The following is a 127,519-nucleotide window of genomic DNA, read 5'->3' on the forward strand; positions in this document are numbered from 1 at the left end:
AAATTTAGGCAAAGACGAACATGACCTTTTAAGAACCACTAAAAGCAAGCGTTTCATTACAAAGGTAATGTTTCTTGCTGCCATGGTTCGACCCCGTTGGGATCCACGTCGCAAATGTTACTTTGATGCGAAGATTGGAATTTGGCCATTTGTCAAACAAGAGACGGCTAAACGTAACAGCAAAAACAGGCCTGCTGGAACAATGGTAACTAAAGTCATGGATACAATCACGAAAATTCAGATTCGTGAATTCCTTGTTGAAAAGGTCCTTGTTTCCACACGAGACAAATAGCCAAGTGGATCCATTGCATAACGAATCATAATTCAACAAGACAATGCTAAGCCACACGTACATCCAACGGACCCGATGTTCAAATAAGAATCGGGGAGTTTAGGGCTGAACATTGAACTGGTTAACCAGCCTGCAAACAGTCCGGGTCTGAATGTGCTTGACCTAGGTTACTTCAATCGAATCGAATCCAATCCAATCCACTTAACACCAAAAGGCTCCAAAGAATATTGATGAATTAATTGAAGCAGTTGAAACCAACTTTCAAGAATTAGAAAAATCAAAGTAGGAACATTTTCCTGACATTGCAGGAGACAATGGAACAAATAATTTTGGTTGATGGTGGCAACAATTACAGGCTTCAGTATATGTCAAAAACACAGCTAGAAAGAAAAGGACAAGTTCCCACTTCAATTTTGATATCAGAAGAATTGAAATGTAAATTAACACAATTGAATAAATAGTTAGATATTTTAGCTTTTTGCATTATTTTTTATATATATTTATTTAATCATACATTGTAAGAATGTACGTATCAATTGTCAATTTAATTAAATATAATTATTTGGTGAATCTGTATTTCCTTTCAAAAATACTGTCTTATAAAACTTGAAACTTGTATGCACTAAGTATTTTCGACCAAACTGAAAGTTTTTGTGCACCAACTATTTCCGACCAGCGGTAGTATATATATATATATATATATATATATATATATATATATATATATATATATATATATATATATATATATATATACGGATACTATATATACTATATATATGTACTATATATATATATACTATAAATATATACTAGACATATATCGTATATATATATATATACTATATATATGCTATATATATATATATATGGATACTATATATATATATATATATATATATATATATATATATATATATATATATATATATATATATATATACTAGCATGGGTACCTCGCGCTGCCTGGGTTGACATGAACTTCCTTTTGGAACACACCTGCTATACTAATCATTATCATCTTGGGAAACGTGGATACCCCCACAACAATTCCAAAAATAAAAGAACCCATAAAAACATTAAAATGTAATCGCCCCCAAAAAGAAGTAGGTGATACCCTCTCCACCAGATATTTCGGTAGAAGAGATACAAAGAGAAGAAACTATTCTCCAAATAATTAAAACACTAGAAAGAAACTCCAAATAATTAAAAGTAAATCATTACAACTTGTATTTCATTAAAAGTAGCAGCGAATGCCCGTGCGATCGCCCCAAAAAAATATTAGCCAAGTAGGCAGAAGCCCTTAAAAAATGAAGATCTAGCAAAAATTAATTCCAAAATCAATTAAATCAAATTTTTCGTCACTGCAATTCTTCCCCCCCCCAATGTAATTTGTCATATTTTGGGGTTCGTTTTATTTATGAAATTGTTATGTGAATGTACAGCGTGGTCTCATAAAAATGAATTAAATTTATCGTTATTTTATGTGTTAAATGTAATTCCCGTCCCCCACCACAAATAAACAAAAAAAAAATGTATTTGTCATGTTTTGTCCCTCCTCCCACTCGATCGTAAAACTTGAAAAAATGCTAGAGGTGAATTGTCTCGTTGAACACTTTGTGGCCAAAAAGTGGGTGCTCATTTTACGTTAAATTAATATGGAAAAGTAATCCCCCACTCTAAAATGTTAATTTTCTTCCTTTTCAAAATTTCTTTCATATTATTTATAAAGGCTATTTAAACATAGTAGACCAAAAAAAGTAGATATTTACTTTTTAAATGGGTTACATGTTAAAAAATTCACCGATTTATATATAGCCGTTTATAGAATAATAAAAACAAACACGTGAAATTTTTTCTTTAGTTTTCCGTGAGTGTTTTTTTTTTAATTTAAAAAACAATAAATGCCAAATATTTTTCTATCTACCTGGAATTATTTTTCCAAGCTAGAAATTTATTGAGATTACCAAGTTATTTTATTTGGTGATAGTTTTTTTATGTTCCGAAGGGGCAAATAACTCTAAAACAAAGATTTTAAAAAAATCGATGTTGGAATAAGAATGCCAAATAAATTTAATTAAATATGTTATCAATATAATTATTGTTTCAAATTTATTAAATAACGATTTTAAATAGAATACTTATAACAATTCTCTCGCCAGAAACAGTGACTAACATATTGCTATTTAATAAAATCGATTTTTCTTAATATAATATGTATATGATCTCTTTATTGTATCTTGTTTGCAAGAAGCATAATATATATAAAAATAAATGAGAGAGTAAAGTAAGGAACATTTTGTATGTATTAATCAAATTGTGAACAAACAAACAAACAGACAGGAATACGAATTTATATATATATATATATATATATATATATATATATATAATGCATTTTAAGCTGTCCTGTCAAATCTGATGAGATTGTCATGTTAACTACTTTTGTCTTGGTGTTATCAAATGCGTTTAAGGTGTGAACTGAGCGTTATTGTTATCAGTGAGGATATTGACAATTGTTGTCGAGGAACGAAAAGTTGCAAATGTAATTAAGATTAGTGCATGATTGACCGGAGACTTTTTATATTCACTTGGGTCACAAGTGCGCCAAAAATAAATATGAAAACAAAACTAAAGTATTATTTGTTATAATCGAGAAGTTTATGTTAGGAATTAGCGTAAGTACATGATTTGAAATTGTGGTGCGTAAGAGCGAAACGAACTCGCATTGTTGGGAAACTTGTTGTAACGGTGCTAGTGCATACGCTTTAAACACGCAGACAATTCTAAAGACATAAAACGGAGTAGGAATATACTAATAAAAGAAATCAAATGCACGGAGACATGGAAATATATAGTGATGCAATGAATACGAATACATCCGGGTTCCTCTTCACAAGAACCTGATTGACTGGTTTAACTATAAATGCCGATTATAGAGCAAATTGGCAGAGACGTTGAATGATACGCCGAAAGTCTCATGGTAAGAATATACCAACTCCGACCACGAACACTTGTGACTATCTAGTTTTTTACTTGAACACCGTAGCCAAGAAAAAACTTGATTATTTCAAACAATTATGTCTTTTTCGCAGGACATATCACAAAAGGGACAAACAAATCTATGCAAGAGGATGGATGTGATACTAGTCATAAAAATGCCAATAATTCTGGTCAAGATTTGAAAGAACCCTAGCAATTACAGAATCAAGAGATTATCAGTTTTCAAAGGAAAATCAGAAAGAACAGCACCAAAATCATCAATCGAAGAATTTCAATGCATTATCAATAGTGTTGGATAAAACATCAACAACTGTGCAGTCATTGTCATAAAGTGACCGATACAAAAAAGAATAAATAGGAAGTGGGGTGCAGAAAAGACAATCTAAGATAAAATGGCATAGGATTCAAGACTGGGGACACCTTCGTGAAGATAAAAAGCAAGATCATGAAAATGCTTGGAAGAGAATGTAATTGGATAATAAGCAAATTCACATATAAATCGTTGCTATACATCTAGCATCTAGATAAGTTTCACACAGGGCAAGAATATGAAGAGATTCCCATTGGGAAAATTCGTCCTGAGATATCACATGATAGTTAAGGAAATGGTAAGTTGGTTGTTATGAGGATTAGTCGAAGACATGATAATGGAAAGGAAAAGAACTGTAAAGTCACTTCAAGACAAACCTTGGAAGTGACATCACTACGAGCATTCAATCCCCTGAACTCCAAACAGGCTAAATAAAAAATAACTCAAGAGTTTAATTGGAAAGGAATGGATTACTAGACTGACTGACAAAAATGGTTCTGTTGTTGACCAGAAACCGATGTTTTATCGTGACATTGTTACTCTTCAACCAAGGCAACTGTGGATTTCCCTCTAAAAAGACGTTTTAAGAGTGGTGTACATCTTGAACAGAAACTATACAATATAAGTGAAGGAGATCAGCCTCCGGTGGTATCTTCATACGCACATATATGTTAAACTAGAGTGTGTCTTCTTTTTGTTCTTTATTTGTTTAGTAAACCTTATAATAAACTCGCATACACACAACAATAATAATACGTAAACGGACAGCTAACAATACTCCACTGCAGCTTCATCAGAAAATCCTATCGACATTAATGTATTTCTAGCTAAACCAATCAATCTGTACTTTAATAAATCCTTTTAAGTTGTTCCAAGACGCGATCAATTATATCAATGTGACTGTTGGGGCGGACTACATGTGTTACCTACCAGTGGACTGATCCATACACAATAAATACTAGAAAACAAAGCCGTAAGGCGGGGGTCAGTATCCGGTGGATCAACTATGGTTGCTTGTCGGGTGGAGGAACAGCCCTTACTTTTGTATGGTCCTCTCAATACATTTTCTTGCTCTATTCCCTTGTTCTGTTTTCCTTGTGACGCCTTAAAAAGGATCGTAATAGTGGCCACAAATAATTCGAAGAACTTACGAAGGAAACTCGAATTGAAACACGCCAGTGTCACAAAACAGTGGCGTCGTTGGATTCGAAGAACTTTCGATGGAAACAGAAGTAAAAACTCCAGTGTTTTTATAACACTAGTGAGTTGAGAATTCAAAAGACTCCCGAGGAAAATCCGAGTCTAAACCAAAGATTCGTATTAAAAAAAGAAAACCATTTTTTACACCAACGGACGCACAGAATTTCGTATTAAAAAAAACTACTGACGAAAGTCGCATTTGCATTTATAATACGAACGGGGGGGGGGAACAGTGTAACAACAAAATTATTGTCTTCAAAACGGACGAAAAAAACTTTAAAAACCTGCGTAAAATTAAAGGTGAGAAAGAATAGTTTTATGTATTTTTTGCTTTTTTTCTGTTCGTTAAATTACAGTTAAAATAACAGTTAACGGTGATACTAACCCCCCCCCCAAAAAAAAAACCGTGTTTTCGCGCGCGCGCGCGTGTGTGTGTGTGTGTTTTATTTTTTCTTCCCTGTGAAATATTCCGTGTACGTTGCCGTGTACGTTGTTTTTCTTCTACGAAAAAAAAAAAGACTTTTTTGGTTAAAAGGAAATCGTACTTCAAATAGAACATTTTTTGGAGTACAGTATAGTTTCCATCCATCTCAGTTATCTAAAGACTAAAACTTTTGTTAAACCGAACCCGGTTTAAATAACTAAATAAGAACCTGGTACATTATTTATTGTTACCAATTACAATCATAAACGCCCTCCAAACAGCTTAAGAACAATTAGTGAAATTGCAAATACGACAACCTCAAAAACAACAATTGTTTTTGACCCAACCACCTATGATGATCAAAAATTGCCCCAGAAGGAGGCGAATGATAGCTGAATTAGAGACTTTGTTTATCTGAGCGACTCCAGGGTACGAGCAGATGGCGTTGCTGGTTAAAAACAATTTGATTGCTGACGCAAAATACATGAAGGAAAGAACAATTTACTTTCCGTCTTTTTATAATTGTGAAATAATGACATTTTTCTTGTAATCAGAATTTATTTTGATAAATAATCCATACAAACAAAATGTAAACTTGCGTCTGAGTCGGTTATTCGTCGTTTACAGAACTTGTGATTAACTTGCAGATGGATGATACACAATTGAAGTAATTCAGCGAACAGCAAGCAAAAATATAGAGTAGCCAACTTAACGCCCTGCATCTGCCCCGCAGCACATATCCTCCTTGGAGATTTTGAATTGTATACGTTGGTTCAAAAAAAAAATCCCATTTTTTCCATCCACCTTTAAACAACTATTTAGACAAGAACTACTGGAATCTCAACCCCGTCATCGTAGAAGCAGCCGAGATCGCGCTATTGGACTTCCATCAGTGTTCGAATCTAAACCACCTAGAACTACACATGTACTAATGGAAACCTCGGTCTTCCTTGTGTTATGTCTTTGAATGGAGAAGGCCCGGTCGTCGTCTTATATATTCGAACACCAAAAATGTTCTGATGGAAAACTCGAAGGTCTACAGAATCAACAACACGAGCAACTGACAAAACTAAATTAACCAAAACAACTGACAAAACTAAATTAACCAAAACAACTGACAAAACTAAATTAACCAAAACAACTGATAAAACTAAATTAACCAAAACAACGGACAAAACTAAATTAACCAAAACAACTGATAAAACTACCGATCCAGCAACATTAAAACAAGCAGCATCAGGAAAAAGTACTTTCTGAAGTTGTAAAAAATAATGCGTCCATGAGAAGAATACCACATTTTCACAAGACTCGATATGGAACGAGATTGACAACTTCTGCACCACAAGAAGATAATTTATTTTCAGCTTATTTTTTATTATAGACTGACAGTCTTAGTCCGACCAGAAAAAATTATTTTGCTATTGTGCAAATTTAAGGTTGTGAACATAATAAATTTGTGGATTTTATTTTACCACGAAAAACATCAGAAATATCTTTCGCCGATGCCGTGGGACTTCTTACAGAGCTATTTAGCCCAAAAGTCTCTTTATTCCATAAACGATGGAAATATTTGAATCTGGTGAAAAAATGACGACGATGACTTCACAAGATATGCTGCCATGGTGAATAAATACTGCGACGAATTCAAACCATCAGACCTCAGTGCGGACATTTTTAAATGTCTAATTTTTCCGCAAGAACTGACATCAAATCGAGATGCGGAAATTAAAAGGCGTGTTTTAATAAAACTAGAAAACGAACCGAGTTTAATTTTAAACAATTAAGAGAAAACTGTAAAAAAATAAAAATTATTAAAAAAAAAAAAAAAAAGACTTGAAAAATAATGAGTCTGGAATCGCGCATATAAAACAATAATCAAACCGAAAACGCGCGTAACAAATAAACTGCAGGCTTAAAAATGGCCACACATATCTGTACACTTCTAGAAAATAATTTGCAGAAAGAAAAATTCCGCCTCCTTGTAATCGATGTGAAAATCTGAATTGGGATAGTGACTGTCTATATCTGCCCAAAAATGTTTTACATGTAAAAAAAAGAAAAAAGAAAAGGAAAGTCGGACACAAAAGTTTCCATTGCAGAAATAAGAATAAAAAATAAAACCCGAGTGCGTTTAATGGAAACTGAAAATGAAGAAAATATGTCACGTAAGAATTTTGGATAAAGAAATTAACATGCAATATACAGGTTCTTACTTCTCGATATTAAATCTAAATATATGTAAAAAATTAAATAGACCACAATGTTAACATCACAAAGAAACGACAAAGGCTGTAAATGATACACAAATTAACTTCGAAAAAAAATTTAACCAACGTGATATCATTGGGGAAAAATGAAAAAGTTAAAAATTAAGAAATACCATGAAGCTTTTCGGTTCGGACTGGATGCATGATTGGGTGCATGAATTTAATTTGTTTTTGGCAATATCGACGTTTTGCAGAACAACAGACTCATCTGAAACAGAATTTAATCTCGAACTTAAAAAGAATTTACAGAAGTATTCGCACCTTATCTGGGGAAATGTACGAACATGGCCGCGGAACTAAGCTTAAAACGAAATATGCAACCAGTATTTAAAAGCAACGTGTCGTTTGCATTTCTAGAAAAAATCGACCAGGAGTTTGACAAACTGGAAAATGTCGGTATTCTATCAAAAATTGAAGATAGTCAGTGAGCTGCTCCCACTAAAAATGGATTGAGGGAAACCCGTGTTGCAGCAACACGGGTCGTGAGAGAACCTATTATCCTCTGCCAAGTACAGAAGAAATCTTTACGAAACTAATCGATAGTAAGCTATCTCCAAAAAAGTTCATTATTATTTGCACGAAATATATTTCACGCTTAAACAGCTCGCAAACCCCTTCTAACCATCTTTGGGTCCACATTTACTGTCAAACGTTTATTAAAACGGGGAGCCATTTTATTGAATTAAGATTTCAAATTGGAGTTTCTATCCTCAAAGAAAATCGCACACGCAGATGGATTGTCTGTGTTACTTCAGATTCAAAAGGAGCCCATCAATCACAACATTGCGCATTTATAGTGAAATAAAAACAATGATTTGCAACTCAATCCAGGAACTTCGAGTGACTTTCCAAGTAATTCAAACAGAAGCAGTGAATGATGAATTTATCAAAACAACAAATCAGAAATTAGAACTAGAACTTACTTCAGATAAGTCTGAAGGAGTGATAGATCTGTTCCCCCAATTGTGCTGCTAAATTTTTCTGCAAGGTTATTGGTCTGTAATTGCTTGGAGTCATTCTTTTTTCGGCGTTTTCTTTTTTTTGTATTTTTTTTTTTTTTGTATTAACGTAGTTCTTTATTTGGTCATCCATACTGGTACTTCTGTTTTGCATATACATCTCAGACTTCACACTAGTCTACTATGTAGTGTCGCGAATTTTTTGAGTCAGTATATTATTATTATTATTATTATTATTATTATTATTATTATTATTATTATTATTATTATTGGCTCACAAGGAGCTTTTACACAGGTCATTAACGATCTCTCGTTGAAAACAACCTGGGATGTTTTCTGGAAGCCGAGTGACAACAAGTCTTCCCAGATTTCCAATACTCTCCACCTCTTTCGATAAGATTTGCAAATAAATCATCTCAGTCTGCGACAACCGCGGTCTTGAATGCGCATAGACTTTGCGGGGCCATTGGATGATTTCTATTACTTGATAGTGGAGGATGGTTTCTCCAAATGGCTAAAGGTGCTAAAATGCAAGAAACCTACCAGAGAAGTAACCATTAATTTCTTACATGATCTGTTCGATCGTTTTGAAGTTGTTGATTGCTTTGTTCGTGATATTGCCAAACAATTCACTTCGTCAGAGTTCAAGAATTTTGCAAGATATACAAGATTAAACATCTCACAAGTCCACAATATCACTGAAGGATCAACGATAGGTAGCCCATGGAAAAAGCTCTATAATGTCTCCAAATAAACAGGATTACGGCAAATCCTAACGCTCCAACAGCTCGATTACCAGCAGAAATTATGTTTGGTCGGGAAATCAAAAAATTCAAAAAGCTGTTCCCGAGACAAACCACACAAAGTAAAACTTTTACGTTACCACTAAAAAATACAATCTTGTAGAAAAAAAAATCTACTTTAAGCATCATAGAAATAATGTTTCTTTTTGGGAACAGGGGAAGATAATACAGAAGATCGGCAATGTCATTTGTTAGCATGTTCGAGGGGTAGTCGTCTGCAGAGGTCTCAGTGTACTGCTTTTGGCATGCAGTCGTACCTGTCCTAAGACTCTTATTGGATTGCTTTGTTGTATTCACTTATGTGGTTTATTGTTTCGTCTCTTTCTCCACAGAGTCTATATTTACTGTTTTATTGTGTTTTATCTATTTTTGCTTTAATGTAATTGGTTCTAATATCTTTGTTCTGTACAGCTGTCAATAGAGATTATGTTTAGCTGTTCATGTGTCCTTTTCTTAGCCACATTCAGGTGTGTTTCTGATTCTTTTCCTTTGTTATTTTAATCGTCCCTGTAGCACTTTCTCTTCACATTTTCTTTTTCTTGCATTTTTCTTTCATGTTTTATTATTTCCTGTATTGTTCTTCTTAGCCGTGTCTCTCACTGCTCTGATCAATCTTTTTGTGTTTTGACTTATGTACTTTTTCAAGTCTTTTTTGTGCCTTCCACGCAGTCTTCTATGTTTATCAGTCCTCTTCATTACTTTTCATGGAGTCGGTCAATATTGTCATTGTGTATTGCATTGGCGTTAGTTCATGCGTCTTCTGATCAACGTTCCTAAATTCTTCTTTGGTTCAGCCTCTTATTATTTGAACACGACTATGTTGTAGTCAAGCCTCTGATATTTTGTTCCACAGATGGGCAGTTCTAGATACTTTTTATTCATGAATGTTTCGTTTGTTTTTAAGTATACAGAGTTGCAAATTCCTGTGGTTTTAGCTAGACAAGTTCTTGCTGTGAATATTTCACAGAGATCAGATCTCAGTCAAGTAGTCACCACGAAATAACAATATCGTAACGAGAGGCTAGCAACATAATTCACCTTACACCTGATTATTCTTGTACTCGATTGGAGATTAGTAAAGTTGAAAAAGTGTTATTTAAAACATGGCGTATACAGCAATTGTTCGCTTGACTTGGGCTGATAGTTGGTTGGCAATAAACGAAAGCAGTCGGATTGGAAAAGGTCATACTAGTGTTGACTGATACCGGTTTCTAAAGGTTAAAAGTCAGAAACAATCTGTTGAAATTGAAGAATAATACATAATATGTATGCATGTCTCTTCCCCCTCTCCTTCCCGCTCCCCCCTCTCTCTCTCTCTCTCTTTCTCTCTCTCTCTCTCTCTCTCTCTCTCTCGTGTTTTCTACAAGGGAAGACTTGTAATATCAGTTGAAACTTGGGCCCCGGAAGCAACCAGTCGCTCGCGGCAACTCCCCAACCGAAACTTCTCATTATATGTTTAAATAAATTGATATTTTTATAAGAAAATGCGACTGTCGCTTATTTTATACAGCGAAGAATTTGTTCTATAAATAAAAGAAATACCTTTTTTATTCCACTAGTTAAAACCTGCTAACTTATTTAAAGAGATGTCATTTTTACAATACATTTTGGCTCGCTGACAAAAAATATCTTGCTTGGGAACGAATTCTCACTCGTTTCTGCTATGTAATAACTTTTTTGATAAGACGTCTGACACATGTCCTCGGGATTATGTCGGATTATTATTATGTATGATTCTATTCTGCCTAGGAAACAATCCTAGCAAACATTACCCCTCCCTTCGGTAGGTGAGATCAGCCTATGACACCTCTACCGGAGAATAACGTCAGGTTCGATTCCAACAAAATTCGCTTCTATCGAGAAAGCCTAAATTTGAAGAGGAGTTTGACTTTTCATGATGAAGTAACTTCATATGCAACTATTGCATATTAGGGACCTTACGTCAGTAGCGATCAACTTAACTAGTCTGAATTTGACTTGGTTCATATTAGTTCATGTCAGGATGGCCTTCGTCTGTAAACAGAATCATACTCAGTGGCAGGTGACGTAAGAACTAGGTCAACAAAGTCGAACGATCGCGAATAGTGAATGACGTCACGTTTTTCTAGCGAGAAAAACCAAGGTGTTCAATTCAGTTCTCTCCGTGAAACCATACGAACGAGATACTGCCAATGATGTAGAAAAATGAAAATATAAGGTAATGCCATTTCGATGTCTGTCCGTCATTCATTTCATTAGATAGAAAGAAAGTTTATGAAATAAAGAATGATTTTGTTTTTTCTTTCCTCTATTCTCTCCAATAAAAGCTTGAAGAAACTAAGCGAACGTTATCTGGTGTCTTTCCTGCATGAGAAATCTTATTCGTCTTAGTTAAACACTAGATGAAATAGCCACTCATGAAACGGCGGCAAAAAGAAATGACAAAGAAAGGCAGTAAATAAAAAGGGGAAAAAAAGAAAAAAAGGTAACTAACATTTTAAATCTAAAACAAGCATTTAAGCGTGTCGTTTAAAAGAAGTAGAAAATGAATGAATTAAACGCGAAACCTGCTTAAAAAACGAAAGCAAAAAGAAAATATCATATAAAGACATTATTTCTGATCGTTCATAACATTGCAAGAATGGGAGATAGGTTAACTAAACAACTACTTAATTCTCATTCCATATAATACGAGAATTGCAACCCTAATCTCTAACCTTAAGCCTTAACACTGATTCGTGCAATACTCTTGCCAATTATTCAACGAGCAATTATTGAATTTAAACTAACTCGAGTTGCGTCATTTTCCGTAAATCATCAGCAAAATTCCGTCGATTCTAACACTGGAGCACAAAGGAATTGATGAGAAGATTCTATGTCAAAAAATATGGAAGGCGTTGATATTTTTCCTTGTTGATAACAAGCTAACGTAACACTCGCACGGTGAAGACATATTCTTCTTTGTTGATAACAAGCTAACGTAACACTCGCACGGTGAAGACATATTCTTCTTTGTTGATAACAAACCAAAGCATCTTCGAGTTAGACACAAGGTCGGAATTTTATGTGGAAGAAATCTGCTACCTCAAAAGGGGCACTCTTGATTTGGACAAATAAAAATTGCCCCCGTCTAGAAAATCTCTTCTTCACTTACCGAATAGAGGAAAGATAAAGTATAAACAGATACTATACTTTTCTCCTATCCCCCAAAAAGTAACCATTGCTTAAGATTAGTCATCTAACAAACATAAAACATTCTCATTCCACATAAAAACAAATTTCGACATTTTTAATCGTTTTTGTCCGCAATTGTTAGCATTGAGTGCATTGTGCTCGGGGCCAACCTTTTTGTTCCTCATTCATAAAATGACCAGATTTCATTCAAACCAAGCACACAGATAGGGTAAAAACATGTGTTCGCTTCCAAACTACAATTACATTGCCCCTCATGTCTGGCCGTGTTGTTACACTGAAACCTTTGCACTCGTCATGGCAATATCGACCAATTGGAGATTTTCTTTTTATTAAAGATCAGATTTCACACGTGTATCAAATTTGAATTCCCCTTCTCTCTCTCTCTCTCTCTCTCTCTCTCTCTCTCTCCTTCTCTCTCTCTCTTTCTCTCTCTCTGAATGGTTATCACTAAAAATCGAAGGGTTTTCTTTTGTTTCCTAAACTTCATGAACACAAATAATAGACATGAAAATATTCGATCATTTATTTATATATTGATCTATTTACTTATCGATGAATGGGTCCATTTAATGATTGGCGGACATCATGACTTGGTAATAAATGATTCCATTCGGAAATGTCCTTGATTAATCTAGCAAAGTATATCGTGCGTATATCCATCGCATCGATTCCGCCCAATCTCGAAAGACAATGGATACTCCCTATAAGGATAGCTGCGCTTGTAATTATTATCTCCAACCACACCTCTCCTGAATCAGCACTGATTGAGTCCAGTGGCAAGGTGGACTCCAAGATGATTAGAAACAATATCGAGATAAGTAGAGAGCACATACGCCATCTAGAATTCCCAAATCATCACCCATTTTAGTACTGACCAGAATGCATGTTGCTTATTTTCGATGATCTAACGGGAACAGGTGTGTCAACGTGATTATGCCGTACATATTTATCTATATGTACATACTTATCTATATCTACATAACTATTTATAATGTAAGTCTTATTTGTAGTATTCCGAATTTTACTGGGTTTATATAATTCAGTAATCGTTCATAAACCAACAAATTTTAAGCCAAAAGAAGATGACTTAAACTGTAAGCTACAAAATTATCGTGTTCATAATTGAGCATTCATATATTGTTTTAACAAAAACCAAGACATTAAAGAATGGGTTGAAAGCAATAAATAGTGTATTTCATCGGTAGTTACAAACGTTTCAAGACTATGCAAACAAATTTAAACATTATGTCGTTTGAAATTTTTCACAAACACAGCCTTTCTTCAGACTTATTGAATAAAAAACACTTTAACAATAAAATATTCAATGAGTTTGAAGAACGGCTGTTCTTGTGAAAATTTTCAAAGAACCTAATGTTTGAATTTGTCTGAATTTGTAACTAACGATGAACTACATATTTGTTGCTATCAACCCATTCTTTGATGTGTTGGTTTTTGTTAAAACAATATATATATATATATATATATATATATATATATATATATATATATATATATAAATTTTATTTATACAAACATTGATGGCTACATGTGTGCATACATGTTTCTGTAATCACCCGCGTTGGGGGATTACGTCTTCAGGTCAAGAACTACCATCGAGTTTTTGATGGTAATTCTTGGTCTGAAGACGTAATCCCTCAACGGGGGTGATTACAGAAACATATATGCACATATGTAGCCATCAATGTTTGTATAAATAAATGTTATATACCTGCTCTGTTTACTGATTGAGCACTTTTGGTAGACACATGTTGTTTCATTGAATGTACTTCTAAGAAACTATTTCTACTGGTTTAATATATATATATATATATATATATATATAAACTTTTAGAAAGATCGTTTTATTAAGTAAAATTATTTCATTCTTAGCCAAAAGGCCAAGGAACCACCAAAATGATTTTGTGACTTCGCATTTTAAATCAATAAATTACTTTTAATTTATTCATATCGATAATATTGCGGCATCTATCTAGGCCAGGGGAGTCTATTCTATGTATATAATGTACATATCTACTTTTCTAGTAGTATATATGTATATAGATTTCAATTACACCAAAACAAGATAATACGAAAAACACAGATTTGGGTTGACACCGGTTGCTTTCACTTCCGGTCGAACGATACATATTGAGTCTGTAAGCAGACGGATGATACTCCAAACATTTTCTTTAATTAAAACTATTCTACGTTATTTTGGTTTTTCGTATTTATTTTAGAAAGGAAGGTATATTAAAAAATACCACACAAATAAACAAAATAGCATTTAATATATACAAAATATTATTTTTAAAAATATCTAAATAAACGATATTCATATAATCCATATTCATTTAAACTACTACAGCATATGAGACTAGTAATGGGGATGATTTAACTAAATATATGATATGATAACTTATGTAATAAGTTTTAAAATAAAAGTCTCAACAACACGCGTCATTGGAAAGGCATGAAACCATCCTCCATACCTAAGCTTAACCCTAATCCCACTAACTATGATAAAAAAAATACGGACAAAACTCTGAAACTTTAGAAGGGAAACTAGATGAAGTAAAACTCCAAAATGACATCCGCCTTCGCTGCTGCCTTTCAGTATTTTCTTTAAGCGAGCATTCGTCCTATTATGAACAACAGCTTTGAAATTTCGAGCAGAAAAAAAACGTGAGGTTCGATAAGTCCGCATCGCAGTTCATTGTGTGTGGGTGAAAGGAAGGAGATTTCCGAATGACAACACACTGAATTATGAGTCTGGATCAAATAAAGAGATCCGTTAAAACTTCCGTGCGGATTCCCAAGTTCGACAAGATAAATCTGAAAAAGGTCGGAGATTATATCGATTTAAATGTTGTGAAAACAACACTCAAGATGAGAATAGTAGTCTGAAGAATCCGAATAATGCAAATCATCACTTATCATCTAAAAAAATGTCATAAACTATCCTTAACTTTTGTGGACCAGAACAACATAGAGAGAATGAGAACTACAAATCCAATTTCATTATTCGAACTTTATCGTTAGAATCATAAGTAATTGCCAGAATTACAAATCCGAATGAAATCTTAAGCATTCGTTTTGTTGAAGATCAGTGCTAATCATTTAAATCATATTCTGAGTTTATTTGCTGAATCTCTCTCTGGCTTACTGCTTTCAACATTTTTAAATTGAAGCTTCTTACCTTTCACCACTAATGCTCAAGTCATTAATTTGCCTCAGTTAAAATCAATTCAGATCCAAAATGGAAGGCGTATATTTAATTTGTTGCTAAGGTTGCTGAAAAGATAGTCAGACGATTCTACTGCTCGAGAAAGTACGTAATTCCTGATGCAGTCTTCTACATTAAGGTTCGGTATTCTTCCACATTTGGAGAGATGTCTTTCTTTTCTTGAAAGAGTACAAAATCGATATTCTCAACTCTTCCCAGCAGCCACATTCTCACAGAGAAGATATTACTAATTTTTCTTTATATCTTCTTTGTTCTTTGTTGAGCTCTAATCTCTGGTTTCATCCTTGCAAGACATTTCTAACAAAAACGCATTTTAGTCTTCCATTATTTCCCATACGCTAACGTTAGACGGAATTTCCATTGGTAAAAAAAGACTAATGGTCATCCATTAATATAAAAAGTCTAGTGGGCAGTTATTAGTATAAAAAGACTAGTGCTCGTCTATTAGTATAAAAAAAGAATTCAATCTATGTGACTAGGGCGAGAACTACACTGAAAGAACCTAAATACAAAGACTGCGTTGACAGATAAAGCTACAGTAACTCAAAAATGCATTGCCAAAACTTCGATCGATGTCAAAACTAGAACTGCATTTTCAGAACAAGAACTGAAGCTATAATTATAAGAACATTGGCAGAAAAACACTACCAAAACCAAAACTACATTATCGGAACCAGCGCTGAATTAACAAAATCAGATCTAAATACAAAAAATTGTAAAATCTAGAACTAGATTGGTAGAACTAGATTTACAAACCTAAATTGCATTGTCAGAATAAGAATTACGAACTAGAAGTACCTGACAGAATTAGAACTCCGTTGGTACAATCAAAATTGTCTTGACAAAAGTATATTGCCAGAACTAGACTTGCATTTTCATAACCATAACTGTAAACCGATTTCAGATGTTTTCCGAATCCATTTTCGCATCGGAATTCTCCCCGTCTTCTAGCAATAAATCCGTTTATGTCAGATTGCATTTGAAGCAGGTGTGGTTGATCATCTAAAGTAGTTCATACAACGATAACTGATAATCGTTATTGAGAGTTCCCAGCACAAATGCAGACCCAACTTCGAAATGAGCAGCACCATTAAATTCCTTGTGAAAGTTATAATTTACCCTTTAAAAAGTTGCATCCTTCTCTCTCTCTCTTTCTCTCTCTCTCTCTCTCTCTCTCTCTCTATATATATATATATATATATATATATATATATATATATATATATATATACACACACACAGGGTGAGCCAAAGGTAGGTGGACAGCATTGTCTTAGTACATAAACCCTGCAGGTCAATATTTTTTTAAATTTTAACATTGCTATGAAACACGGATAAGTGAAATTTAGTACACTGGAAGAGCATAACCTGCAATAAAGCGATACCCAGGGTTTATAGTGTTACATATACGTGATCTCTAAATAAACGTTGAGATCATGTATACGTACAACTGATGTAATAAGACAATGCTGTCTACCTAGTTTTGGTTCACCCTGTGTACACACACACACACACACGCACACACAGAGAGAGAGAGAGAGAGAGAGAGAGAGAGAGAGAGAGAGCGAACGATAAAGGATAAACTTACGTAAAATATTTCCTCCCACTCTCTCTCTCTCTCTCTCTCTCTCTCTATATATATATATATATATATATATATATATATATATATATATATATATAATGTATTGTTGATGCGAAAATAATGTCGTGTTTTGACATTTAACTTCAAAAGATCATCACTCCTTTCATATTAAACTTTAATTATCGAAATCAGTAATGTAAAAATCAACATATTTTTGTTAACGAGAAACAAGTTTATTTATCCGATTAGCATAGTAATCCGGAATTCTGGAAGATGAAGTCATTGAAAGCCGATTCGGCATCATCTCGACTTTTGAAGCTTTTTTTTTTTTTTTCGCCGAAAATTGTCGAGATGCTTGAAAAAGTGATAATCCGTAAGCGATAGGTCCGGTTAATATGGCGGATAAGGCAGTGTCTTGTAGCTCATTTCATTCAGTTCTCATGCGGATTGAATTTTGTCTATGCTGTTGAAAATCCTGCAAAAAATAAATGAGGAGATTGAGAACGGTAACGATTCGCTAGAACGAAAAACGGTGAAATTATCTGTCATGATTAACACCATTCGATAGATTCGAACGCGGAAACAGAAGCCAGAAGCATTCGGCTACCGTTAACAGCGAGAAATACTGTTGAAATTAAAACATTTATTCTTTTAAATGTTTTTTAACGTCTGCCAGAGTGATCTAATCATATATGATGATCTGAGCATATTAGCTAAATTGACAGACTTTTATTTCAATTGAAAGTGCTCAACGATAAGAAACGAGTTTCTTACAGAGGCTGACACAATCATTTACTATAACAATTATTAAATATATATGTGTGTGTATGTGTGTGTGTGTGTAATGTATAATTTTGAAATAAATAATTTGTATGTATATATATATATATATATATATATATATATATATATATATATATATATATATACAAATTATTTATTAAAAAATTATACGTTAAATCTTCCAAAGGCGTACATTGTTTCATTGATATAAATAAACTATTGCTGTTTAGAAAAACCCTTACAATCCATTTCCAATCCTCAGTGACTTACGTAATGTAGACAGTTTGTAAAATGTGATTCAACATTCACTGGTTTCGTCATCTGGTGAATTAGCTCAAGTGTCTCATTTTAAGGAAATACAGAATTTACGGGAGTGGATTATATGGCTGTATGAGTCCTGATTGTAACCTAATATTACTTGAAATTAAATCGTTGATTTCGACTTCTTTATTTATGTTTGTCTATTTTTATGGCATATTCATATTTAGGAGTGACTAGCGGGGGTGCCCGACGTCACCCGGGTGTTTGTAGGTATGTGTTGATCAAAAATAAATAAAAGTGGTAGTAGGCAGGCAGGCTGGAACCCGTACCGCGAAATGGAAAAGAACGTGAAAAAATGAGTTGATAATTAAAAGATGAAATAAAAAAAAAAGATAGAGAGAGCGGTAGGATCGAATTCGAAAACGTGGGGTTGCTGGTCTATCTCGCTTACCATTACGTCATAAGTTGGTAATTAAGTTAAGAATGAAGGTTACTTTTTTAAATCTGACTGAAGGCCAGTTAAGCAGTTTTATTTATTTGGTTCCCTACGATGTCGGGAAAAACGAACTCTCCCGCCAAAAAGGGGGAACTCTGACAGTGTCCAAATGAATAGCAATTGTCTGATATGAAGGTTCTCCCCCACATTGATCAAACCTAACCCGGTGTTTGGAGGTGTGTGTTGAGCAACAACAAAAACAAAATGGTAGTAGGTAGGCAGGCTCGAACCCGTGCCGCGAATGAAGAAAATAACGTGAAAAAAAGATTACGTCTCTGTTGTTGTGCCCATCGCCAAACCGGGAGTGACGTAGGTTTAAATTAAGGCTAGTCAGTCGAAAAGAAAGGTTGACTTTCGAAAATATCGGCGAAAAAGCGACTCCTCCATGTAGAAAAATGCCCAGTTGAAGGTGAAAGGAATGAATGTCTTAAATAATTTTTCGATATTTTTGGTCTGAACGGTCGAGCTTCAAAACGATGCCGATCTCATAAAAATCCGTCGCATATGTCGAAGGTTTTAGGTAGAAATGATGGCAGCAAATTCGTTTTCGAACATTGCCATTACTTGATATAGCACGAAAAGAAGAAAACAGATATACAGAGACATGAAAACAAATCAGTGATGGGCCGCACGAAGGTGGATTTTAAGCCCTGCTAAACTCTGGCATTTTTGGCACACATTGTGCAGACATGTGCGCCACTAGCACCACGTTCTTGATGGTCACTTCTATGTATAATCAAATGCCGCTTCAAACCACCTGCTGTCTTGTACGTCCGCTACAGTTGACACAGGTTAGATCTGCCAGCAAAAGACTGCTTTGTGGCCCACTGCGCTGATGAGTAGCCTGGTGGCTTATCAGCCCAGCTCAGCTCAAACATAATCTTCCGCACACCTCACACTCCAGACCAATTTGGCGCCCCCGCCTATCTACTCCCCCTTTCCGGATATCACGCTTCAGCCGCTCATACTGGGTTCAATCTGCCTCAAACTTGCCCACACCTCCCCGCAAGGTGCTTTTCCACTTTCCACGATCCAAAGCAAGACTCTTCCAGGTTCTTTCATCTATCTCACATTTTTTAAAGGTGGACTTCAAACAATCTTTGCATCTCATTTTAGGTTTTTGAGCCAGACGTCTTCCCTCGGCGAGCTCGCCATAAAGAATTGTTTGGGGAGGCGACTGTCCAACATCTTCACCACATGTCCACTCCATCACAGTCTATGTTTGATAATATGAGCTTCAATGCTTAGACATTGAGTCCGTTCAAGCAACTCCACATCACTGACAGACTTTTGCCAACCCACACCTAAGATTCGCTGTAGGCAAATCTGGTGAAACCGCTCGAGACGTCTCAAATGCTTCCTGTATGTTGTCCAAGTTTCACAAGCATAGAGAAGAGCAGAGAGAACGCATGCAGCATAAGCCTTAATTTTTGTTAGCAGCGAGATCCCATGACAGCTCCACAAACGCCTGTCCAACTTTCCAAACGCATCACTTGCCCTGCTGATCCGTAACGACACCCCATCATCCAGGGAGCCGGACATACTTAGTGTGCTACCCAAGTATACAAACTTGGTGACAACCGCTATCCTGGACCCACAGATATAAACTGATGACTCATAGTATCAAAAAGAAATCTCAGACTAGTTATATGAAACTGAGTGACAAGAAATTGTACCCGCTGTTTTTTTTTTTGGGGGGGGTTAGCTTAAAGGCAGTCAACCAGGCTGAAACTTTTAATTTTGAAAACTCGTGAGAAAACTGTTTTAAAAAGTTCATTCGATCTGTGCATTCGCTTTTATAAACAATCAGGGATGTCTGATTACACTCGGAATAAATCCTTTCGTCATAAGCGATTCGCACTCTGATTGGCTGTCGGCTATCGGTTTGCATTTCATTCAAACTCTCCCACGAAACGGATACTTCGACTAGATATTGCTGACAATTTGCTAACCTTTGCAGTTGTAGTTTTGCTATCAACAGTTTTATCAATTTGCAGTAAAAAAAAAAAAAAAAAAAAACAATATTATATTCCCCGTACGTTTTCGCTTGAATTATTTCTTTACTTCTGCATTCTTTTGAAAGGAGGATTTATTATTCATATTATTTAGATTCATGGGACTCCTGTTTTCATCTTGAGTGTTATTTTCAAAGCGTTTCCATGCATGCAACCTCTGATCTGCTTCAGGTTTTTTGTCGAACTCGAGAATCTTTACGTTGAGCTCGGTAATTTGCACAGAATTTCCACGGGGATAGTATACTTTCGTTCCGTCACTCAAGATCACATCATGACTGACGGAACGTTCCGTCAGTCATGAGTCCTAAGGAATTCGCAATTGTATTTTGAATGTTACCCGCACCAAGGATTGAACCTTCAACCTATTTCTTCTATGTCAAATATTTGTTATTTGGTACTATGGAACTCATCATCCAGAAGCAGCGGTTAAATCATCAGCACACAAATTAGTTACTAGAATACAACATTACAAAAGCAACCAATATAGAGGCCAACGTCTCTCGTTCTCTTTTGCGTTGCCAAAGGAATAGTGACAATGCATGCAAAAAAAATCTCTTCTTTTAAAAAATAGGGTCGCAACACCAATTCCAGATTACTTGTATCATCCTCTTAGTTTTTACTCCTTGATCAGTCATGGATTCACAACGGGTCTCACCACCTTGGTGACTTCGTTTAGTTTTCTCCCTTCAGGTGGGCTTTTAACCTCACTATAGTCTGAAATATCTGCGGACATCTCATATGTGAATCTCAGTGTTCTCTTCAGATTCACCTCTGTTCAAATTACTGATTGATCTCCCTTATTACCCAGGCCAGCGTCCATAATTGTTTTAGATCTACCGAATTCCTTTTTAGCACACATATTACAGAAAATACAATTATTGTCAGTATTATTATGAAAACAACCGACTAGGCTATCGTAAGGTGTAGCTTACTCGCTCACTTACGATAGGTTTTTTCTACCAGCTCTCAATTGCTTATGGTTTATGTTCTCTACTGGCCTTATTCATAAAGAGCATTAAATTATTTCGGGCCAAATTAAAGACTAGAAACCTCGCTTCGAGCATATACGTAGCCACTGCGACTAACTTCTGGTCAGTTTGAGGGTAGCACAGGCAAATTAATAAGCTGATACGTGTTGGTACTATCCAAGAAAAACAGATGACAAAACTAACTGGAAGGTGACGGTGACTAAGTGGTTAAAGACACAGACTGACAACCTAGGTTTGCCAAGTTCGAATCTAGTTCGTTCCACAGAAACACTTTCATTTATGGATAATGGCAAGATTCACATGGTCTCTCCGGAAAGTACTCGATGTGTTTATAGAAAGAATTCTAACTACAAAGCTATCGGGAAAACTAATGTCAATAATAATTATCTGATTCATAAAAAATGAATGAATGTTCAATATTAAAACCACCACCAATAGTTTATATCATTCTAGTACGTCACCCACTTGAAAGCACTATATTACTTCCACAGTAGCTCGGTCGTTTCTACTGGCATTCCAAATGTATGATGTCATTTGGTTTGTATTTCCAGCATGGCTTCGCTCAGTTGTTTCCGCGTATCCAAATGTATCAAAATTACGTGTCCCATCAATCTAGTCAGATCATTGTCAGTAACCGCAAATACTGCTGTACAAATCTCACCAATTAATAAATCTCTCTACCCATAGCTTCGGTCAACCCTTTAAGTACAATCAAACTTCCCCTCTTCTGGGCATCTTCCAGTCACATGGCGTTCATCAGACACGCTTTGATCACCTACGTGAGCTAATGTCTCCTGTTATCCAAAAAGATTTTCTAATCTTTACCGTATGGTTCTTAGGTTTTCTTATAAGGTAGTTTCAAAGAAGGTGTTGAGGGCCCTCCCAGTTATGAGCAATATTGCTCCCTTTTTAACTCCTGTTCACCCCAAACATGACATATTGCCACTTGGGTTAATATTTGGAACCATGTCTACTGGGGATTATGTGAGAAGATGAGTGGGACATCTGTTCACATTACATTTCAACTTCTGCATGTTAGTGCAGTCAAGGAAAGACGAAGTTGAGGGGGAGGATTCCAAAGTCTAACAAGGAAGAAGATATTAAAGCAGAAGGATTTCCGGCATCTGGTAACTTCAATAGTGTAGGGTGGGATTCAACATTACGGCGACGGAACAGGGGCTCCAGCTTGACTGATATTGTGCGATTTATTGATGGTATCGTCTGAAGCACGTCTATCTTTTTCAGATATACTCTCCACTTACACTCAAAGATTCGTGTTTCCTGCCCCAAAGAATACAGCCCTCGAAGTTATTCTTTTTTTTCTCTCCGCATATCAGATGTCCACCTTGTATGCGACATCGGTCAAGTTCCTGATCTTGTTTCTAAACTAATCCAGAAGCACTCACTAGTATGTCATTTAAAATAAGATGAAAAGATATTCGTTTGAAGATCCTGATTCGTCTAGGCTACAATATTATTATTATTATTATTATTATTATTATTATTATTATTATTATTATTATTATTATTATTATAAAAATAATAATAACAAGAAGAAGAAAATAAATAACAACAATAAAAATAATAACAATAATAATAAGAATATTAATAATAATAATAATAATAATAATAATAAAACAATAATAATAACGATAATAATAATAATAATAACAATAAAAATATTAATAATAATAATAAAAACAATAATAATAATAACAATAATAATAAGGAGAAGAATAGCAATAATAATAATAAAATAATAAATAATAATAATAAAAATAATGATAATAATAATAAAAAGAAGAAGAATAGGAACAACAACAATAATAATGAAATAATAATAATAATAATAATAACAATAATTATAATAATAATAAGAAGAAGAATAACAATAATAATAATGAAATAATAATATTAATAACAATAAAAATAATAATAATAACAATAATAATAAGACGGATAACAATAATAATAATAATAATAATAATAATAATAATAATAATAATAATAAGAGGAAGAAGAGTAATAATGTTGTAAGTCGCTTTGTGGTTGGATCTAGTATATCCTTAAGCGTAAGGCCTACAGCGTATCTTTCCACGTCTCTCTTAGCTGGTCTACTAGTCATTATTTATGGCTTAAACATCCAATCATATCCTTGTGTTGCAAAATCCGGATGTACTCATATTCATTGCATCAAAAAGTAGTCAACCAATTCGACTTAGTGATCATCACTTCGATTTTCTTTTTAAATCCGGTATTTGCAGTGTTTCCGTATGTAATACCGTCGTAACCACTATCGGTGGCAGTCATTACCTTCCTTCATCCACCGAAAACGGAGAGAAGAATCGGTCTTAGGTGATCATCTCTGTTTCTTGTCTTTCAAGACTCACCTGGTAATTTTTTCTCCCATTTTCATACAAATGCAAAAGTTAGTGTCCCTAATGGGCCCGAAATTTGTGGTCTTATTCTGGCATCGAAAAAGTTAGGTCACCTGATGTAAGATGACCGGTGTAACCTCAAATTACATAACCCCGGGATTTTTTTTTTTTTTATATGTTCGGTTTCCAATCACCTACTCCCCCCTCCACACACACACACACACACACACACACACACACACACACACACACACACACACACACACACACACACACACACAGAAAGATCCAATTTTGATTATTTAGAAGCAAAACAGAATTCTTTTTCTATTCTTTATTGGTTACTTATATTTTATAACTTTGTGATTTTATTGATCGTAAAAGTCGAACAGAAATAAACTAAAAAAAATAGTTAAAATGATTTTCTTTTTAAAAGAACAATAAAAATATCTTTAATAAAAACAACAGTTTGGTTTGTTTAGTAAATTTACTTTATAAAATTGTGAGATTTGAAATAATATATTAATATTATTAAATGTTTCGCTCTCCGTGCAACTGTATTGTTGCCGCATAAAATCATCCAAATTGGATTGCAAAGTTGAGGATGATGTTGCCCCATACATGGATTTAAATCTGGTTTACAGATTATCCACATCCACGTTATATCATTTGATATTACACCTGTCGTTTAATATCACGTAATCTAAATTTTCAGAAGCAAGCAAGACACCCGAAAGTTGGGGCGCATTTGATACATTAGCATCCAAACGCAAGATAAAGAGTGCACTTATTTCTTTCTTTTTGCAGCATAAAACTTATGCTTAATAAATGCGCTTGGATTATTTTTTCATAAACTAAATAGCAATTCACAGCTCCAAGTGTAATCGAGCAATATCAACTCGGATTTATTCCTTAAGTTCAATAATACTATAAAGCTATACGATCTCCGTTTTCATTTGAAATAAGAAGAAATACTTAAATAGCCACCACAAAAGAAAATCTATCGTTACATCTAATTGATCGTATAAACATATACAAATACAAATGGTAGGGGAGGGTGGGTTAGGGTTGGCGACAAAATCTCCCCTTTTTTATATTTCTTTCGCTGGTGTTGAGGTGATTGGTTGTATCAAACTGGAAATTTGCACAAATAAACAGCACACATTTTTTCATGATTTGGAAAAAGTTTTATTCATGAAAATGTAAAAAGAAAAAAAAATGAGGACAAAATTTCAGACATACCATATATGAGGAGAGTTGGCCAGTGTATGGTATTAACCCATAGATGGGGAGAGTTGATCACATTAAAAGAAGTCAGCTTTTCTAGGTTTCAATAACAAAATGCAACAAAATTACTAAAAATGTACTAGTCTTTACATCATTTCTGCAACATAACAACATATGATAATATTCTGAAATATGCCCTGCACTCAGCGATATATTGATTTTCGTATGATTAATACTAAACATGAATGGTGACATATAAACACACACATGCACACACATGCACATACATACACACACTAGTTAGAAATATGTGCCCCAAATGTGTTTTTAATCGCAAATGTTCAAGTTTTCCAACGACTCTTGAAAGAAGAAAGTGTTCTTGGTGCATTCTGTTGTTCCAGAGAGTTTAGTTCGAGTCAGCTTGGCTTGATGATGCTAATTGGCACTCTATCAATGTCTTCAACCTGAGGCTTGATAAACTTTCCCTGAACTTTTCTGGTCCTTCTTAGAAAATCAGTCTCTATTCTACGCTCTGTGTCCATGTCTTTTATAACTTCCCCAATGTGCAAAGCTGCTGACTTTTTGCCTTCATACTGACACAGTACAAAATCTCTAATCTCACAGTCTATGCTACCCAAAATCAAGTCCCAATCTTCATCGTTACTTTCACTTTCGTAGTCATTTGACTTGTCATCAACCGAAGTGTCAATGTTCATATCATCGTTGTCATCCTCCTTGATAGGGACAGTTTGGCTAGCTGGCTTAGGCGTCACTTTCCTTTTTTCTTTTTTTTTTTTTTTGCTTTGACTTTCCGTCACTTTTGACCGACACTTTTCAGCCAGTTTCTTAAGGTATTCTGTTGAAATCTTGGTGTTTGTCCTTGGTGGAACTTTGGGAAATCCTCTGAACTGGGAAAACGAAAGAGGGTAGCGTTGCTTCTTTGATAACGTTACAGGTTTTTCCAGATGGTGTAGTTTGGATAGATGTTGGTGCTGCTCATGAAAAAACGATGCTGACTTCAGATGTGGAAGGTCGTGGAGAATGAGGTGTTCTGTTGTGGGTAGGGTAGGGTTGGGGGCAGTTGAGACACCTTGTTAGCAGGAGGAAGAGATAGTTTCTGTAGAAACAGAACGATTGATGACATCAAAGAAATAATCAAGAAATATGTTCCTTTCCAGAAGCCAGATGTCAAATGATTTGAAGCAGGTGGTGATGTTTGCTGGGTTACCTCTAGAGTCCAAACATAGTTGACCAGCTCCACAATGTTGTGGATGGTTATGGTCTTTCCAGGCTTGCTTACCGTCCATGCAGTGGCCCTGTCATCGAAAAAAGATTACACTGGCGATAGTCAGTGCGATCTGTAGCCCTCTGAGAAACACTCTCTCCACAAGGAAACTCTAAACACAAAAAAAGCAGTAAAAATATACAATGACTGCCACATTTTCAGAAATATGCTGAAATCTATGTTAAATGGACACTCTTTGCAGATGAAAAAATAAAACACTGATAATGTCATTAAAGATAATACGAGTTCGAAGGAAAAACTGAATATTTGCAAAAAATTACTTCTAAAATTATGTCAAAATGATATGTCAAGGGAAGTAATCAACAGTGATCCAATTACTCCTCCCTACAGAAGAACTCTCCAGAAACAAAGAAAAGAATTAATCTTATACTTGGATTTTAATTCGATACAGGAGTGGCCAAGTTTCCCCACTGGCTAATTATCTCCACTCTATGGTAAATCTCGAAACTATTTTAGACTTGATAGTGCATGCATGGAACGATAAAATTGTCGCAGTAAAGAAAACAACACTGCAGTTTCTTTTAAAACTTTTATTGAAAATTCAGTTCAGGTAACTTGATTTTATAGTAGAGGTGACAGCTATTCAATGTAGCCGCCTTCAGCCTAAATCATCGCCTCGATACGGTTTAGAAACTGGAAGCATACCTTTTTCACAAGTGCCGGCACAAGTACAAAGTTGTAGCACTCTTCTGAAGCCAAGCGTGGGTTTCTTTAGACTTGTGGACCGGCGCCAAGTCCTGCTGTCACACCCAGGGTCTGCTAGCGGCCACCTGATTGCACCAAGGGATCACCACACTCTTCAGCACATCCAGGTATACTTTAGTGTTGACTTTCAAGCTGACTTCGAAGATGTGAGGTGGTATGATATGGGCCTCACTTGAAACCACACCAAAGACCATAACCGTGGCTGGAAACTTTTTTCATCACTCTGTGCACGTCCCTGTTATTCGTGGCAATCCAGCGATAGTCAAAATGTTGTGCACCTGGTCCTGGCAGAGGATTTGCGTCTAAAAGAAGAGAGCATGTTTGGCTTTTTGGGATGCTTCAGTTTGTTGAGCAACCTGACGGACTTTATTAGTTTGAGTTTTTTTGCCCTTCTAGTCAAGATCTAGCTTGTTCGGCGCCTGTATGACCTTTGTTCTCCTTCACATATCAATTCACAGTTGTGTGTGAGACGCTTAAATCTCTGGTAATCGGCTGAATAGATCGCTGTGTAGTTTCATCAATGGTTGCCTAGACCTTTTCGATGAACGCCTTGTCCGTGTCTTCTTGGCGTTGTCATTGGCCTTGAGCTTCCGCTTCACAATCTCCAAAGGATCGTCCGATGCGTTGAGCTGAGTCCTCAAGCGTTGAACTCTCCGTATTTGCATTTTGAGCATGAGTTGTACAGCGGCGCATCTCCCGATCTCGCTCATTGAACATTGTGTCACTTTTAGACATGATAGAAGGCTCCTATCGCTCTTGAGATTTGTACACAACTGACCAACTAGTAGATGGTCTGCCACCAAAAGCAGATGACCGTCTTATCAGCAATCTTTTTACTTGTTTTAACGTATGACCCGGCATTACTTATATTTCATAGTAAATAAATGCTTTAAATAAGTTAAAACACACAAACGAAAAATTATTCAAACAGGTAGAAAATTAATTCTTCTTGTCTTTGGTAACATTTATATGTTTACTTGAATCTTTTTTCTTTTTTTTTCTTTTTTTGCTGTTTATACGGGCCCAGAAATTTTCTTGATTTGTCGTTGGCATTCATCTTGTTAGGAATAATCCATTTAGGACAACAAATAATATTCAGGAGGCCTCCAGAGCGCTGCTGAAACGATCCCTTTTTCAGTCCACCAACAGGAGGTAGGTAGGACTGTCGTTGCATAGGAGAGTGCAAAGTCGACTCTCCCCTTTGAATCGGCTTCTCTCCCAGGGAAGCTCAACGACTCTCCTCTGAGTCGGCTCTCCTTTCCGCGACTCTATCAGTGAATGAGTCAGTAAATACATTCTATTGTAATTTATGGAGTGAATCTTCCTCGTGCTTTTAGCCGAACATGCACGATGATGGAAAATAATTTATGTCGGTCGGAGCGGAGGGTGGGAGGAAGGAGGAAAGATCGGAGCTGTGGGTAGCGAGATGGGGAGGGCGTAAATTGTATTTTGCTAAAAACAGAGTCCCCAGTAACTGAACAACAGTAGATGAGAGGAGGAGAGGGAGGATATCTATTTTTGTATAAAAATATATGAGAGGGGTGGATATTAGCGGTGTGAGGAGTGTAGAGGAAAAAAGACAAACCGAGAATGAGAGGAGGGCAAAAGAAAACAAACTTCTGCCCTATCCTCATTCCTCCTCCTTCCATCTTAGATTAAGCGTGAAGAATTGGCAGAGAAACAAGAAAAGACTACAGACAAGTTGATTGACATATGATTCATATGAATTTAGGGAAGGGTTGTATGTGTGCGTATCGTGGGATAAAGAAGAAGACGAAGAAGAAACAAGGAAGGAAGGAAGAAAAGAAGAAAAATTAGGAAAGTGTAGGAAGAAGATGAATAGGAAAAAAATGTTTTGAGGAAGAAGTGTATTGAAGGAAAAAGAAGGGGGGGAATTATTAACAAGAAGGAAATGAAGAAACAAAAGAAGAGAATAAAGGATTAAATTTACAAAGAAGAAGATAAAATATTGAGAGGTGTAACAAAGGATAAAGAAAGAAAAAGAAAGAAAAACAAAATAAAAATGTGGTTGTAGTAGAAGAAGTAGTAGTAGTAGTAGAAGAAGAAGAAGAAGAAGAAGAAGAAGAAGAAGAAGAAGAAGAGGGGGAGATGAAAGAAGATTCAGTCGTTCATGTTGGAACATGATGCTTGCTTCGTATCTACATACGGAAGTCTTCATATAATTTAATGGTCACGAAAAATACGTGATATTTGCGGTGGCGTGTTAAAAATAATACCCTATTCAAAAAAATCTGCCTCTTTAAAGGGAGATTACTATGATTGTTACGTTACGAAATTCAATAAATATATTATAAACAGGAGGAAACAGAGAAGAAACGGTATTCATTCGGGTAATAAAATATTAAACGGAACTCTACAATAACAAGCAGTAAGAGAGAGAGAGAGAGAGAGAGAGAGGGAGAGAGAGAGAGAGGTGGGGGAGACAGGGAGAGAAATGGAAACCGAGATAAAACGTCGAAGAAACAGAATTGTAATTTTTGTATCCGTTACACTTCGTCCAAAAGTCAAAAACAAAAGCTTGTATACTTTATTAAATTGTATATAAAAATTGTGCTGATTCTTGTAACAACGATCACCGGCAACAACGGTAAATAAGATCCTAATATGCATTTGCTGTTCACTTGTACTTGTATAGAAAAGTAATCTGAAGCATCCATGTTTTATTCCTGAAGGTAATCGACAGGCTAAATGATAATATACACGCATATATATATATATATATATATATATATATATATATATATATATATATATATATATATATATATATATATATATATATATACTAATGGATAGGGATCCCCGGCGTAAAATACGCTTAAATATGATATTTTGATTTCTCCATAGTTCGTATATATTATTATAGAGTTGTGATTTCAAAAGTAAAAAAAAAAAAAATGGTATTTGAGTGTGATCAGCAAGAATTGACACTGAAAAGCAAAACTGTAGCATTCAAAGTTGGTAACGTTACCACTGTACCAACGTGGCACGCATATGAACTAATTAAAAATTAAAAATTGAAAATAAACTGAGATGAATGTAAAAAAGTTATAACGATTTTTTTTAATTCTGACCCATTTTTGACCCCTTAAAAACTATTTTAACCGGCTAAAGATCCATAAAAGAATGGTCCGTAAAAGATCCAATCACGTATATATATGTATACACACACACACACACACACACACACACACACATATATATATATATATATATATATATATATATATATATATATATATATATATATATATATAGAGAGAGAGAGAGAGAGAGAGAGAGAGAGAGAGATTATATGGTCGCTACACTAAACATGCTAATGTTTCAGATAAGTGGTCGGTCAGGACCACAAGTCTTCATTAGGCGACGTAACAAAGTTTGTGTTCCACTGAAGAAGTCTGGTCCGGTTTATCTCTCTCTCTCTCTCTCTCTCTCTCTCTCTCTCTCTCTCTCTCTATATATATATATATATATATATATATATATATATATATATATATATATATAAGTGACTGACGGTGTGTGTGTGTGACGTTTTTTCCCCCCATTCTTTTCCTCCTTCACAGTACGGGTTCGAGCCTGCCTTTCTACTACCGCTCTTTTTTTTTTTTGCTCAACATACACCTCCAAGCACCCGGGCAACGCCAGGCTGAAATGCTAGTATATTTATAAAAGTGAAAGTGTCTGTCTGTCTGTCTGTGTGGCTGTCTGTCTGTGTACATTTATCTACACAATATCTCCTCCGACAATTTTCGGTCTAAACACTTGAAATTTTAGATATAGTTTCCTTGGACATGGATCTAACTTAATAACTTGAGTTGAGACCAAAAATAAATATTAAGGGGTCATAATAGGGGTCAAAGTTAAAAAAAAAAAAATTGACCGCTGCGGTCTCAGACAATTTCTGGTCTAAACATTTGAAATTTTACATAAAGGGTATTCAGAGATAGGGCAAGCTTTCTAGTCGGTTTGGGTCGAAAATTTGAGCTACCAATATATAACTCTACGTATGTATGTTTGCATGTCTGCCTAAAACTTTCGACAGAGGCGACGGATTTTCACAAGATCAGTATTGTTTTGAAGCTCGACCCTTCAGACGACAAATACCGAAATATTGGCTAAAAACATGAATTTCTTCACTTTCAACTGGGCACTTTTCTATAGGGAAGGGTCGCTTTTTTCGCCGATATTTTCGAAAGTCATCTCCTTTTTTCGATTGTCTAGCCTTAATTTAAACCTACGTCACTTCCGGTTTGGCGGTGGTTGTAACAGCAAAGATGTCATGTTTTTTTTGTTTTTTTTCCTCCTTCGCGGTACGTGCCTGCCTTCCTACAACCACATTTTTTTTTTTTTTTTGCTCAACACACACCTCCAAACACCCGGGCAACGCCGGGCACCCATGCTAGTATAACACTTCACAGCAAAAAGAGGAGGTAGTGCCTATGGAAATGGTCTCATAATAACAGAACAGATACTCCACTACCCCTCCATGAATAGATCATTGTAATAGTACAATAAATAGAAGTAATAGTATAGCTTCCGCTTCAGATAAACGGATATCAAGTCTCTATCAGAATAGTGTCGTTTTAGTTTTAGACACACACCAAATATCAATTTTAGTTGCCAATGACCTGGAGGAATGAGGCTAGTTTTCTAAGCCAATGTGGCTGTATTAACTGACTTCGAATCCCCTAACCAGCAATAATTATAACTTCCTACAAAGATGATTGCATAAGCATGAAAGATTAGTTTCTGTGTGTATAAAAAGGTTTAATATTTTTTAAATATATAATAATAATAATATTAATAAATAATAATAATAATAATAATATATATATATATATATATATATATATATATATATATATATATATATATATATATATATATATATATATATATCGACCACCGAAGAGGACTTATAAACGAAAACGCTTACGAAGAGCTTTAGTTAGTGATTGTGTGCGTGTGTATGTGTTCATTTCTTCAGATAACTACGTATAATACACGAATGGATGAAAAAGAGGTAAAGAAATTTGATTCGGATGAAAGAAAAGTGATTGTTAGCTCTCTCTCGTGTATTACCATTCAAATTGGTTTGTTGCCGGAGTAAACGGGGCGGTGTGGTGGTGTCCGAGTGCTCAGCAGGTACACCACCACGCCGCATACACATGTCGTCGAACGAAGCGAACACACACACACACACACACACACACACACACACACACACACACCGGCACACACACCCCAGCACACACGCACAAATTAATTGACTCCTCCCAAAAAGAGTCACCCTGAGAATTGTCGAGTACTCCAACCTGACGCTCATCATACATCTCATTACACTAACACTTCAAATATATTTCACAGTAACGAACACACAAACACAAAATGTAGCCTTGCGTGTCAGTTTGGTCGAACGAGCGCGAACTATGAAGTCGGCCGTGCCGGGTTCAATTAACACCGCCTCCATTGTGGCTCGTTACTTGTTTATACAGTTTTTATCGTTATTAACTGATTCACAAGTTCTACTGCCCCACGTCTAGCGACTTCAGCTACAGTTTTTTTTTTTTAATGATGTGAACTAATTTCACTTTCAAATTCGCCGGAAATATATTCATTGGCCTTTTGTAGATTTAGCGATGCTTTAAACCAAGGCATTTTAGGTGAAAATAAGTTTTCGTGTCATGTCAAAATTAGTGTAAATTCTGAAAATACCGAAAAATTATCCAAATGTGCAAGATATCGTTTTTACAAAAAATCATCTACAATTACGTTCTGATATCTTTTGTGTGAAAATGGTGAATATTTGATTTAAGTCTTTTTTAATCAAGGAAGATAAGTCAGTTTGTCATACAGAATTGTTCACACAAAAATCTTGCGCATGAAAACATACGATAAAACTTGATAATTCGATAAATTCTATTATTACTAGTAATTATTTTTCTACTGGACTTTTTTTTGGGGGGGGGGATTTTTTTTTAATTTATACTTATTACGACATGAGACGTATATATACGTACTTAATGTACATCATGTTTTAACCTGAAATGTGTTGGTTTAAGTCATCACTAAGGCTAAGACAACAGCATATTCTTTTCCTTGTTTTGACGAGTGTGTATCCGTTGATGTCTTATATGTTTTTATATACAGTGATGTGGTTCTCGGTTGATTAATTGTGTCTAACTGCGTTGGGTATATACTTGAGAGTCAAAACAATGAAAAGAATATGCTGTTGTCATAGCATTAGTCATCACTAATCTACACAAGCACCGATTCATTTCCTGAAAACAAAAACAAAAAATACATTCACTTCTGTTTTTGTTTTTTTTTTGTTTTTTTTTTTAGTGATTTTTTAATTTAAAGATCTAAAAATGTGGCGACTTTTATTCTGAATCGAAATTTTATTTTCGAAATCAAAAAAAAAAAAACGTTTGGTACAGATTACTGTCGGATTCAATAAAGACTTAACTACCCCCCCCCTCTCTCTCTCTCTCTCTCTCTCTCTCTCTCTCTCTCTCTCTCTCTCTCTCTCTCTCTCTCTCCTTCTCATGATAGTAAAATCTGAATCCAGGAAAATCCGATAGTGTAGAGACATGTTTTAGCGACAGTGTCACTTTTCTTTTTATTGACAATCAAATGTCCAAATTATAGTATTCCTTTCTGGTAATTAATTTACGTTATATGATTTTGGGTTTTCTCCAGAATTCTCCCAATATTAAAAAAATACATAAAGAAAGAAAAATAAAGAAAAAATAAAGAAAATTCTGTAAAACGCACGTACCCTTGATGAAACGAAAATATCATATTCCAAAAATCATATAAACTGATCAAGTTGTTTTATTTTTAAATAATTATATACTCATAAAAACATAACTCATTAACAGAAGAATCACAGTCTTGTAGCCATTGTGAAAACAATCTAAAAATCAAAGGGCGATAATCCTAAAATAATACTTATTGGATTTACTGTCGTAATGCCCTCGATTTCCCATTATCCGCTTAAAAATTATTTTCTTTATAAAAACTACTTGATCAATTTATGTTATTTTTGGAATATGATATTTTCATTTTGTCACAACTATGCATTTTTCTTTATTGTTGTTTATAGGGGGAATTCTGGACAAGAACCGCGATTTAATAAAATTTAAGTAATGATTCGGAATAGAGGCCGCTTCGTTTATACACCACTAACCTAGGAAATTACCGTTGGCAGCTGATGACGGATCAGTTTATTTCAAATTAAATTGTTATTAATTAGGATTGATTTTCGCAATTGAGATTGTTACTCGAATCATCTCTATTATATCTTTTCATAATTGTCTTTTATTTATCATCATTGCAATCGGATTTCTTGACAAATCATATCAAATTTCAGCCATTTTTAATCCGCTAATATGAGACGAAGCGGAATTTGGGGTCATAATTATCACCGGAGACAAAGTCAAATTTAGGAGTTCGATCCCGACACAGGCATCTTCGACCGGCATCTTAAACTTAGGGTTAGTGATTTCGGCTCATTCTAAAGTAATTGTTTCCAGATTGCTACTGCTGCTACTGCCGCTACTACTACTACTACTACTACTACTAATAATAATAATAATAATAATAATAATAATAATAATAATAATAATAATAATAATAATGATAATAATAATAATGATAATAATAATTAGAAAAAGAAGAAGAAGAAGAAGTATGCATAAGTATATTAATATTTTTTAGAAAGCTGTACATTCCAAACTTTTAAAATTGACTCTGAATCTAACTTTACCATTGCAGGGAGATGCCAATAAATAAGAAGCTATCCTTGCAGTGAGATTAATTGAGAGGGAAATCGGTCGGCGGATAGGGGGGGGGGCTTTAAGCCGGTAAAGATTTAGGTGAATGTTTAAGGGGGAATAATTGAGATCTTACTTTTCCCACACTCCCCTCCACCCGAATTCGAAATTTGTATCTCCACATACTTTCTCTCTCTCTCTCTCTCTCTCTCTCTCTCTCTCTCTCTCTCTCTCTCTCTCTCTCTCTCTCTCTCTCTTCTCTCTCTTTCTCTTCTCTCCTCTTTCTATCTTTCTCTATTCCTCCCCCTAACCCTCACGCCCAAATTATATTGTCCTTACTTCTCACTTGATCTGCTCCCTCCAATTTCCAATTTCTTACCCTAACCCAAACGACCAACCCTCCCGCAGTAGCTCGCATCCCCTCCCTACCTCGACCGCCCTTCGTCAAGGCTGCTACTGCTGTTGTCGTTTTTACACTGATCTGTTGCTGAAGAACTTTCTATGCTCGGGTTTAGAACAACACGCCCCCACCCTCATTCTCACCTCCTTTGTTTTGCACGTCATCCTCTATTGCACTCCCCCCCCTTTCCCAATCTACACTGGTTTTCGCGCACCCACAGCCACAAAACAACGCACTGTGTTGTTTCCCTTGCTGGTGATACTGAATATCCTCTTTGGTAAAAGATCCCTACTTCCGCCAAAAGAAGAATAAAATATTTACATACTAGTAGACGCACCCGACACTGCCCGGGTATCAAATATATTGAATATTTCCATATTAGTCTTATTTGGATTATTCAAATTACTATTCTCATCTTCAGTGTTATTTTCACAACGTTTCAGTCAATGTAAACGCCGATCTTTTTCAACTGTATTTTGTCGAACTCGGGAATTTTTCTGTCAAACTTGGGATCTGCACAAAATTTTCGACTCATCCTTGCTCAAAAACTCGTGGTATAGTGAATAAAGTACTTGGTAAAAATCAATTGGAAAATTACATGTAGGTTGAAGGTTCAATCCTCAGTGCGGGTAGCACAATTACGAATTACTTAGTAATGGTTGACGGGACGAGAGCATGCTTAGCAATGTCAGATGCCGCCATTACAAACTAGTGAATAAACATTTGATTATATAGACTCTCTCTGTTTCGAAGCTTATAATCAATATGAAAATGTAATTTCAAAGCCTAATTTTATTTTTCAATAAAATGAGCAAGGACAAAATTTTAAAGGTTTAATCGAAAAAAACAATATTTTTTCATCGGTTTTCTTTAAAAAAAGATTTCACGAACTTCAACGAATTTTAACTTCATCCAAATCTAATAAATATATGCAAATGCCAAAAAATCACTTACCTGTAAAAACAAACAAACAAACTAATCAATGGGTGCTTCCATTCTTCATTTATAAGAATTGTCCATATTTATATTTTATATTCCATGTATTTTTTAATAAAAGGATTTTTTAAGCAAGGGTCCCAGAAAATCACATTTTCGCAACTCGTTATCCGCCATTAGACAAAGCGGTGTTGCTTCGACTTTTACACTTGTCAAATACAAATTAGTATACATGCATACAAATTAGTATACACACATACAAATTAGTATACATGATTACAAATTAGTATACACACATACGAATTAGTATACACACATCAAATTAGTATACTCACATACAAATTAGTATACACACATCAAATTAGTATACTCACATACAAATTAGTATACACATATACACATTGGTATACACACATACAAATTAGTATACACACATATAAATTGGTATACACACATACAAATTAGTATATACATATGCGTATTACAGACTACACACATACAAATTAGTCGTATATGTATATAACACATACAAATTAGTCGTATATGTATATAACACATACAAATTAGTATACTAACATATTTCAAGTTTAAAATGTTTGGGATACATTTTAAAAGTGATTAACTGCAACTAGAAAATGTGTTTAGTTAAAAATAAGATGTTTAGTAGAAAACGAATCTGATTATAGGTTCTTGAATGTAGGGCATTCTTTTAATGGAAAAATGTAATTGAGTGTCCCAAGCAAAAACAAAATAAATAAAAATGGCAACATGAATCCAATTAAAGAAGATTTTTCTGGCAAAGAAATTATCCAGTCATGATCAGCAGAACGTAGTGATCTTCTTGTGGGAAGACGAAAGTTATCACTGAAGGATTCCAAGAAATTCGGTATATTTTATAAAATTATTCTGGCATCTGATTGATTCGTTTTTTTAATAACACGAACGTCGGAAACAAATTCTAAAAAACAAAAAAAAAAAAAACTTACAAACAGTTTTGCATGTTAACCTAAATAATAATAATAATAATAATAATAAAAACAGTATAATAATGCGTTATTTAATATTGAATATTTCAGAAAAAATTATATACGATGGGAAATCTGCACATTAAATAAAATTCAGACAACAAATTACTAAAGCGGATGTATTTCAACAACAACAACAACGACGACGACGATGATGATGATAATGAGGAGGAGGAGGAGGAGGAGGAGGAGGAGGAGAAGGAGGAGTTTGTGCCAAAAGTTTGGAATCTAAGTGACGGACAAATGCTATCAACAGAAGCAAAACGTTTTTTTTTTCAACTTGCCGACATATTTCTATTACTTTTGCGCACGCACAAATTCATTCATAGATTGAAGTGTCGATAGATCAAATAGTAGGGAATGCGACTCCAGCGCTAAATGTTTTAGTTTCGATTTTACCTGATGATACCCATATCATTTCTTTTTTTAATTTTTGAGGTACAATATTTAATAGAGAATTAGCTCTGTAATAATAAATACGAGATCTGCCCAAATTAAAATATATTTAAGTGTATTTTATGACCGGACAAGGCTGGGCGCCCCCGCTAGTTGTAAATAAAATATCCTTGATCATGTTGTCATATTGGGGCCAATCTGTCAATCTCTTAGCTTTGCACTTTTTGAACCGCGGTATTATGCAAATGTTGTATAAAAATCACTAAGTTTTTTTTTTGTTTTTTGTTTTACCTTTTCTTAGTAATTTCGGATTGTAAAATATCTATCATGAGAGAATGAAATAGTTTTCCGAAATTAAAATGATTTTCGTTCGAATATGTGCAGATGATATTGCTCACCGAATGCTTGATAAATACTGTGCATCTACTTTTAGAGGTATTATCAAATAATACATACGTACGTTTATGTTTCCAAGGTGTAGATTCGAAATGTAATTGAATACTACATTAAATATCAACGAAATACGAACTTAATTAAAATATCATCCGAGAGACGTGTTATGTTTTTATTGCTGTTGCTTTTTGCATAATAAAGTAATTTAAGCTAACGCTTGTTTTGTTTAAAAGTCAAATGGAGTTTTAAGTGTGCTTTTCAAATTGTGCAATTCGATGCAGTATATTAAAAGTAACATTTTCTCGCTATCTCACCTTACATATTCAGATATTTGTCAAGAATCATTCGTGTTTTAACCACTCAAATACAGGGCGTTGCTGCCGAAATTATATATATATATATATATATATATATATATATATATATATATATATATGTGTGTGTGTGTGGGTGTCCATAAAGTCCGTGTGCATTTTAAAAAATTTATAACTTTATTTCTATTTGCAATAGAAATAATCTGTAAAATGGATTTGAAAGAAGTAAATCTATATCTTTTAAGCTTTTATTGAAATTTTATTTAACTTTCCACATGCCCTCCATCATTAGCAATGCAAAGGGTTATAGGATTTTGCAGTTCACGAGAAACATTTGCCAAATGATTTATATAGTAATGCCTGAAATCACATTAGTTATTCTAGCTTTCAAATTTTCCAATGAACTAGGTTTGGTTGCATGCACAATTGTTTTTACATGTCCCCATAAAAAAATCTAATGGAGTCAAATCTGGCGAACGTGGAGGCCAATGAAATGGTCCACCCCTTTCGATCTATCTGTTAGGAAATTCCTGATTTAGAAACTGTCTAACACGCCGAGCAAAGTGACAAGGAGCTCCATCTTGTTGAAACACTGTATCACCTTTCAAGTTTAATTGTTCAAGTTGCGGAATAAAGTAATTCTGCAACATATCTAAGTAGCTGTCACTATTAATAACACGATATTCAAAAAAATATGGCTCTATGGTTCTATTTATTCCCAAATCACACCACACATGAACTTTAAGAGAGTCCCTTTCATGTTCAACAGTTTCATTTGGGTTTTCAGTTCCCCAAATTCGGCAATTATGCCTGTTGACCTTGCTACTAATGTGAAATGTTGCTTCATCAGAAAACAGTAAATTGCTCACAAATGCATCATCATTACAAAGTTTTTCATTGAACTGGTGACAGAAAGTTAGCCGTGCATAATAATTCTCTTCTAACAACTGTTGATGTAATTGAATTTTGTAAGCTTTTATATGAAGTTTTGTCCACAGAATCGTATGCACAGTAGACTTTGGCAGCCCGAGCTCCAATGATGCCCGTCTTACAGACTTTCTTGGACTTGCAGTAAAGGATTCTTCTATGGAAGCAACACTTTCGTCACTGACACATGGGCTTCCAGACCGTGGTTTATCATGGACAGAGCCTGTCTCTTAAAAGTTTTTCATCCATTTAACAATGGTGTTCGTATGAGGCGCTTTTATATTGTATTCAATTCTAAACTTTCTTTGTACAGTAATAGTAGATTTCAACTGAGCCAACCAAAGGACACAGTTGACTTTTTCCTCAATTGAAGCCATGAGATCAAATTGATTCTGAAAAACAAAAGAAAATATTTTTTACTTATTTTTTACTTATCTAAAAATTGTTACGAATTTTGTGGTGAAAAATTATTCAATAACTATACTTAAAACTAGATACATGAAACTTTATAACATTTTTTACAGATTATTTCTATCGCAAATATGAATAAAGTTATACATTTTTTAAAGTGCACACGAACTTTATCGACACCCTATATATATATATATATATATATATATATATATATATATATATATATATATATATATATATATATATATATATATCCGTTAGCATCCGTTGTTATTTCCTTATACCGCTTTCGTTTCAACTAGAATAGCATTCGAAAGTTATCCTATGATATGGATACTCATCTTAAGTGTTATTTATAAACCATTTCGGTCAATGTAGCCTTCGACCTTATCCAGGTGTATCAATCTTTTTGTTGAACACGAGAATTTTTGTTAAACTTGATAAAATTCAGTTGTAAGTTACATTGTTCTGGATGACGGAATAAAGAGTTTCGTTCGCAATTCCATTCAAATTCCCAAGTTCTACAAGATCGACGGAAAAGTTGTGAAAATAAAGATGAGAGCACGATTGTAAGAATCCAAATAATACGAATTATTAGTGTTCATCTATAAAACATTTCGACACATAAATGATCACGATAACTAATCAAGTATTATACTACAGTTGTTAAAATATAACAAAATTTATTGCGGAAAATGTAGTTGAGTTTAATTGAATGTGAATTGCGTTTGTATTTTCAATGCTATTGGCATATCTCTTGTGCTGTCTTGTGATGTCAGCAATGCTTATTTTGTGGTGAATATTTATGAGCATTTTAGCAGCGGTAATTAGCTTCCATTTATTTTGTATTGTGCTATTTTTGTAGTCCGTTTCTTACACTGTTTTCAGTATTAACCAAACATTTTCTGCTGTCTTTACATTTTACAGAGAGTGATCAATATTATCTATCATTTGAAAGGGGTTGTGCATGATCATTAGTTCCTCATCTGTTGTACCATGGAATTATGTTTATTCTTATACAGATAAAGGCTCGAGTGTATCATACTAATGATACATTCTATATTTTGCTTTTTTTTAATTTGATTTCTTCTATATAATTAACTAGCATTTCAGTCCGGCGTTGCCCGGGTGTTTGGAGGTGTATACTGAGCAAAAAAAGGGGGGTAATTTTTTAAACTTTGACCCCTATCATGACCCCTCAAAGTTTATTGTTTTGGTCTCACATCAAGTTATTAAGTAAGATCCATGTGCAAGGAACCTATATCTAAAATTTCAAGTGTTTAGACCGAAAATTGTCGGAGGAGTTTAGTAGAGTTCTTAAAGTTCAAATCGTTGAATTTAGACCCCTCAACAGCCAAATTTCTGGCCGAAAACCGATCACATCGATTTTCCCAAATCTCAGTACCCTGTATATTAAATTTCGCGTCTGTAGACTAAAAATTGACAGAGTTATTGCATAGAGAAATGTACACAGACAGACAGACAGACAGACACATAGACACGTTCACTTTTATCGATCTACTAGCAATGGGTGGCCGGCGTTGCCCGGGTGTTTGGATGTGTATGTTGAGCAAAAAAAAAAAAGTGGTAGTAGGAAGGCAGGCTCGAACCCGTACCGCAAAGGAGGAAAAGAACGGGGTAAAACCTAACGTTTATGCTGTTACGACCACCGTCAAACCGGAATTGACATTTTTTTAAAATTAAGGCTAGACAATCTAAAGGAGAGGATAACTTTAAAAAATATCGGCTAAAAAAGTGCCCCCCCTTATAGAAAAGTGCCTAGTTGAAGGGGAAGATATTAAAAAAGAAAAAAAAATTATTTTTTTTTAACTTTGACACCTATTATGACCCTTAACATTTATTATTTTTGGGCTCAAATTAAGTTATTAAGTTAGATCCATGTTCAATGACCCTACATCTAAAATTTCAAGTGTTTAAACCGAAAATTGTCGGAGGAGTTAGGTAGAGTTCTCAAAGATCAAATCGTTGAACTTTGACCCCTTAATCGCCAAAATTCTGGCCGAAGACCAATCACATCGATTTTCCCAAATCTTAGTACTCTGTATATTAAATTTCGAATCTGTAGACTTAAAATTGACAGAGTTATTGCGTAGGGAAATGTACACAGACACTTTCACTTATATATATATATATATATATATATATATATATATATATATATAAAAGTGAAAGTGCCTGTTTGTCTGTATATCTGTGTGTCTGTGTGTCTCTGTGCGTACATTTCCCTACGCAATAACTCAATTTTAAGTCTACTGACACAAACTTTGATATACAGGGTACTGAGATTTGGGAAAATCGATGTGATCGGTTTTCGGCCAGAATTTTGGCGATTAAGGGGTCAAAGTTCAACGATTTGACCTTTGAGAACTACCAACCTCCTCCGACAATTTTCGGTCTAATCACTTGAAATTTTAGATATAGGTTCATTGGACATGGATCTAACTTAATAACTTAATTTGAATCCAAAACAATTAATTTTAATGTGGCAATAATAGGTGTCAAAGTTTAAAAAATTGACACCTTTTTTTTTTTTTTTTTTTTTGCTCAACATACATCTCTAAATCTTTGGTCAACGCCGGGCACCGATGCTAGTATATGTATAAAAGTGAACGTGTCTGTGTATCTGACTGTGTATGTATCTGTCTGTCTGTGTCTCTGTGTATGTATATTTCCCTGCACAATAGCTCTGTCAATTTTTAGTCTACAGACTCGAAATTTGTTATACAGGCACTGAGATTTGGGAAAATCGATGTGATCGATTTTCGATTAGAAATTTCGCGATTAAGGGGTAAAAGTTCAACGATTTGACCTTTATGAACTCTACCAAACTCTTCCGACAATTTTCGGTGTAAACACTTGAAGTATTAGATATAGGTTCCTTTGATATGGATCTAACTTAATAACTTCATTTGAGCCCAACACAATAAATTTTAAGGGGTCATAATAGGTGCCAAAGTTTAAAAAATTGACTGCTTTTTTTTTTTTTTTTTTTGCTCAGCATACACCTCTAAACACCCGGGCAACGACGGGCACCCATGCTAGTAGATATATAGATTTCAAGATGTTCAACGCTAAATACAAATTTACAAACACAAATTAAAAGTAAAACCAGTACATGAATAATCTTAAATTATTACAAACAAAAGATAAAGAACTACTAAACACAACCAGTATGTTTAGATAGTATATAAGACTTGAAAGTTTTAAAATGTGTATACTAAAGATGAATAAAGACAAAATTGAAACAACAACAAATATAACTGCCAAATAAGGATGTGATGAGGGCAATCAGTAAATGTGGCGCTTATAAATTTTAGGACATCAGACATGAAATCTATGAAGAGATGAAAGAGGCGGTTAAAAGTGAATAAATGAGAATAACAATAGAGTTTCTTGAAATCTATATATCTACTAGCATGGGTGCCCGGCGATGCCCGGGTGTTTAGAGGTGTATGCTGAGCAAAAAAAAAAAAGAAAAATTGTCGGAGGAGTTTGGTAGAGTCTCAAAGGTCAAATCGTTGAACTTTGACCCCTTAATCGCCAAATTTCTGGCCGAAAACCGATCACATCGATTTTCCCAAATCTCAGTACCCTGTATATCAAATTTTGTGTCAGTAGACTTAAAATTAACAGAGTTATTGCGTAGACACACACACGCACACAGATACACAGATACACACACAGACAGACACGTTCACTTTTATAGATATATAGACTAGCATGGGGGCCCGGCATTGCACGGGTATTTGGAGATGTATATTGAGCAAAAAAAAAAAAAAGTGGTCAAATCGTTGAACTTTGACCCCTTAATCGACAAAATTCTGGCCGAAAACCAATCACATCGATTTTCCCAAATCTTAGTACCCTATATATCAAATTTGTAGGCTTTAGAGTTATTGCGTAGGGAAATATACACACAGGGACACAGACACACAGATACACACACAGATAGACAGACACTTTCACTTTTATAGATATAATATATATATATATATATATATATATATATATATATATATATATAGAGAGAGAGAGAGAGAGAGAGAGAGAGAGAGAGAGAGAGATAGGTAGGTAGGTAGATAGATAGATTAAACAAAAATATATGCGTATACGTAAATATATTATGAAAACAATTTTGTGTTTACAGTAAGTTTTTTACGCAAATATGCAAGTATAAATACTGTAGAATATCTGCATGAATACAACTACACGTAATCTATATATCTATAAAAGTGAACGTGTCTGTGTGTCTGTCTGTGCGTCTGTCTGTGCGTCTGTGTGTCTGTTTGTGTACATTTCCCTACGCAATAACATTTGTCAAATTTTACTCTACAGACTCGAAATTTGATATACAGGCACTGAGATTTGGGAAAATCGATTTGAGCCATTGTTGAAAATCCATGGATTAAGGAAATTATATTAACCCCTTCTATATATTCCTTTGTCAAACAATAAATTCTTAAATCGAATATATGTCTCTATATGTTGTTTTTTCAGAATTTAAAATTAAACCACTAAATTTATATATTGCTCTATTCTTAAATATTGAGCTTTTCCTTTTTGGCTAGGATCTCCTTGAAAGTATTACTTTAAGTAATATCTATCAGGATTTTTCATCTGAATTCTATCAGTGTCTTATCACGCTTATATATATATATATATATATATATATATATATATATATATGTGTGTGTGTGTGCGTGTGTGCGTGTGTGTGTGAATGGAAATAATGTCTAAAAAAGAATACGAAAAGTATAAAAGCTCATAACTTTTCTTTATTCGTTTTCAATTGGTGACGTGCAGGAATGCAAAATAATATTATGAAAAAAAAATTTAAAAACTTTTTTTACAGGTACATAATTTTCGACCGATCCTTTAGACTCATCGATGTGGTGAAAGTTATGAGCATACACGGGGAAAACATATATATATATATATATCTATATAACTGGTTCAGCATGACGTCGAATTTTACTCGCATATTAGCAGCATGAAATGTCAAACGTTTTTATGTATGATACGCATATTTGTGGGCACTGTGTGTGTGTGTGTGTGTGTGTGTGTGTGTGTGTGTGTGTGTGTGTGTGTGTGTGTGTGTGTGTGTGTGTGTGTGTGTGTGTGTGTGTGTGTGTGTGTGTGTGTGTGTGTGTGTGTGTGTGTGTGTGTGTGTGTGTGTGTGTGTGTGTGTGTGTGTGTGTGTGTGTGTGTGTGTGTGTGTGTGTGTGTGTGTGTGTGTGTGTGTGTGTGTGTGTGTGTGTGTGTGTGTGTGTGTGTGTGTGTGTGTGTGTGTGTGTGTGTGTGTGTGTGTGTGTGTGTGTGTGTGTGTGTGTGTGTGTGTGTGTGTGTGTGTGTGTGTGTGTGTGTGTGTGTGTGTGTGTGTGTGTGTGTGTGTGTGTGTGTGAGTGAAAAGGTTAACTGCGTGCGATTTTACTTTAGCCCTGACCCAATTTTGCCAAAGAAAAAATGTTCAGTGTCGTCACAACATGAGCACGACTTTGTGAAATGTAAGAGGATTTAGAACATAAATCACATTGCATCATGGGAAAAACGTATTGCGGAAAAAAGAAAAAGATAAGACGAGGAAGAACATAAAAAACAACGCTAACACTAAGCAAAACTAACAATAAATTTCCATGAATTTACTTCTCTTCTTGAATATGCCCATATGGAAAATTCCATGTTAAAGTCGTTTTATTTCAGTTGTTAGCTTTAAGTTGCGCCCCTGGAATTCTTTTAAAACTCTCTCAATCACTTTATGGTCTGAAATTGCTAAACGTGCAAATAAATTATCACATCTTATTCATCCATTCTCAATTCTATCATAATTATGTTTCAAATAACATTTGCTGTCTGTCATGCTTAAGTTTGAGTTAGCAGTTTTTAATTTGTGATGCTTAAGTTCATAAAAAACAATTTTTGTTTGTACTGGTTTAGGATTCTTAAGTTTTTCAATAGCACTTCTTTCGTGTATCATGACCAAAACTAATGCAATTTGAAAGTGAAGTACGACAGACTAAATTTCACATTGACAAACTAAAAAGTATCCTATTCAAACTAAGATCTATCCAGTTTGTCTGTTTTTGAAATTGCATAGTTTTAGTATGTTATGTTAAAGTTTGAAATATTTTTTTGTTTGTCATATACCGAAGTTTAAAATAGCATATTTTTTGGTTTGTCATATACCGAAATTTAAAATAGCATATTTTTTAGTTTGTCATATACCGAAATTTAAAATAGAATATTTTTTGGTTTTTCGAATACCGAAGTTTAAAATAGAATATTTTTTAGTTTGTCATATACCGAAGTTTAAAATAGAATATTTTTTAGTTTGTCATATACCGAAGTTTAAAATAGAATATTTTTTGGTTTTTCGAATACCGAAGTTAAAAATAGCATATTTTTTACTTTGTCATATACCGAAGTTGAAAATAGCATAATTTTAGTTTGTCATATACCGAAGTTGAAAATACAATAATTTATTCGTGCATAGTTTCTTCACAATTACTATTGTTGAATATTGAATTCCGAATAACACTGGATGACCTGATGGAATGAAGAAGCAAGGGGTTGCACTGTTTTGTTTTGCGATTGTTGTTATTGAAATGGAATATTTCGATGGCAAAAGGAATGTATTGAAATGGGAAGATAGTTTTTCGCAAAAAAAGTCAAAATTTGTGTAATAAGAGATTGATTTTGGAATTTTAATTACGTAAACAAAAGTTAAGGTAAATTAACAATACGATTGACCTCGTTGTGTGACGTCAGATAACGAACAAAGAAATGGTTTGTCATATATTCACAACACAGATCAGGCAGAGAGAGTTGGGGAGTTAGTAAGAGTCGAGGCTAACTGGAGTTTCATCACTTGAGGTCCACAGAAGTGTCCGGTAAGCCAGCTGGTAGAAAATGTAAGAACTACATGAAAAATGCCAAAACTCACAAAATGTAAGAACTACAAGAGAAATGCGGAAACTCACAAAAGTGAAATAAATGTTATATACGAAAATATAACTTCGTATATGGCGTTTTCCTTTAGAGGGAAAGTGTTTTATCTTATAGGCCCTTCAAAGTAAAGAGTAACTAGCGGAAGAAGTATGTTTCCTTTTTGTTTGTGCCTCACATAAAAGAGTTTATTCGTCTAGTTAAAAAGACTGCGTCATATTTGCCCCGTTTATAAACTGTGTTAATGTGTCTACATCAGCACACACAAGCACAAAAAAGAACAGACGTTGAACATTATACATGCATCAAAAGTCACATATATATATCCCGTTATATACACACACACACCCTGCTATGTAACATATTAGTTGCGCTGTCATTCACACGTATTTCTCTCTTGTTTTAATTTTCTTATCGTTTTGTTTTTCATGGGGATGGGGCCTCTTACTGGAAGCCAAACCATCACCGCCAATTTCAATCACCACAATCGAGAGAGTTTTTGAAGATTCTAATCATTTCTATGATTGTAATGATTTGTATTGTATTGTATGCACTTGGTTGGCATATTCGACAGTTATTTTGTAATTCTTTTTGATGCGTCCAGTTGTTCTTATAATTACTTCTTAAAATTGAAGTTTCTTTTCATACATTTGCTATTTCGTTATCTTCTCACTCTCAACTCTGTTAAGACCAGCATTGTTAGCAACACTTACTTCAACTACGCTTGCTACTTTCTCTCTCTTGTCCCATATCAGTATATCAGGAATAACAGCTCTGTTTTCAAGATACGTAACTCTCATAATGGATGGTGTCTGACTTATTGCCAACTTTGCTTTCTGTAATATACTCCCACGACTTGCTGCTACACTAGATATTCAGCGTCTTTACAGATTTTCCAGTATGAATATTTACACACTGTGTCGCATTGGAAAATAGCCGTCCCCTCGCCAACAGAACTTTACAACTGGATATCAGGTGACTGTCAATCTTTACTTCTGTGTAGCAGAACTTGCACGTGTGGTTATTACTGAGACCATTTGTATTTTGAAAATTTAATCTTTGGAAGCTGTTATCATTCTCTTCTGATCATAGTGAAGCGATCCGCTTTTCCTCGTATATAGAGCCTTCTTTATATATCCCTGTGATAGTTCAATCAGGAAAAAATTTGCACGTTGTTGGTTGGCCCATTCCTCCAGTTTCTTTTTCATAATTTTTTTCATATTTTTTCTCCCATTTTTCTATGTTGGATTCTGATCTTTGATGCCAGTACACTCGTCAAATCTGTGTGTTTTATATTTGGACTTTTTCCCAGCTTGGATGGAGCACTTGAAACATTTTGCCTAACCAAATTCCATGCCAATATATTTTGAGAAAGTATGTATAATTTTAAAGAGTCGAATTAAGTTAATGTCTGAACTAGTATACAGCTTTAGCTCATCTATGAAAAAGTTATACAAGGGGCGTGCAATAAGTAATGCCACTGACCCACTTCCCATAGGAGTAGAGCAACGAAACTTTGCACAGTTATTAGTCTTTCTCTACATAGGAATCTCCCAGAGTTATACATTTCTCTCATCGTTTGATGCAGCTCTGGAGACCGTTTTTGTAGAACACCCCAGATTGGTTCTCCAACCACGACGTGACTTCAGAAAACAAGGCTGCATCATCTGGGAAACGCTTTCCTTTCAAAAACAACTTTATGGCTGGGAAGAGATGAAAGTCAGAGGGTGCAAGGTCAGGAGAGTAAGGAGGATGGGAGAGGATTTCATAACCACACGCCCATGCTTCTGATCTGGCGACATGCGACTTGTGGACCGGAGTGTTGTCCTGCAGGAGGAGGGTACCTTTGCTGATCTTGCCCCGCCTCTCGATTTTGATAGCTTCCCTTAATTTCTTCAAAAGTGAAACATAATAGGCTTCTGTAATTGTGGTACCCTTGGACAGGAAATCTGTCATCACTACTCCCTCCTGGTCACAGAAGACTGTGAGCATGGCCTTGCCAGTGGAGGGCTGCACCATAGCCTTATTTGCAGGTGGTGAGTCCAAGTGCTTCCACTGCATTGACTGGGCTTTGGTCTCTGGATCATAGTGATGGACGCAGGTTTCATCCTGCGTAATCAGTCTTTTGAAAAAACTTTGACTCATCTTCTTGGCACATCTCCAAATTCATCCTCGAGCACTCGACACGTTCTCGCTTCTGGAATGGTGTGAGCAACCTGGGAATCCACCTGGCAGACACCTTATGCATATGCAAATGGTCATGAATGATAGTTTCCACAGACCCTGTACTAATCTTGACATCTTGGGCAATTTGGCGAATAGTAATGAGCCGATCTTCTAAAATGGCAGCATCAACTTGAAGGACAGATGCCTCATCAATGGCAGAAGGGGGGAGGTACCAAGTCTTGGAGTTGTTTCCACAGACTTTCGGCCATGTTTGAATTCACGATGCCAGCGTTTTACAAGGTCATATGATGGGGCATTATCACTATAAGTTTCTTTCATTTCATCAAAAGTCTCCTGTGGTGTGCGTCGTTTCAAATACAAAAACCGGATTACTGCTCGACATTCAACAGGCTCCATTTCACACCTGACTCAGTTCAAACACCTGTAAAACAGAAACTACAATTAGTTCAGAGCTGTCACATAACCCGTAGAGATATAAATCATAGCACATGCAAAATTTCAGCTAGATCAGACAACTGGAAGTGGGTCAGGGGCATTACTTATTGCACGCCCTCGTGTATGTATATATATATATATATATATATATATATATATAATGTATACACGTACACACTCACTCACACATACACACACACACACACACACACACATATATATATATATATATATATATATATTTATGGCACTGATTCGTGCTATATATATATATTTACGGCATTGATTCGTGGTCTGATGGTTAGCGATGCCGACTGTCATCGCAACGGTTGCAGGTTCGATCTTAGGTTGGGGAAAGGTGTATGTCTAGCCGCACTGATGAGTTGTGATATAACGAAACAGTATTCTATGTGGATGACATTTAAAAAGCCCCCCCCCTGTCTTTGGGTTGAGCACTTTTAAATATATTTTCACCCGACGCATATTTAAGCAATTAAGCGAAGCCCACTATTAATTTGTAAAGAAACTGATGGTTTGAGCACTATTGCGAGGGACGGGTGTGGAGTTAACACACACTCAATGAGAAATATTTACGACACTAATTCGGGACCCATGGTTATTGCTGCTGACTGTCATCGCAATGGTTGTAGGTTCCATCCACGGCCGCATCTTACCGCACTAATACAACGAAACAGTACTGCATGTTGATGACATAAATATATATATTTAAACACACACACACACACGCACACATACACACACACACACACATATATTTATATATATATATATATATATATATATATATATATATATATATATATATATAAACAGTAATCTAAAAATACGTGGACTGCAGTACGACCGCTCATCAGCGTAACTTGACTGTTCTAGCATTCGAACCTTTGACCATATATAATATGGTCGCGTGCCTTAACCGTTACGTCACGAGATCATAGATAACTTTACATGTTATTTTTTGTCTTTTAAACATGTCGACTTTTTATATATATTTTTATATTTTTTATCTATTTCGATTGTCTGGTTGAACTGATGAGGTGTAAGCAGCGAAACGGTACTGTCCGTGGATATATTATTTATGGAGCTAAGGTGTTTGGGCAATGTTTTAACATTGTTAATTCAGACACCGAATAGTAACGGTTATAAACGCCTAATTTTATTTTGAGGGCAATCCTGGGTTATTTGACGTGTTTATTTTCAGAGATTTTAACATTATTTTAAGATGAAACAGGGCCTAATAATTTGGAATTTTTTCGCAAAAACAAGAATCTAAATTTTCAACAACTTTCTACCATTCTATAATGAATTTTCCTCAAATATGTTTTTGATTTTTTCCTCTACTTATTTCTTGCGAAAGTATATGTTCCATTGCAGATTTACATTGTTTTTTTCATTTTTACATATGTTTACTTTGTTTTATGAATTTTATTGAATGCTGCTTGTTGACCCAGTTAAAAGTCTTTCTCAAAACATACGTAAAATAATAATTTTATAAGAACATTTGACTTTTCAACATTTTTGATTCTATGAATACTTAGATCATAAGCTCTTTTGTATAAAGATATCGAGCTTTTTATATGAAATTTCTCATGATAGTACTAAGCGATATTTTATTTTACGAATTTTATTATAACATATAACATTTTATTATAACTATATAAAATTTTATTATAACATGTAAAATTTTATTATAACTATATAAAATTTTATTATTACATGTCAAATTTTATTATAACATATAAAATTTTATTATTACATATAAAATGTTATTATAACGTAAAATTTTATTATAACATATAAAATTTTATTATAATATATAAAATTTTATTATAACATATAAAATTTTATTATAACATATAAAATTTTATTATAACATATAAAATTTTATTATAATATATAAAATTTTATTATAACATATAAAATTTTATTATAACATATAAAATTTTATTATAATATATAAAATTTTATTATAACATATAAAATTTTATTATAACATATAAAATTTTATTATAACATATAAAATTTTATTATAACATATAAAATTTTATTATAATATATAAAATTTTATTATAACATATAAAATTTTATTATAACATATAAAATTTTATTATAACATATAAAATTTTATTATAACATATAAAATTTTATTATAATATATAAAATTTTATTATAACATATAAAATTCTATTATAATATATAAAATTTTATTATAATATATAAAATTCTATTATAACATATAAAATTTTATTATAATATATAAAATTCTATTATAACATATAAAATTTTATTATAACATATAAAATTTTATTATAATATATAAAATTTTATTATAACATATAAAATTCTATTATAATATATAAAATTTTATTATAATATATAAAATTCTATTATAACATATAAAATTTTATTATAATATATAAAATTTTATTATAACATATAAAATTTTATTATAATATATAAAATTTTATTATAACATATAAAATTTTATTATAACATATAAAATTCTATTATAATATATAAAATTTTATTATAATATATAAAATTCTATTATAACATATAAAATTTTATTATAATATATAAAATTTTATTATTACATGTCAAATTTTATTATAACATATAAAATTTTATTATAATATATAAAATGTTATTATAACATGTAAAATTTTATTATAACATATAAAATTTTATTATAACATCTAAAATTTTATTATAACATATAAAATTTTATTATAACATATAAAATTTTATTATAACATATAAAATTTTAGTATAACATATAAAATTTTATTATAACATATAACATTTTATTATAACATATAAAATTTTATTATAACATATAAAATTTTATTATAATATATAAAATTTTATTATAACATATAAAATTTTATTATAACATATAAAATTTTATTATAATATATAAAATTTTATTATAACATATAAAATTTTATTATAACATATAAAATTTTATTATAACATATAAAATTTTATTATAACATATAAAATTTTATTATAACATATAAAATTTTATTATAACATATAAAATTTTATTATAACATATAAAATTTTATTATAACATATAAAATTTTATTATAATATATAAAATTTTATTATAACATATAAAATTTTATTATAACATATAAAATTTTATTATAATATATAAAATTTTATTATAACATATAAAATTTTATTATAACATATAAAATTTTATTATAACATATAAAATTTTATTATAACATATAAAATTTTATTATAATATATAAAATTTTATTATACATATAAAATTTTATTATAACATATAAAATTTTATTATAACATATAAAATTTTATTATAATATATAAAATTTTATTATAACATATAAAATTTTATTATAACTATATAAATGCTTTTTATATGTTTTTACTCTTCTCTCTATCCATCGATTTCTCTGTCTTTCTGTCTATATATAAGAAATGGCAAAAATAGACCATGAAAATAAAAAGTAATACGTTACAATATCTATTAATCCATGAAATTTAAAATAATAAAATTATAATAATGAAAACTTCACACCTGGGATGGCTTGTACTTCATTGTGAATTGAATACAGTTTCAATAATTATTTGATTTTTCAAATTTTAACGAAGTTTTTCTTTTGTACATGAATTGTTTATGCTTGGATTCTAAATTATTCGTTTAGCTTCACAGATTGCTGTCTCATAAATTAATTTATTGATTAACTAGCTAGGCTACATGACGTTGCTCGGGACCATATAAACAATGAGAAAATTGAAGTTGATTTTGAATATAATTGTTATTCTTTGGAGAAAGGAATTTTTAATGTGTATGTATCATTTGCTATTTCGAGCAAAAGAATATTTTACCTACCCGAGGACGGCTATTACACATATGAAATAATTGTACCTTCCCTAGGACAGGTAATTTACGGTATGTAGATGAAATAAATACCTTTTTGAGACGGGTAATTTACAACACATATTTAAAAATATGTTCACCTACCTTCGGACGGGTAATTTATGTACATATATGAAACACTTCAACATTCTCCCGACAGGTATTGTACAACATATACAAAATAATTTCTCTTTCTACCAAGGCTACCATGATTTTAAGAAAATTGAAATCATTTTAGAAGATGGATCATTAGGATCTCTAAATTAATACATAAATACATTGTGTTGGTTAATGAGTTCGCAACCCTTTTCCTCACTATCGGCACTATTATTGTAAAATAAATTGTCATTTTTGGAAGATGTCTTAGCAGGATTCTAAATTTAATGCATAAATACATTGACAAAATTAATTGATTAGACAACCCTTGCTTCATTATCAAATTCTACATTACTGTTTCATTTTTTCACCACTACCGACAATCAAAATCTTTTGGAAAAAAGACGTCATTTTCAGAAGATTACTCAGCCGGCTTTACAAACAAATAAACAAATATGTTGAGAAGCTAAGTGATTAGACAACCCTTGCTTCACTACAAAATTCCACATTACTGTGTTCTTTTCCTCCCTACTACTAACACCATCATTTTAAATGAAATGATTTCATTTCTTGACCATAACTCAGCAGGTTTTTCAAATAATTACATAAAGGCATTAATGCGAATGATCATTAGGCAACTTTTACTTTACCACAATTTTCAATATAAATATAGTTCTTCCCCCCTTACTACCACAACCGCCAACAACACATTAGTAAGAGAAACGATGTACTTTTCGGAATATGATTCCATAGTTATTCCATATATTTGGAATATGACATTGTGAGAGATTGCACGATCCCAAAATGGACATTATTCTCTCCAGCCTCACGTCAAAACTGAAGGTTTGTTAATTCATAGAGAACTCCAGAGCACGTTAAAAAGCAACATAATTATGTGTCTTTCTACTCACCACTACAACTGTGACGTCATTCCCAGAAGTTAAAATTGAAAATTCAGAAATATATTGTTCATCACCTACAGAAACTGATAAATTGTCTGGCTTATTATTTCATTACAAACAGACCAATCAATTAACTTACATTGCATTTTTTTTTATAAATTCTTGGATATGTTACTTATTTCGACAATCATTTTTCATAATTTTAACCCACATTATCGCCCCCCCCTCTTATGAAAAATACTAAAATTGATGTATTGTCTTGGTTGATTATTTCATTATAAACACACTAATCAATTAACTCACATTTCATCATTTTTCATAATTCTTGTATATGCTACTAAGTTCGACAATCATTTTTCATAATTTTAATCGACATTATCGCACCCCCCTCACGAAAATAATAACTTTAATATATAGTCTGGGCCGATTTATTCATTACAAACGCATAATCAATCAATTTACATTTCATCATTTTTCATAATTCTTATATATATTACTAATTTCGACAATCACGACAATCATTTTTTATAATTTTAACCAATATTATGACCCCCCTTACGAAAATAATAACTTTGATATATTATCTGGGTTGTTTATTTCATTACAAACACACCAATCGATTTATTGTTAATAATTATTGGATATGTTACTAATTTCGACAATCATTTTTGATATTTGTAATCAATGTTGTCGCCTACTCCTTACTGAAATAATAACTTTGATGTATTGTCTGGGTCGATTATTTCATTACAAACAGACATATCAATTAACTCACATTTCATCATTTTTCATAATTGTTACTAATTTCGATAATGATTTTTCGTAATTTTAACCCACATTCTAGCCATCCCTTACGAAAATCACAACTTTGATATATTGTCTATGCCGATTATTTCATTACAAACACACCAATCAATTAACTCACATTTCACCATTTTTCATAATTCTTGGATGTGTTACTAATTTAGGTAATTATTTTTTATAATTGTAACATACATTATCGCTTTACCCTTTACGAAAAAAATAACTTTGATATATTGTCTGGGCCGATTATTTTGTTACAAACGCACCAATCAATGAATTAACATTTTATGATTTTTCATAATTCTTGGATATGTTACTAATTTCAACAATCATTTTTCATAATTATAACCTACATTTTCACCCGCCTCCCTTACAAAAATAATAACTTTGATATATTGTCTGAGTTATTTATTTCATTAAAAACACATCAATCGATTTATTCACATTTCATCATTTTTCATGATTCTTGGATATGTTACTAATTTCGAAAAACATTTTTCATAATAGTAACCCACATTATCGCAACCCCCTTGCGGAAATAATAACTTTTATATATTGTCTGTGTCGATTATTTCGTTAAAAAATACCAATCAACTCACATTTATTCATTTTTCATAATTCTTGGATATGTTACTCATTTTGACAATCATTTTTTATAATTGTAACCAACATAATGCCCCTATCCTTGCGAAAATAATAACTCTGATATTTTGTCTGGGTTTATTATTTCATTACGAACACACCAATCGATTAATTCATATTTCATCATTTTTCATAATTCTTGGATATGTTACTAATTTCGACAATCGATTTTTTAATAATTTTAACCCACATTTGGACCCCCCCTTACGAAAATAATAACTTTGATATATTGTCTAGGTCGATTATTTCGTAAAAAATACCAATCAATTAACTCACATTTCATCATTTTTCATAATTCTTGGATATGTTACTCATTTTGACAATCATTTTTTATAATTGTAACCAACATAATGCCCCCATCCTTGCGAAAATAATAACTCTGATATTTTGTCTGGGCTTATTATTTCATTACGAACACACCAATCGATTAATTCACATTTCATCATTTTCATGATTCTTGGATATGTTACTAATTTCGACAGTCGCTTTTTTAAAATAATTTTAACCCACATTTAACCCGCCCCCTTACGAAAATAATAACTTTGAGGTATTGTCTGCGCCGATTATTTCATTAAAAAAACACCAATCAATTAACTCACATTTCATCAATTTTCATAATTCTTGGATATGTTACTAATTTAGACAATCATTTTTCATAATTTCACCCACATTATCGCCTCCCCTTTACGAAAATAACAACTATGTCATAAGCTCTGTTAAAAATATACATGAAATAAAGTAATGTTTAAATCATAAACTGTTTCAACCATTTCCGGCACTGACTTCTTATCCTCCACCACACTGTTATAAATATACATTAAATAAATTAATGTCTAAAATTAATATGTAAAATGTTGCAGTTATTTCCGGGACCAACTCTGTAAGCCCCACGCCACTGTTAAAAATATGAATGAAATATAGTAATGTTTAACTTGAAACGGTTTCGGCCATTTCCTGGACTGATTTTATATCCCCCACCTCACTGTTTTAAAAACATACAGGAAATAATGTAATGTGTAAATCGTAGACTGTTTCAGCTTTTAATATTACATAAAGTAATTTTGAGATCGTAAACTACTTCAGCCGTTTCCGGGCCTGACTCCGTATTCCTACTCCTTTTAAAATATATATAAAATAAACTATTTTTGAGATCATAAACTGCTGCTTCAGCCATTACCGGGGCTTACTCCATATTCCCCTCCCCACCTCTTAAAATATATGCTGTGTCGGTTATTTTGTATTTTTTATTTTTGGAGGAGGTAATGCCTGGTAGAAAATTATATTACGCTTACTTGGCCTTTTGGCTAAGATCAAAGTGTAGTATCTGTCCTGACATAGCATTTCAGCGAAATCATCAACTGGGTCCCTCTCCATAAACAGAAAAAGTGGTGGTAATGCTTGGAAGAATGAACAGGCACTAATTCACCACACCCCAACCTCACCTAAAAAAAAAAAAAAAAAAGTTTGGTAATCCCTGGCAGCCTCCAGAGTACTTTTTAAAGCAACATAATCGTGCTTGTCCCCCCCCATCATCCACACATGACGTCACTTCCGGAAAATTACTCAGCAGGTTTTCGAAATACATGATTTTATTATTGTTTGTATTTTTTAAATATGCGTACTACACTGTAGAAGCACCTTATTTAAAATTCATGCTACTCAAAAAATAAATATTTCAAAGTGCAGTTATTAATTAGGCAACACTTGCTTCACAAAAAACTAATCAAGAAATTGGATTGAGAAACGGATCCTAATGTTAACTAATACTAAAGATACTAGAGATAATACATGTCAGTTTCTTATTTAATAAATTGTTAGGTGAAAGTACAGAATAATTTAAATAATACCGTCCCCTTCCCATATTAAGAATGTCTTTCTAAATAATAACGTTATTATTTCAGCACTGTTCTTATTCCGTGTATCATCCCCCCTCCTCTGTCTTAAAATAATGTATAAAATTAAGTAAATATGAGATCGTAAAAAAGATTAATAGGTTTGTTTTCATATTTACAAATTTCAAACCGCGAGTAAAATGTACGCCTGATTTCGTTTTTTTTTTTTTTTTTAAATACAAAACCATAAAAAAAATGAGTTAGTTTAATTAGTTAGAATTGAAATTAAAAAGAACCGAGCGTTCCAGCCTGAGAAAAAAAAAAAAAAAAACGAAAGAACGCGCATGCGCACAAAAACAAAATGTCACCTAATGCGTAATGAACATTTTACATGTAAATTTGCCGATGTGTGTATGCGATATACAGGCATGTAAGCAATGATATTATTCGCTATAAACCACCATTGGTGCATGAGTATTATTTCCTGAGAATTTCAGTGCTATGTGACCAGTAGTTTAAGAGATTATCTGTTAGATAGTTACACACACATACGTCTACTGTTTTATTTATATAGATGAATTATTTGATTTTAATTTGAATCTATTGAAAATGCATTTCATTTTTCGCAAAAAAAAGTAGTGCGTACTACGTACCAGATTTCTGTAAATGTCTGCTCGGAACTGCACCACACCTGATATAAAACGATGGAATATGCCAAACGACGCCGTGCAAATCTTAAAATCACTAGAAAACAGATGATAGCAACATTCATTTCATACGAATTACAACAAAAAAATGGAAAAACAACACAATAAAATATAAAAACAAATTACCATAAGTTTATGAATTAATAATGTTTAATTTTTGCGTGCAAACAAGTAAAACAGTTTTCTTATGTGATTAAAAAATAATTTAGGGGAAGACCAGGGTTAGGGTTTGGGTTAAGGCTTAAGGTAAGAGCCTAGTTTAGTTTATGTAATCGGTAACAATATGTCTTGAGCCTATCGAACATTCTCTTCTTCAGATGTTTTGTTGTCATGTCCAACACCTCATTTCAGATGTTTTTGTTATGCCCTACACCCTATTTGAGATGTTTTTTGTAATGTCAAACACCTCATTTCAAATGTTTTTTGTAATGTCCAACACCTCATTTCAAATGTTTTTTGTAATGTCCAACACCTCATTTCAGATGTTTTTTGTAATGTCCAACACCTCATTTCAGATGTTTTTTGTAATGTCCAACACCTCATTTCAGATGTTTTTTGTAATGTCCAACACCTTATTTCAGATGTTTTTTGTAATGTCCAACACCTCATTTCAGATGTTTTTTGTCATGTCCTACACCTCATTTCAGATGTTTTTGTTATGCCCTACACCCTATTTGAGATGTTTTTTGTAATGTCCTACACCTCATTTCAGATGTTTTTGTTATGCCCTACACCCTATTTGAGATGTTTTTTGTAATGTCAAACACCTCATTTCAAATGTTTTTTGTAATGTCCAACACCTCATTTCAAATGTTTTTTGTAATGTCCAACACCTCGTTTCAGATGTTTTTTGTAATGTCCAACACCTCATTTCAGATGTTTTTTGTAATGTCCAACACCTTATTTCAGATGTTTTTTGTAATGTCCAACACCTTATTTCAGATGTTTTTTGTAATGTCCAACACCTCATTTCAGATGTTTTTTGTAATGTCCAACACCTCATTTCAGATGTTTTTTGTCATGTCCTACACCTCATTTAAGATGTTTATGTTATGCCCTACACCCTATTTGAGATGTTTTTTGTAATGTCCTACACCTCATTTCAGATGTTTTGTTATGCCCTACACCCTATTTGAGATGTTTTTTGTAATGTCCAACACCTCATTTCAAATGTTTTTTGTAATGTCCAACACCTCATTTCAAATGTTTTTTGTAATGTCCAACACCTCATTTCAGATGTTTTTTGTAATGTCCAACACCTCATTTCAGATGTTTTTTGTAATGTCCAACACCTCATTTCAGATGTTTTTTGTAATGTCCAACACCTTATTTCAGATGTTTTTTGTAATGTCCAACACCTCATTTCAGATGTTTTTTGTAATGTCCAACACCTCATTTCAGATGTTTTTTGTAATGTCCTACACCTCATTTCAGATGTTTTTGTTATGCCCTACACCCTATTTGAGATGTTTTTTGTAATGTACTACACCTCATTTCAGATGTTTTTGTTATGCCCTACACCCTATTTGAGATGTTTTTTGTAATGTCCAACACCTCATTTCAAATGTTTTTTGTAATGTCCAACACCTCATTTCAGATGTTTTTTGTAATGTCCAACACCTCATTTCAGATGTTTTTTGTAATGTCCAACACCTCATTTCAGATGTTTTTTGTAATGTCCAACACCTTATTTCAGATGTTTTTTGTAATGTCCAACACCTCATTTCAGATGTTTTTTGTCATGTCCTACACCTCATTTCAGATGTTTTTGTTATGCCCTACACCCTATTTGAGATGTTTTTTGTAATGTCCTACACCTCATTTCAGATGTTTTTGTTATGCCCTACACCCTATTTGAGATGTTTTTTGTAATGTCCAACACCTCATTTCAAATGTTTTTTGTAATGTCCAACACCTCATTTCAAATGTTTTTTGTAATGTCCAACACCTCATTTCAAATGTTTTTTGTAATGTCCAACACCTCATTTCAGATGTTTTTTGTAATGTCCAACACCTCATTTCAGATGTTTTTTGTAATGTCCAACACCTTATTTCAGATGTTTTTTGTAATGTCCAACACCTAATTTCAGATGTTTTTTGTAATGTCCAACACCTCATTTCAGATGTTTTTTGTCATGTCCTACACCTCATTTCAGATGTTTTTGTTATGCCCTACACCCTATTTGAGATGTTTTTTGTAATGTCCTACACCTCATTTCAGATGTTTTTGTTATGCCCTACACCCTATTTGAGATGTTTTTTGTAATGTCCAACACCTCATTTCAAATGTTTTTTGTAATGTCCAACACCTCATTTCAAATGTTTTTTGTAATGTCCAACACCTCATTTCAGATGTTTTTTGTAATGTCCAACACCTCATTTCAGATGTTTTTTGTAATGTCCAACACCTCATTTCAGATGTTTTTTGTAATGTCCAACACCTTATTTCAGATGTTTTTTGTAATGTCCAACACCTCATTTCAGATGTTTTTTGTAATGTCCAACACCTCATTTCAGATGTTTTTTGTCATGTCCTACACCTCATTTCAGATGTTTTTGTTATGCCCTACACCCTATTTGAGATGTTTTTTGTAATGTCCTACACCTCATTTCAGATGTTTTTGTTATGCCCTACACCCTATTTGAGATGTTTTTTGTAATGTCCAACACCTCATTTCAAATGTTTTTTGTAATGTCCAACACCTCATTTCAAATGTTTTTTGTAATGTCCAACACCTCATTTCAGATGTTTTTTGTAATGTCCAACACCTTATTTCAGATGTTTTTTGTAATGTCCAACACCTTATTTCAGATGTTTTTTGTAATGTCCAACACCTCATTTCAGATGTTTTTTGTCATGTCCAACACCTTATTTCAGATGTTTTTTGTAATGTCCTACACCTCATTTCAGATGTGTTTTGTAATGTCCAACACCTCATTTCAGATGTTTTTTGTAATGTCCTACACCTCATTTCAGATGTTTTTTGTAATGTCCTACACCTCATTTCAGATGTTTTTTGTAATGTCCAACACCTCATTTCAAATGTTTTTTGTAATGTCCAACACCTCATTTCAGATGTTTTTTGTAATGTCCAACACCTCATTTCAGATGTTTTTTGTAATGTCCAACACCTCATTTCAGATGTTTTTTGTAATGTCCAACACCTTATTTCAGATGTTTTTTGTAATGTCCAACACCTCATTTCAGATGTTTTTTGTAATGTCCAACACCTCATTTCAGATGTTTTTTGTAATTTCCAACACCTCATTTCAGATGTTTTTTGTAATGTCCAACACCTTATTTCAGATGTTTTTTGTCATGTCCTACACCTCATTTCAGATGTTTTTGTTATGCCCTACACCCTATTTGAGATGTTTTTTGTAATGTCCAACACCTCATTTCAAATGTTTTTTGTAATGTCCAACACCTCATTTCAAATGTTTTTTGTAATGTCCAACACCTCATTTCAGATGTTTTTTGTAATGTCCAACACCTCATTTCAGATGTTTTTTGTAATGTCCAACACCTCATTTCAGATGTTTTTTGTAATGTCCAACACCTTATTTCAGATGTTTTTTGTAATGTCCAACACCTCATTTCAGATGTTTTTTGTAATGTCCAACACCTCATTTCAGATGTTTTTTGTCATGTCCTTCACCTCATTTCAGATGTTTTGTTATGCCCTACACCCTATTTGAGATGTTTTTTGTAATGTCCTACACCTCATTTCAGATGTTTTTGTTATGCCCTACACCCTATTTGAGATGTTTTTTGTAATGTCCAACACCTCATTTCAAATGTTTTTTTTAATGTCTAACACCTCATTTCAAATGTTTTTTGTAATGTCCAACACCTCATTTCAGATGTTTTTTGTAATGTCCAACACCTTATTTCAGATGTTTTTTGTAATGTCCAACACCTCATTTCAGATGTTTTTTGTAATGTCCAACACCTCATTTCAGATGTTTTTTGTCATGTCCTACACCTCATTTCAGATGTTTTTTGTAATGTCCTACACCTTATTTCAGATGTTTTTTGTAATGTCCAACACCTCATTTCAGATGTTTTTTGTAATGTCCAACACCTCATTTCAGATGTTTTTTGTAATGTCCAACACCTTATTTCAGATGTTTTTTGTAATGTCCAACACCTCATTTCAGATGTTTTTTGTCATGTCCAACACCTTATTTCAGATGTTTTTTGTAATGTCCTACACCTCATTTCAGATGTTTTTTGTAATGTCCAACACCTCATTTCAGATGTTTTTTGTAATGTCCTACACCTCATTTCAGATGTTTTTTGTAATGTCCTACACCTCATTTCAGATGTTTTTTGTAATGTCCAACACCTCATTTCAAATGTTTTTTGTAATGTCCAACACCTCATTTCAGATGTTTTTTGTAATGTCCAACACCTCATTTCAGATGTTTTTTGTAATGTCCAACACCTCATTTCAGATGTTTTTTGTAATGTCCAACACCTTATTTTTGATTTTTTTGTAATGTCCAACACCTCATTTCAGATGTTTTTTGTCATGTCCTACACCTCATTTCAGATGTTTTTGTTATGCCCTACACCCTATTTGAGATGTTTTTTGTAATGTCCTACACCTCATTTCAGATGTTTTTGTTATGCCCTACACCCTATTTGAGATGTTTTTTGTAATGTCCAACACCTCATTTCAAATGTTTTTTGTAATGTCCAACACCTCATTTCAAATGTTTTTTGTAATGTCCAACACCTCATTTCAGATGTTTTTTGTAATGTCCAACACCTCATTTCAGATGTTTTTTGTAATGTCCAACACCTCATTTCAGATGTTTTTTGTAATGTCCAACACCTTATTTCAGATGTTTTTTGTAATGTCCAACACCTCATTTCAGATGTTTTTTGTAATGTCCAACACCTCATTTCAGATGTTTTTTGTCATGTCCTACACCTCATTTCAGATGTTTTTTGTAATGTCCAACACCTTATTTCAGATGTTTTTTTGAAATGTCCAACACCTCATTTCAGATGTTTTTTGTAATGTCCAACACCTCATTTCAGATGTTTTTTGTAATGTCCAACACCTTATTTCAGATGTTTTTTGTAATGTCCAACACCTCATTTCAGATGTTTTTTGTAATGTCCAACACCTCATTTCAGATGTTTTTTGTCATGTCCTACACCTCATTTCAGATGTTTTTTGTAATGTCCAACACCTTATTTCAGATGTTTTTTTGAAATGTCCAACACCTCATTTCAAATGTTTTTTGTAATGTCCAACACCTCATTTCAGATGTTTTTTGTAATGTCCAACACCTTATTTCAGATGTTTTTTGTAATGTCCAACACCTCATTTCAGATGTTTTTTGTTATGTCCTACACCTCATTTCAGATGTTTTTTTGTAATGTCCTACACCTCATTTCAGATGTTTTTTTTAATGTCCTACACCTCATTTCAGATATTTTTTGTAATGTCCTACACCTCATTTCAGATGTTTTTTGTCATGTCCTACACCTTATTTCAGATGTTTTTTGTAATGTCCAACACCTCATTTCAGATGTTTTTTGTAATGTCCAACACCTTATTTCAGATGTTTTTTGTAATGTCCAACACCTCATTTCAGATGTTTTTTGTAATGTCCAACACCTCATTTCAGATGTTTTTGTAATGTCCAACACCTTATTTCAGATGTTTTTTGTAATGTCCAACACCTTATTTCAGATGTTTTTTGTCATGTCCTACACCTTATTTCAGATGTTTTTTGTCATGTCCTACACCTTATTTCAGATGTTTTTTGTAATGTCCAACACCTTATTTCAGATGTTTTTTGTAATGTCCAACACCTCATTTCAGATGTTTTTTGTTATGTCCTACACCTCATTTCAGATGTTTTTTGTAATGTCCTACACCTTATTTCAGATGTTTTTTGTTATGTCCTACACCTCATTTCAGATTTTCTTTTAATGTCCAACACATAATTTCAGATATGTTTTGTAATGTCCTACACATCATTTCATATATTTTTGTCATGTCCTACACCCCATGTTAGATGTTTTTTGTCATCTCCTTCACCTTATTCCATATTTTTTTGGTCATATCCAACACGTCATTTCAGATTTTTTTTGTCATGTCCTATACCTCATTTCAGCTGTTTTTATCATCTCCAACACCTCATTTCAGATGTTTTTTGTTATGTTCTACACCTCATGTCAGATGTTTTTGTTATGCCCTACAGCCCAGTTTAGATGTTTTTTGTAATGTCCGACACCTTATTTCAGATGTTTTTGTAATGCCCTACACCTAATTTTAGATGTTTTTGTCATGTCCTACACCCCATGTTAGATGTTTTTTGTAATGTCCAACACCTCATCCTGAACGAAGGCAGTGAAAAGTAATATTAAAAACACAGAATCAGCAACTATGTCTCAGAACCTAGCTGGAGTCCGACCACGGTACTCTCGTAATAATAATAAAGGGTTGGGTTCGAGACTCCTAACAAACGGTTCCCCAGTTCGATACAAGACACCTGATGAAGGCCGCAGGGCAAAACGGCCGAAACGTTGTGACTATAACAACCAAGATGAGGAAGTTAGTCCGACAATCTCAATCAATGTCCAACACCGCATTTCATATATTTTTTGTTATGTCCTACACCTCATTTTTGATGTCTTTTGTAATGTCCTACACATCATTTCAGATGTCTTTTGTCATGTCCTACACCTCATTTCAGATGTTTTTTGTAATGTCCTACACCTTATTTCAGATGTCTTTTGTCATGTCCTACACCTCATTTTTGATTTTTTTGTCATGTCCTACACCTCACTTCAGATGTTTTTTGTAATGTCCTACACCTTATTTCAGATGTCTTTTGTCATGTCCTACACCTCATTTTTGATGTTTTTGTCATGTCCTACACCTAATTTCAGATGTTTTTTGTAATGTCCTACACCTTATTTCAGATGTCTTTTGTCATGTCCTACACCTCATTTTTGATTTTTTTGTCATGTCCTACACCTCATTTCAGATGTTTTTTGTAATGTCCTACACCTTATTTCAGATGTCTTTTGTCATGTCCTACACCTCATTTTTGATTTTTTTGTCATGTCCTACACCTCATTTCAGATGTTTTTTGTAATGTCCTACACCTTATTTCAGATGTCTTTTGTCATGTCCTACACCTCATTATTGATTTTTTTGTCATGTCCTACACCTCACTTCAGATGTTTTTTGTAATGTCCTACACCTTGTTTCAGATGTCTTTTGTCATGTCCTACACCTCATTTTTGATGTTTTTGTCATGTCCTACACCTAATTTCAGATGTTTTTTGTAATGTCCTACACCTTATTTCAGATGTCTTTTGTCATGTCCTACACCTCATTTTTGATTTTTTTGTCATGTCCTACACCTAATTTCAGATGTTTTTTGTAATGTCCTACACCTTATTTCAGATGTCTTTTGTCATGTCCTACACCTCATTTTTGATTTTTTTGTCATGTCCTACACCTCACTTCAGATGTTTTTTGTAATGTCCTACACCTTATTTCAGATGTCTTTTGTCATGTCCTACACCTCATTTTTGATTTTTTTGTCATGTCCTACACCTCATTTCAGATGTCTTTTGTCATGTCCTACACCTCATTTCAGATGTCTTTTGTCATGTCCTACACCTCATTTCAGATGTTTTTTGTCATGCCCTACACCTCATTTTTGATGTTTTTGTCATGTTGTACACCTCACTTCAGACGTTTTTTGTTATTCCCTCACCTCATCTCAGATTTTTTTGTTATGTTCTCCATCTCATTTAAGATATTTTGATGTTCTTACGCTTTACGTGGTTAAATCATATCCACAAATTTGTTATATTCGGCCCTCTCTAGTTTCCGTAATATTAAACTTTTTGGTTCGACCATTATTTGCAGTCGATACTAAAGAAATCTTCATACTGACGAAAATATGCTTTAAATGATTTACCTTCTTAAGGTCAAGCAGAAATTATCAATCGCATTCAATATTAAGTCTTGTGAAAATGCGGTATTATTATCGGTGGACGAATTTATTTTTTTGTCTCGTTCTACACCTCATTTCAGATATTTTTATTATGTTCTACACATAACGTCAAATACTTTTGTTATGCCCTACACCTCATTACCGATGTTTTTTGTCATGTCATTTTTAAAGATGTTTTTTCTTATGCCCGACACCTCATTTCAGCTGTTTTTTATCATGTCCAACATCTCATTTCAGCTGTTTTTTGTAATGTCCAACACCTCAGTTCACATGTTTTTTGTCACGTCCAACACCTCATTTCAGCTGTTTTTTTTCATGTCCGACACCTCATTTCAACTCTTTTTGTCATGTCCAACACTTCATTTCAAATTTTTTTGTCACGTTCAATACCTCAGTTCAGATGTTTTTTGTTATGCGCTACACCCCATTTAAGATGTTTATTCGAACAGGGTTTTGATAAATTTCCGGAAATTTTGTATTTTACCCATCATACAAGGATGTACGCCTTACAAAGTAGATAAAACAATTATTAAAATTACCGAGACGGTAGAACTTCTTACAGAAACATTTAGTCCTAAATCTCTTTATTCCATAAGCGTTGGTCATGTCTGATTTGCAGAAGAATGATTTCGCAACGTGCGCAACCATGGTAAATAAGCAGTGAATTCAAACTTGGACACCTCAATGCAGACAATTTTAAATGTTTAGAGTTTGTGCAAGGACTGATTTCTGGTTGAGATGCAGAAATTAGGAGGCGTGTCATAACAAAATTAGAAATGAAACAAAAGTTAACCAAAGACTGCCAGAAAATAGAAAATATTTAAAAAGACTCGATGGATATTGAAGCTGGGGTCGGATAGATAACTAAAACAGACAATTAAAAAAACAGTGAGACAATTAAAAAACAGTGAGACAATTAAAAAGCAGTGAGACAATTAAAAAAGCACGTAGAAAATAAAACAAAAGTTAGGGAAAAAGTACACACATATCGACACATAGCTAAGAAAGAATTTGAAGAAAGAAAAATCTCGTCTCCGTGTAATCTAAGTGGTAATTTGCATTGGGTTAAGGACTGTTCATATTATCAAGAAAATGTTTAATATGTAAAAAAAGGACACAAAGGTACTCATGGCAGAAATAAAATTAAATACAAAACACTAGTGTGTTTGGTGGAGACTGAAAATAACGAAGAGGGGCTGCGAAAAGATGTGACTATATAATTCATTATACAGAAATAAAAATGCAATTCGATTCGGGTTGAGACTTTCAATTGGGCATTTAATTACCTGGAAGAAATGGAATAAAGACACAATGCTGAGAAGACGCAAACAGCAAAGATCGTTAACGGTACGCAAATTAACTTCGAAGGTGAATTTTTAGCGAACATCACATTATTGGGAAAAACAAAACAAAAGCTTATATGTCAAGGAATACCACTTACTTATTAGGCTTGGACTGTATTCATAAATTTAAATTATGGGACGAGCCAAGCACTAATTTTTGCAAAACGAAAATAAAAAGTACAACAGACGCCCATGCCTTGGAAAACAAATTAAAAGGAAACTTTTCTTGTTCTAGGCCACGAAGAGTCAAACAGAAGGCGCAAACCGATACTGTTGTAGACCGTACAAATGTAGCTATTTTCTAAAAAGAACATGTCCTGATCATAAACCAAGAAACTGAAATCAGGCCGGGTACTTTATAGTTAGTCCTAAAGTGAACACATCTAGTTGTAAATATCTATGCGACTGCAGGCGATTTTTCACCGGATACGAAAACTTCAGCTACACTGCAACAGGTACCAGTCACAACTCTATTTTTTCTTGTCAACATCACTCAAAGATATTACAGTGAACGGTTTATATTCGATTGTCGTGGTTGGGGAAAGTAAATGAAAAATTTACCAAACAAATTAGTTCAACTGTTGAAGGATGTTATTTTTCTTCAAATGTTCGTGTTGTGTATAATACAAAACCATTAATGGCTTCCAATAAAAAAGATGTTCTACCCCCCCCCCATCATATTAGTAATGTTATTTATTCATTTAAATGTGGTTGCGGTGCTGACTACGTAGGTCGAACGTCTTTAAAATTGGTAAGTCGCATACAACAACATGTACCGAGTAAAATCAGGAATGGAACATTCCTACCTACCGACGCTGTAAACAACACATATGGATCCGTTATAACGGAACACTTTATTAAATATCGGGATTGTGCAACAAACTTCAGCATCGACTCTTTCTCCGTATTGAGTCGAACTCACTCCGTATATCATCTAAAAGTCTTGGAGACTGTTCACGTTCGCCTTAGGAAGCCTTCCCTTTGTAAGCAAAAGGACTGCTTGTTGGGTTTGAACGTGATTAGCCTCTAAAATTCATCCCCATACGATTGCTCTTGCTCCCGTCTCTTTTTTTAGATTTTATCATTAAGGAAGACAAATTACTAAAAAATAAATCCCTCGATTCCAATTTTGATGAGTGAGGGCGAAGCATGTCAATTGACTCGTTTTCATTTTTTTTTCTATTTCCCTACTTTTATTTTTTAGTCGCTATCAATTTTCCTTTTTCTCCTCGGTCTTTTTTTAATATAAAATGAATTCCGAAGGGATACGTCTTCCCTTTATGATTGCCTTAATAAAGTTTTGTATCCCCAAGAAAATCATGAAATTTATATATATATATATATATATATATATATATATATATGTAAATTTGGTTCGTTCCAAACGAATAAAACCATATTTCTACGTAACCAATTTATTTGAAATTTTCAGACAACCCATCTTTAGAGTCGAGGCATGTTTTTATGTTATTAAAATAAATTTACCCGCGAATTATTAAAATATTAAATAAAATAAATATATTTTTTTTAACCGTGGTGCGAATCTGTTCTGTTGATAAAACTGAACTTCCGGTTCGATTAATTTCACAGCCACGAATTGACGAAAGATTTCATTTTCTGTTTAGTAAGTAAAAAAACAAACAAAAAAAACATAATTCGTTTGTTTATCTTCCAAATTTTTTAATTTACACATTTTTTCTTTATTATAAAAGGTCAAAAAAAAGTTTGTCGCTTGCTTTTTGAGTTTTTTTGTTTTTCGATATAAGATTGGTTGGAAAAAAACACGATTTAAAAAATAGCGCGGATCACTCTCTTCATTAACACCGAAAAATAATTTCTTACTTTTACAAACATTTGATTTTAAATTTCTTTTTAAATGACGACTTTTATCGACTTTTTTTTTTAATATCCCCCCAAATGGTGTTTATTCCGCAATCCGTTGTTAACATGGAGAGGTTGAGGGTGTTTATTCTGAAAGCCGTTCTTAACATTTGTGGAGGTGGACCTAATGTAAATAAATAAATAAATAAACAAATAAATTTAAAAAAAAACTAAATCATTTACTGATAACTTCTCACTTTTACAAATATTTTTTAATTTACATGCGCGGATGAACAAATTGTTGAACAGTGCGAAAACAAAACGTTTTTGCAATAAACTTCGTGATAATTTTTGGGGTAAATATTTACATTTAGGTCCACCTCCACAATTTTCTTTTTTAAATGACGACTTTTATTGATAAATAAATCTACTTCTCTGCCACGGGCACTGAACTCCTCCTTTTTTTTAAATAGTATTTTCGGGTGGGTATGCTGACAACAAATATCAGTTACATTTTGCAAATAGTCCCCCTCCAAAAGTGGTGTTTATTCCGGAAGCTCTTCTTAAGATTTGGAGGTGGGGGGGGGGTGATTCCAAGGTGGATCTAATCTAAAAAAAACAAACAAGTTTTTTATGCGCACATAAGCAACTATTTTTTTATTAACTTTTTTTTTTACTTTTTTATTTAAAAATTAGTAAATTTCAATGAATACAAAAATAAATCATTTATCATTAATATGTGTTTTTGGTTTTGTGTTGAATGAAACTTTTTTTTTTCATTACAACAATAATGAACCAATTTAAATCTTCCGGTATGCGTTTACGGGTTACGAAATTATCAATAAATCGTTTAGTTACTAAGCCAACGTCAGTAAATAAAAAAATGTTACGTGCGCATGCATTAGCCTTGACTAGGGGGGTGGGCTAAGGAAGCGACCATTAAATAATTATGCTGGTCGCCATGGAACTCAACGCCCAAGGAGTACCTAAAGTGGCACTTATGCACTTATGTTATCGTGCTATTTTTTAAAATAGTATTTTCATGTTAAATTCAAATTTTACAATATGTTTTTCTTTTATTAATTTGTTAAGTGAAAGTACAGATAACCCGGTCGGTTTCTAATGTGATGAAAATCTAGCCCCCCCCCCAAAAAAAAAGGGGTACATTAAAATTACCTCAGTCTCGAAAGATTTATTCTCTACTGAACGAGGAAACAAACGGTGAAGTGTAGTTCACCTACTGTTTCTCTCCCCCTCTCTCTTCCTCTCTTAATATCTCTCTCTATCCATCTCTCCCTTTCCCTCTCTCAATCTATCTTTCTCTCTATATCACCCTCTCCATCTCTCTTTTAGCCCCTTTCTCTCTCTAACTCCCTCTATCTCTCTCCTTTCCTCTGTCTCATCCCTCTCTGTTTCTAACTCTCCCCCTCTCTCTGTTTATCTATCAATCCCTTCATCTCTCTATCTCCTTCTCTTTCTCTATTTTCCTCTCACTTTCTCTTTTCTATCTATATATCTTCCTCTCTATCTGTCCATCTCTAATCCCTCATCCTATTTTAGTCTCCTAAATTAATTACAGTGAATAAGGCATTGTCAAAACATGGATAAATCCTATTTTAGTCACCTAATTTACTGACTGTGAGAATAGAAGTTATTTGGAAATTACTGCTACCTTGAACAGCACCAGAAGTAACTGGTAAAACCTTTCTAATTGAATTGATTTTGGCAGCCATTTGGTAACAAAATGACATAGCCTTAGCCCTTGCTGCATGAGGAATACCTGCGACCTTGCTGCCAAGTAGAAGAATTATTTATTCTACTTTAAAACATTCAATTTTTCAAAAATCTCATGTTCGACATCTCTAAAACATCCAATATGGGGAAAAATATTGCAGAAATGCAAACTTATTGTTTAGGATGAATGCACAATGGTACGCAAAAAATCACTTGAGGCTCTTGGTCGATCCTTGCAAGATTTGCGTGGCAATGTCAGACCATTTGGGAATGCAGTAATATTGCTTGCAGGAGAGTTCAGACAAATGTTACCTGTTATTCTTCAATCAACACCAGCAGATGAAATAAATGCTTGCCTCAAATACTCTACTTTTTGTTCCATGTGAAGACATTAAACTTAACTCAAAATATGCAAGTTCAGTTGCAGACTATTCGATCCGCACAAAAGCTTTTGCATCTCTTGTGGGAAATTGGGTATGAAAAAGTGCCAGCTGATCAGAGTTATGGGCAAAATTCTTTGACTTTTAACTTCTGTAATTTCTGTAATTTTATTTCATCAAAAGAATAGTTAGTTTAAAAGGTTTTTGCAGATATTCAAATTATAAGAATTCCATTTGACTGAGTGAATGGGCTATTCTTGCAGGTCAATACAAAGATGCCCACGAACTTAACGTTATTATTCAATGTAAAATTCCAAGTGAGGTAATCAAATACAAATCCATCGACACTGTTGTGAAAGCAGATAATGTGGCTAATTATCCAACAGCTATATTTGCCAGGGATGCCACCACATGTATTGCAACTGAAATTTGGTGTACTAATTATTATGTTGTGAAATATAAACCAATCCAAGCTTTGCAATCGCACATAGCTTGCAGTAAAAAAAAATTAACAAACAATATCATAGAAACAACAATCTAAACAGGACCTTTCACAGATGAATATATCTTCATTCCATGCATTCCTATGATTCCACCGGATACATCATTACACTTTAGGAAATTGAACTTTCCAATTTTATTGTCATTTACAATAACCATCAACAAAGCACAGGGAACAATCTTTACTATTGTGGGCCTTACAGTTACACACTGACTGTCTTTTCACATGGACAATTTATATTACGTAATCAAGAGTCACCAAACCGGAAAATCTCTATATCAGCTAAGAAAATGGAACAACAATAACTGTGTACCCATGCAAAATGGAAAATTGAACCTATAAGAAACATGCTTTTTCTCATTTTGGAACTTTTTCCATTGCGCCAATTTGAGCCACAGCAACGCGTGACAGGGTACAGCTAGTATATATATATATATATATATATATATATATATATATATATATATATATATATATACTATTAATAAAGATTATGATCTACGTCGTATAAAATGTATTTTATTCAAAATAGTTACAGGACAGGAAGTAAATTCGTGTATTTATGCAAGAAAATCAATGGTATAAATTATTAGTTGTCGCTTTCATTTGGAAATGGTGAAAATGTCACTTTAAAAAGAACAATTTCATGAGGTCAATCAATTCAAACTATTGACGAACGGCGTGTAAAAGAATGAAACACGTTTAGACAAGAACTGGCTCAGCCAATCACCCTGCAGCACTTTTTCAGTATACGAAAAAAACAGACAATAACATATACCTTAGATCTATGGAAAACAATTGTCACACACATATATATATATATATATGTATATATATATATATATATATATATATATATATATATATACTAGTTGTATATACTCGGCGATTCCATGTCGCAAGTATACACAGAACGTCAAAGCAGATGACATCATATATTACACTATCTGCTATGACTTTATATATGTATTCTATTTAAATTTATTATTTAAATGTGATTTATAATGATAACATGTTTAATTTAATTTATTTTTACAGACATCGATTTTTTTATGATTATTTTTTTTTTAGTTATTTCTCTTGGGTACGAACGCTGTTCTTTTTGTTTCTTTTTTTTTTAACTAAATACTTTCAAGCATTATTTTTGGAATTAGCTTAAATATAATAATTTCCGTGATTTCGCAATTTACGTTGTGGCCCGGTGGATTTTTATTTTAAAATAAACAAACCACTCAGTTCAACAACGATTCTTTATTTAAAACAAAAACAAAAGAAAAAACTTTCATTTATGTTTTTTTACCAATTTTTTTGGCATCGTGACTATTTTTTTTTTCTTTTAATAACGCAGTAAGTCATAACTCATCATTTTTATAACATAACATTCTGTTCGCACATATTCGACTTTGGTATTTTTGAAACTGAATTATTTACAGTTTGTTTTCGTTGCAACAGACCGTAAAGACAAATCTTTCTAGACTGAGGTAGCATAAAAGAAATGGGCTTTAACTGGAATATAGTCATAACCAAGGTGCTCAATATCCGGAGAATAGCTTCTCTTCGTATCCCTTCTGGAGAAATATCTGGTGAAGACTTTGTCACGTACTTCTTTTTTCGGGGGGGGGGGGAGAATAACATTTTCGTGTTTTCATTCGTTCTTTTATTTTTTAAATTTTTGTTGGGTTAACGATGGAGTTGATATATAATAATGAAAAACCAATCAATATTTTTAGTATAGCAGGTGTGGCGAAACCGAACTTCATGCCGACCCTGGCAACGCTAGGTATCCATGCTAGTATATATATATATATATATATATATATATATATATATATATATATATATATATATATATATATATATATATATATAAAGGAACAAACCTAGTTATATATTCATCAACGTTTCGTCTTCTTTTCGAGATTTCCTCTGGATGAATGAAATTAAGAAAACAAAAACACCATTACAAATATTTGAACATTTTCTTGTAAAAAGTGTGATGCTGTTCCATTTCAGAAACGGAAAAAGAGGTTAGAAATTAAAAAGAAAACCGAGGGTTGCGTTGTTAAAGAGACGGAAGATTTTTAATAACGTCATATAGCCGCTAATGCATTTAAAAAAATATGACGTAGTTAATATTTTTCCGGAAAAAATATGTCTGTTTTAATTCAAATATAGGAGTGTAACTGGATTAAATGAATGTGTTTTTGTTATGTAATTTATTGATTGAGATACGTGTATTAATTATAGGAGGTGTTTCTATGATGTGAGAGGGTTAACCTGTGTCTACAATTAAATTACGTTCTTTTAATAAAAGTTTACTTATTAATGGCGATACATTGTAGAAACCTCCACGTTGTTTAATTGTGTTTGAATTTGCGATAAGTGCTGATTCAAGAAGTCTCCGCCGCGGTTTACTTGAAATAAATTTAACTATTTTTGTTTGTTTGAAGTAAAAGGTATGATTATGCTGTAATGAATGAACGATCAATGCACTTAGAAAATTGCTATTTCTTATATCTCTTTTATGTTTATTGTGCCTTTTTTTCTAATATAGAAATAGCAATTCTGCTAATAATAATGAATAATGCCACCAAAAGAATTAAGAAAAAACGCGATAAATTTTAGCCATAAATGCAGCGTTCCAACTTCTGGTCGTTGGATTTTCTCTGACTTAACATTTATAAGCACTTAATTTCTCTCCATTTTTTTGTTAATTTCCGAGGGCCTTAAGATATAATGCTATGCTATTAAGTGGAGGATGACTTTGTGATAGAGTTCGAATCTCCCGACCAGCAGTATTTATCACATCCCACACTGTTGGTTGCGTAAAAATGAAACCCTAATGCACTCCCCCTCGACACTAGCGCACAAGTACATGTATTTGGTGACTTTAATGTCCACCACAAAAACTGGCTTGGATTCTCTACTTACACAGATGCAGCGGGCAGCACAACATATAGCTTCGCTATATCTCACTCCCTATCACAAATGGTTACGTTTCCAACCCGTTTCTCTGACCAGCAAGAACAACACGCATCACTTCTAGACCTGTTTCTGACCACAGTTCCCGATGATTGTATAACAAATGCTGACAGCCCACTCGGGAACGCTGATCATACAGTGATAATGGTCGAAATCGCCCTAAACTCTAGCCCCAAGACTGAAGAGCCAGTGCTCAAAACAACATCAGAAATCTTATCAGAGATGCTCCATGGGGAAATATTTTTCTCTTCCTGCTGAACAGTGTGCAAATGAGACCACTGAATGGTTCAAAACGGAAATTGAAGCACATGTTCCCATGCGGAAATTTTATAGCAAGCTCCACTCTCCCCAATGGTTTACTTCTACTTGCGCAACTGCCATTGCTCAAAGGCAGCATGCATACCGCAGATTTAACCGACATAAGTCCAGTTCAAACAGACAGAAGTATATAGAAGCTAGAAGTAACGTTAAGAAAGAAATAGCAACAGCTAAGAGAGAATTTACTGAAACCACTAAAAAACGCATCGAAGCACAAAAATTAGGAACTCGTGACTTCTGGAAAATCTACAACAGTGTAGTAAATAATGGGCAATCAACAATTCCTTCACTAACCAACAATCACGAGGTTGTTTGCTCAGCAATCGACAAGGCTAACATGTTTGCCAGTCGGTTTGCCTACAGCTTCACACTGGAACCTCCAACCACCCCTGCCTGATTTTCCTTTGTGGACAGACGCCACGCTAGACGATCTAAAAATCACCACTGCTCAGGTGCATGCTATCATAAAAAAACTTTGACACTTCAAAGGCATGTGGACCTGATCTCATCCCAGCTGTGCTATTAAAAAAGTGCTCAGCCGAAGTAGCTCCAGTTCTCTCTAAACTTTGCAACAAATGCCTTAATGAATCTTGCTTTACGGGCTGTTGGAAAACTGCTTCCGTGGTACCAGTATTCAAGAATTCTGGCGAAAAAACTGACCCATCAAATTATCGCCCCATTAGCCTCCTCGCACTTTTCGCCAAAATAGTTGAGACCATAATTAACCATGCTCTAGTCCGTCACGTTACAGATGCTAAACTTCTGACTAACAAACAATATGGATTTAGACAAGCCCGTTCCACAGCAGATATCCTCACTGTAATCTCTGAACGTATATACCATTCACTGGACAAAGCGGAGGAGGGCTTTTGACAGGGTATGGCATGATGGTCTCCTCAGGAAAAATACAGGTTGTCCTCGACGGTCGTACATCTAAACAATATGATATAAATGCGGGAGTGCCTCAGGGGTCTATCATTGGACCTCTATTGTTCCTAATATTCATAAATTACCTCCCCGACAAAATTGCCTCTGAGATGGGTATATATTGCTGATGACACCACACTCTAAAACAGGCATGACAGGAAAACAAATGAACACATATTTAACGAAATGGCAAAAACACTAGAGGATGACCTCCAATCTGTAGTGGAATGGGGACAAAAATGGATGGTCACATTCAATGCTTCCAAGACTAAACGTGTTTCCTTCAATAATTACAAGAAACCTTCTCTGCCACCAATAGCAATGGCCAGTGACTCTTATCTGAGAGTACATCTTTCAAACTGCTTGGCCTAACGTTCACAGGAAACATGAGTTGGAAAAATTACATTGAAAGCATTGCCAAGGCCGCTGCGATAAAGGTAGGCTCTCTCTACCGTGCTAGAAAACTACTAACACCCGAAAGTATCCTGTACCTCTATAAGGCCACCATTCGCCCATGTATGGAGACTTATTGTCACATTTGGGCTGGTGTATCTGCTACTAGTCTCTCGCTCCTAGACAAGGTTCAAAAGAGAATCGCAAATCTGATAGGCCCTGAACTGGCATCTAAGCTTCAGCCTCTCTCCCATCGACGAAATGTTGCATCCCTCTGTCTGTTCTACAAGTATTTTAATTGTGAATGCTCTGGCGAACTGCAGACACTTGTGCCCCCACGACGTAGACACCCTCGACAAACCCGACAGGCAACTAAACCCCACCGCACACAGTAGAGATCCCTAGATGTAAAAGATCTTTCTACTCCAGTAGTTTCTTCCCCAGAACCGCTAGATTCTGGAATTCTATTCCAGGTCCCTGCTTCCCCAACTGCACTGACATGCAGAAGTTCAAGTGTAACGTGAACCGACATCTAGCTGCCCAAATCCCAACATAGTACCCCAGTAGTTGTTGCCCCTGCCAAAATGGCAATGTACCTTGTTTGGGGTGAAAATGTAATGAAAAAGAAAAAAATATACATAATTATCAAACATCGGAAAATGAGGCAATTAACCTGATGATTTCCTTCGAGATCAAATATGTCCTTAATAATTCTCATATATATATATATATATATATATATATATAATTCTCATCTCATGTATGTATGTATGTATGTATGTATGTATGTGTGTTTGTATATCTGCCTAAAACTTTCGACAGAGGCGACGGATTTTCAAGAGATCGATATCGTTTCGAAGCCGATCCTTTGGACGATAAATATAAAAAAATTGGCCAAAACATCATTAACCTTTCACCCTCAACATGAATTTCTTCACCCTCAACTGGGCCTTCCTCTACAAGGAAGGGTCGCTTTTTTCGCCGATACTTTCGAAAGTCATCTTCTCTTTTCTATTAACTAGCTTTAATTTACACCTTCGCCACTTCAGGTTTTGCGATGGACGCAACAGCAAAGACGTCATGTTTTGTTGTTCTTCTTCTTCCTTTTTACGCTCTTTTCTTACTTTGCCGCACGGGTTCGAGCCTGCCTGCCTACTACCACTTTTTTTTTTTTGCTCAACATACACCTCCGAGCAACGCCGGACGCCTAGGCTAGAATATATATATATAATTGAAATAAGTGAAAGTGTCTGTCTGTGTGTGTGTCGAAATTTGATATACAGGGTACTGAGATTTGGGAAAATCGATGTGATCGGTTTTTGGATAGAAATTTGGCGATTAAGGGCTCAAAGTTCAACGATTTGACCTTTGAGAACTCTACCAAACTCCTCCGACAATTTTGGGTCTACACACTTGAAATTTTAGATATAGGTTCCTTGGACATGGATCTAACTTTATAACTTAATTTGAACCCAAAACAATAACTTTTAAGGGGTCATAATAGGGGTAAAAATTTTAAAAAATTGACCACTTTTTTTTTTTTGCTAAACATACACCTCCAAATACCCGGGCAACGCCGGACACCCATGCTAATATGTCTATAAAAGTGAGAGTGTTTGTGTGTCTGTCTGTATGTATTTCTGTCGTTGTGTCTGTGTACATTTCCCTACGCAATAAATTTGCCAATTTTAAGTCTACAGACTTGAAAAATTGATATACAGGGTACTGAGATTTGGGAACATCGATGTGATTGGCTTTCGGCCAATGTGATCGGTTTTCGATTAAGGGGTCAAAATTCAACAATTTGACTTTTGAGAACTCTACCAAACTTCTCCGACAATTTTGGGTCTAAACACTTGAAATTTTAGATATAAGTTCCTTGGACATTGATCTAACTTAACAACTTGATTTGAGCTCGAAACAATAAATTTTAAGGGATCGTAATAGGGGCCAAAGTTTTAAAAAATTACCTTTTTTTCTCAGCATACACCTCTAAACACCGGGCTGAAATGCTAGTATATCTTTAAAAGTGATCGTGTCTGTGTGTCTGTCTGTGTACATTTCCCTACGCAATACCTCTGCCAATTTTTAGTCTACAGACTCCGAATTTTGATATACAGGGCCCTGAGATTTGGGAAAATCGATGTGATTGGTTTTCGGCCAGAAATTTAGCTGTTAAGAGGTCAAAGTTTAACGTTTTTACCTTTGAGAACTCTACCAAACTCCTCCGAAAATTTTGGGTCTACACACTTGAAATTTTTGATATAGGTTCCTTGGACATGGATCTTACTTAATAGCTTGATTTGAGCTCAAAACAATAAATTTTAAGGGGTCAAAAAAGGGGTCAACGTTAAAAAAACTTACATTTTTTTCTTTTTTGTTTTTGCTCAGCATACACCTCCAAACACCCGGGCAACGCCGGGCTGAAATGCTAGTATATCTATAAAAGTGAACGTATTTGTGTGTCTGTGTGTCTGTCCGTGTACATTTCCCTACGCAATAGCTCTGTAAGTTTTTAGTCTTCAGATTCGGAATTTGATATACAGGACACTTAGATTTGGGAAATCTTGAAATTTTAGATATAGGTTCCTTGGACATGGATCTAACTTAATAACTTTATTTGAGCCCAAAAGAATCAATGTTAAGGGGCATAATAGGGGTCAAAGTTTAAAAAATTGACCGTTCTTTTTTGTTTGCTCATCAGACACCCCCAAACACCGACGGCGGGCACCCAATGCTAATATATATATATATATATATATATATATATATATATATATATATATATATATTAATTTTATTTATACAAACATTAATGGCTACATATGTGCATACATGTTTCTGTAATCACCCACGTTGAGGGATTACGTCTTCAGGCCAAGAATTACCGTCGAAAGTGATATTTCCACCAAATACATTTTCCTATTTCGTTTATCAAGTCAGAATGCAACATAAAAACGGTTAGAGGATAAGTGAGGTCTTTGAAGATAGTAAACATCTTTTTCATTTCCCTTTCCCCCATCCAACCTATCCTTTGGTTTTTATGGCATAAGGTCATTGAGAATTTAGTTTTTTTTTGTCTTGGAGTCTGTAAATTAAGAACATTAGCTATGGTCAACTGAGTACTGACCGGTGCCTTTCAATCTACATCCATCCACACATACATGCAACACACACACAACACACACATACACAGACACCGCCACACACACACACTCACGTTAATACATATATTCAAAAGCGAATCTATGCTGTTCGCTTTTATTTTACTCAAAACACACGTACTGAGACTAGGCAATAACTCTAAACTACGCATGAATAAAGTTAAAAATTACAATAAGGTAAATAAACCAAAACAAAAAATAAATAAAAATAAATAAAAACAAAATAAAAACAAATAAACAAACAAAATATGAATAAACATAAAACACGAAATTTATCTAAACCCCACATGTACATATATATATTAATATATCAACATACTTATAAACGCCTACAATTGCTACACCCGCGCATATATATACACACACATACAGACATACAAAGACAAATAATGGCATTTTTCTTTACTTCAGTAGCGTGGTAACCCCTTCATGTATGAAATAGTATGCTCCTACACTCCAGACGGGTGTATATATATATACACACACATACATACATACATACATACATACATATATATATATACACATATATATATACATATATATATACAACATACACACACAGATACATATATATATAACATACATATAAACAACATTCGGACATCCATACATTCTTGTAATCTATATTGTTACAACAATCATATACGAGACAGCCTATTCTAATAGTTCAGAAATATATATGCATATACATACATATACATATATACACACATACAAATACATGCATATACAAACATATACACAGATATATAGATACACACATATATGTATATATATACATATATATATACAAACATACATGCATACATAAAATACACTTATACATACATACTCACACAAATATAGACATATATATATATGCATGTACCCTGCCACCAACTGATACATCTAAAGTAGAAAGACATGAATACATTCACTATATAAATTCCCCTTTCCTATCAAACTCCACACGCATAGTTATATTTCATGGCCCCACCCGCTTGTTACATTTTCCATATGCACATATGTAGCCATTAATGTTTGTATAAATAAAATTAATATACCTGCTCTGTTCACTCATTGAGCACTATTTTGGTAGACACATGTTGTTTCATTGGATGTACTTCTAGGAAACTAAACTCTACTGGCTATATATATATATATATATATATATATATATATATATATATATATATATATATATAAAACTTTTGGTGGTTCCTATGTAAAGAAAAACTAGCTGTGCTAAGTTTCGATGCCTTACTGTTATGGAAACTAGAAGCTAGATACATTTTTCATAACGGGTATTCCTTTTCACGTCTATAATTGAATTGAAGCGATCGAGGAGAGGGGGGTGTCAATGTTGTTAGCTGTTGTGGTTTCTATATTCTTATCCAACTTCATATTGTTTGATGCGATTATAAGTTTTGTAAAGTTTGATATGATAATTTAATAGTATATTTTATTAATGATACTAGCGGGGGTACCCGGCGTTGCCCGGGTGTTTTTAGATGTGTGCATAGGGGGAGGATAAGTAATAACCCTGAAACGATGTTTAAAAAATCGGAAAAACCAAATAAAAAACAATAAATAAAAAGACAGCGAGAAAAAACCGCTGTGTGCATAGGGGGGAAGAATAAGCGAAGTAAAAAAAAATAAAGAAACGTTGCCTGCGTGTCTAAAGATGTAAAAGAAAAAAAAAAAGTTTTGGTCGTGAGGCTGGATTGAACCCGGAGGTGAAACTAACTCCAACCACTTTACTGTCAAGGCCAAGAGTAAGAGAAATTGATTATAGTGTTAAAATAAGGCTTATAAAGCGAGTGAAAGAGGCTTGATTGACAGATAGCCACTAAATGAGGTCATCGCGGGAGCGTTACGAGATGACGTAGCAGTATTTTATTTTTTATTAAATTACGTATTTCGTTTCCTGCCTAGACATCTCCCTCTATCTCTCTGTCTGTCTCTCTTTGTTTGCGTTTGTGTATGTCTCTTTCTCTCTCTCTCTCTCTCTCTCTCTCTCTCACACACACACACACTTCGTCTTCCTTATTCTAAAGACTGTTACTAAAAAAGAAAATGGCGTCTGGCTGGGTTTTTTTTGTAAAAACTTCGATCGTAATTTTTGTAAGCGTATTTTTTTTAGTTCACATTTTTGGCTTGTTATTTTTCGTTTACCTATCGTATCTAACTATTTTGAACGTGCTAATAACTTTGGTAACGTTGCCACAGCGTAGAAGTTCTTAGTTTAGCTTTAATTTTTTTTTACTGATGACAACATGTTTTTTTAAATTCAGAATGCCATTAGAGCTTGTTGACGTCAAGATCACGTGACATGACTCAGCGGGTTTTAAATACAAGTTGACCCAAAATAAACGGCCCCGTGTATACTTTATGTAGAAGAGTTGGCGCCCGTATTATTTTTGGAAGTTATAAATCAATTTAAAAATATGTAATGTTTTACATTAAAATGTCACTTTTTTGGGACCCCCCTGCAGAAAATTGATCAGTTGACGCACTTTTGACGGTCCTTTTGGGCTAATTTTTCGGTATTTGTCGTCCGGAGGGTGGGGCTTTAATATGATACCAAGTTTGTGAATTTTTGTTGCGTCGGTCAAAAGTTTTTAGCAGACACACAAACAAACATACATACATACATACATTTTCGCTTTTATATATATAGATTACTTAGTTGAAAAATTAAATTAAAAATCATTTTTGCTGTATTATTTGAATGACAACCGAATACATCACTTTTGATAATAATCATTCATGTTCAAATCGTTTGAAAGTGTTTTATTTATCTGCTTCCCCACGAAAGCAAATTAGACACAAGGTCGTTTTTAATGTAGGGGAAAACTAACCCCCCCAAAAGGGGGCGCTCTGGCAGTATCCAAATAAATAGTAATTGTCTCAGGTGAAGGGTTTCTCCTACATTGTCCGAGGAGCAATTACATAACAGAGACTATCCGGTCGGATATGGATAAAAAGTTGAAAGAAAAAACTCAAACTGAATGTTGCAATAATGCAACCCGAATTGCGTTTTAAATTTGAAAGGTTTATGTTTTAATTGAATATGAAGGCTATATAACTATTGGGGGGGGGCTTTTGTGAATTAGCAAAAAATAATTTTCAGGAGAAAAACAATTTTTCCTGGCAAACAAAGGTCACAATGGTCAACCTGTCATATCTGATGCATTTACTCGCCTGCCAACTAATGTTTACTGTTTTTGATTTTTTTTTTTTTAAAGATTCGGTTTGCATGTAGAAGTTTGGATTTAAGATCAGCGTTTTGAAGTGAAATGAAGGCTCTCGTTGTTAACCCAATCATTGTAGCGCAGAGAATTCGATATTTTTTGTTATTATTAAACAAATATTTTCCTCAAGTAAAATTCCTAATAATAAACCTGATGTTTGAAGAGCTCACAAAAAAACCAGTCGGTTAATCCAAGATTTTGACAAACGGACATACAGACTCAGAGAGGAATCAAATTCCGCGAACGATTGAAAATAGAAATCTAAAAGACTAAAAAGAATTATTTTCTAAATCCGATCCTCTTTAAGTAACAGAAGCAAAAACTAAATTTCTCCTAACCAAGATTTGGTCAAATTTATTAAGTTGCCTTTTTATTCACTGGTATTTGATATTGCTTATGACAGGGTTTTTTTTTTAAGAATTGTCGACAGAATCGACTAATAACCGAAGTTCCCGACTAAGGTGCATCAACACAACGTTGCGTGGATCTTTTAAACGTGGAGTTGGCATAAAACAATTAGCAGAACAACCATTTGAAGGTATGCAGTCTTCGTCACATCGGAGAACTCCAATAAAAGCAAGAGAAAGAGGGGAATAGGAGATCATTGTATGAGTAAAACTGTGATATATTCCCATTACCTACGTATAGGGAAATGTAAGAATAATTGACTACCCCAAAATAAAAATGGCACAGATTCTCCTTTGAATTTAGATAGCCAAACAGTTGATGGTAGAAGATTCTGAATTTTCAGAACCACACAGATAGCACGTAGAAATTAAAGTCCATAATAAAGCAGTGGTGTAGCCACGATCAATTAAGTGAATAGGAAGAAGAATATCCTTATATCAACTTCAGAATCATCTAAGAAATAAGGAAGTATCTAGCGCTGCATGATAATTGCAAATAAAGTTAAGGTTTATGGAGGCAGTACGTGATAATCGACAAGATTAGGTGTAATAATATTAAATCAACAGTTGATACACTGAGAATAGTTTTGGGTCGCAATTGTTGCTGTAATCATTGTAGAGAGAGAACATATAAATATACATTTACGCGGTGTGACATGATGATGGGTTTTCATGGTGCAATTTTAATTGATTCTTTTATATAAATTAATCATGAAATGATCAATTTCAATAAATTGGGGTGGGGGAAGCAATACAATTATTGTAGAGTAAATATCGTTCTAATCTTATTAAACAAACGGTATAATTTATACGAGACAGAGTTTGCACGCATTTGTGTTTTAATTCTCGAATGTTACTGAAGGTAAATGAGAAAATCATTACTTAGAAAGGGAAGCAGTTATTCTGATACGTCGTTTGAGGAATGGGCAGAAGAAAATACGTTGTTTTGTTATTAATGATGTGGTCAGCAGCAGCAGTATTAAAATGACAATACCGTATTCAAGAAAACCGGCGAATTAATCATTACTAGATCAAAGTGGCTAATACCATTGGTAATCGATTTCAGACCATATAGCACATTGTTAGAACAACTAAAGGCACAAGTAATTAAGTTAAGAAAATTCATGGCACAAAGTAGGGAAATGTGTTTAGGAAGAGGAATACAGTCGATAATTGTAGTCCATAAAACAAGCAATAAAGAAATGAGTTTATACTTGAAATGTATCGAATTGTTGCAGACTAGACAAAAGAGAACAAAAGTTCGCATAGTAAAGCAAATTATATGTGTTCAGTGTAGGAGTTGCTATGAGATTATAGGAAGGGTGCGAAACGATGTAGCAAACAATCGAAAACCCAAGAGTCCATTAATGGCGCATCAAAAGTCATTGTAGCTAGTGTGTAAGAGTTGATCCAATATTTGCAAGAATTGCAAGATGTTGCTAATATTATTTTCACACTTGTATCCGAATATTTACTCCCCTTTATGTCTTCCTCATCAGACCATTATTAGAGTATTATATCCAGATCTTTTTTTTCCATATCTAATACGAGATACTCACTATCTGGAGAGAGTTTAAAATGTTGCAGACTATATCGGATCTGCTCTATGAAAGCCGACTCAAAAAAAATTTTTTTTCGCCCTTGAGCTGCAACCATTACACGGTGATCTTATTATGGCGACCTCTTCAATAAGCATTATGATATCTACCTCAGAACCTTTTATTCACTCATGTACCAGAAAGAGATCTACGTAGACACTACAAGAAACTATTTCACCGCCAATTTCGATTGGTCTAAAAGAGAGCTACTTTTTCAATCAGAATCCTTGAATCTTGGAATGGATTACCAAGTAAAGTAAAAAAAATGCAACAACAACGCAACAACAACGCAACAACAACTCAAGGTAAATTTCGATAGGTGTTGTATCATCTTATGTGTAAACTTTTACAATCTTTTCTTTCTATATCAACTAAAACACGATTGTTTATTTCTTGCCAAATAAATTATATTGAATTGAATGAATTACAGGGATTGAATTGTCTTATACAACTATATTTTCACTTCTAGACAATTAACGCCAGATCAAGTCAGGCCATTCAATTTTTGAGTACATTATTTACAAAGTCAAGCTGGACATCTTGTTCCGATGAAACGTGTAGGCCATAATAAGAAACTTGACTCATCAAAAATAATTTTTGCGGAAGATATAGATTTGGTTCTCTCATTCTTTGCAATTACCAGTTGACCCTACAGAATTATAATTATAATGTCTTTCAAAGATGGCAAGTTATTGGTATTAATGCCATTCTCGCTTCTTGTTTAGGTTAGGCTAGATTCAGTGGCTTCCCCTGAAAAAAGACAGTTTCAAGGAAATATAAAATTAATAAGGGATCCTCAATCGCATACGTATTTTGATCTGATGAGATAAGTTTAACGACGTTTGATATTGCAGAAAGGCGCCGCCGTTATGTCATATACAGCGCTTTATATTCTGAAATGGCCACCCCTCTGGTACTGACCAGACTCAATGTCGCTTAACTTCAGTGGTCTAACGAGATCTGATATCTCAGCGTAATTTGTCACAGTAGATATAAATAATACTTTAGAGATTTACAAAGTGATAGACATATTTGTCCCACATCCTGAAGCAAACTCTTACATATGGAGACCCTACGCAAGCAAGTAGAGATTATGTCAACTAGTAGGAATTTAAAGATTGTTACAATAAGTGCGTGTCAGGACACTCTGGCGGAAAACGGAAATAAACCCAGTGCATCTAGCATGATTAATGTGGGGTTTCAAATGTCGGCTTCCTACACAAAACACGCCAGAAGCAGGTGTAGATAATATTAGAAAGAGATGATCACGTGTTCCAGGGGCAGGACAGAGTTTCGAGACCGTTGAAGTCGTTGAAGCAAACAGTTCAAACAATGTTCGAATCTAAGTGAATATTTTCTCGAGACTGTCTGTCGACCATAATTGAGGCTAAGTAAGAAAATTAAATAAGAAGGAATAAAGTTTAACCTCCTTTTGGTCTCTCCCTTCGTAAACCAAATAAAACCTTTGAATCTCCATTGTGTTTTATTTGCCTGAATTAATCAACAGCCACTAGACAACACAACGATACAAGGAGAGGGACTCATGGAAAGTCAACGCAAAGTAGAATGAAGACGAGGCCATGGACACAAAAAAAAACTTTCATTGATATGTCTCTTCGATCGCTTACTAGCGATAACGCACATGTGTACAAGTTTACATTTGAACGAAAAGACCATGTGCCAATACCTTCATTAAACGTTTTTGTTGTTTATGAAAATGTTACATATAATGAAATGCAAAAGAAAAATGCTGTTTACGAAAAAAATATTTAAGCAATCGTAAAACAATAAACAGAAATCCTAAAAATCAGGTTAGTTAACTTTTTAAAATGCTTGCTTGTGTGTATGACGTCACACCAATAAAGAAAAGTAATGAATAAAGAATGTTTACAAAGACATATTTTGACTAATAGTTTGACCATATTAAATTTATATGTGGTATCTGCGTTTGCAAAGCTTTGTCTTTTCCTAGACGGGAATAATCGCCTTCGTTTTACTATCTATAATAATAATAATAATAATAATAATAATAATAATAATAATAATAATAATAATAATAATAATATATATATATAAGAGAAGAGATAACCGTGTGATCTAAGAGAAAAAGAAAGAAATTCTGTGAGGTGAAATTTAAAGCGTGGGTGGTGTTCTTATATCTGACACTTGCCTAATATAACAAAAAAAATTAATGCATGTCAGACAAGTGACCGGTCGAAGAATTCAGCTGACCAACAACCAGCATCAAGACGTTATGCCTGTGGAGGGCTCGAATTATCTTAACCATCAAAAGAGTCCACAGTAATGTGGAAGAACATCATAAAGAAAGAAAATCAAGAAGAAAGAAGGATAGAGAATGAAATAGACATAAAAAGGAAACGCAACGAATAATATAGAAAGCAAACGACACAGAACAAATAAGAAAAGAGAAAAAACAAGAAAAAGAATTAAAACAAGAAAGAGATTAGAACTGAAAAAAAGAATAAAAAATGAAAACGAAATAGAAAAAGAGGACGAAGAAGAAGATGAAGTAAATGAAAAGAAAAAAGATAAAGAAAGACAAAATAGAACAAAGAAAGAATAAAAAAGCTAAGAAAAAAAAAGATTAGGTGGAAGAAAAAAGAAGAATAAAAAGCTGATATGAATCTCAATCTTAAGTTTTATTTGAAAGAACCAAAAGGAAAGATAATAGAAAGCGAAATGAAAAGTAAACCGTCATGAATATTAAAAGGAATAAAATTATAAGATAAAGAAAAGAAACAAAGAGGGGGAAAAAGAAAGAGGAAGAACCTAGAAAAAAAATAGAAAAAAAGAACTGAGAAAAAGGATAAAAAGATACAAAGAAAACGAAAAGTAAAAAGGCAGACGTAAAAAAAGTACAAAACCACGAGGAAAGAATGAAAGAAAATAATGAGAAATCATTTTAGATAAAAAAAAAAACGATTAAAGAAAGAAAAGACAGAAAATAAATAAATGACACAGAATGAAAAAAAGAGAAGAACTTGAGAAATATTTACGTGGGTAAATTGTTTCTTAGCATAATGTCTATTTGGTGTTTTAAATGACCTAAAACAACAAATATGATTTGTCTCGAGGTTGGATGTGTCGTGGCTTCAACGTGGGCGGTACTAATCAGAAGACGAATTCGTTTTCTTTGGGTCTTGTTCTTTCCTTCTTTCTACCTTTTCTCGTAAAATATCATTGACCCAGTTTTAGTCGACGTATTGATCTGAATCTATAATTCAAAAGACAAAAATAACAAAAAATAAAAATACTTCATTCTCAAGATGCGCGCACTTAATCTGCGCGTTTAGAAATGCTATTTCAAACTTAAGCGTCACAGATGAAAAACGAAGCGAACAGATCCACTTATAGAGATACGTATACGCATGTAAAAATGATATGTCAAACATAATCGTAACACACAAACGGAAATACTAATTTAGACTTAAGCTTTACAGACTAAAAGATATTTTAGATTTAGACGTTTAGGATCAAAATTAAGAATAAATTTGTGTTTTAAGCAAATTATTATGCGGACCTTTTATGGAAAAAACCCTAAAAATATCATTGCTATTCAAAAATATGTGGGGTTTTTTTTTTTTTAATTTCTTCTATTCAAAAAATGTGGAGTTTTTTGGGGGTTTTTTGTTATATTTTTGCTATTCAAAATATGGGGGGTGGGGGGTTGTTATATTTTTGCTATTCAAAAATGTGTATTTTTGTATATTTTTGCTATTCAAAAATATGACTTTTTTTATATGTTTCCTAATCAAAATATGTGTTTCTTTTTTTATATTTTTGCTATTCAAAAATATGTGTTTTTATTTTTGCTATTCAAAAATATGTGGATTTTTTATAGTTTTGCTATTTAAAAATATGTGTTTTTTAAAATATTTTTGCTATTAAAAAATATGTGTTTTTTTATATTTTGCTATTCAAAAATATATGTTTTTTAAATATTTTTGCTATTTAAAAAAAAGTTTTACTTCTCACTCAGAAGGCTCATTCTTCAGACTCTTTGACTTAACATTCACAGGAAACATGAATTGGAACAAATGCATTGATGATATTGCTAAGTCTGTTACAAAGAAGATTGACTTAAACGCAATCGAGCGCTTGCCATGAATATAACGATAGAGCATAAGTAAAAAACACCCTGGCTAGTTATACACAAACGCTGATGACCTACTTTTGTAAATTCTGTCTACCTATGTGTCGGGTTAAGGTTAGAGTGAAATCAATAAACCCTCCATTTCTTTTCCGAGCTTGTTTAAACATAGATCAGATCAGTTAATCGATAAACTCTTCATGTATCAGCATACAAAATGCAGAACGAACGCCACTGTGTATTGTAATATACTCCTGGTCATGTTCGTCGATCCCAGCTCACGGAATCACAAATACAACCCAGCAGGGCCAGGACGTACACACGGGCAGTAACCCTAAGTAATGGTGGCTACACTTTTAACTGCCTAGCGGTGGACACCTCAGAATGTAAGAAGACGCTTACTTGTTATTGGAAACTACTCAGGGCATGCAAAACGTGTACGATCCTAAGTCTGTGTGGCAACACTTTTATTTTAGGCTGGCCGTTGGTCGTCAAATGCTGCAGTTGAGTTCATCCTTGCCAGGTGATCTAGCGAATGGCTGGCATGCTGCTTTCTTTAGCTGCAACTTGGCGTCGGGTTCAGGATAGATCTGAAATCAACTGGGTTACTCTCAAACCAATATGCAATCAATAATAACTCTGGAGATCATTTCTAATGAAAAAAAATAATTATTGCATAAAATCATCACGGTAAACTTTGTACAAGGAAAGTTAAGTTTACGACTTTCTGATGCAGGACGTTTTCACTTAATTTCATTTAGACAATTTCCCAGCTAGGAACAAGAGCCTTTCAACTTAGCTCTCATCGAAGTTTCTGCATCTCTGCCCCAGGCAGGAGCCCAAGGCGATGTGCACTCCTCGGTGACAGCCATCAAAATCTCCTGTTTCTCAGAACACATTGGTTTTTATTAAATCAGCGTCTTCTCCATCTTTTCGGGATCACTATTTCTCCTCTCCGGAGATTACATTTTCCTTTCTCTATCCCATTATTTTATATGCTTTTTCTTTACTTGTGAATTTCTTCGTTCTCTATCTTAACCATATCTCTCGAATTCTCTTGTTTCTTTTTCTTTCTTTCTCTTCAACTCAAACTATTAACTGTATTACCAGTTTATGCTTTTCCATCTTTCGGTTTTAACTCCTATCACTTACACGGGAGGGGGGTATGGCACTTAAATATAACAGGTGGGCCAATGACTATATTTTCTAGATAATAGAGCAGATTTTCGTCGCCATTGTCAATTTCACTCTTATTTTCTGTCCACCATATCGACAATAAAAACACATTCCGGACTTTGAGGACAAAGATAAATTCCTTAAACCCCCTGTCAAACACCCCACCCAACACTTAGCCCGTAAGGAAGGTGAATTGGTGTTACCAAACATGCAACATCGTTACAATATGTGTGATTTTATCTGGAGGCAGAAATATAAGTAAAATGTTTTGTTTTTTTTTCATTTTAATATTCAATGATATGAAATCCCATTGTAAGAGAATATAATAGCCAATGCTCAGATTAGGTACACTGAGATAACTTGAACATGCATTAGGTCAGAGAAATTAGAAACTCGCTAATTTTGAAAAGTCTATAAATTCGTGGTGAATGACTTTTTTTTAATATCTGTGAAATCGTTTCCAAAGCAAAGACTGAAATGCTCACCTTGCGGTTTGGCTACAATTCCTCCTTGGCTCTGTAAACCATTCCTCTCCAATTTTCCACTTCTAGGAAAAAAAATAAAAATAAATAAATTAATTAAAAAAATGTACCGGGTTATCGGATTATCACCTCGACTAAAACTATCGACACATGTAAAGCATTTTGATCAGTCATTATCTTTGTTATACTCATTAAAATGCTTTGCTAAGCTGGACCCTATTCTCTCTAAACTCTATAGCAAATGCCTTGCAGAATTTTTCTTCTTGCTAGCACGAAAAATTGCCTCAATAGTACAAGTCTTTTTTAGAACTCTGAAGAACTGATCCGTATGATTATCGCCTTATGAGTCTCCTTCCACTGTTCGCTAGAATATTTGAAAAGAGTAAAAAAAAATATCGGACATACCTCATACTTACAGTCGTGGTCAATAGGCATTTTCTGTCTTTGTGATAATAATCTTTTGTTCTTATTAACTCCTTACATTAAGTGGCTTCACGTTTTGTCAGGAGGCATAATATATATATATATATATATATATATATAAGAACCACCCAGCTTCATGAGATGCAATCCTACCAATATTACGAATGAACGCGATTAGGCAAGGGCTATCAACACCCGAAGTCTTCATTGCCACTGGATTCAAAACAAAATATCTGTTCAAAGGGGAAGAATATCTTGTTTTTAATCCTAAGTCTCCACAGATAGAATTCCGGTTCCATTGCATAGCTGACCAAATTTCTAGTGCTAAATCTGTCATTAAGACTTTGACCATTTGGTAAGTTCTGTATCTATTCTGATACGACAATTCATCTGTAAGTTCTCTGTTAATGAAGGAGAAATCCTTCTAGACGAATGCAATTTTAATTTTTTTTAATACGTATATTATCTTTCTATGCCCTTTTTTATCTGACATAAACAACCGACCTTATATCTAACTTTGCTCTCATGGAAGGGGGGGAGATAAATAAAAACACCCGCTCCCGCTAAAAGGGAAAGTGGCAATATCACTCAGTCAGTCCCGATAACATACAACTCTTCGATATGGGAATGCTATTCAACTCTTAGGATCAGACCATTTATTGCTGTATGTCAAGCAAAGCGATCGGGGCTATGTCGACGGGAGAGGAGATAAAGCTTGAATACAATTTCTTCTGTGCAATCTCACAGATGTAATATTGTTAGTATCAATTATTTCTATACATGAACATGTTCTTAAAAATTATCTGATCTTTTCCCGGCTTCTTTTGTTCCAGCTCGTTTGACTTGGTGGTCTAGTGGTCTCCATCAATTCGCGGTTTTAGTACTTCCTTATAATACAGCATCCTATTCCAGTAGCTTCGTTCCAAGAATCGCAGGATTATGGAACTCTTTTTCTGATTGTTTTAATCCTTTCTATAACTTTGGTCTTTTCAAGACTAAGGTCAATAGGCACTCCTGTTTTTGCGATGATCATCTTTTGCTCGTGTTAGTTCCTTACATCAAGTACCTTCACGTTTTGACTGGAGGGATTTCTATTTAAAATAGAAACTCCATATCTGTATCAGTTACGTTCACATATGAGTACAAGAAGAATAGAGATTTTGTGATTTAAGTGAACCCAGAATCGAAAATAGTAGTATTGGTAGATGAGTAGGGCACTCCAATTACCGATAAGTTGGAGTCTACATTCGTAACACTCTCCTCTTGACTAGAGAAAGAACCCTAGAATCGGACGATCAAGCCTTTATGTGCTTTAGACTAAACCTAGAACATAACATTAGCTATTTTTATTTTCTCTATCGCTCTCTCTCTCTCTCTCTCTCGACCCAGGACTGCACCATAATAAACAAAGTCTCTGACAGCATAGACACAGCACTGTCTCTCGACACTAGCGCACAAGTACATGTATTTAGAGACTTTAATGTCCACCACAAAAACTGGCTTGGATTCTCTACTTACACAGACACAGTGGGCAGCAGAACACATAGCTTCGCTATATCGCACTCCCTATCACAAATGGTTATGTTTCCAACCCGTTTCCCTGACCAGCAAGAACAACACGCATCACTTCTAGATCTGTTTCTGACTACAGTTCCCGAGGATTGTATAACGAATACCGACAACCCACTCAGAAATGCTAATCATGCAGTGATAATGGTCGAAATCGCCCTAAACTCTAGCCCCAAGACTGAAGAGCCAGGGCTTAAAACAACGAAATATTATAAAAAGGCTGACTGAGAATCCATCAGAGATCTTATCAGAGATGCCCCTTCGGGAAATATTTTTTCTCTTCCTGCTGAACAGTGCGCAAATGAAACCACTGAATGGTTCAAAACGGCAATTGAAGCACATGTTCCCATGCGGAAATTTTATAGCAAGCCCCACTCTCCCCAATGGTTTACTTCTACTGGCGCAACTGTCATTGCTCAAAGGCAGCATGCATACCGCAGATTTAACCGACATAAGTCCAGTTCAAATAAACAGAAGTATATAGAAGCTAGAAGTAACGTTAAGAAAGAAATAGCGACAGCTAAGAGAGAATTTACTGAAACTACTAAAAACGCATAAAAGCACAAAAATTAGGAACGCATGACTTCTGGAAAATCTACAACAGTGTAGTAAATAATGGGCAATCAACAATTCCCCCACTAACCAACAATCATGAGGTTGTTTGCTCAGCAACCGACAAGGCTAACATGCTTGCCAGTCGGTTTGCCTCAAACTCCACACTGGACCCTTCCAACCACCCCCTGCCTGACTTTCCTTTGCGGACAGACGCTACACTAGACGATTTAAAAATCACCACTGCTCAGGTGCATGCTATCATAAAAAAACTTTGACACTTCAAAAACATGTGGACCTGATCTCATCCCAGCTGTGCTATTAAAAAAGTGCTCAGCCAAAGTAGCTTTAGTTCTCTCCAAACTCTACAACAAATGCCTTAATGAATCTTGCTTTCCGGACTGTTGGAAAACTGCTTCTGTGGTACCAGTATTCAAGAATTCTGGTGAAAGAACTGACCCATCTAATTATCGCCCCATTAGCCTCCTCCCACTTTTCGCCAAAATATTTGAGACCTTAATTAACCATTAGTAGTGGAAAAGGGACAAAAATGGATGGTCACATTCAATGCTGCCAAAACTAAACTGGTTTCCTTCAGTAATTACAAGAAACCTTCTCTGCCACCAATAGCAATGGCCAGTGACTCTTTATCTGAGAGTACATCTTTCAAACTCCTTGGCCTAACGTTCACAGGAAACATGAGTTGGAACAATTACATTGAAAGCGTTGCCAGGACCGCTGCAAAGAAGGTAGGCTCTCTCTACCGTGCTAGAAAATTACTAATAGTCGAAAGTATCCTGTACCTCTATAAGGCCACCATTCGCCCATGTATGGAGTATTGCTGTCACATTTGGGCTGGTGCATCTGCTACTAGTCTCTCGCCCCGAGACAAGGTTCAAAAGAGAGTCGCAAATCTGATAGGCCCTGAACTGGCGTCTAAGTTTCAGCCTCTGTCGCATCGACGTGATGTTGCATCCCTCTGCCTGTTCTACAAGTATTTTAATGGTGAATGCTCTGGCGAACTGCAGACACTTGTGCCCCCACGACGTAGACACCCTCGACAAACCCGACAGGCAACTAAATCCCACCCCCACACAGTAGAGATCCCTAGATGTAAAAGATCTTTCTACTCCAGTAGTTTCTTCCCCAGAACCGCTAGACTTTGGAATTCCATTCCAGGTCCCTGTTTCCCCAACTGTACTGGCATGCAGAAGTTCAAGTGTAATGTGAACCGACATCTTGCTGCCCAAATCCCAACACAATACCCAGTAGATGTTGCCCCTGATAGTAGCCCTCTACACCAAAGTGGCAATGTACTAAAAAAAGAAAAAGTAAAGTAAAGCACTCAATCGAAACCTCCGAGTGTCGAGTGCACTCACCATTGTAAAACTGTACACTTAGATAAATCGGACACCCCAAGTATTGGTACTCAATCGAAACCTCCGAGTGTCGAGTGCACTCACCATTGTAAAACTGTACACTTAGATAAATCGGACACCCCAAGTATTGGTACTCAATCGAAACCATAAATCGAGTGCATCCACCATCTAAAAATGTACCGGTTAATGCATTTCAGACACGAATGCATACAAGATGGTTCCTGATCAAGGGAGAACGCCAAACTAGTGAACTTGGTCTCTACTTCTATTTCATCCGTTTTAAAAAACGATCAATTTGGGACGGCCGGAAATTCACAGCGAATCCTTTTCTTTTTCTTTTTTTCTCTCTTTTATTTCCTTTAGTATGAAATGAGATCATTGGCCTCGACATATTTCTTTTGTCCACGATGACCTACTTGCAAAGACCGGTTCTTTCACGGGAAATACTTTTGTCACTGCAAATCTTGCACTGGACGAACCATAAATTGTCGGGGAGAGGTGAGAGGGGGGGGTGATACTTTCGTGAACAATGGAATCAGCTATGCTGAGTTACAATTTCGATCGAATCATTTCCGCACTAACAATATTGTGATCCACTCATTCCAGCCATAATTAAATTAACTTTTGTTCAATTAATCGTATAAAATGAATGTTGTAATTTGGCATTGTGGACCGGAGTCTGAAGTTTTAATTGGGCATGGAGTAATTTTGGAGTTTTAATTGGGCATAGAGTAATTTTGAATTTTTAATTGGGCATGGAGTAATTTTGAAGTTTTAATTGGCCATGGGGTAATTTTGAAGTTTTAATTGGTCATTGAGTGATTTTGAAGTTTTAATTGGTCATTGAGTAATGTTGAAATTTTAATTGGGCATGGAGTAATTTTGAAATTTTAATTGGGCATGGAGTAATTTTGAAATTTTAATTGGGCATGGAGTAATTTTGAAATTTTAATTGGGCATGGAGTAATTTTGAAGTTTTAATTGGGCATGGAATAATTTTGAAATTTTTATTTGGCATGGAGTAATTTTGAAATTTTTATTAGGCATGGAGTAATTTTGAAGTTTTAATTGGGCATGGAGTAATTTTTTAAATTTTAATTGGGCATGGAATAATTTTGAAATTTTAATTGGGCATGGAGTAATTTTGAAATTTTTATTGGGCATGGAGTAATTTTGAAGTTTTAATTGGGCATGGAATAATTTTGAAATTTTAATTGGGCATGGAGTAATTTTGAAATTTTTATTGGGCATGGAGTAATTTTGAAATTTTTATTGGGCATGGAATAATTTTGAAATTTTAATTGGGCATGGAGTAATTTTTAAGTTTTAATTTGGCATGGAATAATTTTGAAATTTTTATTGGGCATGGAATAATTTTTAAATTTTTATTGGGCATGGAGTAATTTTGAAGTTTTAATTGGGCATGGAATAATTTTGAAATTTTTATTGGGCATTGAGTAAATTTGAAGTTTTAATTGGGCATGGAGTAATTTTTAAGTTTTAATTTGGCATGGAGTAATTTTGAAGTTTTAATTGGTCATTGATTGATTTTGATGTTTTAATTGGGCATGGAGTGATTTTGTAGTTTTAATTGGGCATGGAGTGCCCCACAAGGAAAAGATATTTAACTGGTGTACCTTTAAAAAATCACTGTAGCATAGGTCCATTGACCTTGAAAAACAGAAGTCAACGAAATTATTACTATTTTTTTATGTTAGTAAAAATACCTCCATGTTACTCGGAATTTTTATTAAAGGTTACGTGGATGTAAAATTTCTGCTGACGTTGAAAGTAAAGGGGAAAACGTTTGAGAAGCACTGATTTACAATATATATATATATATATATATATATATATATATATATATATATATATAGAGAGAGAGAGAGAGAGAGAGAGAGAGAGATAGATAGATAGATAGATAGATATAAATATTAGTGATGAAGCGATTCAAATATTTTTATCGATTCCGATAAAATTACTGATTCTGTTCTAAATTCCCGAATCTGATACATTTGCCGATTTCAATTTATTTAAATCTCTAAATATAGTTGTTTTTTTTCGGGTAGGGAGGAGAGTTACAACAAAACTATAAAATATGTACAGATAACTTCCTAAACTTATAAATAAATGTATGAAGATGATCTCCAGGTTTTAGTTTAACAGGTAGTTTTAAATTTATTAATGTTTAAAATCAATCAATGCTTGTCATTTCAATATTAATAGAAGCCATGGAATATTAAGTCTTAACCAAAAACAAACAAATAAAAAGATAATCATTTTGGGGAATCGGAATATGTGCGCAAACTTTTCTGATTTCGATACCAAAAATAATTCCGATTTTTTCGATTTCTGATTCTCATTCTAATAATTCGTCCCATTGACTTATTTGGATTTATCCAGTCCTTCCTGGATTTTCAATGGATTTTTACCATATCCTTTTATGCTTCAATTTTTTTTCTTGTTTCTGCTTTCATAATCATTATGGATTTTTATAAACTTTGACGAATTGTTAAAACCTTTTTTATACAAGTATGATTGAATTTCTATTTGTAGTTTCTTTCAATACATTAACCTGCAAAATTTATTGCATATTTTGCAAACCTCTTTCTATCTGATAGAAAGAATCGCATTTTTTAAAATTCAAGTTTATTTCTATTCTTTGTCGGATAATTTTAAATTTTTTATACCTTCTTTACAGGTTTTTAAATAAAACATTAAAAACCTGTAAAGAAAGTATAACATTTATATATATATATATATATATATATATATATATATATATATATATATATATATATCGTGTCTCGGCAGTAAATAACATCGGGAGGGTTGATAGATTGTAAAACAGCTACTCGCTTTCTAATTTGGATATTGGCACTGAAAAATCTTCATTTAAATGTCTTTTGCTTTCTGTTTCACAAATATTGAAGTGGAGAGTTCATTATTCAGCTAAAATATTGGCACTTCATAATCTTTCGAGCGTCTAAACAATCATTTGATCTTCTGAAAGTAAAATGGAATGCGTGATTGGCCTAATGGTAACAAACTTTTTAACAAATTTCTTTCCTTTAACAATTACAAGAAACTTTCTCAACTACCGATTGCCATGATAAATAAAACCTACATGAGAGCTCATCGTTCAAACTCCTCGATTTAAAATTCACAAGCAACATGAATTGGAACAAATAATTTGAGGACATTGACATGGCTGCTGCAAAGAATGTGGGTTTTATCCAGAAAATTACTAGAAAATTACTCCCACTCGAGTGTATCCAATATCTTTAAAAAGTTACCAACGATGCATGGAGTATTGTTGCTACATCTGGGCTGCAATGCTCACTCTTAGGCAGAGTCCGAAAAGTCTCAACCCTTTTAAGTTCCGCACAATCAACCAAGCTCCAATCTCTGTCCCATCGCCGTAATGTTGCATTCCTATGCCTGTATTACAAGTACTTTAGGACGAAGTATTGAACAAGGACCCCGAAAGCTGAGAGGCTTGTTAATTTTAAATAGTAAGAAAGATTTAAAGAAAAGGTGTGGGATATATTTTTTATGTAGGTGCGTTTTTTTTTTCTGGATACGGAGGGCTTTCCTTTTTTTAACAAAACTTTTCAATGAACGAATATAGAAATGGTTTTTATCGAGTAATGTTTCGTTTTAAAATGAGTTCTCTACAATTATTTAATTTCGTTTTCGTAAATATCTAATATATTTTTGTAAATGCTAAAAAGCATTTACAAAAATATATTAGATATTTATTTTTTAATGTAGACTTTTTTTATTGGTTCTCACTTACTTGTTTCTACTCTCGAGTTTTCTCGCTCACATGCCTTATGTAGTAGTGGGCAGCCACAAATGGAGATTTTTTGTACCAAAACTGTCATTAACAATTTTTTTTTTTAAATTAAATTTAATCTATTTCAAACTGATATCAATTTTTGCACAGTAAAAACAATTAAATTAAAACGAAAATCATGTTTCGAATTTTCGAATTATTTAATCAAGTAAAAATTCCGTTTATTGCTAAATTTAACAAATGAAGTATACATGGTCCCCCGTGAGTGCACAGTGAACGAGGCATAAAAAAATGTTCAGCATTTGCCCCCCCCCTATTTAGCCCCAAAAGTACCCAGGTGACGTCACATTCTGGTGAAAATGAACAAACGGTGCAGTTTTAGGCTTTAACATATGTAAATTTGAGTTCTACACCATGCAAGAAAAAAAAGGAATCACCAAGTCCATCATTTGCACCCCGCCTGTTAGATAATAACATTGTTAAAAGTTAATTAGTTATCTATCTATCTATCTATCTATCTATCTATCTATCTATTTATCTTTCTATTTATCTATTTATCTGTCTATTTATCTATCTATTTAACTATCTATTTAACTATCTATCTATTTATCTATCTATCTATTTATCTATCTATCTATCTATCTAACTATCTATCTATTTATCTATCTATCTATCTATTTATCTATCTATCTATTTAACTATCTATCTATCTATTTATCTATCTATCTATCTATCTATTTATTTATTTATCTATTTATCTATCTATTTATCTATCTATCTACTTAACTATCTATCTATCTATCTATTTATCTATCTATTTATTTTCATCAGTCTATTCTATTTTGGCCATCTGTATGTAGCTTGATTGCGCTAACCGCGGTTACCGGTTGAAAGATCATATTCTTCACATACAATAGAGACGGGAGTACTGCAAGTCTTGATACGCTTGTTGTAACGAGGGTGCGCGATAGAATGCACCCACATGGAGTTAGCTTGCAGAAGGGGCCGCTTGTGAGCTTCAGGCTGATTGCAAATACCCAATCTTGTTGACAGAAAGAGAAACCCTTGTTCTGGTTTTATTGACAGCAACATAACAATAGTATAATAATATTATAACAATATTATAATATAATATTATAACAATATTATAACAATATTATAATAATATTATAATGATATTATAACAATATTATAATAATATTATAATGATATTATAACAATATTATAACAATATGGCTGAAAGAGATTTTATCTTAATCTCTATTTTCCCTTTTGTCTTTTTTTTTTAATCTCAATTACATGTACTACGATATCTCCTTCCATCGTTGAGTTATCTGAAGATCTCAAAGAATATGAAACTATGGTTCTTGCATTAAAATAACAGAAGACAGTTCAAGTTACTTAAAACATAAGTTTGCATTTTCAATTACATTTATTTTAAATTGAGTTCAGTCTGGTGCGAAATTGTGTCCGTGCTGATCAAACAATTCGAAATATAAATACAATTTCTCTTTTCAACTGTTTCGCACAACGATATTTATGCAAAATTTATGTCTGTTCTTTCTTTCTCAGAATATTTGGAGTGACAAGTCTTACGCTCCAAACAATCATATTTTCCTTTCATTTTCGAGATGAACCGTAATTCATATCTCGACAAATCTTCAAGACATTATTAGACATCCGTTGGCAAAGTGAAATTATCCATTTCGTATAAATCTAGAATAAATATCCTCGTCTCATCGTCTTGCGAAAATAGGTGTCAGATTTTCATGAACTAGAAAAAAAAAACGAAAAGAAAAAATACGGGAAAATAAAATAAAAGGAATATATTTAAAAATAAAGAAAAAAAGAGAAGAACGGGGGAAAAAGAAACAGACAGAAATGAAGAATAAAAAGGGAGAAAAGAAGGCGAAAAGAAAATGTTTAAAACGAAAAAGGAAATATAAAAAAGGAAATATAAAAAAAGGTTTGCTTCTGTTTCTCTTACAAAATAATTGTCTTCTTTTTACTCTTCCTATTCTAAAAAGACTTATTTTATTGGCCAAAACGATTCTCCTTGACCAATCAACAAACACCCAATTTTGGCGGGATGAATGCAAACCCCCTTAATCTTAGTATAGCAAGTAATAAACAAGTAAGGAAGCCTGCCCTTAATTTAAATGTGACTATTTGAATCTAACATTCAGAGAACTATTTTTTAGACGTTAAAGAACTTTTTATCATCGAATTTAATACACAAATTATCTTTTATATATCTTGTATTTTATATATCTTGTATTTTATATATCTTGTATGTTATATATCTTGTATTTTATATATCTTGTATTTTATATATCTTGTATTTTATATATCTTGTATGTTATATATCTTGTATGTCTTCTGTGCCTCTTTCATATTTAATATTATAATTTGGTCCCTTGCCAAAAAAACTTTGGGGAAGGAAGTAAAACAAAATAATAGGATAAAAAAATATGACAGAAAAAGTAAAACATTAATACGAAGAAAAGAAGAGAACAAGGATAAAAGGAAGAAAAAAGAAAGGAAGAAGACAGAAAAAATAAGAAAAGAAGTGAAAAAATAAATGAAAGAAAAGAAAAAATGACCAAAGGAGGAAGAAAAGGGCGAACACAACGAAAAAAAAAGATTGAAGATAAATTTACAGATAAAAACATGTCAGACAAGAGTTTAGTATTTACACAACGTTGAGAAATAAAACGCAGAAGAATAAGAAAAATAACTCGTAAATGACTGAAAAAAAGACAGAATAAATGAAAGTGTAAACAATGAAAGAACGAATGAAAAATTGAAGTAAAGAATTGACAATAAATAAATAAAAATAAAAACGAGGTCAAAAAATGTAAAAAGTAAAAGATTACTGAAGATGTAGAAGGTGAGAAACGAGAGCGAAAGAAGATTATAAAGTAATATTACATATTTACTTTTGGAATTAAGTACCGACGGGTACGAAGTGTCGCCGACAAGAATTACTCCAGCTTCATCGCTATCCACGTACGAAGATAAATATTTCATTGGGTGATTGGCGTAGATTGCACGGATTTGAAATGATCAGTTGTGGTTTAAAGATTGGCAAAGAAACGCTTTCCTGATAGAAAACTGCGTTAGATCTGTTTGAAGAAAGCTTATAAGCAAAGTCATAGCAGATGAAATTGATCTGTATTAATTACATTTCCCTGTTTCTCAATGTAACAAAGTTAGAAGTTACGTCAGTTTATAGTGGAGGAATCTATCAATGGAAGTCCAAAATTCAAACTAATTAAAAGAAAAAAAAATACATAAACATTTTTATGACACCCGTCACCGAACGAAAATGTCATATTCCAAAAATTACGTAAATTGATTAAGTAGTTCTTTTTTAATATAGAAAATCAATTTTTGCGATATTTAGTGATTTTAATAGCAAATCGTAGTCAATGCAAGCAAGGCTGATTTTGATCTCGGTAGTTCGAATTGAGTATTCATAAAACTATTTGATCAATTTACGTGCTTTTCGAATTATGACATTTTCGTTCCGTGACGGCTACGTACATCATAAAGACTGTTCTGTGTTTTCTGTATTTATTTAATTAGGTTAACTCTGCACTTGCACGAATCTATCTTTCTCGACGATGAGATAGGTTTGTGAATATGGATGGTTATAAGTATAGCCTGGATCGGCTTCCCAGTATTCCCCAGTAACGGCATCTCAGTCGATTATCAATAAACCTAACTATTCTTCTGAAGGAATGCCTAAGCAGATGGTCTCCTGAGACCGAGTGAAATCATACTCTACTGTTGTTTTTTTGTTTTTTTTACAAATTAGTCACCACTTGTCAAGGCCTGGGGAACACTCGAGGATAAGGATTAATGGGAAAATATCGTAATAATTGTTAGTTGTGGAATTTGGTAAATTGGATTACTTACGGGGACGACTCATCAAGAATTTGTTTACATTGGTCTTGAAGACGATCATATTCTAGTTAGCTGAAAAGCAGGGAAACGGAAGAGAGTTCCACAGGTGTGCAGTTCTAAGAAAGAAGCTTTGTTCATGGAATCTACGTTTAGGTTTAGGCACAGATAAAGAGTGGAGGAAATTATTAATAGTGGTTTCAACTAGACGAATGTTTTTTGTGAAAGTTTGGCAAGGAGGGACCATAGATTTATTCTCAGCCGAGCACTTGTCACGAAAATAACGATAAGGCAGAGACAGGCTCACAACGTTTTTTCTGTGGGAAAGAGATTACAGGGAAGAGAAAAGAGCAACTCCCACTAAGATACGAAGTTTATTTTGAACTCAGTCACGGCAGGATAGGTAACGAGCGCTCCTGTCCATATGTAGCAACAATACTTCATCATAGGACATACTTGGCTCTTATACATGTAGAGAATTGAATCGGCAGTGGGATATCTACTGGAGCGGTAGAATGATCCCCCCCCCATATTTCCAACGACCTTGGCAACGGATTTGATGTACATGTTCTTTTTCAGATCAAAACATGAAGTCTCACCAAGACGGGGACCATTCATTTCAATTGATGACAGATGGGGATCAGAGCTTTTATGATGTAAAGATAGAAGCTTGATTTTAGATGCATTAAAATTAATCAGCCACCTCTTTCCCCATTGCCCCACGTACTCAAGATCAGAGCATAAAGAATCAGAAAGAACTTGGTGATTTACGACCTTTGAATTGTTGCCATAGACGGTCGTGTCGTCAGCATAAATGTTTACGGATGATCTTAGGGTGTGATTTGGGAAAGAAATTATTGATGTAGACCAGGAAGAGAGTTGGCCCCAGAAGGAACACCTGAGGGACTCCAGCATTAATACTGTGAAATTCTCATTCTTACCCATCAACCACTATTGTTATGAACCTATTTTATGCGAGCATCGTATAAATAAAAGAAAACTCGCTTTATTTATAAAGATAAGTTTACATAATTGTATATACAGGATTCACTCCTAAACTATTCAACCTATCAATATAAAATTTAAAACATAGCTTTAACTGGTCCAAAGATAAGCTATATCCCATCTATAAAGTTTCTTTCTGAAAACTGCCCGCACATGAATCTCTATACCGCGAGACTACTTTCGAGTTGACTAGAACATGGCCTATTTATTTATTTATTTGGTGAAACAACAAGTATAAATATGAGGATAACAGTCCGTAAATAAATAAATGAATATACAAATTATTATGAAATTAATGAAATAGTACAACATGGTCGTTTTCAAGTCTAATGTAAACAAGTTCCTTTTAAATAATCAAAATGCAATTTACACCACTAACAATTACGATGTTGTTTCACCGATCCCATGACACTGATTAACCCTTATCCTCGAGTGACCTTTAGGCCTTAATAAGTAGAGACATATGTAAAAAAAAAAGGTTAGTTTTAATTGAAAGAGTGTAAAAAAAGGGGGGGCTACGTGTAAATTCAGATAGCTCCGATGGTTTTAAAATTTTAAAAGTATCTATCAAATATTAATAAATTAATATTCCAAAAGTTTCTTTGACGTATTAAAAAAGTTTTATAAGGGGTATAATATGTGTACAATCTCTGGATTTAAAATTCAAATATTTCAGATTTGTATTAAATTTAATCCATATTTATTAGAGAGCAATTTAGATTTCATTAATTTCAATTTTATTCTTAAACCCCCTTAAGCTTAAGCCTTAAATTGTAGATATTTTCAAGGATGAAAATCATTTAACGGATTTTAATCAAAATTAGAATAAGACTTGTAGAAATCAGGTTTAGAATTATTATGTCTTAATTTTAAGAAGAAATTAAAGTTGTGTACAACAGTTTTGTTCGGAGAATTAATTTTAGCCGCACCGTGACACGTATACTTCTAATCTATCTATCTTCTATCTATACTCCTATAAATTCGGTTTCCTTTTGTGTGTATCGATATTCATATTAAAAACCATCTCTTTTATTTAAAAAGAAAATACAATTTTCTTATATCTTGGTTGTGGAATTGCATTCACTAGCTAACGATCTAGCTAATTTGCATATTCTTTTATACATTAATTTTAATTAATTCCCAATTAGTTGCTTCGGGTTTTTAATGGGATAATAATCTTTAGTTAACTGTTACGTGTAATTATATTCATGCAGATATTCTACATGATTTATACTTGCATAATATTTGCGAAAAAAGTTTATAGTAAACACAAAATTGTTTCCATATATATTTATGTATACGTATATATTTTTGGTAAACATACTAGCATGGGTGCACGGCGTTGCCTGGCGTTGCCCGGGTGTTTGGAGGTGTATACTGAGAAAAAATAAAACGGACAACTTTTTTTAAACTTTGACGCCTATCATTACCTTTTATTCTTTTGGGCTCAAATCCAGTTATTAAGTTAGATCAATGTCCAAGGAACCTATATCTAAAATTTCGAGTGTTTAGACCCAAAATTGGTGGAGGAGTTTGGTAGGGTTTTAAAGGTCAAATCGTTGAACTTTGACCTCTTAACAGCCACATTTCTGGCCGAAAACCGATCACATAGATTTTCCCAAATCTCAGTACCATGTATATCAAATTTCGAGTATGTGGACTAAAAGTTGAGAGAGTTATTGCGTAGGGAAATGTACACGAACACACAGATCGACACACAGACACGTTCACTTTTATAGATATACTAGTATGGGTGCCTGGCGTTGCCCGGGTATTTGGAGATGTATGTTGAGCAAAAACAAAAGTGGTCATTTTTTTAAACTTTGACCCCTATTATGACCCCTTAAAATTTATTGTTTTGAGCTCAAATTAAGTTATGAAGTTAGATCCATGTCCAAGGAACCTATATCTAAAATTTCAAGTGTCAAGTGTCAAAATTGTTGGAGGAGTTTGGTAGAGTTCTCAAATGTCAAATCGTTGAACTTTGACCCCTTACTCGCCAAATTTCTGGCCGAAAACCGATCCTATCGACTTTCCTAAATCTCAGTACCCTATATATCAAATTTCGAGTCTGTGGACTAAAAATTGACAGAGTTATTGCGTAGGGAAATGTACACACACAGACACACAAATACACACACGGGCAGACACGTTCACTTTTATAGATATATAGATATCTATAAAAGTGTCTGTCTTTCTGTCTGTATGTCTGTCTGTGTGTGGGGGGTCAACGGCCAACTAGCATCGTGTGTGTTTGTGTGTATGTATGTGTGTGTTGGGGTGAAGAGGGCTTCCGTAAGGTGTGGTGAAGGCAACCTTTCTAGGAGAAGCAAATCTCTGATTTAAAAAAAACATAAAGCGGGAGACCAGTACCCGCATTAAGCTGGTGTGCAGTTTAACTTGTTGCTGGATATCTTGCTCTTGCTTGTTGCTGGATCTCAACATTTTGAACCGAGGGAGAGATACAAAGCTAAGACTCTGTAACATCATCTATGTATAGATACTCCCTTATGCATTTGTCTATTAAAATGGTCCTGTGGCGATGGAAGTTATGTTTGGGCTCATGAACTTTAAGTGTCTGAGGGAGTGGCACTCATCTGACAAGACGTTGCAATCAGCATATATGTATGTATGTATGTATGTTTGCATGTCTGCCTAAAACTGTCTACAGAGGCGACGGATTTCACAAGATCAGTATCGTTTTGAAGTTCGACCTTTCAGACGACAAATATCGAAAAATTGGCTAAAAACATTATCTTCACCTTCAACTTTGTTCATGGAATTTATGTTTAGTTTTAAGCACAGGTAGAAAATAGGGGAAATGTTGACAGTGGTTGTAACTAGACGAGTGTTTGTGGTGAATGTTTTGCAAAAGAGAACATAGATTGAATCTCAATCGAGGTCTTTCCATAAAAATAACTATAAAGCAGAGATATGCTCGCAACGTCTGTTCTGTGAGAAAGAGGTTGTAAGTAGAAAACGATATCGTTTACTACATTTCAAAGTCGGTTTGAACTCTGTTTAGGCAGGTAAGGATGCTTTAACGAAGGAATGAGTTGATGAAAAGAAAAAGGAAGCTGAAGTAGAAAGAATAAAAAAATCAGAATGAGAAAAAGCAACAAACTATTGCCAAAGTGTATTTATGCCAGTATCGTAAAAATCTTGCGTTCTGGTGGCGATGAAGGTGTTGAAGGCGTTTTTGATATCGCTTAGGTTTTTAAGCATTTCTAACGCAGAAAGTTGTCGATATGCTTGAAAAAATGGTAGTTGGTAGGTAAAAAGTCTGGAGCGTATGGCGGCTGAGGCAAAGTTTCGTAGCCCAATTCGTTCAACTTTTGTAAGGTCGATTTAGTAACGTGCGGTCGGGCATTGTCATGGAGGAGAATTGGGCCTTTTCTGTTGACTAATGCTGGGTGTTGTCGAAGTTTTTGATACATTACATCCATTTGATGATGACACCGGTCGCAAATCACAAAACAGTCAGCATGACCTTCTTTTGGTGCAACTCGGGCTTCGTGAAGTGTCGTGAAACTCTGTCAACGTCCAATCACTAAGCTGAGCGTCGCCGGTTATCGTAAAGAACTCACTTTTCATCGCGAGTTACAACCCGGTCGAGAAACAGGTCGTACGTTGCGTAAAAGACGGGAGGATGACAATCCATAACGGTGTTTCATTTGGTTATCGTTCAATTTGTGAGGCACCATTTTTTTTTCTTTCCATTGTCTGGTTGGTAATCATCGTATACGTTAGTCTAATCTAGAAGCAAGTTCTCGAACAATTGTGCGTGGATTGGCTTCGACTAAGACTCTTAATTGATCGTTGTCAATCTCCGATGCCCGACTACTACACTTCATCTTCAAAACTCTCGTCGTCACCATGAAATTTCTTAAACCACCATTGTGTTGTGCGTTTAGTAGTGGTTACTGAGCCAAACACTTCGTTGATATTGCGATCTAGTTTAACAGCTTTTCGGCCTACTGCGAATTTGTTTTTTTTTCCCCATCTTATATTCAACATTATGAAAAGAAGACATAATTGTTTTAAAACGATTGAAATTTAAAAGATTAGAAAGAGTGAAAAACGCTTTTTAAAATGATATATAAAGTAAAATTATTTTAACGAAAACTTATTTGAAAATGCATCATTCGAAATCAAAATTAAAAATTCTGCAAGAAGTTTCTTCTTAATCTAATACGAACAAATAAAAGATTTATGAGTTCGACAACATATACCTGAAAAAGGTCGAAGGTTACATCGATCAAAACGTCGTGAAAATAACACTCAAGATGAGGGCAATGGTTCAAATAATTCAAATAATAAAAATTATAAATCATCATCTAAAAAATTTAGAAACATCTTTCGTTTTGAGCCTCGAACAATATATTGTTATACAAACACAGGAACACAAACACGTCGTATTTTGCAGTGCATACACAAACACACATACACAAACGTGCAAGTTATTACGGTGCATGCTAACATCTCGCAGAGCATACGTAATACTTAGACAATGCGTACCACGAAAGTTGATAAACATGAAAATGCTGTTAGTGTTACTGATAACGCTAAGCAGTACGTCATGGCGATCTCAACAATCTGTGCTAACTTAAAGAACAAATACGCGTGAAATCGTGGGTACCGAGAGTACGAAGATGTTATGACAGCATAACGTCACTTCCTGATTAAGTTGTAGGTATAGACATCTTCCGGTATTCAACCACGTGGTCACGGTAATAGGCAAAAAAATATGGCTACCGATTATCCATGGCTACCAATATGTGTTACCGATTGTTCATGTATGTTTTAAAGAGAAAGAACAATTCTCAATTTGGATAATAATTATTATAATTGCACATTGGGAGAATTTTAATCTAACAAAATATAGTAAGTGAACTATAGGATCTGCCAAACGATTGTGAAGATTGGACCGCATGTTTCTGTGACGTCAGATTTGTGTGTACTATACGAACTATGGGAAAGCAGAAGCGACTTAATAATTTTTTTAAAACCTTTTGTTTATCTTCTTCAAACTGCAATTAATAATTAATCTTTGTTATAATTTTGTTAGGTTTTAAGATTTACACAGTTTAATGATTAATAATATTATAAACATTTGTATATTAAATATGAAATACGGTTTTACTGAATGTTCTTTTGATTACCTACGGGCTTTCATATTTTGTTCAGTAAAAAGAGACAAACAAAATATGAGGGGGGGGCTATAAAATGCTTAATATTGTGCAATAATATTTTCAAATTGGTTTTAATCTGGCGATAAAATAGTTGACAAGAGTCATGTTATATGAAAACTTAATATTTACAAAAAAATTTTAAACACAATTAATTAAAAATCTATGTTGTAACGAAACATTTTGAAATAATGGAATTTTAATCGTTTTAATCTTTTAAAAATTAATGAATGTTTACGAAGTTTCTTTTTCTTAGCAATTCAACTGACTATAGTATATATTAATTCGAAAAAAACGCTTTAAAAAAAGCAATAATATTAAGTTTATAATCACCTTCAAGGTAAATTTTTGTTCAATACGTGTATTTAAATTTAAAAAAAATAAATATTTTTTACTTATTTGAACTCTTATGTTTCATAATAAATACAAATTTCGATAGATTTAAATATATTTTGTTCGAATTTCGAAAAAATAAGTATGGGGGGCACGCACTGAAAAAATATTTCCCCTCCTATATTTTACGGAAACTGCATTTTATATGTAATTTCATTCTAAAATGGATAAGTATCGAAAATTTCACGAAAATCTGACCATTGGTTGATTTTTGCTAGATTTATTAAATACGGGTATGTTTTCACGTTCGGAATGTCTACCACATGGGAACGTTATTTTAAAGCGCCAATTATACAAACACGATTTTCGTCTCGCAATTTCATTATTTTCGTTCGATGAAAAATTTTTTTTTAATTATTACTAGTTTATTTTGCTCTTCTTTTAAATGGTAAAAAAGTTATATTGATAATATTAATTTATAATAAAGTTACATCGTTTTACATATGGGGGGTAATTCTGTGGTGACTTTTGGCAGTCCCTAGTGAACTAGTTTTTGAACCTTTAATTTCTATCGGAGAAAGTCGAATATTTCATTTTATTTATCTTTTTTTTTACTGCAAAACAATTTTTATGTGAGAATATTTTTCAGTCCGTTCCTTTAATAATAAATAAAACTTTTCACTGAGTATTTCCAAATATTTTAAAGTTAGCATTTTTTCACGGAAGTTTTTTTTGTTTGTTTTTTTTTTTTACGATCGGTGATTTTTCAATATTTTAGCACTGGGCATAATTTATTTCTTTGAAATATATATAAAACTTTAAGTTTTTGTTTTTTATAACTATAAATAATTTACATGATGGGTTTGTTTTACTATACACATAAATTCGAAAAAGTTGTAAAAAATATATAAGAAATAAAATATATCGATAAATATTGTATGATTTTCGAAGCGATTACACGTTTTAAAGTGAGTAAAACCACTAAAACCATTTCCAGATAGGGAGAAGAGTAACTTATATTGCCTTTGATAACATCTATTTGGTATATATTTGATTTTTGACTACTTTTTCGAATCTATGTGTATAGTAATACAACCCCCTAAAAACATATCTAGTTAGATAGAAAAGTAACTTATCTTGCCTTTGATAACATTTATTTGTTATATATTTGTTTTTGACAACTTTTTCAAATCTATGTGTACAGTAATACAACCCAAAATTCAATTTAACTTGGAAATAATATTCAAAATACACGTGTGTACACTGCACAAGCACCCTTATTATTATTATTATCATAATAGTAATAAAAAAAAACTGGTGTAGACGACATCGACTGGCGCCACTCCAACTATTTGCGAAGGGTTAAGGAGGATGGAAAGACCGAGGTGAGAGAGTACTAACCAAATCTCTATTGGAAGTGTGCAGTTCAAATCTAGTACCTTGGAGAGACATTTTGTTACCCAAATCCCAGGAAACACCAATGGCCGATGCCAACGAGAAATCAGTGACAACGACTGTTGCGATAACATGCAATCATCTGCACTAGTAGTCAAGAGGTGGAGAACACTGGAAATTTGGGGAGACTTGTTGTCACTTGGTCTCTAGGAAACACTACAGGTTACTGCCAGTGAGCGATCACTGATGATGGCCTGTGAGAGATCTATGAAAAACATGGGGAAAAATGGACATAGAAGAACAGAAAACCAAAACTTTAAATATAATTTCTGTATTTAAAGTAATAGTTATTTAAATATTTCAACATATAATCTTGTGAGCAAAATCCAGCTTCCCAATAGGGGGCACTCTGGATAGGAACAAAAATAAAAATTGTCTCAGTCATGAAATATTTCTCCTCCACCGACCGAGGACAGAAAAGGTAAAGTGTAGCATTAAAACAGATACTACACTGTGATCTTGTTCTGAAGGCCAAAAAATATTTGTGTTTAATGTTTCTTCAATTGTTCCCTAAATTCATAATTCAGTTTTATCAGTATTAAATTGTAGTAATTTTTAAAATTACTTAATTTTACATAGGTAATATTGATATTTTATATTGAATAAAGTTCAGTTTAAATATTAATCGAACTGTGTTCCTTTTTATTTTTAAAAATGTGTTATTGCTCTTTTTCAAATGGCCCTCATATAGTACTGACAGTCTGACAAATCTTACCTACATTGTCTGCATACATTTTTCAGTTAACAGGCCTTTTTCTTACTCTCGGTGGCCGTGGCGAAATGCGGTTTATGTGGCGAAAGGAGTGACGATTGTAAAAAAGCACAAATCTTTATAGATGCTAGAGGAAATAGAAATTATTGTTTATATGAATTAATGAATACGTGTGTTTCTGAGCACGGACGAACCAATTAATTGGATTTACATCAATTTCAACGGGGAAATTATTTTTGTTCACAAACGTCGTCAAAGAACGAACTGGGGTCGTGATTTGAAGTAAATTATGTATAGACTGATTTAATACAAAAAGAAAGATAGTAATATTTTGTTAAAAATTAGCAAATATTTGCTCCCTTCGCTTGCATCTTTTTGCTAGGCTGAGAAGATGACATCATCTTGAACGACTTTCACACCAAAAAAAGCAGGAGAATCCATAGTACACTACTCAATCCTGCCCACAAAAAGGAAACGATAATAATGCGAAGATTGTATCAATAGTCACGAACGTATATTATACTGCCAGCGTTTAAGGATGCACCCACGTGCGTTGTCTGTGGAAGAAAACCAACATTTACTGTAGTTTCTGCTTCTAGCAAATATTTTCAAGTACATTTATTAGTTTCATAAGTTGTAATTAATGATTTCTTCAAGTAGTAGCAATCGCACGGGGAGATAATTCTTGCTTTACTTTTTTTATTCATCAATGTTATTAATACGTGGGAAACAACAGGAAGCTCTGCTGATGTGTTATGAGCCCCGGGCAGCACCGTATTTCCCTCAAGCCATAAAAAAGAAAATTAGGTTAAATATATTGTTTACTTTCACCGAAAAAAAGAAAAAAACTTTTCATAAGTGATTCTTCGTTTCTTTTTGTTTTCATATGAAAACTTGTTTATGCGATTTTTCTATTATTAGTCACGAAGTCGTGTTAGACACTTACGCCTCCGCAAAAGCACTAACCATTAAGGTCATCAGTCGTTGCCCAGATTGGGTATAGAGCCGACACCCTACCCACCTACGGAATCGACCAATCATGCGCTGGAGCGTGAAGAAATGGATTCAACAACAACTCCGTAGTATTCATAGTTTGAAAAAAAAAAACTCATTTTTAACAGTAAACACATTTTTTAATTTTTAATCATATCGGTATGCGTATTAATCTAGTCTAAACTTCTGTCAAACTTATACACTTTTACAAATCTAATTTATACTAAACAATCTGTAACTACCCGGCGTTGCTCAGGAATCCCTTTTCTTTTATTTTATTTCACTTTTATTTTGTTATTTTTTCAAATATGCCTTCTTTTTTGTTTACCAAATCATCTTTTCAAATAGAATTTTGAAAGTTCATTTTTTTCCACTTCGTCGTTTCGTCAACATTATGCATTATAGCAAACAACAAAACAGTTAACGAGAAAACGAAGTTACTTTTCTATTGTTATATCGCACAAAAAAATGATAAAACAAAAAATGATAAAACAAAAAATGATAAAACAAAAAATGATAAAACAAAAAAATGATAAAACAAAAAAATGATAAAACAAAAAAATTGATAAAACAAAAAAATGATAAAACAAAAAATGATAAAACAAAAAAATTGATAAAACAAAAAAATTATAAAACAAAAAAAATGATAAAACAAAAAATGATAAAACAAAAAAATGATAAAACAAAAAAAATGATAAAACAAAAAAATGATAAAACAAAAAAATGATAAAACAAAAAAATGATAAAACAAAAAAAATGATAAAACAAAACAATGAAATGATAAAACAAAAAATGATAAAACAAAAAAATGATAAAACAAAAAAAATGATACAACAAAATATGATAAAACAAAAAATGATAAAACAAAAAAATGATAAAACAAAGAAAATGATAAAACAAAAAAATGATAAAACAAACAAATGATAAAACAAAAAATGATAAAACAAAGAAAATGATAAAACAAAAAAATGATAAAACAAAAAAATGATAAACTAAAAAATGATAAAAAAAAAATGATAAAACAAACAAATGATAAAACAAAAAAAATGATAAAACAAAAATGTTAAAACCAAAAAAAATGATGAAACAAAAAAAATGATAAAACAAAAAATTATAAAACAAAAAAAATTATAAAACAAAAAAATTATAAAACCAAAAAAATGATAAAACCAAAAAAATGACAAAACAAAAAAATGATGAAGCAAAAAATTGATAAAACAAAAGAAATGATAAAATAAAAAATGATAAAACAAACAAATGATAAAATAAAAGAAATGATAAAGCAAAAAATAGAAAAAACAAACAAATGATAAAACAAAAAAATGATAAAACAAAAGAAATGATAAAACAAACAAATGATAAAACAAAAAGAATGATACAACAAAATATGACAAACAAAAAATGATAAACCAAAAAGAATGATACAACAAAATATGACAAACAAAAAAATGATAAAACAAAAAAATGATAAAACAAAAAATGATAAAACAAAAGAAATGATAAAACAAAAAATGATAAAACAAGAAAAATGATAAAACAAAAAAATTATAAAGCAAAAGAAATGATAAAACAAAAAATTATAAAACAAAGAAAAATGATAAAACAAAAAATGATAAAACAAAAAAAATGATAAAACAAAAAAATGATATAACAAAAAATTGATAAAACAAAAAAATGATAAAACAAAGAAAAATGATAAAACAAAGAAAAATGATAAAACAAAAAAATGATAAAACAAAGAAAAATGATAAAACAAAGAAAAATATAGATAATTACTTTAAGTAGTGGAACAAGAAAAAGACGTGTTTACACATTGTAAGTGTTTGCTAAAAATCTATTTTCATGGAATATGCATTCTTCTATGTGATCCGCGCACCTTCTTTTATATCTCCGCCTGACCGGATGTTATCTGGTACGAATCACGTCACAAAATCCCCTTCTCAAAGTTTTTTTTATGTCTGTTGGACATTATATTTTTTCCTTTCGAGATATATTTTTTAGTTCTCGTCGGAGTACATTTTTGTTTCCGTGCATTTTTGTATTGGTGAGGGCATGTGTACTTTAAACATATCATAAACTAGCATTTCAGCCCGGCGTTGCTAGAGCGTTTGGAGGTGCATGTTGAGCAAAAAAAAAAGCGGTAAATTTTTTAAACTTTGACTCCTATTTTGACCCCCTTAACATTTATTGTTTTGAGCTCAAATCAAGTTATTAAGTTAGATCAATGTCCAGGAACCTATATCTAAAATTTCAATTGTTTATACTCAAAATTAGCAGAGGAGTTTGGTAGAGTTCTCAAAGGTCAAATCATTGAACTTTGACCCCTTACAGCCAAATTTCTGGCCGAAAACGGATTGCAAAGATTTTCCCAAATCTCACTACACTGTATATCAAATTTCGAGTCTGTAAACTGAAAATTGACAGTGCTATTGTGTAGGGAAATGTACACACAGGCAGACAGACACTTTCACTTTTATAGATACATAGATAACAGATATAATTCATTGTCGTCATTCATATGTGTCTGGTGTATATCTTTTTTTATCTGGTTAATATTCGTTTTATAATCCACATCATATTCTCCATTTTCTTTCAATTATGCCCTTTATCCATATTGCTTTTCATAAATAATCTATCAATTCGTTTTTCTTTTGTGTGTATCGATATTGATATATATCTATGTGTTATCTATCTATATGTTATATATTGATATATATCTGTACTATATCTGCTCCCATAAATTCGTTTTTCTTTTGTGTATATTGATATTCATATTCAAAACCCTCTTTTCTATTAGTATTCATTTGCTTCCCTACCAAAGCAAAATGTGACACAAGGTCGTTTTTAATGGGGGATTAAACCAGCTCCCCGAAAAAGGCAAAAGGAACATTCTGGTTGGGATCAAAAATAATAATTGTCCCAGTATAGAGGGCCTCCCCTCCATTGACCAGGACAAACCACCTCAAGTGCAGTATCTGCAAAACAGACACTACACTTTGATCCTGGCCCGAAGGCCAAGAACAACAGGGTATTTATTTGCTTCTCCACTGAGCAAATTAGGCACAAGGCCGTTTTTTAATGTGGAGAGTGAAGGAGAAATGAGGACCAGCTCTCCAGGGAATAGGGGAGCTGGGTAGTGACAATTGGTATGAAGGGTTTCCCCTACGTTGGCCAATAACTTATATGTGGGGTTTCCCCCACATATGGTCTTTGCTTGCAGTATCTGCCGGAACAGATATTACACTTTGATTCCAGCTCGAAGGCCAATAACAACAGAAAAAAAGGCAAGGTATTTATTTGCTCCCCCACCGAGCAAATTAGGCACAAGGTCGATTTTAAATGTGAGGAATGAACGGAAAATGAAGACCAACTCCCCGGGGAGTAGGGGAGCTGGATAGTGACAATTGGTATGAAAGGTTGCCCCTACATTGACCAAAGTCTTATATGTGGGGGTTGCCCCCGCATATCGTCTTTGCTTACAGTATCTGCCGGAACAAATACTACACTTTGATCCTGGCCCGAAGCGAAGAACAACACAAAAAAGGCAAGCTCTTTTCTATTTATTGTATTTATTTGCTTCTCCACAAAAGCAAATTAGGCACAAGGCCGTTTTTAATGTGAGGAGGGAAGGGGAAATGAGGACCAGCTCTCCGGGGAGTAGGAGAGCTGGATAGTGACAATTGGTATGAAGGGCTGCCCCAACATTGACCAAGGTCTTATATGTGGGCTTGCCCCCACATATGGTCTTTGCTTGCAGTATCTGCCGGAACAGATACTTTGATCCCGGCCCGAAGGCCAAGAACAACAGAAAAAAGGCAAGTCTCTTTTCTATTTAAATATTTATTCAAGAAGAAAAACCACAGACTTGACAAGATTTTTGAATGAAAATTACATAAAATATGTAAATGATTCTTTTTAAATGTGGTTTGAGGTCAAAAAGAGTATGGGGGAAATGGGGGTCGGGGGTCATCCACTTGGTCTATTCCCTATAACTAGTTATAGTCACCACAATACCGCATTCACTCCAGAGGTTGGATCTACTTAAAAGCCCCAGATGACATGAACAATATTTACAAGCTTTTTTTTTTTTTACAATGACTTTTTTTTTCTTTTTTTATAATGATTTTTATTTACAATGAAACAATGAAGGTGATGCGTATGATATATGAAAGATGGAATGGTGATGCGTATGATATATGCAGGTGATGGGCGGGGGTAATGAGAGCCTTAACCCCCCCCCCCAAAATAAAGAAAAATAACAGTAATAAAACGTAAAAAACACCCTTACCTATTTAATTTTGAAATGCTTCCTGTTTTCCGGTATCAGCCGAAAACAAGGGAGCACTTCCTAAGAGGGAATGGGCACAACTACGGACAAAATAAAGAGGGGGGACATGAGGATGTTTGGTGACCTCCAAGGAAAGTACGATTGGGGCGGGTTTGGACTAAAATAAATTGATAAGGACTGGGCTTCTTTGGAGGTATTCTAACACCTAAAATAAAAGTTGGGGACAAGGAGCTCATTCATACCAACTAGCTAAGGGACTGATCCACTACGGGATTGACTATCTGGGTCTGCTTTTCTGGTCAGTGTGTGCCATGCCTAGGCAGGGAACATGTACTCAAGCCTGTTTCGCACGAACGCACATAAACTAGCGGTGTGAATCCACCTCCTACTAAACGATAACCTCCTTCTATCGCATCTGATTTTGATTTTAAGTTGGTGTTTAAAATACCAAATCAGATCCCGATGAGAAAGCGGCTCTCCCCCACGCCCTATCTCTATGCGTGAAACCCACACTACTAGTCTAGCTATGGCCAAGGTCGCTAGGAACACCATTCGTTCCTCCCTAGGCCACAAGGGATCTGCGTTAGAGACTATGGATGCTAAATCCAATCTAAGCGCATTCGGCATTCGTTGAAGAATTATGATTGCCCTCTCGGTCTTCTCTGGCATTCAATTAAGTGATTGGGGATAAGGTTGGGAAATGCTACACCAACTGCGGGACCCCAATCAGATTCCTCCATCAGAGTTCTACCCAGAAACGCCAACCTTTCGGCATTTTTATGACTTGCCAGGTCAGGCATCCCCAGGACCCCATCTACAAGACGTTGAGTATAGACCTGTCTACGGACAAGCGGCCGTCGCTCATTCCACAAGGAAAAGAGCGCACGCATTAAGACCGCCATACGGACCACAGGCAGAGGAAGTACAGACAGCCGGTAAAGGATCAGCAGAAACACGTAAGTAGCACATGCCTCCGCTCTACCTTTAAGGGACAATCCCTTTCGAAGCCAAACCGTCACAGACGCTTCAACCTTGGTCTGTACCTCCGACCAATTCTTATCAAGACAGAGACTGGGTCCAAACCAAACACCAAGGATTCGGACCGGGCCATCCGTCCAAACAAATGCACCAGGCAGAGCATTCGATCCCTGCCAAGCAGCCAACCTCAGGCCAACGGATTTGCTGAGATTGACTATGGCCCCTGTAACTTTTTTATAATGCTTGAGAGGCTTAATCACCGTGATAATATTAACGACGCTCAAGACAAATACAGTGACATCATCGGCAAACGCGGAAACCCGTCAGAATTGGAACAAACATGTGCGACAACCTCAAGAACAGCTTGTAGGGCAGTCCATTGAGTCCTGGTGCTCTATTATAGGCGACCTGCTTCATAGCAGCAACGACCTCACACTTTGTAATCCGACCATCACAACTAGCCGCTCGAGCCGCCTCCAGGCAGGGCGAGCCAGCCAAATAGTTGCAAAACTCCTGGACGCGGAGTCTGGACAACTGTGCGAAACAATCTTCAAAGTGCACTCGAAACCGCTCGACAATCTCCCGCGCCGACACTAAGGAGTGTCCTTCCGGGCTCTGAATCTTACGAATATACCTATCCGATTTGCGCCCAAGCGAATAGACTCGTTCTGATTTCTCCACATTCACAGCTTCGTTGGGCATCTTTTTAATTCTAGCCCTAACTACCTGGCCCTGATATAGCTCGCTAGCCAAAGGACTCAGGTCCGCCTTAGCTAGGCCTATCTCTAGGGAATTTCGCCCTGCCACCCCCCGGTGTAGTCTATCCTCTAGACGCTTCTCTGTCTTTGCCCTATCTAGGGCGAGGCGTTGACTATATTTGACAGAGAAGTCACTAATACTAGATTTGGCGTTTACCCACCACCTACCCCCGGTAACCGCCCCCACTAATCCCTTCTTGATGTGTTCGGTTAGCCTTTCCCGGAAGTCATCTATCTCCAGTAAGGAGGCATTTAACTTCCAGTACCCGGCTAACTCGGGGTTCCTATCTAAATCTATCCTGGCCACAAGTAGTTTGTGGTCAGAGTGGCCAACCAGTGGAACGTGGGACAAGATATGTATTCTACATTGCCTCTTCTAATTAACAACCGATTCAAGTAAGTACTTGAAACGGAAGGCCTGCTAGAGAGCCACGTCCACACCTCCCGCCCCGGATGATCCACCCGATACCTGTCTACCAGATCGCATCTAGCCATCAGGTCCGACAAACTGGTTTCACACCCATCCGTCCCTCTAGTCCCGCCCATCTTATCTACCCTGAGATCAAGGATGGCATTCCAATCACCCACTAGGACTAACCGTTTCGAACCCCCGAGAAACACCTCCAACCGCCGGAAAAAAGGAAACCCTCTCCCGTATGCAATTGGGCGCATACACCACGACGACTCGAAACGCTCTATTTGGCACGGCAACATCGGCCATGATCAGTCTACCATCAGTATCCGCGTTGCAGAAAGGGTGCGCCTAACTAACAAAGAAACCCCCCTATGTTGACTATCACCGTATGCTGAAAAGACATCGTAATGCCCCCCCAGCATCCGATGATTGTCAATGGAATTGTAGTGAGTCTCCTGTAACGTAGCCACATCTATGTTCATGGACATGAGGTCCCTCAGTACCCTAGCAGCTTTGCTTCGGCACCTCATGCGCCTAACGTTCAAGCTAGCGAGGCTCAAGGACGTGGCTATTGTGCCTATTCATCAACAACAACCGGCCTAAAGTCTTTTGTAACTAGGATGCCGCAAGATTGGGCGAGGTTGCGCAATCCCCCTGACATCCAATGGGAACGTTAACTTCAGGGCCCTATAAAAACAAGGGTGGGCGTAAATAGGGACCCTCCCTTCGCATCTGGATGCCAGCTGGTTGAGGGAGTCGTGCCCCTCTTCCACCAGTTTAATGTTTGGGAACGCCCCCCCCCTTCGCCTCCTCAATCATATTCCACATGGCCTTTGTGCGACCAACTTTTGTGTGGCGCACAAAGGTCATGACTAAGGGGGCGTTTGAGAAATTCTTCAGGTTGGTGATTTTTTCCCCTCCACTTTGTCTAAATTCTGGAGCGGCTTAAGTGTCTATGACGCTGCGTGATATAACTATCAGCGTGAAGGGGGTCTACGTCGCATATCCGGTCTCCTGGAAGATAGAGGAGCTTCTTCATTTTTTCTCTCTGTATTGGAGAAATCGAGGCAGCTCTTCTGTTGTGGGGTGTCTCCGGCCTCTCCTGGGACAAGGATCTAGCAACACTTGGGGGGGGGATCAAAAAGGGGTGGGGATTTTGGTTCAGCCTATGGGGTTTGGGTTGAGGTTCTGGTTGACTGAACCGTAGAGACAGTATTCTCTACGTTCATGGGGGATGGGGAACGGGACCCAGCCTCCTTGATCTTTTTAGCTTTTCGTTTCCTTTTTTATTGTTTTCGGCCTTGGCACTCTGCCTCACTGCTGCCGTCATTTTTTCTGCTTGTTTGTCTTTCTCCTGCTCCCCTTCTGATTCGGATGAGGAGACCGGATTTTTTCTCTTTAGGCCGCTCACAGCATCAATTTTGGATTTACTGGTGGAAGAAACGTCACTGGACAACCCTGCGGGAACTGACCAACGTTGTACATCCGGGGGCCGCTCTTTTGTGGAGGGGTTCTTCATGGTTCTTGAATTCTTCTTGACCACCTTGGCCCAGCCATCCGACGTTGTTGCTTCCGCTGTTGAGGTGTCCCCTCCGGCTGGCTTCTCAGGGGCTGCTGGTACCACCGCCGACGGTTTTGCAGCTACTACCACAGGCTGAGGGTTTCTTTGGGGGCATTCCCGTGCCATATGGCCCTGCTGTTGATAATTCCAGCAGTGGGGCCTGCGACCTTCTACTATTATACTCATGGACCATATGTCGCATCTGAGTGGGGAGGGGGGATTTTTTGTAACCCTTCCTTGTCCAGGCGCAGTTTTTGATTGTAGTCCCTTACCATAAGGTTGCAGGGACAACGGGCCGGGAGAACGGATTCAACATCCCCATATTGGCTCATAAATGCCCCTAATTTCTCAGGGCCAAGGAAGCAGGGGACGCCCAAGATTGAAACATTAGTCCGTGTCTTACTGAAATATTCAGGTTTAAAGTGGAGGTTTTTCAACCTTAGCTCCAACCTAAATATTTTGACGGCATCTTCTTCTCTCAACAGCGCATAGCTACGACGACAGATGTAGGTTGCGGGGATGTTGAGTTCCCCCAGAATTTCTGCCGTGCTATCTTTGGAAACCCCGGTCAGTGCTCTCTTTTCTCTATGGTAGTTAAGGAAGACTATTATACAGAAAGGCATTACTTTACATATTCACACTTTTTAATATATACATATGCACATAACCTTATGAACAGTGCATAGGGCCCGAGCAAAGCCGGGCGGAACTGCTAGTAATTTAAGAAATAAATATTTTCGCCAGGACTATTTTATTTAAAATATTATTTTTATCCTTAGTTTCAGTTTTCGAAATGGTCAATTTACCAAAAACTGAACGTACTTTCCTAGGAAACATTAAATGTGTAGGAACGTGTTCGCGTCAGTGTTAACATTTGGTGTTATTTGATAAACGGATAAAAATGTTTGTAATTCTTGATTTTCTTCATCACCATTTGCTTTTTGATCGCATTCTTGAATACGTCGATGAATCTTTCGACACGTTCGCTTTATCTTGGGTGATAAGATGCACTTTAATGTGATTTATCGAGAGTAATTTACAAAAATAAGACGAAAAAGTATGTTTCTTTTATCGGTCCAGCGTAGTCAATGTATAGACGAGACCAAAGTTTGTCTGTCCAGGTTTAGCAACAAGATGTCTGTTCATTACATTTGAACTTCTGCATGTCAATACAGTTGGTTCAGTCTATTAATGGTCCAGAGTACCTTATTAGCGATACTACGCAGATGTTTATTCATTTAATTAGATTTTTACTTCGTAGTTTTGTTACTAAGAGGATCTTTGTTCTTCTCAGGTCCTCTTTCTCAATCTTCTCCTTTAATTCTGTAGATTTGATGGTAGGTTTTATGAGAATACTTTCTGATTTAATTTAGATTTGATGCTGTTTTTTTTTCGAGAATACTCTCTGATATTTCTAGTTTCCCCATCTTCATTCCTAGTAGTGCACACTTTTCCATTCCAAATTCATTGCAATGGCCTGGCTGAATATTCTGATTATCTTTTTCAGCTTTTCTATTTCCCTTTTACAAACACCTTCATCTCATCCATATTTTTACTTACTAGGAATTTTCACACAGGCAATCATCAAAAGGACAACTTGTGGTGTTCCCTAGAGTCTGAGTAACAAGTTCCCCCAGATTCCCAGTACTTTCCGCCTCTTTCGATAACACTTGCAAACGAATTTGCGTTATTACAACAGCCATTTACCATTGATTTATCGTTGGCAATGACCATTGGTCTTCACTGGATTTTGGGTGACAATAAGCCTTCCCAAGATTCCAGTCCTTTTTGCACTTATCCAGTAGAGGTCTGGTAAGTGGTTTCTCTCCTTGGTTTTTCTATCCTCTATAACACTCCAAGACTATGTACTGTGGTGCCCGTTAATGGTGACACTTTTTGGGTGAGGGGAGTGACTAACTTAACATTTTACAGTTTCAATTTTCTTGATTCCATGTGGTGTTTCTTTGTGTTTCGTTTCTGTAGCAATTTTTATATGCCATACTAGTGTCTGTAGCGCATGTTTAAATTACTGGTCTGTAAATATTATAACAATATTTATTAGAAATATCATGTAGTAATTACAGTAATACATTTTGGGCTCGGTGTGCCGAGTTTGAGTATTGGTGCGGCTACTCATCACTTAATACTTTTTGGAAAGTATAAATCGATTTATACGCCTTCAGTTATAGGTTAAATTATAGGGTTAACTAGACTCTCTACATGTGATTGTGTAAGGAGAAAGAAAAACTACGAAATAATGTCTTTTAATGTTTTTAGAAATGTATGGAGGATGTGTTTATATTAAAACATATATTTGTTAATATATATATATATATATATATATATATATATATATATATATATATATATATATAGTGTTGTAGTAAAAGCCGACAAGGAGATGTTGAGAAGCGCAGTGAAGCCTTGAATGAAGGAGATCGCCTCCGAACGCTGCTATGTCTTCCAGAAGAATTTTGTTCCAACACGACTGAAGAGTGGTTGTTAAGCGATGTTCCTCTCGACGGGTCACCGAACTTGTCCGCCCTCTTCATTCGACAATAATATTCCTTCCAGGGCAGCATGCTTTTTTTGACATTGTTTTAAATAGTGTGAACTTCTCCTTGTCACTGGACTCAAGAAATGCTGGTTTGCGAGAGGTGATGTTGGTAATTGCGCAACTCTTTTTTATTATATATATAGACTGCCCACATATGGACCATTTGAGTGAAAGGAGCCCTCTACCATATTCAAGTTTTTCTTGTCAAAATATTACAGTGATTTATTTAAAGATCGCATCATTAATTTGGAACTATTTTATTCGAGTTGTATATTTAAAGAGATTTTCAGTTCTCTCGTAACGGAATTTGTTTTCATCAAAATACTATATTGTTTATCATCTTCGACCATTGCTTTATTTTTCATATGAGTTCAAAGAAAATAATAGGAAAAATGTTGGGTCTTATATGCTTGAAAAAAAAATATGTCATCAAGTTTTATAATAAAAATAGTCGCTTATACCCACCCCCTATATTTTCTTAATGGAAGCTTACATGCTTGAATAATAAAATATATTTTCACTAAGTTTCTTCATTTATTTTGCTTACTAAAAAGTGACTTACAAACTTGAAAAAAAAATTTCATTACGTTTCCTCATAAAATAACGGATTCATTCTGGCCGATTCAAGTTAAATTAAAATAATAAAAAATAAATACTGAAAAAGTTCTTGAAAAAGATTTTTTTCTTAGAAAACTCAACGGCTTTTACCCGTGCCGATGCTTATCAAAGTAATTGCTGTCTCTTAAGTGAAGATCTGTTGCGCTTGCCTCGTTTTCACATAGAGGAGGTAAATGGCTTATCTTGTTTCTGAGTACGACTATTTTTCAGTGATATGCAAAGTAAATATGGCGCACAAATAACATCCGGCTTGCTGTTTAAGACGTGCCCTCGCATATCTATAAAAGTCTTCGTCCATCGGTTGGTCATTCACGCTTAAGTTTGAAATATTATTTCTATTATTGAACTCAGCATATCTTATTTTAAGTGAATGGAAGTATTCCTAAAAACAATAATAAATAAAGAATGGTCCGTCTGTTCGATGTAATATTGTCATTGTCTTAAGTTTGAAATAGTATTTCTGTTGTTTTGTCTTAAGTTTGAAATAGTATTTCTGTTGTTTTGTCTTAAGTTTGAAATAGTATTTCTGTTGTTTTGTCTTAAGTTTGAAATAGTATTTCTGTTGTTTTGTCTTAAATTTGAAATAGTATTTCTGTTGTTTTGTCTTAAATTTGAAATAGTATTTCTGTTGTTTTGTCTTCAGTTCGAAATAATATCTTTGGTTAGCATTTTCGATAATCTTTTATGTTTAAGTTCAACATTGTATTTCTGTTTCTATAAACATAGTCCTACTTGACGTTTTTTTTTTGTGTTTTTTTTACTGTCGTGTGCAATCGTGCGTGTGTGTTCGTTGTCATCATTTATTTATTATTTATCGTGTCTTTTTATTTATTTTTTTATAAAGTGCATGGATACCAGTCGGCTGGAGTTTATGATTATTGACTCTAAAAATGAGCAAACAAAACAGCATCAACAAATAAAGAGTTGCCGCCTTCTGGTCGCATATTTCATATATTAACGTTTGTTACGACAATGAAGAGATAAATTTATCAATTGATTTTTAGATCACGTTTCTTTTCAGGAAACATGGAATGGCGCGGATACATCATTAATGAGAGAAATCGTATGACGACAACAGTCGGTATCCAAGGAAAGAAGAGCACATGACGACAGGCCTCACCACGTTTGCAAATTATCTGACTCTTTCATACGACAGGGACGCTTGAAAGAATTATTGCTAGGAGCAAAAACTAGCAAAAATATACGACCAGGGAAAGTACATTTTTGCTAAGGTATATGACGAACCAACTGATCCCCACCCCCACCAAATGGTGAAGTAATGCATGGGAGGGTGGTATTATAATAACAGAACACATACTATCCCCCATCCTGAAATAAGCATTAAAATATAACACAGTAGTCTGAAATAGTACATTAAATTGAATACTAAATACTAAATAATATAGTTTCGGCTTCAATTATAGAAACAATAACATGGTTTCGACTCCAAATTAACAAATACCGAATCTCAGTCAGCAATAAATATGGTATTTCTATCTGTCCGTTTGCGATTTGAAAGAAAAATGGTAGAAGCGCATGTAACTGACGAGAAGTATTTTATTGTTTTCATTTTCGAAAGGGAAGAAAATCCAAAATTAATGTTTGTTTTCTAACCAAACTTTTCTGGTAATTCATAACAAGTAATAATAAAGTAACGACGTATCACAACAAAAACATTAAATAATGAAACATTTGTATTAAATTAATCGAACAATTGTTCTCATCTTGATTAACGTGTGCACAATGTTATGCAGATAAAACTCAAGAAGAGAATTAAAGTAATCCATATAAAACATTCATTCCTCATCTAAAAAAAAATGAAACTGTAACGATACATTTATTGAATTGAAATTATTTAACATTTAGCGACAATATTTCGAAATAAGCACAACTTTTCTCTTGTAAGAATCGTATTAAATGGTATTCATTTTGAATTATTTTTTAAGAACAATGCTATAAGGTCTATGCTCGCATCGGACATGTATTTTACTTATAACGTGAAATTAAATTTTTTAAATGAAAAAAAGAAATTAAAAAGAGAATAAAACTGGTAGTATGGGGTCAGAAATGGGAACTGGAGTAGCAGTTTATTGTCACGTCTCACCGGTTGAGCAAATTTTTAAATCAGTTCTGACTTTTTGTCTTTAAACTTTCAAGCTTGAAATACATTTTTATTTATCTATATTAGGCACCGCCAAAAATGGCCGAAAAATCAAGTTGTTGTTTTTTAAAACGAAATTACATTTATTAAAATCCATTATTTATGAGTAACTTTTTTTTCCAGAAAGATAAAACCCTGGATTTTATCATATAGAAAGCAGAATAATGTAAAACTTTTTCTACTATTTTTAATTAAATTTTAAATGTTAAATTTTCACCAAAAGTTAACAATTGGCGTTTTTTGTTTTGCACAAAAAAACGTATATAAATAGTTAAAAAAAAAAAAAAAAAAAGAAGAAGGTTTTTGAAAGAAATAATTTTTTATTTCTTGTCTAACTAAGATTGAGGGTGATTTTCTATGAGAATATGCAAAAATATTATAATATCAGTACCTGGATTTCAAATAATTCCACTTATTCATATAGGCAACCAGTTACTTCGAGTCGATTTGATTACTGTTTACATTTGTACTTGATAAACAGCAAACTACGGAAGACCAAAAAACAAAAAAAAAATTATTTTTCAATGACGAAAATTTCAATGTATTATTAACGCTGAGGCTGGCCAGTACCAGATGGGTGACCATTTGTATGAGTTTGGTTTTTAATGTGTATGTGTGTGAGGGCCAGGCTCTCCAAAATGGGGAGGGGGCAATTTAAAGCAGAATAAAAAAAATTATTTCAGCGCGTTTGGTCCACCGTAGTCGAAAGGCGGCAAACGTTTCCAAACTTGATCGAAAAAATAATGATATTTTTAACACAAAGGGCACAATATTTATCGAAGTTATTTTTTGTATCGATTCTTCAAAGCATGCCCTGTTTAATAATGGTCATGCATTATTCGGCTCGCTAAAAAGAAATTGTTAATTTATTTATCAAAGATTTTAAAATGACTTTTTTCGTATAAATATTAACAAATTCTCTTTTTGTTTTGCTTAACTTAAATTAATTATTTTACTTAACCTATTCACCGAATTTCACACTTCAAAACTCAAAAGCGGGATAATTAAACACAATCGAAGTTCTGATATTCAGACATCAAAATAAGGTATGCAAACAAGTTTTTTTTTAATCTATAATCCCGTCCCTTACAACAACATAATATGTTTTGTTCAGTTTCAGATGATTATTTTAAGCATATTTGGAACCCCCTCAAAACAAGGGGGGTTGTAAGCAAATATATATATATATATATATATATATATATATATATATATATATATATATATATTGTTTATGAAAAATAACTACACTGTTATAAAGTTCATTCTTTTCTTAATAATCGCTGAAAATTTCGTATTGATTGGATAATTACCTGATTTTTGGTAGATTTTTAAAAAGACGGTCCGTCAAAAAGTACTTACCTGCCCCCCCCCCAGTTTTGGCGGCGCCTAATCTATATAGTTGAATGAAATATTTTTATTTATCTAGGTAGTTATAAAAATCTGTGGACCTTGCTTGCATCTTGTCTTCGACGATCGAGCGATTCCATCTTTGAAATAAGGGATGGCAGGTGAACGTATATATACATATATGCCTGCATGAATCTTGTCTAAATTTAAATTACAATATCCTTTTTCTGCCTCAATATCCATTTCCCTTATTCTATGTATCTAAAATGTTTTTTGTTTTTGTTTTTTTTTTAACTTTTATAACTTTAATTTTCTATGTTTATTGCGTTTAGCAAATAAGATGAAAACCAATAAAATCATTTGCTAATGTTTTCCTCTGAAGAGATAATAAGCATCGAACACTCATGGGTTAAGGAAATAGATTAAATTGTATTCTT

General features: G+C 34.0%; 1 long non-coding RNA gene across 1 annotated transcript; it reads right to left on the reverse strand.

The window, feature by feature from the left end:
* Positions 1–33,719: 33,719 nt before the first annotated feature.
* LOC145254549 (uncharacterized) lies at positions 33,720–114,419 on the reverse strand. Its single transcript, XR_013863767.1, has 4 exons — positions 114,173–114,419; positions 91,085–91,146; positions 58,456–58,546; positions 33,720–33,726 (listed from the first exon to the last, which is right to left on the reverse strand). It is a non-coding gene; the product is annotated as an uncharacterized LOC145254549 (long non-coding RNA).
* Positions 114,420–127,519: the final 13,100 nt, after the last annotated feature.

This window comes from Euprymna scolopes, chromosome 30 (assembly GCF_053919585.1).
Source record: "Euprymna scolopes isolate OS-2025 chromosome 30, ASM5391958v1, whole genome shotgun sequence".
NCBI classification, from domain to species: Eukaryota; Metazoa; Mollusca; class Cephalopoda; order Sepiida; family Sepiolidae; genus Euprymna; species Euprymna scolopes.